The 121,896-nt window shown below is 39.4% G+C and overlaps 1 protein-coding gene and 1 long non-coding RNA gene across 6 annotated transcripts; one reads left to right on the top strand and one right to left on the bottom strand.

Annotated features, from left to right (window-relative positions):
* Window positions 1-253: 253 nt before the first annotated feature.
* SP4 (Sp4 transcription factor) lies at window positions 254-28,261 on the bottom strand. Its single transcript, XM_075050491.1, has 6 exons — window positions 27,867-28,261; window positions 27,095-27,195; window positions 25,052-26,609; window positions 5,426-5,654; window positions 4,990-5,189; window positions 254-3,903 (listed from the first exon to the last, which is right to left on the bottom strand). Exons 1-6 carry the CDS (start codon window positions 27,871-27,873, stop codon window positions 3,656-3,658), a joined length of 2,343 nt encoding a protein of 780 aa, XP_074906592.1. The 5' UTR covers window positions 27,874-28,261; the 3' UTR covers window positions 254-3,655.
* On the top strand, window positions 27,505-67,004 carry LOC142041578 (uncharacterized). Of its 5 annotated transcripts, XR_012653499.1 has the most exons (6): window positions 29,218-29,334; window positions 37,252-37,346; window positions 46,608-46,704; window positions 47,592-47,653; window positions 50,199-50,371; window positions 63,500-67,004. It is a non-coding gene; the product is annotated as an uncharacterized LOC142041578 (long non-coding RNA). The 5 variants fall into 5 exon arrangements; XR_012653498.1 differs by lacking the exons at window positions 50,199-50,371; window positions 63,500-67,004 and adding an exon at window positions 34,568-34,659 and having other exon boundaries at window positions 29,237-29,334; window positions 47,592-48,645; XR_012653497.1 differs by lacking the exons at window positions 29,218-29,334; window positions 50,199-50,371; window positions 63,500-67,004 and adding an exon at window positions 27,505-27,729 and having other exon boundaries at window positions 47,592-48,644.
* The last annotated feature ends 54,892 nt before the right edge of the window (window positions 67,005-121,896 follow it).

Below are 121,896 nucleotides of genomic sequence, written 5' to 3'. Positions count from 1 at the left end.
ACATACTCCTTACCTTAGAAAAGTTTTTCCTTCGGTTATTCCTTTGGTGTGTTCAGGAACAACCATAACTTCCATTCGCAGGAGCTGAACAAACCCCACAGAATTCATGCTGAGCTAGAATCTGCTGGTTTAATTCCCTGCTGGGAGTCTGCCAGTTGGGAAATGCTGACCAGCAAGTACAGGTCTTAATTACACAAATCCAGAAGCTGCTGCCAACCTTTCCCCATTGAGAAGCATTTGCTTTCTAGTGTTCTTCTTGATGAACAGATTATCACTCAAACATAATTCATTGCTGTTTTATATTGTAAGTAATTAAATGAAGAAACCTTTTAAACTCAAGGGAATTTTAATAGGTTACTTGCAAAATGTTATTGCAGGCAACAACTTGTACATGATTTTAGTTCCAAACCCACCAAAAAATTATACAAATCAGCATTGTAAAAGTGTCAAATTAATGCCTTACAGGCTTTGCTGGCAGAATTAATTTCTAAATTCTAGATGTGGGGAAATGTTACTTTCATTTTTTTCCTTTTCCATTTTTTTTTTAGAAAAATTTACAAGTGAAATATTACTACAAAACTTTTTTATAAGGAATTTTTGCAAAACATTTACATTTTTACCATCAACTATTTTTCTGTTTCAAAATCATTATGTAGATTTAATACCCTATGCTGCACATCAATTCTTGCGGGATGACAATTCAGTGACATGCATAAAGAAACACCACAAGGCATTAAAATGAAGACTTAAATACAAATATTGTTGCAATAAAACAGTTATAAAATTGAAAAATAGGACCTAAACATCATGCTTACTTAACTTTGACAAATTAACTTTTTTCTCCTAGATTACACACTTTTATTACTGCTCTCGTGAAAGAATGTGATAAATAATGACTTAACACCAATTTCTAATGTAATCGGCAACACATACACGAACCTAACCAAAGAAAGTATATTGTAAGAAAAAAACTATTCTAACACTGGAGTTCTACCATGGTAAATACACTTTGCACTGATAATTACAATAAAGCAAAATTTTTAATGGTGGCAAAGGGAATGAACAGTGAAATGCCATTAAACAAGATACTACTGCACATCTGTGCCCTATTACTTACAACAGCTATATCCCACTGAGTCAAATAAAGGACATTGAAATTTACGATCCTTTTAAGACAGAAAAGTGGATTCAGAATGGTATGCAGAACAGACTGTCAAAATGTTTCTAATTCCAGCGGTAAAATGTGCACCTGCTAACACAAGTTAATGTACTTGAGATGCTATGAAGCCAACCAGATTTAGATTTTGATACATCTATAATAGGGATTCATTGCAGATTAAAAATGACTTCAGTTTCCTATCTGCATACGTAAGTATGCATGAAAAAAATTATATATGAAATGGTTGTGCAGAATGCTCATAACTTCAGTTTACAAAAATTGTTAACTTCTAGCAAGTTTCTAGGAAACATGGTATTAACATTAGGAAAGTTCTTCTTTGCATAAAGAAATTTATAGCACTGATTGTGAAGCATAATGATAAAATATATATTTGACGTTTCATTTCCTATATAATAAAATTAACAGTTAATACTACCTAATGTTCATCTGTATTAAATGTAACATCTAATTGATTCTGATGTTTTAAATCCAGATACATCAGTTAAGAGTACTTTAAATAAAATATACAAAATAATGTACAAAACCCAACTAAAATTTAAAGACTCTGTTACAAGTCTACAAAAGCTTTAAGAAACTTGAAATTTATAACCACAGTGTAAAATTGTTTTTCTTTAATCTCAAAGCTTTTTATGTAAACTGAAAGTATAAAATACCTTCAGCTTAGTATTTTGCTACAAAGGGCTGGCCTAAAGTGTACACAGTGTAAACAATGATTGGTATTTCTCTTGCTTCAAAAATACAGAAAACACCACAAGATTGATAAAGTATTCAGATGAGAAGTATATGTTTTGTGAGGGAATGCACAAGGTATCTGTTATGTCTCTCAAACCAACAGCTACCAAACACATTCTTTCTTTTGTAATTTGCAGGGAAAAAAATCTTATCCTTCTTGCACTGTACTTCCTTTAGTTACATCAAAAATATTTTGGTGTATAAATTTTTTAAAAAACTGGTTATGAGAATTATCACCAAACAACTGTATGCGTAAAAGGTTCCATTTATTCCTATGGGAAGTAATTAAAAATCCTGAGTATGAAATATTTGGCCATCTTTCCTCCTTGTACATACTGGAGTTTTCACATAGAAAATGCAGGGTTTTTTTGTTGCTGTTGTTTTTCATTTCTTCTATATTTCTATTAAACTGGCACATCTGAAAATGTAACCAAACCTTTGAAATCAAAAGTTGTGTAGTAAAAAGATAACTATATTCCTCTTTCTCCAGTTTGTTTTGTGGTTGGAGGCTCAATGTAAGATTTGATAGGTAACATATTTATTACCAGCCCACATATTATCCTTGATGAGAAAATAAAGACAGTAATATTTTGGGGAAAAAAGAGACAATGTTTACTTTCAATACCTTTTTTTTGGTTAAAATGTGATAATTAATTCTTTTCTTTGGCTATTAAGTCAAAGCATAAAGAACTCAGCACATTAACCACAATATAATAAACCAGTATTTACAGAGAGAAGATACTGGAGAATGAGCTACAACACTCAATTGTCTGATTAATTTCCATGAATTCTAACAAAATTAAAACATTTAAATACTTAAAATTGAGGTTTTATGATTCATGTTGCCTACGAGTTAGAAATGGACCATGGATGTTTTAAAAAGTAATGAAATGAAATACCAAAAATTGACACGAAAGTTGCCATATTCATTTTTCATCCTACCATAAAGATACCATTACTTTTGTAAAATCTAACGTTAATATCTTCCTATGATTTTATCTTTCCTACTGTATACACTAACTCTACATAACCTTAGCTCTCCAAACAAAGAGAGGAATTAGAACTCACTGATTGTCATTTATACACACTACTATAATGTAGTGGTCAAAATAAATCTGAGGTCCACCTCAGAACCACTTCGCAGCATGCATCATCCAGCTGCTTCTTGAGTAATTCCAAAACTTGAGAAAAGACGGCCAAAATCAACTGACGTGTTCTATGGACTAAGCAAAAACCTAAAATATTTCCACTGTCGTTCAATCCATATTCAGTTTTGCTGTGCCTTATGGGAAAAGGATGTTCTAATGAAAATATTACAAATTTATTTTAAAAACAAAGTACCTTCATCAAATGACATTAATCCTAGTCAAGGTCCACCCTGTTTTACATTGATATTATCTGATTTATAAACACATTAACATACAATGCTAAAATAGGGGGGGAAAGTTCATTTAAAATCATTACATGATATACAGACATATAACTAAAAAAGTACAGTATGGAAATAATATTCCCCCATCTGTTTATCCAGTACATCAATTTGCGCTGTTTGTATTTTTGAAATTTTTGTCTTGTTGCACCGGTGTACACTTCCCATGCTGACCCTCCAACCTGGAACACTTACAGAAGTCATGACTGAAAACATGATTTCCTGCTCTGTAATCCACTTTACCAGCCCACTTCCATATCCTGAAAGGTATGTAAACTTAAGTGCAGCACTAGGCGTCCATATAAATGATCCTTTCAGAATTCTTCCATGTTTGTTGAAACATTAGGGGTTGCTGGGTTTGAATCTTGAGAAATGGCAGCAACAGTGACAATTCTTGGAGAACCAAGAACCTCAGTAACTGAAGAGTCCAGTTCTCCTGAGGTAACAATAGCAAGGGCTGTTCCACCACCCTTCTTGTTCTGATGAGTTTTGACATGTTTCGAGAGATGGTCACTTCGCATAAACCTTTTAGAACATTCTGGGCACTCAAATCTCTTTTCACCTTTTTTAAAAGAAGAACAAAACCAAAATGTTACTGAAGGACAGAACTGAGCATTTGAATCTGACCCTCTTCTATTCAACATTTGAAGTGTCTTTAAAAGGACACAATGTTTTCTCTTCTACCCATGTGATTTCCAGGTGTGTTCCATTCAGTCACAGGCTTTTGGCAATCTACTCTTCACTACCATAATGCTCTCAACAAATATTTGCTATGCTGTGATTATCTGGTGAGAAGTTTGAATTTCAGGTCACCAGAGAATTTTCATAAACTTCCATAAAATTAACAGAGCAAGAGAGATAAAAGCCCTGAAAAAATGACTTGATAGCAGTTTTTAAGAATACTTTTGTTATTTAGATTACAGTGATGAGAAGGGAATTTGGAAACATGAATCCCAAAGCTCCATGAGGATGTATGAAATCTACGTCAAGAGACATAAATTCAACATACCAAGAAGTCCTGTCACTGTTCAAACGTAATTAGCGCTTAGACTTTGAGTGCTATCTTCTGATGCTATAAGTTGCGGGGGGAGATGGGGGGACACACCTTCTTGGGGCTAGAAATATGAAGACTGATAAAATTTTCGGTTTCTAAAAGGTCCATCTTCCAATCTGAACTGTTAAGAGAACTTGCTTTATCAGTTCTTACTTGAAACTTCAAGACCTCCCCAAGAAGACCAAATCTGATGTATGGACTAGGTTAAAAATTTTCTTAAGAATTGAGCTAGTTCAAGTGAGGAAATGATGACCCTGGTCCATGGCCAATCGTACATCCCTGATCTAAATTTGTCAAGTTTAGATCAGGGACTAGCTAATATACATCAGGTATCTGTGATGAAACGGTCATCTTTTTCTAGCATAGGTACAGAAGAACAGTTTGAACAGATCTCATTTTACTTATCTGATTTCACAATCAGCTTGAATTGATGAAAACTGAAATCTACCACTTCCTCGGTTTTAAAGTTACTTTATTTACATTTCAAAGTAGTTTTCAGAGATCCTAATAAGTGAGAACTTCGATATCACTGTCTAACCATGGCCACTATGATTCAGACTTGCTGTACTATGCATACAGAGAGGGATGACCAACCTGTGTGGGTTCTTCTATGTCTTTGTAACTCATCACTCCTTGTAAATCGCTTGCCACAAAAAATCCAGTTGCATACAAATGGTCTTTCACCGGTATGCCAGCGCAGATGTGCTCGAAGATGAGATGTCTTGCCATAAACCTTTCCACATCCTTCAATATGGCAGATATGTTGTTTCTTTTTTCCTGGCTCATTGCTGCCTCTAAAAAGATCAAATTTAAACAGGTAAGCAATTATATTCTAAAATATTAGTAGGTATTAGGAAAAATATTTCATGCTAATAGAGACAACTATAATCCCCTGTCTAAAAAGAAACATATAAACATACTTTCTAATAGAAAAATATTAAAAATGTAGGCAATATAAGAAAACCTCATGCCCAAATGAGGCAATCTGTAATAAGATGCCTAAATACATACTGATAAAATTTACATTTACCTTCCTTCTCCTTCTCTGCAATTAGGACATGAGCAGGCAACTCTTCTCAATCTCTTGCCAGGTTGCACTTCCTGGTCAGAAGCTTGTTGAGCTTGTTGCAGCTGCACTTGTGTTATCTGATCAGGACTAACAGCACCAATTGCTGCATTAGCAATGCCACCTACTGCTACAGTAACAGGAGCTATTGTGGCTTGCTGTACTTTTACTCCATCCTGTCCTTGCTGTTGACCTGTAAAGTAAGAAAGTTTTTGTACCTTTTATTAGTCATTTCAATAAGTGAAATGCACAAATAAACTTCATATGTTTTATAGAACAAAAATCCACCTACAGTTAAAGGAAGCTGCAAACCAAATATTAAATCCAGGTATTTTCCAGAAGCACTACCACAGTGCTTACCTGCTAGCTTAGATAGTCTTGTTTAATGTAATTTGTTATTAGTACAAGACTGCAAATTACTGACTGATACTAAGAAACGTGAACTAGTTTAACGTGTGTTTTCTTTTTCTCAAAAGCTGAGATAAATGAGAAACCATTAAACAAAATCTTACACAGAAATACTCTTAAATCTATTGCCAATTAATGTCTTCCTAATAACCTTTGAAAACATACCTACATTCAGAAAACTATAATTACCTAATTTTAAAAGTTGCTTTATGGCACATCGTCACTTCTCATACAATCTCTCCTGAATCAACATTGAACCACAAAGGAACTTACACAAAGAAGAAGAAATGTTGTAGGACTAGACTTGAAAAAGCTAGCATACCAGAGCTTTGTTGGGTTTGTTTTGGGTTTTTTTTTCAGGATTGTCTCCACCTGGGATTGGGTAATCCTGGTTATACACAAATATTGGGGGACAAGAGGTTGGAGAGCAGCCCCACGGAAAAAGACCTGGGGGTCTGGCTTGATGGCAAGTTGAATATGAGTCAACAGTGTGCCCTGGCAGCCAAAAAGGCCAACCATGTCCTGGGGTGCATCAAGCACAGCATAGCTAGCTGGTCGAGGAAGGCGATTGTCCCACTCTACACTGCACTAGTGCAGCCCCACCTAAAGTACTGTGTGCAGTTTTGGGTGCCTCAATATAAGAAGGACATCAAACTGTTAGAGTGTGTCCAGAGGAAGGTGACCAAGGTGGTGAAAGGTCTCGAGGGCAAGACGTATGAGGAGTGGCTGAGGTCACTTGGTTTGTTCAGCTTGGAGAAGAGAAGGCTGAGGGTGACCTCATCACAGCCTACAACTTCCTCAAGGAGGGCAGTGGAGGGGGAGGTACAGATCTCCTCTCTCTGGTGACCAGCAATAGGACACATGGAAATGGTATGAAGCTGCATCAGGGGAAGTTCAGATTAGACATTCGGAAAAGATTCTTCCCTGAGAGGGTGGTCAGTCACTGGAACAGCATCCCCAGGGAAGTGGTCATAGCACCAAGCCTGCAGAGTTCAAGGAGCATCTGGATGATGCTCCTAGTCATATGGTTTATTTTTAAGTAGTCCTGCGAGGAGCAGGGAGTTGGACTCAATGATCCTTATGGGTCCCTTCCAACTTGAGATATTCTATGATTCCATGATTTTGTTTTGCAGAAGGGAGTATGTTTTCAGGAAGACTGGAAAAGCAGCTTGACTGAATCAAATGGAATTCTAAGATTGACTTGAATTAAGAATTCAGTTTCATTGCATAAGTCCATTAATCTCACTGGGTTGCTTAATCAAAGGAAATCAGGATTACTGTCTTGATATTAAAGCAAAATAAAGACTATTCCAATATAGGTAAGAAGTGTAGTTACTTGAGTGGCAGGGTAGTATTATGTTTGCTTAAAAAGTTAGTACTATACGGTCTAAGAAAATAATGTGACAAACTAATCCTGACACAGAGATATCACTTCCAGCTGCAATGTGACAACACTGAATGCCAGTCCTGCCAGTAACAGGAATGGGACAAAATACCATTAGATGCTGCCATTTTCAAAAATTCTGTGCCTTCATACAAATGGGAAATAAGAGGAAATACTACCTACTTATTGAGAGAGTGTAATGACCAACCAGAATTCCTTAGAATAGACTATAATATTTTAAGACTTGAAAGTCCTCTGTATTGAAGCATTAATTTAAAACTTGCAAATCTCTCAGAGATAACATGATTCAGAGAGATTCAAGCGGGTACTCCAACTTACTTCTCAAGCATCCATAACAGACACCATCAATGGGGATAAGACTGTGAACAACAGTCTCTGAAGTCTAAACTGCCTAGCTACCAAGTGAATTCATACACAACACAGCACAGGATAATGACTACTTCATTCACACAATTGCTGAGAAGCAATATATGCTTTGACAGGCTATCTTGTATAACACCATGATAACAGCCATAGCTGAAATCTAACACACACCACCACGTACGTGCAGATAGGTTAGGACTAAAGAACATGATATACAGAGAACCTCCAAAATTATTTGACTGTCCTCTCAGAGACCACTGTTGGCTACAGGAAATAGAATAAATCTGTCTTGTGCCTAGGTCAGTACCAGGTTATTTTCACCAAAGCCACTGACCAAATTTTCCCACTTATCTCTCTTGGTTTCCATCCAGAACTTGCACCTGACCTGCCTAGATACAAATGAATGTGAATTTCTTGTTTTCTTAAGCAGGCCACAAGTATTAACAGATGCTGAGTACTTTTGGTTCTCTAAAAAGAACAAGGATAAACCCAGAATAGATAATGATTGAATTCCACTTGCTGTTGGACAGATAGATAGTAAACAAACAAAAAAAAATCTAAGAAAAGTCTGGTATTTGCAGTAGAGGAACCATGGAAAAGGAATTACAGGTTTAATCTCGAGTGCAGAGTCTTCATATGTCTAGGATAGAACAAAGTCTTTCTTTTCAGAATAGCAATGTACTGGAAATAAATTTACTTCCCATATTCTAATGGGAAAGAAAAGCACTCATGAGAATCCTTGAGGGAGAATATGATAGGGTAAGGAGAACATTGTGGTATAAATGCAAATAGTAGTATCTAGTACTTGGGTCTAACAGTGGCAGAAGAGGACATGAGCTTCCAAAGAAAGCACTAGTCCAGGGGCAATTCCTTGTCAGGCTGTTAAGCTGCTGAAGTGCTGACCAAGTGCTATGAATAGGCAGCGTCAAAAAAGGCTGTTCATTTTTGCTATATGTAATGCTCATCTTAACATGATAACGTGATTGCTTGTGTTGAAAACCAGCTGCAGTTTTTGGTTAGCCAAAGGTAAATAAATTAACAGGAAGAACTTGCTCAGCTCACGGAGCACAAACCACGCTCTCTCTGTTAGACATACCCAAGATGCAAACTCCTTTAATTCACAGAGCAGCACTATAAATGATGAGTCTACGAACAGGCACTACAGAAGTTAAAGAGGTAACAGATATTATGGCCACACCTACTGCAGCCTCTTATGCTATTTTCACTATCACTCGCGTTTTCAAGTACATTAATAAGAATTATCCTTTGTTGTTGAAGTCTGTTAGAGGGATGACTCCATCCATGTCAAAGACCTATTTTAGCAAAAAAGTCCTGGGACCTAACCAGTCTGTGGTCAGAACGCAACTGAACAGCATAATTTTCTGTCAATTTTCCCTTTCTCTCTAATTTTCTTGAATTGATATTAAAGTTTCAATGCAACTTCCCCCCCCCCCCCCCCCCCCCCAGGCTGCCAGACCAAGGCTTTCCAAGTAAGATGTGAATTGTGGCACTTGAACCCTGAGAAGGACAACTCCCTTTTTAATTCCATGTCTAGTACTACAGTGATGAATGTCCAGCACATAAATGTGGATTGGTCAGATCCAGCAAGAGTTATGAGGAAGCCTGTTCAGCATTTCTAAAAATCCGATATATTGTGCTGGTTCGACACAAATCAACTTTCAGTCTCTAAGTTATGAGATGACCAACCACACAAGGGTCTTCTGACACTTCGTCAGAATATCAAGTACTACTGCTGACACATACTTTATCTGCTCCAAACCTTCCTCCTCTTATGTGAGGACCACAGGTATCTTGGAGTATAGGATACACACTGATGAGCTACAACCTTAATCTATTTATTAAAAATAATATAGTGATACATCTGAGTAGAAATTCTTCACAATAACTGTAAAGGTGACAATAAAAATACAAAAGAGAAAATGCCCAAAGTAAGGTTGTTCAGGCAGACAATTACATTATCCATCTGGTTTCAGTTAAACAGTAATTAAATGACTGCTCTTTAGATGGCATTAACAAAGTTATTACATTTTGTAATGTGAATGTTGACTTTCTTCTTTAAATTAATCTCACAGAGATGTTATTTACACTCCCTTCCCTTGGATTCCACTTACTAAATTCAAACCAGAAGGTTCTGAAACTCTCAAAATATCACACAGATAGCCTTATTTAAAGATCCAGGCCACAAAATTCAATAAGCAAATCTCTACTTTTTCAGACAATAGGGTAATTGAAAGAAGCATACATATCTGATAAATATTCTTTGCCAGAGATTTACATAGTTATCAGAAAACACTGGGAAGTTCAATAATGTAATTCCTGGACTTAATTTTTGTTTTGAACTCCTGAAAGAGCATCCGAACAAGCTAGCACACTAGTAGTATACAGGATAGAAAGAAATGCATCTATTCTCATTTTAAAGTTGTTAAACATAAAATTCTTTATTCTTGTTCTTTGACAGTAAAATGAATGTATTTTAGACTAGCTGAAAAAATCTTTTCTCTTGAAGAAAAATCAGAAAATTTTCACAAAACAACTGACAGAACATGGCCTGGTCTAAATCTCAAAGTGAATCTGCTATAGTCTTGAGTTGCATGGGATTTTGATTTTTTTAAACTATATCCTAGAATCCACTACAGATTACTAAGGGCTTTAACTTTTACACCAATTATACTTGTTAAGGGAAGATAGAGGAATTTCATATTTTTTTAAATCAAGTTTACTGAGGAAAAGATACTGAGAAAACTTAATTGCTGATATGAGTTTGTCTGCAGCATACAAAATTAAATCAGGGCAACTTCTAAAAGTTTATAAAAAAATTAGCTTTTTCAATAGAGAGGATCTAGATATAAATTAGCTTTTTATTTGAAACAAACCCTGCTTATTCTGAAAACAGGTGACTGAGATAATGTTATCCATACAGGAACGTAATGACCTCCTCACACTTTCTAGATGGAGAAAAAAGATCTAGTAAAAATAAACCATATGACTTCTTACTAGGGGCATTAAAATACTGTTTACAGCCTTCCAGAAATTCTGCTACAATCATGAGATCACTTGACATTGCTTCTTCCTGACATACTCCAAACCACAAGACCTGATATCACTATACTTCACCACTCATAATCAAACCTTTCAGTAACAAGAACTCTCATGTTTCAACACAGATTTCAGAAAGAGGTCTAAACAAATCATTACATGAGGGAACAAAGTCACACTTCAGTTCACCTATGTTATTCCATATGAGTTGTCAAAGCAGTCACTGCACATTTACACTTGCTTTTAGAAGATAAAAAGTTTTTCTTAAGTTCGCACAATTTCTTTAATAGTGAATTCCTGTAATTGTAATTGTGAAATATTCTTGATTAATAAAAATCATCACTGAACTTGTGTATGACTGAACTTTATTGTACATGCTGTCAGGTTACAACATTAAGTTAAAACAAAATGATAGCATAAAAAAATAACACTGATACCAACTACTCCATTGCATTTCATTTTCTTTCAGGTCTAAGTTCTCTCTTTCTTTTGGATAGTAACGATTTATTTGACCACAGGACAACATGCAAGCAACAAGGCAACCTGACAGGGTATTTATTTTGCAAATGAAGTGCAGTAAGATTCTCACTCATTGCAATATTACATACATGATTATGACTGAATGTAATTAAGAATAACATTATAGAAATTTTTAAAGCTTCTCAAATAGAAAAACCTGCATGATTTTAGTCACTAATGTTTCCCATTTAAGCTGTTAAGTAAATGCATTACTTATTACCACAAGATACAGGATTATCAAGATAAAGGATTGCATATCCTTTGTTCTTCAGCATCACTTAATCAGCTTTCCAATTTTGTAGTAAAACTGCATCTTAGGAGTTACAACTCATATACACTTTCCCATACATATGAGTCTGTAACACATTCACACAAGAAAACTAAACAATTTTAAGTAATTACTATGAAGTCAAATAATACACATATATACACACACACATATATCTCAATCAATTTTAGGCTTCAAAGCTAATTTGCAAAATAACAACTCCTATAACACCACCTGGATGATTAAAGAAAGCTAATGCATGGTACCTAGGAAGTACTTTCCTACAGAGCGACTGACCACTGAATATCGTGGTTATTAGGCTTAGCCATCCATCATAAGTCAAAACAAGTTTCCTTTCACTACACATTGCACCTGCATTCCTATCCTTGTTCACATGAAGCAGCAAGCATGAAAACCTACTCTTTGAGGCAAATAGGGCAGAAAGGGAAGAAAAGGACTTCACTTTAATGAATCACAGAAATCATGGGAGTCAAACTTGAGAAAAATGGATCTTGGAAGGAAGAGAAATTTAAGACTACAAAAACAACACTTCTAGTTTCTGGTGCTTAGCTCCCCAGAACAATTTGTATAGATTTCCTGTTGCTGTTGTGCAACCACCATTCAACAGTCAAAAAGATGACAGCATTAATGACAGAGAGTTATCTCAGTAGTGTGCACCTTACTGCAAAATCTGAGGAACACTTTGCAAAAATGTACCTAGAGCCAGAGTGGCTAATATTGCAAAAAAGAAAATTTGTTCAACTGGATATTCTAAAAGTGAAAGAGAAGGTTGTAACTGATGTTCATAATTCAATGTATATTACCACAGGACAGCTAAGTAAAGTTTATGACAGCGTGCAGAGTTCCAAAGCTCTACAAGCATCAGAGCTGATGCAGCAACTCACCCACTCAACAACTTACTGATGCAAAGCAATGGGGGAAAAGAGGTTTCTTATCTTTCCCCTTCCTCTGCATACACCAAGTACAGTCAGTTTGCAAACATCCTTTACTCAATGACATACAGATAATTTATAGTAAGCGAATATTTATATATGTTTACATATATTTATTTTTCTATTTATTTATAATACAATATATTTGTTTATAATAATATATTTATATAAGATAATAAAAGATAACACTTTAAGATATAGCCAAGATTTTAAAATATAAAAAAAGTCTGTGGCAATAGTTTATAGTCAGAGATAATTTTTTTCCAAACAAAAACTAATAGGAAGGAGGTTTCATGCTGAAGAATGAAATACAAATCACACCTTAAAATTAAATATATGTGAAGACAACACTGAGCTTCAGTATTTACACAGAAGACAATGCAATTCAGTGCTACTTAGATGGTACGCAGCCAATTCTGCCCTCTCTTCTACCCTGAAGCAGTGGTTTATAAAGATTTATGAAGAAACAACACGTGACAAAAGAAGAATTCCCCAGAACAGAAACTGTACAATAGCTGATGCAAGGGACCCACACATTCTGTAGAGAAGATCAGTTTGGAGTAGAGAGAGGAATTGGATTCACCCACCTACTACAAGAAATTTGGATCATCAGAGCACAGCATTGTGTCCAGGTGCTACTACAAGCAGAAAGTTTCCAGTACAAACTGCAGCATCAACTAGATATCTGTCTTTCTACGTCCTACAGGGGCACTGCAGCAAGTTGCTATCTTTTGATCTTTTGCCTGTTGCTGACTTTGACAAGATTTGTGAGAACTTGTTATCCTTTCCTCCAAAAGCTTCCTATATCAAATGTCTTAGTGTGTTCAAAAATTACTGAACAGCATCATAATTAAGCCTAACTTCTGTGAAAAATACCACTTAAAAGCATGAGAGTTAAGGCAGTAAAAAGTAAGTTTGAGGGTTTAAACACCTTAAAACCACTGAAGTCTTCTTCCTTTTGTGCAAGAATCTTACTGGCAACACAAAGACAAAACAATGCCCAAGAAGTTTCATGAAGTTACTTTCATGACTTTTCAAAAAACGTAAGGCTTTACCCAAGTGCTTTACCACAACTTGAAGTCACTTCAGTACTTTGAGACAGGAAAGAAGTTTTCCCAGCTGGTAGTATCTTTAATTAAACTGAAAGCCAGTTTTCCTTTTATTACATTATTAAACATAGGAAAGAGCTATGACAAATACAACACAGAAAGACCTATACAGAAACAACATAAAAATCAAAACAGAGCTACAGTTTCACAAAATTTAGTCTTGCACAACCAAGCAGAGGTTTCAGTCAGAGCAAGGCAATGCCTGTGGTTGTTCTGGATACTGTGGCTTCAAACAGAAAGAAAATATGGTTAGTTTATTAGGTATTCTAAAGGAGGAGTTGGAATCAGGAAAATAACTTATTATACTGCTCTTAAGGCAAGAGACCCTTCCAAAAGACCCCTGATTTTCATTGTCATTGAAAAAACAGTCAAAAAGAAAAGTGTACTTAGGATGAGTGTTTACGAACACTTCTTTGCAGATGAACACAAGTAGTTCCCTGCATACTGAACCTTAGTTAGCTTAGTTCAGCACTTAGCAAATAGCTAACTGAAAACCCAAGTACCAGCTGTGCTGCAGAATGTCAGATGCACTGCATGGGAGCAGATCTAAGAAATGGAGGTTAAGTTTGCTTTTATGGAACACCTCCCTCCACCCCATCACTCTGCCCCAACTCTCAGGTTATTCTACAGCTTATAACCACAACAGAACACGGCCCAGCTCTTTTTCCCAACTCTTCCCCTTAACTCTGAAATAGGGATAGGACTAGAAAGAAACTTGTTGACTGTTAGTCTCCACAGTCCGACTAGAGGAGCTCAATACCTGACAAACTGTAACAACAACAACAAAAATCGAATGCCTATCTTGCACACTTCTGCTATATGGAAACTAAAATACTGGTGTCAGGAAGTGTGTTTTTTAGCATCTCAGTTCGATTTCTGTGTATTACCATGGAAATAGTAAGAGCTTAATCTTGAAAAGACAGAAGGAGGCTGACACAAAAAAATGCAAGCTAAGTTTCCAGTAGTCTATTTGGGTTTTGGGGGGTAGGGCTGGGGTTTTTTTGGTTGGGTTTTGTGGGCTTTGACTACAGTTTAGCTAGCTTACACATTTTACACTTGACTAGAAGGTTCATGAATGTCCTTGAAGTAAATAAACATTTTGGCTATGTGAAATGTTACCTTTATAGTGATCAACATAAAAGTAAATATGCCTCTATGCACAGCAGAGATTAGTTAACAGGTACACAGATGGAAAATGGAAAACCCTTTCAAGAGAAAGGTAGATACTTGACTAAAACTAGGTTAAGTTGTATAGCAGTTGATAATTTATTCAGAATAAAAAAAACACTGGCAAGGCTATTAAAAGTTATTATCAGGAAAAACAAGATTCATAAAACTTTAAAGACCTTTTATAGTAAGACTAAACATGAGACACAAGCCTTGGTTTTATAACAGCCTATGGGTAGACAGGCTAACCAATACAAAGACTAATTTGTTTATTATAGATGTAAAAACTGTAACTTTGTGACAGGATTCATCAGGCAAGGACCAACAAAGCTACATATTATAGAATCACAAAAGAAGGGCTATGTAAATCTCTAAGATCAAACACTTAGAAGTTCTGCCATCTTCTTCTGTAACATTGTTATCCCTTTAAAACTTAGCTTAATCTTCCTTTTTGGTTCAGAACAAACTGAAGAGCTTGATGTTCTCGTCAGTTACTTCCTGATGACCAAAGAAACAAGACAACCAAGGTCCATATTTCTTAACTTCAGTATTTTGCTCAAGGGAAAAATCAACACTTGAAACTACTCTATAATTAAGGAATGTCAGACTTGTACCTAACATGTATCCCAAGGTTTTTTTTGGCAGGAGAATATTAACTGATCATTTTCTCTTTACAACAAAATGATACTAGTCTGCCAATCTATTAAGACTAAATATACATGTTGGGATAACATGGTTTACCTATGACTAGCTGATCAAGGTATATGACTGTTATCCACTGCCAGTAGTATTAAACATCACTGGAAACTCCATTCTTAAGAATGGATGCATACAGAAATCCATATAACTATATCCCAAACTAACCTAAGTATGTGCCATGCTACATTTCTCAAGAGACTGCAGATGTCCAAAGCTATTGTTTTGGTGAAAGTGTCAAGACAAGAGCAAAATACTCATTATAAAAATTACATTTCATTATGCAGTCCTGACTACTTCTAAAGCTACTAGGCTACAGCATATAAATAAAATAACTTCTATTAATTAAAGTATCAATTAAAATTATGGACCATTGAAAAACATACTTGTTTTTCAATGATAACATTGTTTATACTTGAAATTAACATTCCCCTTAAAACATGTCATCCCATTCCATATATAGTTACACTTTTCAATAATCATCAGTGCCATTAAACATTTTTAATATACTAAAACATTTAATATATTAAAACATTTAAAAATATATTAAAACATAATTGATCTATCTTATCTACCAGTGCCAAAATCATATGAAGCCAAGCACTCCATAATTTAAGCTACACTAAGGAAGCTATTGAAATCAGATTTTGAATATGTTTCTTTCCGCCCCTCCACCCACAGTGGTAATAGAAGAACAAGAAGGTTGGTTTAGTGTGGATCTAACCACCTTTAAAAAATAAATTTAAAAAAAATACTAACAGGCTGATTAAGATGTGCAGTATCACTCAGTTTGCTTGCTTGGTATTTTCTGAACCAGAAAAGTTCAGTCAATTCATTTCCTGCTCTATATGCTCTGATTTCTGACAATAGGGAATGAGAGAGGGGATAGCAAAACCTGATGTTCTCAGAGAGTGCACCTGTATTGATGAAACATTTTTATTAGACCCCATACTCCAATAAGGAAATACAGTTTTACTAACATTATTCTTTGATGACTTAAGAACCTACGTTTAATTCTTGAAGTTAATAGCATAGAAACAGCTCATTAGAAACCTATTTCACCTGGCAATTATCAGCAAAGCTGGTACTCGAAATGCTTCCCCTTCCCACTTTATCTAGCAGTAATGATCAAGTCATGCCTTGCTACTCACAGGTCAGGCAGAAAAGACTTGGTTTACTGAGGCATCTTTACCAGGTTATTCTCCATAGGTAATTTAGCTGAACAGGTAGATTGCACATTCCTTATGCATCAAGTTCAGGAACAGTATATTGATACTTTACTTTTAAGCTACCATCAGCAAGGCAAACATTTGTTTTCAACAGCATAGTTCTGCCACTATTTTGAATTTCAGTTTAAGAAAATCCCATAACCAAAGCAATTTTGTCATTAGAGGACTAAATCCTTCTCCTATAATTACTCTGAAGCATTTGAAAAAGGATGCCAGTGCTATAATATTTAGAACACTATGGTTCTGCAACAATTCTCAGCTCAAGGCAATCTGAGAACAGTTGCAAGTGACCTTTCATGACTTTGGAAAAAGTATGCTCAATTTCTATACTCCTCCCAACTACACCCTCAGAATGCTAAGTAACACACTATGAAGTAAAAAACTAAGAAAAACTCCTGCATTTTTTCTGTTTTTTGTGGAAAACAGCTCAGTTCTTTGTACTTATCTTTTTGCTGCAGATTCCATAGCTTGCAGCTTATTTCTTTCAAGGTGTTTGCAGCAGCTTGCTTACCAATGAACATCCAGGGGAACACTGGACGTTATAAAAAAAAAAAAAGATCATGCAACCACCATCCTTCGGCTCCTTTGACTTCCACCCTTGGTATTTATATTTGCCAGTTTGCTTGTATATACTGTGGCTATTTTAAACCCTTTTCACCTTGTTACCACCTACAGGCATCCCTCCTTGCTTAGCCAACACAACTCACTGAGTTCTGTTTCTACACATACTTAGTATTACATTAAGATGAGCAAGGTGACCCACAGGTTACATGTTGTCATGAAAATGCATTTTCTTTCATTCAACAGCATAAGCATAATATTCTAGGACTTGAGACTAAACACCTTCCCCTCCCTCAATAACTAACATACGTGATAGAGATAATAGAAGACCTTGAGTGGTATAAAGGTGAATCAGATTGTTTAATTTAATACAGGAGTTTGAGAACATTAAATAAAAATGTGCCTTATACAACAATTAAGACAAAAATTAATGCAGACAAGTACTGAACATGTAAAAAATTTACACAGACTCAAAAAAAGACAAATTCACAGAAAAGAAATCTGTCAAGGATTATTAAAAAAAAAAAAAATCCCATTTCTGGCTCTGGAAGAACTGAACTGCAGATCACTAAATGGTGGAAAGAGTACCTGAGCAGATTATTCTTGTATGCATCACCTGCAGTCAGCATCAGACAGGGTCATAAACACCTTTGTCTGTTACATTCATAGAATGGTTTGGGTCAGAAGGGACCTTTAAAGATTACCTCATTCCAACCCCTCTGCCACGGGCAGGGACACCTTCCACTAGACCAGATTGCTCAAAGCACCATCCAACGTGGCCTTGAACACTTCCAGGGATGGGGCATCCACAACTCCTCTGGGCAACCTGTTCTAGCATCTCACCACCTTCATAGTAAAGAACTTCTTCCCTACGTTCAATCTAAACTTACTCTTTTTCAGTTTAAAACCACTGTCCCTTGTCCTGTGACTACAGGCAGACCTTGGTATAAAGTCTCCCTTGGTCTTTCTTATAAGTTCCCTTTGTAGAAGGAAGGGCTGTAATAAGGTGTCCCCAAGGCCTTCTCTTCACCAGTCTGAAGAACCCCAACTCTGTCAGCCTTTCTTCATAGGAGACATGTTCCAGCCCTCTGTGGCAGTACATCCCACCCCTCCATCCTGCCAGCAGGAAACAAAACTTCTCCAGGAAGGGAGATGGGGAAGGAAACCCTGGAGGCTGCAGGTTGAAATTTGAACTGGCCAATTGAGATGTGCCAGGTACACCGAGGTGACCCTCCTGGCCAATAGAATTAAATGACCACAGGTCAGATTCGACAGGGGTATAAACGGAGTCCTGCCGGAGGACACGCTGGCAGTCCTCCTTGGAGCAGTGGGTCTGCAGTCAGGGCACGGCCCGAGGTACCTCCTTGAGGGAGAGAGCCCTCAGCTTTTAGGTGATACGCGCATTTTGAGTCATCACTTTAAATCCTGGGGACTCTTAAGTCGGCCATGTAGTATTAATTCTCTTTACATCCTTGAGCCTGTGGTTTTATAAAATGTTACTGGACTTCTAACTAACTTTTGCTGAAAAATAAATCTGAGTTTTAACACCTGTTGGATTTGGTTAGTCGTGCATCTGTAACACGCTCTGATCATTTTCATGGGCCTCCTGGACACACTCTAACAAGTTCATGTCTGTCTTCCACTGGGAACCTCAGAACTAGACACAGTACTACAGATGGGGTCTCACAACAGTGGAGAAGAGGGAGAGAATCACAGCCCTTGACCTGCTGGCCTCACTTCTCTTTATGCAGCTTTTTATGCAGCCCAGCATACAATTGGCTTTCTGGGCTGCAAGCGCACATTACTGGCTCATATCTAATTTTTCATCTGCTAATATTCCCAAGTTTTTTCTCCATAGGGCTGCTCTCAATCCATTCATCACCCAGTCTGTACTGATATTGGGAATTGCCCCAACCCAGGTGCAGGACCTTGCACTTGGCCTTGCTGAACTACATGAGGTTCACATTGGCCCACTTCTCAAGCTTATCAAAGTCCCTCTGGATGGCATCCCTTCCCTCAAGTATATCAGCTGCACCACTCAGCTTGGTGTCATCTGAAAACCTGCTGAGGGTGTGCTCAATCCCACTATGTCATTAATAAAGATACTGAACAGTACTGGTCCCAGTGCAGACCCATTAAGGACACCACTGATTACTGATCTCCATTTGGAGATTGAGCCATTGACAGCAACTATTTGAATGTGGCCATCCAGCCAATTCCTTATTCATCAAATAGTCCATCCATAAAACCCGTATGTCTCCAAGGCTATTGTGTGGGACCGTGTCAAAGGCCTTACGTAAGTCACAGTAGATGATATCACCTGCTCTTCCCTTACCTACCAACACAGTCACTCCATTGTAGAAGGCCACCAGATTAGTCAGCTTCACAAAGGGCAAATCATGTCTACGTTGGCTGTCTCTAATCACCTGTCACCCACATGCCTTGACATAGCTTCCAGGAAGATCTGTTCCATGACCTTACCAGGCAGAGAGGTGAGGCTGACTGGTTGGTAGTTCCCAGGGTCCTCCTTTTTAAAAATGGGTGTGAAGTTTTCCTTTTTCCAGTCACTATTCCTGAGTTTCATGCATTTAATCTTATGTATCATTTTATTCCTGTTTAAAGAATTTGGTAGAATGTTTCAAACTCCTCTGCAAAGTTTGAGCCAGAGTGGTAGTAATATCTAAACAATGTCTTCAGTTTTTGAACCTCAAGTCATAAAACTAGTGACTGTCACACAAGGAGAGTTAATAAAGAAGGGAAGAGAAAGCCTTGAAGACAGGCTGAAGTTGGATGCAGACAAATAAGAAAAGGCAAGAGAAAGCAGGAGACCTAGAGGTACTGACAAATTGCATAACTACTAATAGTAGCGCAACGGAAGTAGCTGGTCAGAGAGAAATATGCCTTAGTAACTCACATTACTACAGACTATGAAACAGAAGGGCAAGGTTCATTACATTTTTAAAGCGCGCCAGTAAGAACATTTGGTATTGGACTTCATTGTCATTAATAACTATTTTAGAGTCCACAGCACATCCCTGCAAGACTTAAAACTCTCTGGTTCCAGTATTGCCAGGCAACAGACTGTTCCACTGAACAGAAGTCATTCCTCCAGGTTATTTTGGTGGATGAACTCCAAATTCCCCGTAATTCAGGCCATGTCACCACTCAAATAAAATGGCTTGAACTTGAGTTGCAAGATGATGGAATCTGGTGACTTTTGCCTAAAGCAACTAACAAAGCTTGGATAAAGTATACATAAGATACAAATAATATTTTTCACTATTTTTAAACGAAAAGTGTCTCATACGCTTTTGCATGGGACAAATACCTTCATCATCATGTAAAAAAATTACTTCAAGATGTATACTTAAGGTAGATACAAGTCTGATTTATTACTTTTTTTTTTTCCCATAAGAAACAGGGAATTATTCTGAAAAGACATCATCTCCACCACCACCACTAGATTCCCACTGTCAGCAAAAACAATGAACAAATTCAGAAAAAGCTTGTGACCTCTTCTGAAGGCTCCAGTGAAAGAAATCCTACAGGCAGAACACAAAACTTTTACAGGGAAACCATTAATATGCAGCATTTCATTACAGTTTAACTGGTCTGTTTTCTCTCACCCCATATTCTTCAGCATCCATAAATGTGCACATTCTATGCTATTCCTAAAACAAATATACTCCAAGTCCAATGTGTTGATGGACAACGAAACTTAGCCCACCAAAAGGAAACGGTCTTATGAACTATATATTTTTCTTAGAACTATCTCGTACTAAAACAAGTTCCTTCCACATAGTCACTTATGCTGTCAATTAACACATGTGGCCAAATACAAGGGCCTGAAAATAAGCTTTAAAAAGGCAAAGGATACCTTATTTTAAGAAGGGGATGGGGGGCAGGGAGGGGGGACAGGACAGGAATCCTTTGAACTTGCATCTACAGCTATCACAGCAGAACCCTTGAAAAAAAGGCAAGGGAACTGTGCAGGACCTGCTTGTCCCCAAACTCATTGAGCCTAAATTCAGGAAGTCATCATCTATTAACATTAAAGGCTATCCCGTTCCACAGGGGATCATGTATAACACAACAATTCACACAGCACAGAAGAAATGCCATTTACTTTGTACAGAACTAGCTTGCTTAAAGGCCATGACAGGTACTGATCTCATAGCAAGGCAGGTATTTGTAGATCCCTGCATGTCCAAGTAAACACGGCTGCTTTTATGTTGTCCATTGTTTGATTAGCTCTTAATTAACTATTTAAAGCTCTGTTTTTAAGGCTCAGATACTTAGTTTCTATCTTCCCATCCAGATTTCTTCTGTACATTTAATTACTCCTTTGTCTGACAGTTTGTACATCTTCTGAGCAAAATTTCACAGAATCATAGAGTGGTGTAGACTAGAAGGGACCTCTAAAGGTCATCTGGTCCAACCACCCTGCTCAAGCAGGGCCACCTACAGCAGGTTGTCCAGGACCATGTCCAGACAGCTATCTCCAAAGATGCAGAGTCCACAAACTCTCTGGGCAACCTGTGTCAGTGCTCAGTCACTCTCACAGCAAAAAAGTAATTTTCCTTTACATCACTGATATCGAATGAGTTTTCCCTCAGGCCAGAAAGTGAAAAGGTGTGAGAACTTCTCTACTTTGCCCTGCTTTTTGACCACACACAACATACAACCCAAAGTGTGATACTTACCAAAAGCAACATTTGAACTTTTAACTAAAAAAATACAACAAGAAAACCCAAACACATTTACTCATCTTGCTTGGTTTACAGTAGTGCCTACACACCTTGGGACCAGAGACTTCAAGTAACAAAGGTTATAAAAAGCAGACCAAAATATAATATTTACTTGAAGATTTTAATATTTTTCTTCCCAATGTGAAATTTGTCTCTTTTGGAATTTAAAATGCATTTGACACAACAACAACAAAAAAACAAAAAAAAGAGACTTTCGCAAAATAGTTCTATAGCTTAACATTTCCGTAGTAATTTTAAGCTAAGAATTTTTGTTATTTGCAGTTAGAGCTCTATTGCTTTATGATTTCATTTACTACTGAAAAACTAAGAGAAAGGTACCTAAATTACGCCATTGTAGAAACAACTAGGAAAACCAATGTTCATGGAAGAGAAATACAACACAAATAAAAGAACAGTTATTTCAGACAAATACTTATTGTGATTATTCCCCCCCCCCCCCCCGAAACTCTGCTAGCTTGATCAGCTGGGTTTGCTTGAAGGACAAAGTAACTTTTTTTTTCCCTAACAAAGTTAGAGCACCTGAATCAATGCATGGGATGACTCCTTCACTCAGTCTTTCCCCGACACTTTCTGAACATCTCTCATATGGCTCATTTCTAACACCTACTACTGCTCATTTGTAGTGAATGATCCACTTCTGGACAGTTCAATTAATGTACAAAAGAGTTCACACCGACAAGCTCAGGTACTGCAGAAAAAGAATGGAAATACCAGTCTGCAGATGTTGAGGTAACCAAGTGGTTTATTTTTTTAAAAAGGTTTCCTGTAACAAAAATAGCAAAAACCATTTCAAATATAAAACAGCAATTCTGAGGAAGTTAATAGCCCTGATCGAGACAGCTTATTCCTTATAAGTGATACGCAGAGTTTAGACTTTAGCATGTTTGTAATTTTCTATTTCATAACCATTCTTTCCTTGAATACTTAATACAGCATTAAGGACTGCACATGCTCTTCACTCTCCTTTCCATGCCACCATGTCTACCATACCCAAAGTGTAGCATCAGGAAGTTTCACAGGAGAGAAATGGAGATAAATAAGAGAAAGAAATTATAACTAATCTCTCACATTCTGACAGCTTGTTCTTGCTCCATAACCTCAAGCCTTGGGGAACAGAAATAGTACTTTATATACAAAGGGATGGAGAAAAGGTCGGAGGATTCACTGGTGCTAGCATAAAATTAAAAGTGCTATGGAAACAGCCATAAGGCCTATCTGGAAGAAGAAAAAAAAATTATTAAAAAAAAAAAAAAAGAAAGGTAGATGGGAATTCAATGGTCACAAAACTTAAGATTAGTTAACGTATGAACCCTGTATGACTAAAGTATGGTCCTGGAGAAGCCAAGCCTGTGACTCATTCCCCTTCTTTCATTCTCAGTTACAAATCTCAACCCCTTTATTTTCCGGAAGACATCAAATGCAATCAGAGGTGCAGTCAAGATAACTGACCAAGACGATATTCAGAATCTTTTGTTCTAATACCTATTAGTGTGTACTAAACAGTTGTACACCATTAGTAAGCAGGAAAAAACCTGCATACAGAAAGGTTCTTCATGCACCCCCAAATCTAGGTTGTTCCCAAAGCAGGCTTCCTAGGAAGAGTCCCCTAGAGAGAAGCAGGGACTTCTCTCTAACAACAGCAGTCAGTCAGCACCTTCCCATGAAGAAAAAGTTTTTCCAAGACAAATTGGACTGCAAGATATTGTAGCAGCTCATCAGCTCCAGATAACTGAACCATTTTGAACCATTACAGCTAAACACAAGGTCAAGATTTTAATTCTGATTACCCAGATTAACATTTCTGTAACACTCCTTAAGTAAGTTGGGTTTAGTGCATCTAACCCAGCTTACTATTTCAACATGCCATGAAGTGCCAAAGAGTACCATAGCAGATGAAATTCTCCCAATGGCAAATTTCTTATTACCACACTATGTTTACTCGCCTCAAAAGTGTTTCAATTAAAGGGAACAATCCTTTGTCCAGTTAAACATGTCTCATCTTTGCATACAATTACAAAAAAACAGATTAAGAGTCAATATGATACTAACATTTGTTTATGCAGACTGGACAGTAGTAAAAAAATGAGTTTTTTCTTACAGTTTTATATTAAAAAAAATTAGTGCCTATAGTCAGGTTGCTTTTAGGACAAGAGTTTATTGTGACTATTACAAGACTTTTACTTGTATGAAATAAAACCAAGCTCATGTAAGCAGTTATCAAACTGGTGGAGAAAACCCCTAAATCAAGTTTTATCTGAACTGTTAAAAATTTGCAAGTTTTACATACAGACTTGCCCTTATGGGACACCGCAGAGACCTTGCACAGAATTTACTTTAGAACTAAGCTCCGTTATCCAGCCTAGAGCCTCTTAATTGCTCCTTTCCCAACTAATAGACCAGCATAACCAAACAGGCATTTCATAACACATATCAAAACTTCATCAGCAAGTACTGAGGTAAAGCTACCAGTTTATTTTTTTAAAAAGACAAGCCACAGGAACTATGCTGTGCACAAGCATACCTTATTCCACTCAACCTCTTCGCAGAGCTCAAACTTTTAAGGCAACAACTTTAGGAGCTAGTGCAGAATACAACACATAGCTCCATACAAATGCATGCCATGACACAAGATATCCCAGCTCACATACTGTCACTTTTCTCATCCTACATCCCCCATGCAGAGATTAGTAATATTGCCTGGTTGGAAAAAGCTTTTTGTTGTTGTTTAAACATATCAAAGCTCTAACAGTAAAGTCTCACGTTCACTGCCGAAGCCTACAAGTCTTTAATTAGATGGAGAACAGGATCATTTAAGGATAGTTTATCAAATACAAACAGTTCCATTTCAATTGATGCAACTGATAATATTAGCTCAACGTTTAGAAGTGTCAGCTATTTTAAAATCTGAATTTTAGTGATAAGTATAAGGTATTTTCTTACAGTTAACATTTATTACAGAAAATCCTGAAAAAAGTATTAGTTTAAAACTGTCTGGTATTCTTGCAATAGTAAATAACAAACCAAACCAAACAAACACCACCCTGCCCTCCCGCCAAATAAACTCAAAACTTTGTCAGACCACTCACCCGCAACACTGGTAATGGTAACAGGAACTCCTTGAACTTGAACACCTGCAGCACCCAGGTTGGCAACACTTACTGTTTGAAGATTAGGTACTGAAGCAAGCTGGGCAGCGTTCAGAGTGATGGGGGTACCAGCAACAGCCACTGGTGCAATCTGGGCAATGGTTGTGCCACCACTTGAAGACACAGGGGTAATGGTTAGTTGTTGGGGTAACCCAGCATTTTGAACTTGAAGATTTGAAAGGCTTTGCAGATTCTGAACCTGTACAGTTTGCCAGCTGATCTGCCCTGATGGTGTTAAAGTTGGAGCCCTGATGAGCACCTGAGTTGGACTCACTGCCTGCAGCTGAACGTTCTGCAAAGGCTGCTGCTGGATGGTCTGTATAGTCTGCCCTGACTGGAGCTGAAATGACTGTGGAGGAATGGCCTGAATAATCTGCTGTTGAGGCTGCTGGATCTGTATCTGCTGCAGAATAGGCTGACCTACGATTTGAACCTGCTGAAGGGAACCCGACTGATCCTGGACATTCTGTAGTCCATTGGACTGAAGCTGACTGGAGCTCTGGCCTTCGGAGTCTGCAGCAGTTGTTTGAGGTTCTTCAGTTGTCTGCTCTGAACTGCTGCCTGCTGTGCTTGTGTATTGGCCTGTTTCTGCAGAGCTTACTAGCGTGTCACTGCTAGTTAGAGATGTTGAGGCAGTGGTCGTAGAGGTGGAAGATGAGGAAGGAGACTCTGGCATTGTACTAACAGAAGCAGAAGTGACAGGTGTGGATGCTAGCTGATTTCCATTGGAAACTCCACTCTCAGTAGACTGGCCAACTTGACCCGAACCTCCTCCAGCTGCCACATTGTTTATCACAGGCAATGCTAAGGTTACCCCACCAATGTTTATAGGTAACGTTGTTACAACTTGCGCCTGAGTACCAGGAATAGTTTGCAGTTGCAGTGGTATGGAAACACCAGGCCTAATTTGGACTGGAACTGTCTGATTTGCTAGGTTTTGAGCAATAACATTCCCCGAAGCTGTCCTGTTTGCAGTTGTGAGGATAGCTTGATTATTCCCTGCAGGAATAAGCTGAATTTGACCCTGTATGTCTTGTAGACCAGTAGCATTAGATGGATTGATTTGAAGTTGTTGACCTTCCGTTGTCTGAATCTGTGGGATCACTTGGTATTGGACGCTACCGCTTGGATTTTGTACTTGAATGACTTGGAATTGTCCAGGGGTTGTTGCAGAAGAATTGCCCGATTTGGTTTTTGAAGGAGATGTACTTCCATTGTTACTGCTGGAGGGACTTGCTGCACTCGAGGCAACAGAAGATCCTTGTTGAGGAACATTATTTTCTTTTGAAGCTGAAGGAGCAGCGGCAACAAGCTGCCAAGCGTTTCCAGCAAGCTGAGTTGTTACCAATTCTAACTGCTGTGGCTGATTCTGAAGCTGCACCAAACCTTGATTTGGATCTATAATAATCTGCTGCTGCCCAGTTCCTTGATTCTCACCAGGAGTTCCTATCTTGCTGCAAGTAGCTGCTAGTAAAGCGAGAGGTGAAGGCTGAGAATCCTATCCGTAAAGAAAGAAAACAGAACAGATTCAGGAGAAGAGCATGAGTATGAACCATCAGAAGTCAGCATTAAGGTTTACACAGGAAGCAGGAAAAAAAAAAAAGCGCTTCTGCATAGACACAGATGATACAGCTCTGAATAAGGAAGTATGTATTTCTGTAAATAATCTTTAAGCATAAAGCCCTCGATTGTCAATAAATGTGACAGCCAGGACCTCAACCGCATCCTCAATCCAGGTTTTTTTTTTTTTCTGCTAAAATAAAGAAAAAAAATTAAAAATGCTCCTATTACATGGAAAGCAGCTGATCACTGCAAAATGCAATCAAAAAAAACATGTCCAGGCAGTAAAACTACTGCACCCAACCAACTACATTTCATCCAACGCAAAGAAAGATGCCCTGAGCAGGAAATGCTGTTAGCTGAACATTTCATTTTAAATGCTAATAGTTTGGGCACTTCCCTGTTCGGGTGTGTGTGCTTTACCTGTGAGCCTCCAGTTTTCCCTTTTTTATTATTATTGTTGTTATTCTCTGCCTCGGGAGATTTTTCTCCCTCTGTGGGCATAGTTTCCTCCTTCTTTTGATCTGCAAAAATATCAAGTGTAACAGGTTAATTATTCACCTTCACTTATACAATAACAAAACCTACGAGCATATCCTTTTTGGTTCCCAGGTTGTCGCCTTTACCTCTTCATAAAAACAACAGTGCAAATCATTATTACAAAAGAACGAGTCCTAAGAAACGTGGTTTGAAACCCAACCCATGGGGGCTGGAGAGTTAACACCCAGAAAGGGGAGGTTTGGTTTCCTCTCCCAGAGACAGCAGGAAAAAACCACCCACAAACCCTCCTCCTCCTCCTGCCCCCTAAAGCATCGACGGCCACTGAGTGGCCGTCGATGCTTTAGGGGGCAGGAGGAGGGTTGTGCATGGGAGGGAAAGAGGGAGGAAAAGAGGAATGAAGGAGGGAGGGATGTGCACAGGAGGGAGGGTTAGCGAAGAAAGGGGGAATGGAGGAGGGAGGTACGGAGGAGGCAAGTCGAGGAGGAGGAGGAGGAGAAGAAAGGGGGCATGAGAGGAAGCAGCACGGATGGGTGGAGGGGCGGCAGGAGGAGAGCGCGGTAAGAAGGGGGAGAAGCGGGGAAGAAAAGGGGGAACCCGGGAGGGCGGGATAGAGGGGGGACGAAGGGTGGAGGGAGGAGCGGAGGGAGGGAGGGAGGGGTGTGCACGGGAGGGAGAGAGGGAGGGGGTTACATACCGCTCATCCCGCATTAATGCCCCGCTGAGGCGCCGCTCTAGGGGGGAGGAGAAGGAGGAGGAGGAGGCGGAGGGTGGGGTGGGGGTAGCGGGGAGAAGGCCGGTCGCAGCCGGAGCTGGGAGGAGCGGGACGGCCTATTTTTCCACGAATGGCCGCCGCTGGGCTGTGGCGTAGCTGCCTCTCTCTCCGCCCGCCGCCGCCGCCGGACTCAGCCCGCCGCCTTGAGTGACAGCTGCGGGCCGGCCGGGCGGCGAGGGGGAGGGAGGCCGAGCGGCGGCGGGGGCGGGGCCCGCCGGGGCCCGCCTGACGCCCACTGAGCAGGAAACCGAGCCCCGCCGCCAGCCCCTCGGCCGCCCCTCTCCGCCTCAGCCCAGCTCCCCACGCCGGCGGCAGAGGCGGCGGAGGCGGGGCGGGGGCGGGACGCGGCGCCCCGCGAGCCCGGCCCCAGCAGGCAGCGGGGCAGGCCCAGGGCCCTCGTCTTCCTCCTCCTCCTCCTCCTCCTCCTCCTCCGCGTCTCCTGGCCGCCCGCGCCGCGCGCCGGGCGGGAGGGGCGGAGGGAGGGAGGGGGCGTGGCTGCCGAGGCGCGCGCGCTTCGGGGAGGGCAGGGGGCGGGGGGTGGCGGCCGCCCTCGGCGCGGGCGGGCGGCCCCGGCTCCCGCGCTCGTGCCGCTCTTGACAGCGCGAGGGGCGGGCGGGCGGAGGGCGGGGCGGGGCCCGGCCGCCGCGGGGCGGGGCCCGGCCGTCGCCCTCGGGCTGCCCGCCGCCCGCCGCGGCTCGGGCGCCGATTGACGGCGCGCGCGCGCCGGCCGCCCAGCAAATCCGGCGAGGGGCGGGCGGGGCCGCGCGCGGCGCCGGCCAACCGGGTGGCGCCTGCCCGCCTCGCGCGCTCGTAACTGACAGCGCGCGGGAAGCCGCGCCGCAGCTTTCCCCTGAGGCGCGGCCCCCTCCCTCCGCGCGGTAACCCCGCCGGCGCCCGCCGCCCCGGCCCGGCCCGACCCGGCCGGGGAGGGAGGAGGATGAGCGCGCCCTACGGTTGCCCTACGGGAGCCAGGGCCTATTCCCCCGTCCCCCGCTCCGCCGCTCCTTTGTAACAGCCCTCCGAGCCAGCCCTCTGCCTGCGCGCCCGGCCCAGGGGGAGGCGGGGGAAGGGCGGCCCGGGGATTTCCTCCACACCTGCCGGGGATATTTCCCGCAGCCGGGGCGAGGGGGCGGTGACTGGCCTCCTCCCTCCTTATTGGCTCAGCCGCGGCGGCGGGCGCGCGCGGCACGCCGGGATATGTAGTTCCGGGCGGGCGCCGCGTCGCGGGCTCGGGGCGCGCAGAGCGGGGCTGGCGCATGCGCAGGGCGCGGGGGCGCGGGGCGCTCTGCCCGGCAGGTGCCGTCGGGCGCCGTCAGCCGGCGGGGCGGGTCAGCGCTTCGGGTAGCCTCGCTGGCAGCTTACCAGAGCGGGAGTCAGCCCCCAGCAGCCTGTGAGTGGGCCAGGCTGGTCGTCGTTGCGTTCAAAACAGATAAGTTGTGCTTGCGCTGTTCGTTTCCTGCGGTTCTTGGACTGCCCGTTCCCTGTGGGAGCAGGTCCCGGTGTGCGTGCGAGCGGGCCCGCCGTGTTGCCCTCTCAACCTGACTGGCTGTGGTGTGGTGCGAGAAATGGTGGATCCGCAAAAAACAGCGGCATGGCAAAGCCTGTTGCCCCCATTCGAATTTGGAGGAAATTTGGTTGTAGTGGTACGCACGGGCAGCTCTGTCAGTTTAAATTTTCTAGACTTACATGCCCAAATTCTTTGTCAAGTAATACAGAGCACCTGCTAACTGCAAGTCGGTGACAAAAGTGCCAAAGAATTTCTTTACCAGCTGTTCAACAGTTTCATCCTTCAGAGGGATGAGAATGCCCTCGATCTCTATCCTGGGCCTTCCAGCACACCCTCTGGAAGACAGGGAATGTAGAAATATCAAGCTCGTCCATCGCAGAGTAAGAAAGCGATCAGAAATAAACGTGGCGCAGGCTGTTTCCAGGCGTTGTACACAGTCAGAACACACAGGTCACAAGTAGATGCATCAGAAAATGACCTTACAAATGCCGACTAAATTGCATTCAGATAAGGAAATGGTAATATCTCACAGTTGTCAGCTCAGCCAAATCTCAGTGCCTTCTCCTAGGCAGTGCTGGGGAGCAAGGAGGAGCGGGGCTGCCCCAGGAGGGAGCCAGCGGCTGAGGTGAGCCCAGCCTGGCAGGGCAGTGCCCTCACGGTCAGGGCACCGTCCCCCACATCCAAACAGGGCCAGGGTGGCGACAGGACCTGCCAATGGTCCAGTGGTCGTCAGATGAGCAGGAGATGGGGCCATCTCCAGCACAGGGCTGGGTCTGGGGCCAGAGATGAGTTCTGGCGGAGCTCCGGCCCCTGGGGAGCGGGCAGGGGTCCTGGGCAAGGGTGGTCTGCCTGCCCATGCACTCAGGGCTCTGAGAGGTGGAGTACGGAGCACCTCCTGAATGAAAGGTTGCATGAAGAATGGGCAAACGTATTAGCAAGGCCACTTTTTTTTTTTTTTAGTGAGAGGCAGATGTTTTAAGTCTATGGAAGCTTTTAAACTTTCACTGGATTCCCATCTGTGGCTGTAGGTACAGTGCTTTTGAAAATCTGGCTCTAGGGTGCAAAGAGTGAAAGCTCTGTCTCAGCTCAGTGAGTGATTGAAGTGACAGATAAAAGATGGTGGTGGTGTAGGTGGTTTCAGTAGGGGCATCATGATTTTTATATATTTTTATCATCCACAGTTACTCCTATACCACCTACTCTTTCCTAAATTCCAAATGTCACTCTTGCTCAAATTCTTTCTGCCAGCTTAAGCTTTCTGAGCCTGCTTCTTTCAGCATTGTTCCCACATGAACCGGTACCTACCCTCTGCACCTTGATACTGGTTGTTCTCTGCAGGATCTCATAGATGTCAGCAGAAGTCACCTGTTGAGTTACATGGAAGTAGGATCAGGTCTGAGGATGTATATTTGTTGACAGAGTCCCAATTGCTATTGGAATGGATGAAAGAAACATGTCAGAAATAGGGAAAAATTAAGCAAAAAGTTTTCATCGCCACTTTCTTTCAGACTCAGAACTTTAAAAGTGTGTTGACACCTAGAAAGAGAACAGCATGGAAATGCGTGGGTGAGCAGAGACCCACTGAAATGCCAGGTTCCTGGCAAGATGTAGCTCAGTCATAGTATCACATGAGGGTGGCTGGTTTGCACAACAGCCCAAACTACGAAAATTCACTTAGTGCTGAGTCTCTACTTCTTGGCATCTCTCACACTGTGTATGTGTTTTGTTTAATTACAAAGAATTTAGCTCCTTGTTTTTAATATTTTAATTATCCTTTCTCTCTATCCATATGTACAGTTTTTGTCTGTGTTGTTTATCAGTTCTTCTACATTTTGTTTCTGGTTATCCGTCTAATCTTTTGACGACATTCCTTAGTACCCTGATTTCATGTTCTTTATTTTCTCCAACTTCTTCCTCTGTGAAGTTTCTTCCCTGGATCTTGCTTTTCCCATTATTTTTTGCTACTTTTTTCCCTGGTTCTAATACCCACTCTTTTCTCCACCTCAAAAATATTCTTTCACCCAAATTTGCCACCTGTGTTTTGCATTTCTTCTTTTTTTTCTTTTCTTTTTAAGCTCCCAAACTATCTTGTATCTTCTTTTTTGTCACTTCTGGCTTGGTCTCTAAGCTGGCCTTCGTGTTAATTGCTTTTTCACCTAACACACTAACTGGTATTTTTGAACTTATTTAGGCATTGGGCTACAGGCTCGTAGTGCTGAACAGAGTAACACCTAAATATCTTTACAGAGAGGGAAAAAAAAAAGGAGGGGGGCGTGAAGGGGGAGGGAGAGACAGCTGGCTGCATGCTCCAGTTTCATTGGTTAGCCTCTCTACTATCTGCCAGCATTTACATAGGTTGCATTTGGACAGAGAGAGACGAGAGGCTAGCAGCTGTAAACAGCGGAGACCGTAATGAGACAGTGGCTTCAACAAAACTGTAAATCCAGTTGTAGGGTAGCTAGTATTAGATTAAAAATGCTGCAGCCCTTAGACACAAGATGCTGAACTAGTATAAGACCCCTCAGTTTGACTGAAGGTGGTGGTGGTGGTGAGAATATTTAAATAAACAAAAGAAGGAATAATTTTTATCGGGCAGGATTATGCAAGATCAGGTATCAGATAATTGCATTTCTAAACAAACCTTCTTCACCAGCCCAAAGGCTCTTTTACCAGTTCTTTCATGCTCCCTTTCTGCTCTTGATGGTGCTTTGTCATGGAACCCAAATGTTTCCAAGAAATCACTTTCCCTGTATATATGCAGGTTTCGGTGCATATTTTTCCTCTTTTATTTGGGTCCTTGCTGGAATCCGGTGTTTTGTTGTAAACTGTCTCAGCAACAACAACAGCAGCTTTGAAGAATCTGGTGATGGCATAGAGTTACTGATCAGACAGAGCCTGGACCAGAGCCACAATGGAAATCGTGTACTTGGCAAGCACGGTCCTTAGGCACTGTTCCACATGATCCCAAGTGGACCAAGTCAGAGGTATTTGACTTGCTTGGATTCTGTGGAAAACACTGTATCGACAACACCATGGGAACTCCAGGCACGAATTCTTCTGTAGTGTCGTTTCTTTGCAAATGCATCAGCCTGGGGGACCTCAAACAGCACAAGACTGGGTTAAGAATCCTGCCTCTAGGAAGACCAATGGTAAAAATGAATGCTTCAGTTCTGCCTGCCATGGCCCTAACTTGTCCAAGCCTGAAGCGCAAAGCTCCCCTTCCCTTCTACCCATCTATACCCATTGCACCTGCTTCTCACTCACCTGATGTTCTAGGATTTTCACATGTCATAACTACGTGGTGGTAATTATGAGAGAACAGGTATGTCTCGGACACCGAGTCAAACTTTATTCCAAACAGAATTTATGTAATAATGTGACTCTAGACAGGGCCCATGCACTCCCCACCTCCTTACCATATCAGCTCTGACCATTGGATGACATTGTGTCAGACATTGTAAAAGTGAGCTTTTAGCTTAGGATAGAAAAGTGGAATCTATCTGACATTACTCAAGATGTTGGACATTATTCTTTGTCATAGTAACAGGTCACAGCTGCAATCCAGGACTTCAGTGTGTCCAAGCACACAGCATGGACATCAACTTCAGGACATTCATTGATGGGCTTCCCCTAGCTTAGTCAAAGATGTGCTTTTTCACCACCCAGAATCACGTCACCCAGCATAAAGAAAGGTGACTTGCATACCTTAAGGGAGTGATCATTCTCTTCTGTACACTTTTTTATGCCTGACCTATCACAAGTTTGAAAACTAAAATAAAGTCTTGCCCAAAGTCTGTTTGAACTCAAAGAGGTACTTGACTCTGCTTGTCATTGTTATGAAGTGTCTTTGGCTTTTCTCCTCCTGTCCCTAACTTCTGACAGATCTAAGTCTCTGCAGACATCTTGCTTTCCCCTTTCTCCCAAGCCAGAGAACCCCATTGCCAAGTATGTGACATAATCTACCATCATCAGTGGTAAATTAAGTAGGGAAGGAAAAACCTTGGGGTGCACATCCTTACGATTAGAGGATAGATATTGTTAAAAATGTAAAAAAAAATTGTAGGAAAGCTATGGGTAGAATCAAGTCTGATGGAAGATGAATGATTTTTCTTTGAGCTGGACAGGCACACACATCCAGCTACCATCTGACAGCAACTTAAGCAGTAATTGAAAAGGTCTCAGGCACAGTCGCCAGTGGCACTTGATGGGTCAGTCTGTTATCTCAGTGTGCTGGGAACTTGAGGGATCATAGACTGCTTCTGTCAGCATAGTCAGGAGAGAGCTCTGGGACACCCACACGTTGTGCACCTTGCTAAATCGCCGGACACTGGCTTTGTCTTCCATGGTTATCTACAACAGCTTGCAACACAGTACTTGTTCCTTTTGATCTAGAGCATGGAGACCTGAATATGCGGAGAGTATTTTTTCCCCTTCAGTGACCCTGATGCAGCTGTGAAAGTATCCAAGAAAATTCTACTACCTCTTCTTATGAAAATGGTTGTTTTCATTTCCTAAATAATCTTGCTTGCTGTTGATTTTCCAGTCCCAACGTGCTGCCAGAGCACTGATATAGTGTAATTGTGCTTTGGATCTCCGCATGACCAGTTATCCTCCTCTACTTGTTCAACAGCACACTTATACTAGTCATTACCACACCAAATAAGGGCTGAACTTACCACAAATCTACCATTAATATTGTACATCCCATTCTAGAAATCTCTTCTCACTGCTGAGCCACCCCACCTGCATTTGCAGAACTCTTCTCACAGAGCCAGACATGACACTCAAAGGGATCCTGTCTTTGTCATCAGTGACAATATCTGACTACACAGACAGTCGTGCCTAATGTAACTCCAGCTTTGCAGTCTTGTTTTATGTGGCCCATTGTGTGCAGGAAACAACGCTTCTGGCTCAGGAAGTCTGCATGCATCTGCGCTGCCACTGAAAGCACTGCTGCTGTGCCCAGATATGTGCTTCTTGCTCAGTTTGTCTTGCAAAAATGGAGAGGCTCTGACGGTGGGTGTGGTGACAGGTCTGTGGCATTTTATGTGAGTTTTTTTAAGTTGTTGGGTACTTCAAAGATAAAAGCAGGATCCCCCTCCCCTGTTCCCTGCAGTGAAACCGGGCTGGCAGCTTACAAAGTACCAGAGAATGGGAAAGTGGGATGCAGTTCAAGCTGGAATACTAGTTAACATGCCTATAATACACGTAAGCATAAACAGGATATCCTATGCTCTGCGTAATTTGCAATTTGTGATCCAAATTTTGTACATGCTACCAGTGACCCAGTTCTGCACAAATCTTGTATTAATAAGCATAAAAAATGCTGCATGAGAGATGTTTCATTAACAACGCTGGTTCTTGTTTGAGAAAATCAATGAATATACCTGGAAATTCAAGTCTACAAATACAGCAGGTGTACGGGAGAATGTGAGGTAGAATTTTTACCCCTCAACTCTAACAGGAAAGAAAACTGACAAAACTAGCTCATTCCGTAGTCTCAAATGTATTTTCTAATCTCGACTCTTCAATATGATACAGTTTTATTTTAATGAAGTTTCTGAGGTGAGAGAACTGAGGATATGAGCAATAGACTCCATTTTTATCTAGATCCAAGTCTTGGTGCATTTTGTGGTAGAAGAATGACCCTTGTAAAAGAAGTGCATAGAGAAGGGTACAAATAGAAGTAAACTGGTAGTAATAGATCATGTCAAGTACCCGGGATTAGTGGCTCAAATACCACTGAAGAATGTAGCTAAGAGTAGCAAATTCTTATTACCACAAATGACTGCTTTAAGCAGTAGGTAGCTTTGCTGGTGCACAAGAGATTTAGTCCTAAGTAACAAACAAGATCTGATTTAAGAAGTAATTACAGCTGACTCCCTCTGTCACAGTAGTTGCAAGATAGTGAAGATTAGTGTAGTGATCTTAACTGCAGAAAGGGTGTCCAAAGGCATAAAACTATGAAACCAAAGGCAAAATACTGAAAAAAATAAAATCCTTAAACTGAACTTGGTAAATATTAAATATTGGTAAATATCTGCCACAGTAGAATGGTGAAAACAACAAACATATTGCATTAGATAATTTATTTGAATAATAAATAAGCCTACCAAGAATTAACAGCAGCCCCAGTGATGCCAGGAGGAAGCCTCATGAACAGTGGCAGCTAAATTCTGTAGCTGATGTGTGTATCAGAGGGGCTCTTTGGGGAAACGTAAAATTCAAGTGGCCAGAAAATAATCCGAAAGATGATAAGTATTTGGAATCAAAGATCTGCAGGCATCAAGAGACACGTTAAACTGTCTTGAGAGAATGGATCAAAGCAGCAGATCTAACCTCTCTGCAGATGTTACTACTTATAAGGAGCAGACCACCAGGGCATGAATTTCTTTTTGCAGTTAAGAAAGACAAGTTGCTGTCAGAAGCTGGCATGAAAATATTTAGTATTAAAATAAAAAAGCTAATTTAAGTGACAAGTTTCTGTTTCTTTGATACTGTAACAACAGTAGCTAGAATGAAAAAAACTGCAGGAGCTCACACTGCCTCTTGCTCCAAGGAACAGAGAATCTCTGATGAGTATTTTTCTAACCTCTTCTTAGAAAGCTGAATGGTGGAGATTATACCACATCTTTAGGTGACCTATTTCTGTCCATAGCTATCCTTAGCGTTAGAAGTTTTTCTTGCCTTAGCCTAAACCTTTCCTGTTGCATCTGAAGTCAGTTAGGTTTTTGTCCTGTCCTTAGTGTCATGAAGAACAATCAATGGGATCCCTACTTATGAGAACCTTCTACATATTAGAAGGTTGTTATCATATCACCTCCACACCTGTCATCAGCTTTTTTTTTTTAGAGCAGATATATCCTTTCCCTTTTTCAATCATTCTCCATCTTTTAAACCTCCTTTTTTTTTTTTAAACTTCTTTTTGTACTATCCTATTAAACTACACCAAACTAAGACTTCTGAGAGGTGTTAAGAAAAACAATTACTAACCCTGTCTTGCATATGACACTTCTATTAAAATGTCCCAGGATGACTTTTTCTACTTTTGCATCAGCATCATATTGTTGACTCATATTCAATATGTGGTTTACTGTAACACCCAGGTCTTTTTTTACAGTGCTGTTACTATTCTCCGTTTTGTATTTATGCATTTGATTTTTTCTTGCCTCAACATAGTACTTGGTACTTGTGTTTATTGAGTTTCATCTTATTGATTACAGACCACTTCTCCCATTTATCAAAGTCATTTTGATTTCTAATCCTTCAGCTCCCTTGCAGCCCCTTCTGCTTTGGCATGATCTAAGTGTGCCCTCTGTTCCATCAAGCAAGTAATGAATGAAAATGTTGCATTGTATCAGATCTTGGCTAGACCCCAGCAGAATTCTATATTATATATTCTTTTTGTCTGAAAACACAATATAGATAAGTCTTGGGGTATTTTCTGCAAGCAATTGTGCGCCTACTATGTAGCAATTTAGTCCAGAACAAAATATTTCTGTACACTGTCTATGAGAATATCATGTAAGATAGCGCCCACAGATTCCCTAAAGCTGATACATATCACTTCTACTGCCTCTTCCACTGCAGGCTAGATACTCTGTTAAAGACGGAAAATTCATCAGTTTAACAAACTTTTGTTTGCAACAAATCTTTGCTGGCTGTTTCTTTTTCAATGACCCTCCAGGTGCTTTTAATGTGGCTGTTTAATAATTTATTATTGTTCTTGATGTTGAAATTATGTTGACTGCTGATTCCTCCTTTCCTTCTGAAGATAATAATATATTCTCCTCTATACAGACTCACCTGTCTTTCATGAACTCTTGAAGATAGTGATGGCAATGAAGTATTATGAAGGTTTTGATTCTAGAGCCACTCCACAGAAAATTTCTGAGGTAGATATTTAGATAATGAGCAAACGTAGAAATGGTGACTTTGTGCTTAAAATGAATATTTGACTGTTGGTTTAAGAAGAGGTAATTTAGGTAAACATTGTTAAAGACAAAATTTGCAAGACAGAAAAGAATAAAGAATAACTTATTGGAAGGAAAATTGTATGACCAGTGTATTAGTATTCTTTGTAACTTTAACAGACTTTTCCTTCTCAATATTGCCAAAGGTTATTATAAGAAGCTATTTAAATAGCTATTAATTTTCTTTACCAAAAATACATTATCATAAAGTGCTGGTTGCCAAACTGCTTACTTGAAACTTGACTGGCAATAAGTCAGTGGGCAAAAGGAGTTAAAAATGTGAACAAAATGTTAGGATACAAGTAGTGAGATATAGAAATACTGAAATACACGCTATTTACACATGACCAGCCCTTTTTGTCCCCTTACCCCTCAATTTTCTCACTCTTGTTCCTCCCCAAATCACTTAAACCTCTCCCTTTTCCTTCCTTTGGTTCCTCCCCTAAACATCCCATAGTAAATCCCGTACGATCCCAGACTGCTTTTCTCCTGCATCGCATGATGTATCCCACCCCTGGGCAGCAACCCCCTTGGTCTGAAAGGTGATCCAGAGAGCTGCTCACTTGCAGCACCTCATCATGATGGGTTTTTCACCTGGACACTGGGGCTGAGGCTCTGCTGGGACAGCCCAGGGAGGGGCTTCGGCAAGGTGTTCATTCCTCGGTAGTCCTTGGTTCAGGTTCCTGCCTGCCACTCTGCGACCCTGTGCTCCCCTGGGCTTGTGGACGTGGGCCTTCAGTGGGCTGATGGCCCCTGCGATGGGCCTGAGGGTAGCCTGGCAGGGTATTATTTGGGTTCCGCCTCCTGCCACTGTCTCTCTGAGCATCTTTGTGGGTGTGTAGGTGAGCTTTATCACACAGAGGTGAGCTTTATCACACAACTGAGCACAGAATAGCTCTTCTGCCACAGATGGGACTCCAAAAAAAAACCCCACCCAAACAGTTGGAACATTTCAAATGTAACTGATTTTGTTAGAGAAATTTAAAGCTCTCTTGAAAGCACCTATTTGCTGTTGGCCTTGTAAGCAAAGCTTTCTCCATTCGATGTTATGGGTTGTAGAAGGTCCAATGATTACCTGAATCTGTTCCTTCATCTGTTTTAAGGAAAAAAATGTCAACAAACCAGTGAAGAAAATGTGTTGGTTTACATTGGTCATATTTCATTTTGGTATTTTTTAACATTGTTTTTGAGTTGAATTATGAGGGAAATGTAAAAAGTTATTTCTGTTTTCTAAAGAACTTCATGCAGATTGCCAAGATTCACCTCCAAAGTGTTAAAAGTCATATTCTAAATCATAACGAAAGTCTTCTCTTTTCATCAAGTTTTAGTTATTGTGTGAGAGAAAAGAGGAAATTGCTTTTGGATACTCCTTGGAATTATGTGATACTATAAGAAGCTGTTGCTAAGAAATAGGAGAGTTCGGGATTTTCTGCTTGGCAAAAGAATGTGGCCATGAACAGCTCTCCATGTGACTTAGCAGAGCACCTTAATTTATAGCTGTATGTTTAAATTTTTATTTTAGAGCACAGGCACAGTTGCCTGACATCAAAGGCAGCTTTCCTAGGCTGCAAGTTTATTGTGCTTTCCTGTCTGGGTAGCTGCATGTTGCAACAAGCAGCTCACAGAAGTGGACAGAACCAATTTGACACCACGTGGCCCATTCATGTTAGTCTTCAGATGAGGAACAACTGAAGAGTTTTAATGTCAGAGTTGTATCCCCTGTAACGGTAGATAACAACTCTGAACTAGCTAGATGCATCAGTAGCCTTCTGCTACTCTCTAAGCTGAACAGGAAATCTAATTCATCTCATGTGGTTTCCTGCTGAAATACATATTTGCAATGACAGATGTATGAGCACTGCAAAATTCAGTTACTAGATAGTGAAAGATATCTTTTGTATTTTGGTATTTTTTTCTACAATGAAACATTAAACTTGCCAAACAAGTGACTAAGCTCAACATAAAATATAATATGGAAATCATTTCTCTCTTTACCTACTTGAAAAATAATAATGAAAAGATAATTAAGAGAAAGATATATAAGCTTTCTGTTTTAATGTGTATATTATATATATTAAAAAATGGAAGATATTTTCACTGGAGTGAAGTCTGCCCTGAAGCTTCACAAGGGCATCTCACAGCTTGGGAGCAATCACTGCTTTGCTGCCTAGATGAGATAACTGAAGAGTGTGCATGGTGAGCCAAACTCTGGGTGCCATTAAGTGTCTCTCTGTGGGAATGTATGCATTCAGTCACTGGGGAGAGGTAAGGGCAGAAAACAGCTGGGCAGTGGCTTCTGTAATCACACAGTGGTGGAGATGGAAGATTTGGCTCTGAGCGGCTAAACTATTTTGTCAGTTTGACAACAAAATATACCCTAGGTAGAATTCCCTGGTCCTCATCTCTATGCTGACACTACCTATTTTTCCTGTTTCGAATAGAGAGTGAGAAGGGGAATGACAGGGATAACCAAAGTCAAACCTGGCACCTTCTGTTTCATGTGACCAGCATATGCTTTGTGCAAAGTTCCTGCAGAGCCTCTGTAAAGCTGAGCTATGAACACAACGAAGCAGGAAGCATCTCTAGAAGCAGAAAACTGGCACACTGTTTGATCCCTTCTGCTGTGCTGTATCGGAGGACTTATTTGGGATTTCTTAGTTTGAACTCTCATTTAAAAATTATTCTTGTTTTGCCAGAGTTTATAATCTCCCATTGTTAGTAACAGAGACTTCAGAAACATTTAACATTTATGCTTTCTCTCAGTTTGCTTGTTCTTGACAATACTCCTCTCTTAGCCAGGAAAGTCATGATCTTGCAAATCACAGTGATCTATACCAATCTCACTGGTCATTGCAGCACTAGCCATTAGCAACTGCAGTGCTACATTAAGAATAGCCTAAAGTCTTCTGGGTTCAGCATTTAGTTTTATGTGCTGATTCACAGCCACATACTTACCTGCACTGGGTTCATATTCAGCCCTGTGGTTTCACAACTATCTTTAGCCAATTTGAGAAGGTGCTCTTCCAAAAAGAACGATTCTCTTTCTCACTCTGGTGTGTGTCACCCTTGCCTCCTTTGTCGTAGTACTGGTGCTTGTGTGGCCATCCAGTGACTCAGAGAAGCTCACTTAACCCAGCTGGAAAAAACAATCACGAAAAAGGTATTTTCTCAGCTAGGTCAGCAAGCTGTTTCAGCTGCCTATGCTGATGAAGCAGCACAGCCCCAACACAAAGGGAAGGTGAGAAGATGTGGCCAGGCAGAGACTGGAATTGCACCTTTCAGCAGCAGTGAAGGTCAACTACAAGAGATGGGAAACCACTCCTTCACCATGGGGTTAGCAGAATACCTCTGCGCCAATTTTGCTTGCTACCATGAGGTCTTTTCTTCTCTCCCTTCTTCATAATAGGCTCAGCTGTGCTGTGTGACTGTACTTGTAGCATAACTGAAAAGAGATGCATGTTGCGTTTGAACCCTTGAGCTGCCTTTGCTGGCAGTGTAAGCCACACGAGTACCTTATGGCTGTTACTTCAGCTCAGGTTTCAAGCCCAAACTCCACATTTATCCACACTGGTTTTCACTTTAACTTGTATATAAAGACGAGTCGATTGATGTGCTAGGGGCGGAAATGGAAGTAGGAAGTGTAGACTGGAGAAATTAGTCTGACCTTCATAGGCCACACGGAGCAGAGTTAGCTTAAGTTTTACATAATAAAGAATTAAGCCCAGAATGAGGGATGCCTTGCACAGACTCTGCATGAGACATGGTATACCAGCAGCATCAGGACATATGATGGCCTCACAGGGATTTTAAAGGATATAATTTGGATATCATACAATATGTGGATGAACCTACAAATAAATAATAAGGATGAAACAATTACCGTTACTTCTCAAAACATATTTGAAAGTTGATCCTCTGTCTACCATGTTGCTGATACAGATATTTACAAGGAGAGGATAATGCTGCTTTAACTAATACAAGACATAACATTCCCTGGAGAGCTACTATGGCATGTGAGAATAGCTGGTCCAGTATGCTCTTTGGCCTTGCTCCCAGCCATTTCTCTTATGCCAGAAGCTGAACAGAGTGATCAGGCACTGCTATTCCACTGGTTTTACAGGTCTCAAGGTATTCTGTAATTTGGAGAAGCTCCTTGGCTGGACATTTCATATTGCTTAAGAACTTTAGGTCTAGAGTCTGTCAGCTTTTTTGTTATTTTTTATTACATACATTTCATTATTTGTTTTCAAGAAAAAACAGTTCTTGATCAACTCAGTACTTCCCAGCCACACACACAAGTTAAGGACCATCATTGCTATATCCTGGTATTTGGCTTTTGGGGAGAGGATACTTGTGCCGTTAGCTGTGCCTGCAGTTTGGGGAGAACCTGTCAAGGTTGCTGTTAGCTCAAGTGTCTGGTCTCCTAGTTCACCAGAAGAAGACCCCAAAATCTGAGGAATGTGTCTGGAACATGACTCATCAGCAGATACCGAACACACTCCAGAAAAGAACCACCAAAACTATCACTTCAGCATGAACAAACCTGCCCTGCCTTCTGATCTTTTTAGTCTGTATTTACTATTAGTGAAGGAACACACTAAGGACAAGAGTGAAAGTGATCCCAGTGGCCAAGAAAGCCCTGCTCCCCAGCCCCTTACTCCTGCTCTTCCTCATCCACGTGTTCCTGTCCCCTCAAGCCCCCCTCCTTCCTCGTTCCAGCTCTGCCAGCAGGCAGGCTTTGCTGTAAGTTGATCTAACTCACTGCTGGGTTGCTGGGTTTGATTTCTGCTGTTTTAGCGACTGAAACTGGCTCTCAGAAGTAGCTCATTAACTCTGGAGCTGGCATGCTGTAAACAGCAGGGGTGAGTGGTTAGCGCTGGGGCAGAAAGGAAGGGTGGGAAGGGCAGGGAGCAGTGTGTGCATCAGCTGTGGTGGGGTGTTAATTCAGCTTACTAGAGCTGTGAAACAATCCCTCAAAGCTAAACAGTCTGTCTTGCAAGCAAAGGCAGTGAAAATACCTATCAGTAAGATTCTGTAAACTGTGGTTGACAGTGTTGCTACAATTACTAAATGTAGGCAAAAACTGGAAGGTAATGTTGTTCAAGTCTTCATTCACTGCAGATATACCACTGATAATAGAGTAATACACAGTTGAAACAAAATTGGAACACTGAGGAAAGCTTAAGCTATTTATGGTATTTCATAATTAATTTAATAGTAAAAAGTGCACTGATTGTAGTATTCACTTTCCTATTTAATTTAATTATTACTTCTATTTCTTAATTAATGATGCAATAGCTTACTTTTGGATAGCACCTTTTTTGCCTAATTCCCATTTTGCATCAGAATTTAATCAAGGCCTTTCTGTTGTTCACAAAAAATAGATACATACCTACATACATACATTCTGAACAATTACTTGAGACTTGAGACACGTTGTAATCTATCAGATCCCTGCAAGAATCACAAAGGGGCTCTTACGCCTAAATGCTTGTTCCAGGATGTGTGACACACCTCTAATTTTTTACCTTCTTACGCTCACAACACTCTGGTAAAATCGGGAACTTTTATTACCCTCAGTACAGCTGGGATATCAAAGCACAGACATGTTAAAGTCTGTATTAAAACAAAAAATGTTTAAGTGCATGGATCCCGCTAGCTGACTTGCCTAAGGTGGTAAGAAAAGCCTTTGTGGAACAGGTGCTGGACTTAAACCTGCCAAATCCAAGAGGATCTTCTTTACTACTAGACTTTGTTGTCTCATGAAGATTGCAACAAAGAGTTCATTTAAAGCTGGGTTTAGAGTACTTTGCTGAGTGTGGAGAAAGATTATCATGTAAGGGGAGTTTTGGATATAGGTCACGGGAGGGCAGAAAGGATATAAAATACCTGCTGATGTATATGATGCCTTTTATGTCTAAGGAAAATGAAAGCTGTAAAGTTTTGAAAAAAAATAATATCCATGGCATTCAAAACCAAGCTTAAATTAAGGAATACTGGGTTATGCTGAAGCCCTGAGGGATTGAATTCAAGAGAGCGGAGGCATTCCTCTGGAAACAAAAAAAGAGAGACTCCATAGATTAACTTAGCATTGCTTTAGAACAAGTTGTTGTTGTTGTTACTCAGAAAGCCAGTGTGGTGACAGCCTATGCACCTATTTGGAATGTATAGCATGAACAACAACAACAAAAAGAATCAGTTTTAAGGTTAAGTCTAAACTGTTAAAAAATAGGATGCTGTTATCTTTGTGTTATGGGCTTTATTTGCTATATTAATGTTAAAATACTTCTCAGTGTTTCAAATAATTCATGTATATAATCATGGCTCTAAATTTTGTAGCTTTATTTTATATGAAATCAATTTGGTGGAGATATTTAGAGGGAGTTTGCATGCATTTTTTATGGCTAAGAAAAGAAATTTAAAATGGAAGTACATAAAGTGTGGAGCTTTTCCCTGACATGAAAGGAATTCTTGATGGGACTTCTAATTTCCTATGCTGGCTGTAGGAGACCAGCCTAAAGGAACAAAAAAGTTGAATTCCTAACAGGTGACATACAAAAAATGTAATAGATAGAATATGCTTTATTCTGACATGCCTTGTTCCGGGAGTTTTAAATATCACTGGTAACAGAATAGGACTTTAGAGCTGTGCATGATCTTCCCCAGGCCTATCTGTGGTGTGCAGATACACGCAGGGGTATGTTGACATACCCTCTTGAGAATGGTCCTAAGTTTGACCTCAGGGTCCACTCTCAGGATGCTGAGAAGTGCCGTCCATTGGTAGCCCACAGAAGTCATCAGGCTTTGCGTGAACCAGCTTCATGCACAGCAAGGTAGAAAAAGGTCTATGAAGACCGCCACACTTAAGGCCCGTGGGAAGCGACTTTCCGACTGGTATATAGGTGGTTGCCCTGTGGATCTTCAAAATCATGTAATCAATTCCTACAATTTTTATCTAAGCATTGATGTTATTAAAGCTGGACAAAACAGACAACACACACTAGTCTTACTCTACAGAATACAGCTTTAGCTCAATAAATCTCACTATATTTTCATAATGTAATAATTAGCTTTTTATTTTATTTTGATTTTATTAACAAAATTTTATTAATAAAACTGTTTTTATGAAATGTAGAATGTATAGAAAATCAGTATTTAAGTGTTGTTATTTTACCAATCCTATGGGTAATGTATTCTCTATTCAAAATCTTTTGGTTTTATTTGGTGCTATAATAATAAATCATTCTCTTCAAGATGTTCAGAGTATTTGATTTAATAAGTGAAAGCTAGATTTAAATGCCAGAATTTCAGACATATAGCATCAGGTAGCCTTGAAACAAGAAAAAATATTAAATACATGAAACTTGTCAGAAAGCACCAATACATTAAAAAAAAGAAAAACATGTGCTGAACATATGCAGTGGGTTTTTTTGTTCTTATACTTGTCCAGGCTAATACCGTTCCAGCAATTTTACAAAGACAATCTGTTTTCACTGTATTTCATCTTTCTTCCTTCTCATCAGTATTATTCCTGGCAATACTCGCACAAGTAAACAGTGACACATTTGAAAAAAACAGAGGATTAATTTTTCCAGGGTGTGTTTCCATAAGCCTCTGGGCTTTTCTGACATCTCACTGCCTCCTGAGAAGGGGAGGTATTGCTCCTCCTGCGCTCAGAGGGCCTCCCTCTGTAATCACAGGCAGTAGACCACACAGTCCTTTCTCCTTCTCTTCTTGCTCTAATACTCGTCAGTCCCCTCCCCGAGCCAACGAACACAGAATATGCTCCTATTTTTTTTCTTTTTCCTGGGCTTGTGTGCTAGGTTACTGAGCTGCACAGGGTCACAGAGAGGTCTCCAGTGATACCTACATGGTGGGGCCAGGTGCTGGAGAACATAGAGGAGGAGAAAGACAAGGAGGCATTTTCCCTTTCCAGTGGAGAGGAGTGGTTTCATCAGCTCACCCTGTTTAATGTAACTTCACCCTCCAAGTAGGTTTAGTGAAAAAAGAAAGGGCTTTTTTTGCTAAGTCAGTTAGGGTGAAGACAGAGAGGGAGGGGAGCTGCTGGTGGTGGTAGTTCTCTGTGATTCTGTCAGTGTACACACTATCAGTGCCAGCTCTTCTTAGCAGCCTAACGAAGTTCTGAGGACTAAGCAAGTCCTGTCCCAGCAGTCTCACCACCTGCTGAGGGTATGGTTCAAGGCACAGCGAGCACCTACCAGACTGTACCTCTAGTCTCTGGATATTACATAGCTGGTGTTCAGAGCAACTGGGAAAGTGAAATTACAAGAAAGCAGAACTATTTTTCAGTTTCTCTAGCTTCTATTCCACGTGGGCTGACCTGGCTTGCTCCTTCCACCAAGCATGCTAGAAACTGCAGCTCCTCCATCTCCTCACAAGCTAACCTCTCATCGCCGCCCAGGGTGAAGGCCTGTGTGGCTGCAGGCAGAGATAAGGGTCAGGTGTAGGTCAGTAAAGGCATGAAAACAAGCTAATGCAGAGCCAAAGGCTTCTTAGAGAGGTGGTAGATGCCCCAAGCCCGTCAGTGTTTAAGGGGCATTTGGTCAATGCCTTTAATAACATGTTTTACTTTTGGTCAGCCCTGAAGTGATCAGGCAGTTGGACTAGATGATCATTGCAGGTTCCTTCTAACTGAACAAAGAAACAGAAAATAAATAAAACAAAGGATTAGTTTAGAGCAGCTGATCATCCGAGGCATGTCGGGCTGACTGGGGACACTCTGCACAACGGGCTGCGTAAAGGGGACCTGCTCAGGTCAGCCCGCTGGCCCCTTCCAGCTAACTCCCCTGCCGACTTCAGAGAAGGTACAAGGGGCTGAGTTTATAAATAGACAGCTCTTTCAGATCCAAAAAGATTAATTTTGCACTAATGAAGTACGTTAAAAAAATGGGCAGTTTTCTCTTTTAATGGAAAGTAACAAGCAACAGTGATTTAAAAGGATATGAAAGCTATCAAGAAGTGCAAGTTTCAAGAAACTGTAAGCAACGTCACTTGTGGCTGTCAGACACCTTAAATATGTGTGATTAGGCTTGAAGGGGAAAAATAGCAAGTGTGGCTTCTTAAATTAAAAAAGCCAATGTCTTTTCTTTTCAGCATTGAAAAGATAGCATCCAGTACTTTGGCATTTAACAAGATTTATTTTTCTGTGTGCCTCATTGAAAGGAGGAGCGAATGAAGAGGGAATGAGGAGCTCAGAACCCAGACCCTTCTGTTAGCTTACTGAAGTGGAAAAAAGAAGAACAGTTATTATGAAGAAAAGGTAAGTTGCAAATATATCAGATTGCAAACAACACAAAAGATGATTTTCTAATGACAGATAGCAAAGCCAACTTACCAATGTTTTCTGGAAACATTATGTTTTCATTTTATGAGACAGATGCTTCCAGAGAATATCATAAACACTTTCAGTTATTTCTTTGATGGCTATAAAACCAACATCTAATCATAGAAATATTGACCTAACCACATTAAAAAAACACAAGCCCCAATTCCTTGAGCTGCAGTCAGATTGCACTATTTGCATAAGGCAAATATGAAGATTTTTTACTTAAAGTAATTCTTAATGTCGTAATTTTGTTAGTGCTTCCCTCCTTTACTCAAGCTAGCACATACTCTCCAAAGTAGCCTAGGCTTAGACTAGTCCCAAGTTCTGATCATGGCCCAGATATTGGGATAGGTTCTGGTTTGCCGCATAAGTAAAGAACGAGACAGAGTCAGTAGGAGTGTACAGCTTTCTTATGGCTTCCTCTTGGAACCTATCTATACTGACCAGGTCAAATGCAAAGCAGCAACAGAATTCACAGTCATTTGGAGTAACGGTAAGCTTGAGTGGGGAGATGGAGGTGGCAGAAGCTGAAGGACGAGGAAGTGATCAGGAGAGAATGAGGCACAGAAGGGCTGTGGTGACATGGCCCTGTGAAACTCCTACTCATGTAAACTCACCACAGGACTCCTAGTAACCACATTCTGCCCTTGGGCTCTCCAGCTTTCCTTCAGCAAGGTGGTCTATTCAGCCTTTCCTTAGCCACAGCTCTGTATTTGTTACCACTGTAAGGAAAAGAAACCTAAACCTACCGCTTTAAGTACCCAGAACGAGGACAGACACCCCCTTGGGAGGATGTGCTCTAACATTTCCATCTATTTCAGAGTGAAAACAGGTATCTCCTGCAGGAACTTCCAGGCAAATGAGGAAAAGAGATTGAAGACAGGTGAACAATCGATTATTCTCCTTTAACCGCTAGAAATATCAGAAACTATTTGGAATTTCCATGGTCACGGGCACCGTGTGGCCACAGATGAAAATAACTCCTTTCCAACCAAATTTTGCAGCAACATTGTCTCAGCTGAAAAAGAAGCTAATAACCTGATGGCAAAACAGGAATCATTTGGTCTGTATAAATACATCATTTTAGCATGGGTGCATCGTCGCAAACAGACAATGTATATATGAAAGATGAGAGATAACACTACTGCAAACATTTGTTGCCTCTGCAGAAGCCATCTTGTCATTTTTTGTATTTTCCGTGTGTGTCAGCAGCACAAACATTGCAAGAGTTTTGTTCTAAAATTATTAGAGTTATTGTTATTAAACATCTCAGTTTGCATGCTGTCTTACACTTGACAGTCCACCGCAGGCACCTCTGCATAAACGTCACTAGGTTTTATCTCAATTTTTGTTATTTTTACTCCTCTCTGCAAAATAAATTTTACATTTATTCAGGTAAGAGAAAGATTGTTTTTTCTTTTTAAGGGGTGGAACAGTTGCCATCACTGTTTTCATCCAACTAGAGCAAACTTGGCTAATAAAAAATGTAAAGATGATGTTTTCTGTCAACCTTGAGTCTTTAACTATCTTTACACAGCACAACTGTATATAAAGCCAATAGGTTTAGATACTTGGGCCTTTTATTGCTAGTATTTACTGTGTGATAAATATTTGGGATAAGATCCTGACTAGCATGTGAAAAGACAGATACACAAAGAGGTTGACTATATAGCTGTGACTGATTGATTTAACTTTTCAAACATACTTTATTCAAAAGCTATTCAAAAGCTATTCAAACATACTTTAAAAAATTTTAGTAGCAATGGGATTAATTTCTATAGGAAGTTTGTAAGGAGATGAAACCTTTTTTGTCTTGAAATTGCTGCATGAGTGTTATCTGTTGTTTGACATCAAATCTGTGAGATACTTTATAAATTTCTAATGTCTTCTTCAAAGCATTACCATCTTCTAGTAGCCTGGATCAAAGATTCTACATTTGACTGTAAAATTGGGAAAGGCAGTCACCAAAACTCATGTGCGTATCCTTTCCTTTGCTGAAAAATTATCTACTCAACTTGCTATTATGCCCTTTTGCTGACAAACAGAATCACATTTGGAAGATAATTTACTTCAAAATAGAAACATCGATCCATTACCTAAAACAGACCACATTTTTAGGTTCAGTCCTCCTCCACATTTTAATTTTAGCATTTATTATTGGTACTAGTGGCTTTAAATAGGTTGGTTTTGTGGCAGAATCCCACATACACGTGACTTCTGGCAAAAATAGCTCCTGGCAAAAAATTGCAAAAATGGAGACCAGCCTAAAGCTAGGGTGAAAATATCTTCTGTGTATAGATGCTAAGGGTGGAGAGTGAGTCAGTCTGGAGAAGGAAATTTAGGGAGAAAGGAAGGTAGTTCTGCAAAAAGATGACATTGTAGTCTCTAGAAATCATTTTCTGGTACATCTGTGGCAGTAAGTAGAGAATGAGCAGTAACCATCACTTATGGCTTCTGGACTTTCCTCCTAACCTTGGCTCTAGAAATAGATTGTACTTGCTCTAACATGTACCCACCAGCAGTCATCCCACCTACTGAAGACAGGCACAGCAGATCACCATTCCAACACAAATACCAAGAAGGATATGTCATACCCATCTTGGGCAAAATCCCGCAATTGTCTATTGAAAGCATTTACATTCATTCACTCTGTGGTTCTCCATGTTTGAGTTACTGTTCTAGTGAGGGAGCTACAAGTTACATGCACTTATTTTGCTGGATCTGTGGTGAGGAGGACGTGAATACTTTTTCACCATTTATTTTCTCAAATTTTAGTGATTGGCTTTTTCAGAAACTATGTTAAGCATACTAACCAGTTCTCAGTCAGAATTAGTGTAATGAGATCATGAAGCAGTTCAACCGTGCATACAGAAGGACTGGTAATAGTGGGATGTTAGTACACGGATATTGAATTCAACACTCCAGGTTGTAGGCAGAAAATAAAAGCTGTTGGTTTCTTCATTGAATCTCATACTCTTTCTGCAACCTACCAGTCATTATCAAGCTCCGAAGGCAAATGAACGAGCCGGCTTCCTTCAGGCTCTAGCAGGAGACAATGACAGCTCTTTTCAACAACCGTCCCTCACAGTCTTAGAGGTCACATTACTGATTAACAGCCCATATGCATTAGCCTCAGTTTAGACATCTGAATTATTCTGGGTCTTTAGCGTGCATCTCAGACTTTAACTTTACTGTAATTGCCTAATTTAATGTTATTAAAGCATTTGCCTCCAATATCAATGTAAATATTATCATCTTGCTCAAAAATTGTCAGCTGGTGTCAAGGTGACCTGTGAACCCCTGACTGTGCAGGGCAGCAGAAAAGGGGTAGGAGAATGAATTAAGGCTGGGAAAACCATAGAAAGGCCTTGCAAAGATGAAGATATGAAATGGATATGATAAAAATCTATCACACTATTTTTTTCCAGAAAATTCAGAAGGTGGATGGAAAACAGGACCAGGACAGTGGTAGACATGCCTGAGCACTGGTACTTTCCTTAGTAGCCTGTGGGGTGAATTCTGTGAAGAAACAGAGTTGGTCAATGCTACCCGTTTCACCTGATCTGTCATTCCTACAAGGCAAGGAGCAGCAGGGGAGAAGGTGAGGTTTACTCAAAGTATGTTTTACCTCTGCTTTTCAAAAACCAAGTTGCAGGCACAAAAGTCATACAGGTCCCTGGAAGATCTATGTCTCCACCTATGGATAGACAGGTGATAAGTACTTATGTTAACTGTATAGCTGTCTGGTCTTCAACACTCTGTCACTTGGTGTCTCTGTATGCACTAGGGAAAATATAGCTATAGACTTGTACAGACTAATTTGACCACTCCAGAGGGCAGTTATTGTACCCCAGAAAATTCTACACAACTAAGAGCATTCTGATCCATTTCAGGAGGTGCTTAAGCACAGATCAGGAACTGGGGATCAGACTGCTTTTAGCAACCAAGACTACTGTGAAACAGGGCTTTTGCTTGCTTGTTTGTTTAGAAACTACTTTTCTAAAGGTATTTCAGAGATTTTCCAGCTTCAAGTACATGGGATCTGATCCAAAACCCAGCCAGGTTACAGAGTTTATAGTGAAATGCAGTGTTTTGTTCCCTTCAATCTAATCCCAGCACGGTGATGAGCACCACCAGTTCCCATTAAATCCAATACAACCACAATGGCAGTTGAGACCACTCAGTTGAGAATTGTCCCTCTTAAAGTAGATAAATGGTAAGTTGTAGCATAATGTTCATATAATCTTTAGTATTTAGTAAAACTGCAAATATGGCCTTTTGAAATAATGTCTTCTTTCCTGAAGTAGCTGTAGTCCTACAGGCACTATTTGACAGTCTAGTAGTAAAAAGTCTTATTAATATGCCTGTGAAAGAAAGGTATACAGAAAGAGTTTTAATGCCCTTTGCCACAGGAAAATTTACTAGCTGTGTACCTTCATGAGTCACATATGTTGACTATAGTATTTACGATGAGGTTGAGAACCAAGATATATTAATAAGTTAATGAAAATTACTTATGCTGTCTTTTTGCAATTAATCTCTGTCATAAATCTGGAATGAGATCCATAGAAATTTCAACACGAAAACATGAAATATAAGATTAATAACCTGAAATTGTGTACTGCTATTGAATTGTAGGTAGAAATATTGTATCTTTAAATGTAATTAATTTCATTCAAATTCTGCATACATAAATGATGAATGTGCTGCAGGACAGTATTAAGAAAAAATAAATGGATTAACACGTACTGCAGATCTTGGCACACAATGTTAGTTTTGCTGTAACAACCTTAGATATAGGGGGATTCTAACTAAGGGATAAAGTTTGGATTTCCATTTAAAAAGAAGTCATCACACTATAATTTTTTACTTTTTTTTTAAGTACTTGCAAAAAAGTAAAATCTCTACTTTTAAGCATATCTGATTGCTTTCCATCCTTGGCTATCTTTTATTACTCACTTTCTGAATAACGAAAGCACTGGATAGTGAAAGCACTTGTGAGAAGCAAGAAGAGGAAACGTGTATCATGCCGGTTGTCCTTATTTCCGTAATTTAAAAACCCTAAGAGACCAGGAACCACATTACAGACTATATTGGTACTTTAAAATGTTATTGTTTGAATTTTCTTCAGTGCTGAAAGAACAGGTAATTTTTGTTCTATATGTGGTATTTCCTTTAAAATAAATCTATAGAAACAGACAAAACCAACCAATTGATTAGCAAGAGCAGTGCTATAGAAGGATGTCAATTTGCCACACCCAGCCTTTCTTCACAGGATAAAGGGGGAGGAGAAGATTCTTCTCTCTTTTATGACAATGTTGCTGTGATAAATGGCTATTTAGAAGCACCTGGGTTTCATGCACTCAATATTTTCATCCCAATTTGGTGCTGTTTTGAAAGAGGCTTTGGTAAAGAGGGATTCCTTTTCTATTGTCTTGCATATTGTCTTGGATGGAAGTAACCATCACGATGATCCTAAATAACACAGTCCTCAGGTTTCCTCAAATGGCTCCCTTACACTCTCAATATTTCTCTGAAACTTATTTTCTTGGCAGGTATTTATGTTGATTAGGAAGAGTTAAGTGAAGCCTTCAGAGTCCCTTTGGCATATTGCTCATAACCTCACTCAAATGGAAGGGTCAAAGAGTGAAATGAGAATGAAATGGTAGGTAGAAGAGGCCTGAGAAAGTATTTTTAGGAAAAAAACACACATGGGGAAAGAGCGGCCTCTGCACCTTTGCTAATGTACAACCTCATGAATTAAGTTCCAGAGAGAGGATGAATTTGGACTGTATGCAGTGTGCAGCCTTTGGGCTTGCCATACTAGCAAAGAAATTCACCATACAAAACCTAAATCAGCCTTCACTGATTCCCAAAACCTAATCAATCTTTTTAGATATGGCTGTCTTCAAAAACTGGCTCAGAATTGGACATAAATGCCGTTTTATCTCTAAAAGCATGTATCAACTTAATTTGAATTCCCCCTGGATGCAATTTTATAGGCCTTGTTTTTTTCTATTTAGTTTATATCTTGCCTTTTTTAACATTATTACATTTGAAACTGGGCAGTCTGGCTGAAAACTTATTCTTGGCTGGCTTTAATTTTCTTTTTCTGTAGACAAAAAGTTATTTTACAACATGTTGTAGATAGGTCCGTACTGAGAAAGTCTGCTGAAGTTTTGTTTTCTGAAATTTAGTATAGAGGTAATTTTTCATTGCTATTTCATATAATTCAAGCTTCATGCCTGGCAAGCTGACAAATGAAAACCACGAGCTCACCAATTAATTAGAGGGACGTACCAGTAATCTCACTTTCCTGATCTGTATCTGCCCCTTCCTGGCAAGTATTGTCCTGTGATGGAGAAGAATGCATGCAACTATTAGCATATGGTATCTTGAAGAACCGCTAGTTGATAAATATTTTTCATCAATATCATAATTATTAAAGATAGAAACATAATAAAATAGGGCTAGAAGGGAGTTCCAGGGTAGTCTTACCTGTCTCAACACCTGAGAACCCAAACTGTCACTGCACAGCACTTTGCATGCCTGTTTCAGGGCCACCAGTTGTTCAGAGAGAGTTGACGAGAGATTTTATCTATAAATGGCAGGGGTATTTCTTGTTGGTGCTTTTGGAGGAGGAGCTTCTCAAGGGACAGCTAGGAAGTAAGTGACCATACAGGCTGGAAGGAAATTGAGCAAGCGGATCTGAAGATAAAGGGAGGACAAGGACATTGGCAGACTATCATCAGTCTGAGAATATCACCTGGGGACAGGATCATGAGACAGAAGTGGTGGCAGAGCATCAAACCAGTAGTGAACAGGATGGAATGCATGAGAATGGTGAATTAGCACATACCAGGAATGGAGAAAGGGTCAAACGTGGCCTTTTAAGCTGTATTTTCAAACTGACATAACCTCCACACTATTTGGAGTGAAAGAGCTTCATCAAAAGTTTAGAATTTCAGAGACTAATATAATGCCACCTACTCATTTAAACATTGTAATTTTAAGCATAGAGGGGAGACAATGAATTGTTTTCAACAATGTTGTTGAAATGCTGATGATAAAGGTAGTGCTTATTCTCTGATCTACATTAGGAACTCATAGGATTAAAAATCTGGATAGAAGTCTCTACAGTAACAGGTGGCAACTGTAAGTCAGCATGTGAGGCAACTGACTAATGGGCTGTGTGTATATGGAGAGAATAAAGTGCAGAAATGTTTTAATTGTCTTTGGTAGCCAGTACAGTGCGTCAGTACAGAACAAGCTTTCCTTCTTGTTGTGACATTTGGTAAAGCAGTTTTCACAAAACCATTTTCACTGGAGGCTGAGCTCTGTATTTTATTCCTATAAAAGAATGAAACTCCTGCGTCAGCCTGGTAGATCGCAGATAAGAACTGTACATAAAGCAGAAGGATGAAGTTCAAGTTGCCATGTCAACAATCTGGTATCTATGTGGAAATGTAATGGGCTGTTGACAAAATGTCTTCTTCTGGCTTAGTACCCACCAAGGTTCCCCGCTGAGGAACTTTTAATCAGTGACGAGAGGTTTACCTCAGTTGCACCCTGCTGTAAGAGAACATGCAGGAAGAAATTACTGTACTACATAGTTTCAGAGTTACAGGGAGAGTGCTGGAGAAGAATGATATCAAAATGCAGAAGAAAAGCAACGCAATTTTAGAAGTTTTCCAGCAAAGGCTAGACTTCGTGCTTGTGTTGTACCTTGTTCACATGTAAAAATACGGGGAGGGTTCTATGAATCTTTTCACCTCTTACAGACCGAAGAGGAAGTGGCCTTTTGAAGCAATTGAAAGGATTCTCCGAAGTCAGTTGCTCTACCTGCGTTTCACAGGCAGGAGAGCCAGTGTTTGTGGATAACCAGATGCTCAGAATGGGAAGTCCTTCCTCTTGTTTTGGTTGTAAAAGCACAGATATAAACTGTGCTTGCCGAAGTTTATGTGTGCACATGCGTATGCTAAAAGCTGTAAACCTGGCCTGTACTGTACTTTGGCAACAGGTGTTGTTTTTCTTTTCTATGATTCCAAAATATTTAAAAAAAAAAAAGTGGGAGGTACTGTAGGCAGCACTGACAACTTGCAAATACTGTTTGTTCAGAAAGAAATGGAAATACAAAGAAGTGCTTAGAGAGAAAACTTAAAACTGCTAAGAAGAAGAATGGTTATATTCTAAACATAGGTCATAGTATGTCAAAGAAGAGTCAGACTGATTTTGTAGATATTTCAGAGTAAAAACCAACAGGAATTAACAGGAGATTTTATATTTTAAAAAAAAGTTAAAAAAAAGTTGCTTATTAGGAAGCCACTGGTTCCAGAAGCAGACAAGGTTACGCGAGAGCAGAGTAACTACAAAGATAAATAGAAGTATGTACCTGTTCACCATATACAAAATATTGCAATACCACCAAGCAAATGGGGTGCATATTTTCCTGACATGTTTCACCTGTCCCAGAACAGATATTTCACTGATAGTCTGAACATGTCCCAAACTTTAACAATATTGAGGAATCAAGAGAAAGGAAAAAAGACTCACAGATTCATTTTCATTTTTGGAGGGCTTAGTCCTGTATTTCTCTCTGACCTAAATAGCTACATTGAGTCCAATGCATTGCTATACTGACTTGTACAGTTATGTTTACCCCTTGAAGTCAGCACCAACATCTTCTGCTGCTTTTGATACATATTTTTATTTTCTGGGGCAGCTGCCTCAAAAAGAATGGGTTTTGGGATGAGCCTATATAATATACAAGGTTATACCATCACTTGCTTGGGAATTATATATGATAATATGCATCTAAGTAAAGCTGAGTCAACAGCTCAGAAAAAGAAACATTATTCATGATATACATATTAAATCAAACATCTGTATGAGGGAATAAAGTGAGATCCTTTGTGCTCTCTCTTCTGTGTAAATTGCCTTTACAAGGGAAAAAAATTATATCTGTGCCTTCTCTTTGAACTCAGTAAATGCCCTCTGGGTCAGTTATCAAAGAAGAAGGGGGCTTCTTTACAGTCATCTTACTAAAAGAATTATAGAGCTCTTCGAGGAGGTGACATGCTTTTGGGTACCGTAACGCCCACATCAATAATATTAAATAGCATTTGCTATTAAAGGGAATCCTGTTACGAATGAATTTCTGGTCTAAAACTCAGATTCCATCTAATCTTTTAGTTGGCTTCATTCCTTTGAGACAGTCTTGAATAGAAGCATTAGGTTTGCTCAGGCTGTATAGCATTTCTTTAATGCCAGCAACTACAAAGAGGTTTTTGCTAAGACCTTAGAAAAGGATCTGGAATTTCAGATATTCTTTTGGAACTTTTTCAAATCTGTTGTTTTCTAGTACTATGAAGTGTTCTCTTTTTTCTCTTAAAAATAAAAAAATCTTTTCTGCAGCTGCACTTAGAGTCCACTTTTACACCTCCTCTTTCAAATCACTAATAACCTGTAACTAAATGCCTGTCATGTTCTATCCTTAGTTGACAAGAATGTTTTATGCATGGATGTGTGCACTCTCACACACACAGAATCACAGAGGAGGAATGTTGGAACGGATGTAAAGTGATCATCTGGTCCGTCCTCCATCCACATGCCGATTGATATATAATCTGTGTGTTTTCATGTGCACTGTATCTGTGTACGTTATTCATGTGCAAGAAGATGGGTTTTTCAGATTTGCGATTTTTTGAGAATTAGTATTTTCTTTGTGTGTCAATAGTCAGCCATTTGACACCTAGTTAGTAAACTGGCTGTATTGTACTCAGAGTTCTCTTTCTTCAGGAATCTTATCTGCTGGAATATAAATTGTCTGGCAGGTATAAGACAAAAAAGCCAACTAAATGTTCAAGAAACCTGTCAGTTAAAGAAGAGAAAACATCAGCCCTTGAACATTTCCCTTTTGCTTGTGTTTCCCTTTATAACAACAATTGCTTTTATGAGAATGCCTAAAGCAATTTCAGTGCTATGTGTTGGTGAGGAATGATGCCTCTGATAAGGAATATTGTGGGTTTGTTTTCTGATTAAGTGTTGAAAAGAATCCTGTTGTGCATTCTTGGCTCTGCATAGTTTAATCTTGTAAGTCACTGAAAAGGAGGAGACACTTCAGCTCTCCCAGCTGATCATCACAATGAAACTGTGAGATAAAAAGTGATCTGAATGATACTTTTCAATTTAAAACTGATTGTACGTTGCCGAACACGTATGCTAACACACACTCACTGTCCTGTTTTTAGGACTTTATTAAGTCATTCCAATATTGAGATTTTTAGTAAAACCACTATCGGGAAAATTATTTGACGAAAGAATCCTGAAAAATGGAATAGATTCCAGAGTACATCTTCAGAGACAATTATAATCATTAATATCTAAACCAAAAGTTTTCATGCTGGGATCCACAGAGTGTTGCTAAGGATCCTCAGAGAGGAGGCTTGTCCAGTGTAGCTGCCAGGTAGAAACACATTATAATTTCTGTAAAACTCTGCCCATGTGTGCAGTTGCTATTGTTGCCATAAGAAAGTTATGTGACCATGACTGAGGGATTTAAACAATACAAGCAAAGATAAATGGCAGGTAAAGTGTCTCTATGCAGCTCTCAGTGGGGAAAGGAGGAGTCAAAGACCTTTCTCTGCTACCAAAAGGTTTAAAAGTCCCATTTCAGGATAGCACTTCAAAAATACATAAAAAATAGGCTCTTTATCAAAATCTCCTTAAGCAAACTATTTTCCTATTGCAGGCAAAGAATAAGAGGCATGGAGTGTGGAGCATATAGTGAACTGACAAAAAAAAAACATTCCCTGAGGGCAATTTCACCCCTAAATCACCAGCACATATATCTGCCTTGTCTCCAGCTTAACAGGGTGGGTACCCATAGCCATACCCATACCCGTACCCTTTCCCCCCCAACTCTGAAAATATTTATTCTCTTGAAATATGTCCCACTAAGTACTGGGAGCAGAGGGATGCCCCTCGGGGCGGATGAAGGCACTCTCCATGGTCCTGCAGAGAAAGCACCTGCCTTGCCAATGCCTGGGGCAGGGTTATGGGAAAAGACCATCGCTCTGACTTTTAAGTAAACGGTAGCAGAAAGCAAGAAGCTTTCATGCGAAGAGTCTTCAACACTATTTCTGCTTTTCTAGTTACTAAGCAGAATAAGTGATTTAGGTGAGCGTATGGCTCATTTCTTATCAGTTGTACAGTGGCTCTGTTGTAAACAGGTTCTCTCCCTGCAAAAAAATGCTTTATGAGATATGAATTGCAGTTAAGAAAAACTAGCCAAAAAGGCTGTAACAAATGAGAACAGACAAAGCAGTGGATCTGCTCTGCAAGTGTGTGAAATGGGAGTTCAAACTACAATTGGACAATGCAGCAGAGAAAACAAGGTCACCCTCTCCCTCTGACTGAGGAAGTGAGCAGAGATTTGGGCAGTAATGTACTAATTTTCTCCCCCACACCCCATATGGGAGGCTGTCACTGTATTTCTTCTTCACCCAACAAAAAAAGATACCTAGAAGAACCGATACTTGGCATATCTCAAGGTAGGTGAGCTCTTTCTCACGACTGGTGGCTGTGGATGTAAAACTGAGTTGTGGAGAAATCATTTGCTGCTGGTCTGAAAATGAGCTGAAACCTGCAAAAAAAGATGGAACGATTTAGGAAAATATCTACCAAAATGATACCAGGAAAGAAAGAGAGTGGATGAAATGCTCTCTTTCTTATGCAACTTGGTTGTGTGTCATGTTAGCTCTCCAAAGGCAGTCTCTTTTTTCATTTTCTGAATATAAATTGTGTCCATAATACTGTGTCCAGTCTCCTCTTTTGCCAATCTCTGCTGCCATCAACTTTGCTTAAGTTGACCTTTGAACTCACGGTAAGGAAAATTTTAAAAGTAAGAATGTTATAGGTTCATGATGGAAGGCACAAGGTGAGACTGAGATTTGGAATGAATATTTATATATATAATTCTGAAATGAGCTTACTACCTTTTTTGAGTATACAAGGTGAGTTCTCCAGCTTCTTCCAGGTTAGTGTTTGTGAGAACAATGGTAGAAAGACAAAATGAAATACTTGAAAGCCCTTTCTAGCTTTGGACATACAAAACCATGCTATTCCAAGGAACTTTGAACTCGGAACCCGGTTTTCCCAAAGACATTCTCCTTTCTCCTCTCCCACCAGCAGTTCTTTGAGATTTCCTCCAAAGTATTTGTGCAAGTCTTGGAGAGGGAAGTTGAGAAAATAAAGCATGAATTAACCCTTTGTCTGCATGGCAGGTGGTGTAGTCCCTCACCTTTGTCACTGATTATCCAACATTACTTGCTTGAGCCCACTAACTGACAGTCTCTTCAGTACACTCGGTTCTAAGGGCCCCAAATTCCCCAAGAACTGCATCAGGTTCACCAAGCAGACGATTCAGATGCCTATTGTTAAGCATAATGAGAGAGTCATTTACAATTTCTGTCTGTATGAAGTGTTTTATATCTAGAGGAGAATGTGAGGCAACATTTTTAAAGGCTAAACTGTCATAAATTATAAATGCTGACATATGCTGTGTTGTATAAAGTTTTTTACATTTCTTTAATGTCATTAATTGCTCAGGAAATACAAATCAAGCAATTAGTATCTCTAAAGAGAATATGTACATATAAATGTAAGACTTGCCAACACAGCTGGAAAGCTAGAAAGGAGGGTATGAAATAACTTAGCTCTATGCCATCTTTTTATAGCACATTCTGTACCACTGGCCAATCGTGGTATTTCACAACACAGGTAGTAAATCACATCTACCGTAGTGTGTCACACATAGCAGATTAAAGAGAAGAAGTCCTGTTTTCATTCCAGTTGCACTTTAAAATCATCATTAGCAGCTATGATCCATTACTGGGAAACTACCGTCAAATGGTATAATAAATCAATGGGTTAGAAGCACTCAGTACTCTGCATGCACATCACACTTGCACTTTTTATAAATGTTCTTTTGTACACTGTATCACTTGTAGAAAAATACAGATGTGCCTCCTTATGGAGTTCATTGTCTAGTAGCTCCCTCTGTCCTAGTCTTCTATCACAAAAATCTTTCAGCTTTTGGCCCTTGTTTTCATGGTCTCCTTTCAACATAATGTGCAGGTTGGCTAGAACAAATTATATTCCATGCCCTGCATTAGGAAGATCGGACCAAACTCCTTTCTGGCATTATAGTACCTGGCAGTAGGACTGCAGAGCATTTGCCATCAACATGGTGTAATCCAGAATGCTTTCCAAATGCACAGCTGAATGGGGCCACTCCAGACCAAAAGTGAGGAAAACCTGGATGAAGGAGAGTGATGGTTTTATCATGCAATGCTGGTTCTGCATATTTTTGCTATGATTCTTTCAAATGAGACAAAACCACAGAAACTAATTGTTCTTTCTGCATGTAACATGCTGATTATTCTCTACACATGAAGCATACCCTTACACCAGATAGCTGACTTAGGTCTTGCATGGATATATGCTAGATAGGGAAAAAGTGGAATCAAACAAGTACTTCTGTGACATGCAAGCACTTCCTCTAAAGGCCAGCCACGCACAGTGAGAGTATGTGAGGATGTCACTCACCTGGTTATAGGCACTGTGCAGTTTTAGTATAATTCAGCTCTATTGCACCAGACTGGGAAGGCAGCTTGTTCTTTTGCATTCAGTCAGCACCTGCTCTACTTTATAAGCTGTCAATGGGTGCTGTGCGCTTGAAAATGGTGTAGGAGGAGTTTATGGTAGGGGACTTTGAGTTGCATGCAGATAAATTAACCACCGTGCTTAAGAAACAGAATAGAGGAGACAGTCTACAGGGGAAAACCAAAAATAAATGTATCCTACCTGTGTGTTAAAGTAAGTATAGCCATGCAATGAGTTCCTCTGGTCTTCCAAGGCTTCATGACCATGAACAACATGAGGCTGAGATGAAGACAAGGGAATCCTTTTCAGTTCACAAGAGATTCTGTGATGAATAAGTATGTTGGGCAAGATTCAACCCTGGGTCAACTAGTCACCTCACCTAGCAGCACGGACAGCAGCTCAAATGCTCAGTTACTGTCATAACTTGTTCACAAGTTCAAATCGTCCCCCAAATAAATAATTGCTAATAACTAAAAATGTCAAGGAGGGGAAATTATTTACCTTTACTCTTTTTTTCTTTTCTTTTTTTTTTTTTTTTTTTTTTAATTTTAGGAGCCGCTATACATCCAAATCAGACAGTTTCTTATTTTATCACTTCTGGTATGTTAGGCAAGGTTTCCATATCATCTCATGAAAATTTCTACATAGGACTTCTTTTCAAAGTGACTGTTCTCTTCAATCCTAAATACATCATAAATTTAACATTCAGAAAATTTTAGAAATAAAAATGAGGACTGTATCTGCTGATCAGTCTGGAACCCTGTATTTTCACTGTTCTAGGGAATTTGCTTTTATCCTTGTAGACTGCAGAATAGAAGCATTGAGAAATACCTACACTGGGTCATTCTTATAACATTTTACATTCTGTTATGATCATTTATCTCTCCTTTAAAGGTCTGTGCAGTTGAATTTATGATAGTAGGTCAGACTGGTGGGAGAAAGAGTATGAAAAAGAGAACCTCACATTTTTTTCCTTATTCTTTAGAACATTTACTAAAAGATTACTTCCTATGAAATGTGAACTAAGCATACATTGTGATGATGTGCTCTACTATTAAGAACTTTTTTGTTCTAGATTTTGTTGATTTGGACCCCATTGATGACTTTGCAGTTCATATGAATTGTAGCTATTCATGTGTATGTATACATATATAGAATTTCCTTTAAAATAAAATAAACATATTGTTAAAAAAAAAAAAAAAAAACAAAAAACAAAACCAACAGAATAACTGAGTTCTTTTGCCAAGATAAGCATACCCTTCAGTGCAAAGGTGTAACAGTGATGACACTACAGGTCAGAGTATGTAAAGTAATGCTCATTATTCTGTAATTTTTCCCCAAAGGCTATGACCTTCAGTGAAAATAAATAACATTTTGAAAGCAAAGGTAATGTAATTATTCATAGACTGTTTTGGATTAGTTGGCAGAAAAGCAAATATTTCAGTTTCAGCTTGAAAATCAAGCCATTATTTAACTTTCAATGTGCAGTTCCCATAGTAAATTCATTTTTAATGGGATGGTGTACCTGGTTTGTGCTTGGTAATTCAGCTATAAAAAATCTGAGCTGTGCCCCATAAATCAATCTGAATGGTATGCCATAAGACTGCAATAAATTTATGAGCTGCCTTAAAAAAAAAAACAGAGCATGTATTAAGTATTTTATGTGTTGTATATATCACAAATCAAATCTTTGACTCTAGAAATACAACTATGGGAGGTTTTAAAATGGTAAAATCTCATTTGGCTCACCCGGAATCCTTTGTATTTAGTATTTCCCCAGCCTGCAACTGATCTTTAGGATCCCTTTCAGATTTATTGGAAGATCTGGCTGTGAGTCACTTCCAGGGAGTCTTGCTGAAGTTCCTTAAAGATAATATACATTTGTGCTACCAGAAAATATTTACTAATGGGGAAGCGTAGCTGTATATGTGACAACTGTTTGTCTCTGCAGGTCATTCATTTCATGGATGACAGTAGGGTCCCAGAGTTATATGACTCCAGCCCCTCACAGAGGCTTTTTCTTCTGTATCTTAAGAATTAATGTGATGCACACAGTAGTCAGAATGATGAGAAAGGTGTAGAAGCCTAAGTAGGTGGAGTAACCTTTTGCTAGTATTTATAACAAGCAATGATGTAGGAAACCTTGTGTCTGAAGCCTGGCTGGAGACCATCTCGATTGCTGTTGGGTTGCTGACAGCAGTGTGTGTTTGGTGCCAAAGTTTCTACATCAGCTGAAACGCAGAACTGGTAATGGCACTGGGTGAGCACATGGAGCCGCATCTTTGCTGAGACACCGAGCCGGCTTTGGACAGCCACAGTGTCTCCCATGGAAACAGAGGGAATATTATACTGGGTTGATTTAATGACTAGTTCATGCAAAGATTAAAATCTGACAGAGCAAGCAGTAATGATGTCATTATCCTCTTTCTACCTACAGAAAGTTAAAAAAAAGATGGAATTTACTAATTCTAAAATCCTGAAGGACATGCTGAAAAAGGGACTTCTCATTTACATGATGCTTGATTTAATAAATCGGAGAACAAAATGCTGTGTCATACTGAACTTTTCCTCCTCTCCTCTTGTACATGCATGCCTTGAGTTAACTATCTCAGGATCTGTTTGGGGTCATTTTTAAATGAAACCTAATTTTCATTCAAGCATAGTTGTTCCAAATCATAGTAAAAAAAAAATTGTCATCCCTTATTCTGTAAAGAGTTAAAAATATTACAATCAGGAATATGAATGAACATGTTAGATATATGATAATTTAAATAAATATTCATGTGCACACAGTGTCTGATATTACTGTATACCAAAGAAACATTCTGTAAGGGAAACAAATTGAAATTTTGTTGACTTCATGTTCTTGACAGCTAATATCATGAGCAATACTGATGGTGTAAGTGACTTTTATATGAATCAGTTTATTCAGGCTGGCATATGTGGGCTAGACTTAAGAGGAAAAAGTATGAACTGAAGTCTTGGATGCAAAACAGTTCAAGACTCAAACCCCATTATTTGTATTTCCAATGAGTGATTAATGGGTTAATGTTTCAATTTTCAGGATGCAAATGGATGTCTTGTTTTTTCAGAATCTGGATGGCAAAATTTACTCAGTATCAAGATTACTCAGGATTGGCCCACATGTTTTGCTTCCTGCGTGTTACTAACCTCCAGATATTTTGAATCTATTTCCCTCCAGAAAGCAAGAACTTAGAAGACATTATGATCCATCATACTGAACTTTTCGTGCAAGTTACCGAACATCTGGTTTAAATTATGTAGAAAATGTTGACAGGTACTCCAGTGAAATGAAATTTCCCTATTAAGAACTGCAGTTCATTTAGTTATTTAGCACACTGACTAAAATACAAAAATCTGAAAATGCACCATTGGTCCTGCTGTACACCTGTATTTGCATCATCAGTTTCTGCAAATTAAATGCTTTTTCATGGTTTTAAATATTTAAAGAGCTAACAGAGATTCTGAAAAAGCTCATTATCTTAGAAATGAGTGATATAAAGCAAGAGAGAAACCTGTTGTATAGTATACTTTGTAGGTACTCTACTGAAACAACAAAGAATAGAATACAATATTTCAGTTGGGAGGGACCTACAGTGATCATCTAGTCCAACTGCCACTCACAACCTTCAGATAACCTTCAGATAGTGAGACTGACTATGTGACTTCATTCACAGCATGCAGAGTCTAAAAGTAAAATTCTGCTAGCTACCACTGCTTGAAGCTGAGTGACAGGATATATTCGTTTTGAGTTGATGTTACTTCGGCACAGTCATCTGATTTTTGGTCAGTCAAGAGAGTGAGCAGTAAGGGTTTGTGTCTCGCATTTGATAAAATTTAGATATAGCCTAATTTTTTATAGCCTTGATTTTTTAAAGGTTAGCATGATCTAGTTCCAAGAAATATACTTTTAATGCTGTGAAAAAGATAGTATCAAAATCAAATGAGAATTGCTATAAGCAGACTGTATCTTCCAGTTGAAAAACAAAGCCTTGTGTGTTTCATGTTAACTTTGCCATGCAGACAGGTCTTAAGCAAGACCGATTAAAATAATTTAAAAAAAGAAAATTGATTCAAATGGTGAGTGAGATGCTTGTGTTCCCAGCAGGAGTAGTGAGGCACTAGGTGAGATTCAGAAGCGAGCCATCTAAACAAGTATAAACCATGCTGTCAGCTGTTTCCCACCATCTGCGTCTGTGCATACAGATACATATACGGTAATGGCAAAGTAAACAACAGTCTCCTTTCACTGAGGACAACTGTTTGTAGGGCTCTGCTTTTCCCCTAGCAATACACCCAGGTGCCCTATACACAGCCTATGAGAAAAGTGAGTTTGGCTGATCATTACAGTCTCTGCTAGTATTCTTCCTTCCCCTGCTCTCTATTCCATGAATATTTCCTTACCCACAGGCAAAGAAGAGAAATTCTGAAAAGATCTGAGTAAAAGACAAATCTTTGTCTGATTCCTGTATCAAAAGGAGCACAGTCGCATCTGCAAGGCACATCTCTTCCAGTCTCCACATCTTCCTTATAAAACTGGCAAAACCTTGTCTTCTGCTGTCCTCCTAGGACTTTTGCTACCTTTGAAATGTAGGTAATCAGCTACACCTCCTGAAGTTCTTCATGGTAGTGAAACCTGTAATTAACATTTTTAAAAGTCTTGTTTGACACAAGACAGCACTATTTCCTTTTAATCTCTTTATGTCTTTAAAACAGAATTTTGACAGTATCTGCAGATTCTCTTTTCTATTCCTCTCACTCCAAAAAACTTTTTATAATAAATGTGGAAATATTTTTTTGAAAGAAATCACTAAAACCTGCTACTTTTTCTCAGATATTTTGAAAAGTAGCCAAGGAAATACCTCTAAAAGAAAACAGTCTTTAACACCCTTCCAATTTTGCTTTCCTCAGTAACTTGGTGTTTTAATGCATGTTACTGGCCACATAGCTCCAGTTCTTCTGAAAAGACACTTCTGTATGTAAACATACTGGATGTTGTGAAGAAACCGTTTTTCATGAAGTGTAGCCTTAGCATAGCAACATAGATCTCATCTGGCAGAAACATCAGCAGAAGATATTCTCCAGGCTACGAAAACCCTCTGAAAGCCATAGTAGGGCAGGTCCCAAGCCATTTGGGTGCTTCAGTCTCATATTTCCTAATTCAGCAAGTTTGGATTTCTTTTAAACTGAACTTTCACTAAATGAATTTCATGAGGTTTTGATAAATTTACAATTTCTACTTTTGAAAATAACAGCAACCTCTCTTAGCAGCTCATGCTACCTTACAAACATTTCTCATCAATCCTATGTCTATTTTAATATACTTCTAATGTTCAGTGTATTTTTGAAATTTTAGGAATTCATATTTTTAGTATGAAATTTCTGATTTTGTAAAGAATGGAAAAATAGTGAAGTAATCAACTTGAAATAAAATATGTAAATATTTGTTCTCTTTTTTCTCAGGGGATATGACTAAGATTCACTGCAAACAGCATAGAAAATTGTTTTCATAAGTAGGATTAACATACAAAGATTAAGGCCAAAACCCATTTTAATATTGTTAGATGGTAAGATTACACTCTTGCTGTAAATGCTGCCTTAATCTCGAAGCTTTGATCTAGACTTGCATGATCCCCACTTAAAAAAAATTATTGAAGTGCAATTGCCGTGGGTTGATTATGGTGGTTGTTTAATCAGGTAGACCTACAGGACTTTATTCTGAGGTACCATCACATTCCTTTACTTGCCTCTGGGAGTGGTAAATATGTTCTGTAAAGAGTGTGAGTTAAATTGGATCCAGTACTTAGTTAAATTAGATCCAGTATATTACAATGATTTTCAACTCTTTTCAGTTTGCACCAATGTCTTCCTCTGAAGAGGTAGATGTCTGCAAAATGAGTTCTAATTTCATGACAATGACTTTGCTTTTGTTGTTTACCTTTTTTGGAAGTCTTAGAAATAGTCTGTCCATGCTTTGGTTTCCTCAGACCACATGTTGAAAACTGCAGCTAGAGTCAGTTGAAACCAGTAAGTAATGATACGCAGAATGGAGTTCACTAACTGGAGGTGAGGTTGGCACAGTAAAGCTATCCCTGTGTTATCAGACTTAAAACCAGCTCTAGATTTTTATGAATGTCCAAAAGTGATGTTTATATTTCAGCTCTGCACCTTTGCCAAAACAAGACACCTCAAGTACAGGTCTATCATGTAAGCTGTGCAGCACTATTTTGGTGTTACTGGAAAAATAAGATAGCATTGACTGAGAAAGAAAAGAGCATGCAGTACACAACAGAATATCCTCTACTGCAGTAACAGGTGTTTTGATGGAGCTACCTAATCCTGCAGCTAAGCCAGACTTATTCTGTTTAATGGAAGAGCTGAAAAAAAAATCGTATCTTGAGGTAATAGAAATGTAGATACTCTGGTTTGGTTTTTCTTTTATCACAGTATACATAGACATGAGATGTTATTGCATACAGCTGACAGAAGTGTTTTAAATGAAGAACAATAACTGTGCAAGATAAATTAAATGATTTTTCATTGTGTAACTGTCGTAGATCTGTCACATGATTTTTTTCTATGTGTGAGGATTGATTGCTGGCAAATTTTGCAAATGGAAAGCGATCTTAATTGCAAAATATTCCATTCCTTTCTTTATTTTCAAAGGAAATATGAATACAAATTATTTTTATTTAAACATTATGATTTCCAGGCACAATAACAAAAAAGAGAGAGGAAAAAAAAGCCTCTTGTATTTCACTGACATCAGCAAGGCTCTCAAAAGCACTTTGCAAGGCTGAGTGAAATAAAACTCATCAGACCAATGTGTTAAGCTCATAATATTATCACTCCTGTATTACAGCTAGGGGAACTATAGAACAGAGCTACTAAGTAGAACGCATGAAAGTCAGAAGAACCAACATCTGTGTCAACCTCCTTGTGCATTTTACCAACTCTCCTGTGTTTTTCAATTAGCTCTCTCTCCCTTTGAAACACAAAGCAACAAAGCATTGTTGCATAAGATTATCTACTCTTCCCCAAAATCTGAAGAAACCTGGCATGTGCCATATACAGTTGGCAGCAGCAATCTAGATGAAGATTGTTGCCATATAAAAAATCCCCAACAAACAAATGGCAGTCTACCGAGTTGTGCAAAGGATACACAACTTATCCTTGCAAACCTGGACAATACAGATGGAAATATTCAGGTTGCCACTGGTAGATGTTTTTCTAAGCAGTATTGTCCCTTTTCAAAACTCTCAGACCTGTTTTGTCAAATATCCTTGCACACATTATTCTGACATCATACAATGTTCACTTCGACAACTTTAAGAGCAGGCACAAGATAAGAGGGTATAGATTAGACAATGGCATGATATCAGCTGGAGAATCAGACAGAGATCATCAACTGAAGGGATTAAAGACAAAACTTATTTATGTAAAACTGTTTTCCATAATACATTAGATATATTCGCAATATTTTATGTGTTACATAAGAAATACCTGCATCGTAAAATAGATTGACTCTAACTTCTGCAGGATTCCATCACTCTGAAGGGAAGAGTAAGCAGAATAGAATAGATGCAGCCATCATCTGCTAGGGCCTGCAGCTCCCCAGGGAGCTGATGGATTACTTCTAAGAGATCTGCTACAAATACTGTTAAAATGCAACTATACAATCAGCGGCTCGCAGTTTAGCATGCAACAGTGGGGACAGCAACCATCCTTGAAGTGTCTGGAATTTGAAAAAAACCCACAAGTACGTGTAACCGAGTGTAAACAGCTGGCATTAGCTGAACCTCTGGACAAGCGTGGTGAGACCAAAGCATCAGGTGGGTACAAGAAGTAAACCTGAAAAGTGATGAGATACCCTGAGAAGTGATGCATGTAGATCAGAGGCAGACCTCCATTTCAAGGCTGCCATTTGAGTACCCTTGAGGAGAGGAGTTCCTGTTGAGCTGTGTGGTGGCCACCGCCACCCTCGGCCTGCTGGGAAGGACCTCCTAGAACTTGCAGGGCTGGTCACTTCACAGGTAGCTATGTGATAACATCTCTGCCTGCTCATTCTAAAAATGGTCAGAACTCTTTCCTGTATTAAATAAGGACCTTTCTAAGAGGTAGGAGGGGAGTGAGGGGATTAGAGCAGAGGAAAGAGCATCTGACACATCCAGCCGCTAAACAGGTGCACTGTTGAGTTCCTGAACATAACATAATGTCTAGATTCACTGGGTTTACATGAAAGATATTGCCAGGAAGGATCTTCCCTTCTATCCTCTTTCACCGGTTTAGGGGTGATTAACAGTGCTTGTACTTTCACTGCTGCGCCTGCAGGTAGTGAAGAGATGTATTCACAACAGCAAGCAATTTCACAGCATGAGCACTCAGAAGCATTATTTATTACTACCGTTCTAGCTAAAAAGTCTGAGACTGCAAAACAGTAACACATACAAGATCTCATCACTCATCTGTAATTTGCATTTTTCATGGATACAAACCTGGCTGGCTAATTGGGAAGTCATTTCACTTGAGACTTAATATGCTTTTACTTTTTGATGGATTCAGCATGAAGAGAATATATTGTGTTTTCATTACTTAGAGCCAGGAGCAATTTTCAACTTTCTGTTTTCTAGTTTCAAACAAGAGAAAAGATTTATCTGCCGGAGTAATGGATTGGTCCATCTAATTCAGCATACTTCCAGCAGTTGCCACCAATGCTGTGGCTGTTGCTGAGAGCCTGCCCTTTCCTGATAGTTTTGCTATCAAAGAATACAAAATTATACAAAAACATGCAGTGGCAGTACAGCAGAGGAAATTCCTCTCTGTTTAAACAGCGCAGGTGATGAGCATTGCGATGAAGGAAATCAAGCCTCCAGTTGTCGTATCTTCTATGATCAAGGTGAAGGAAAGGGGACTCAAGCATGAATGTGGCCTTTTGACAGATCACATTATCCCCTATTGCCTCTCCAAGCACTGGTTGTCTTTATTTCCAGAGCTGCTCATATTCAAGTACACATAAACAGGTTGCTCTTTCTTTTTTGTCCATAACTCAGAGAAGGGTCAGTTGTGAAAGGAGAGGAACACAGCTCCCAGACTGGGACAGCAGCTGGTTGAAGAAATGCTGCCAACATGAAATATGTCCCAACGCGCAGCTGCTGACTCACACGGCGGGTGGAGGGTCTCCACCTCTGCAGCTACTGCCAATGGAGGCGTTGGACTCGTGTCATCTCCTGTCATGGCTGACTTGCTGGGTGGAGAGTGACCACAAGTAATTACAGAAAAATAGGGAGGAACATCTGCATGAATCTAGTCTCACCCAGCAACCACTGTCATGATTTGACTTTCTAACAGCTGTGGTGCTGTAAATAGGTTTACCTGTCTAAATTGCCCTCAGACCAAATCAAACCCATAATTCATTTTCTCCTCCTCCTCCAGAGGGAAAAGAATGCCGTAGTTTATTTTGCCAATTATGTGATCAACCACTAACTGTGAAATGCTTTACAAAAATAGTGGCTGAATCCACAACTGCAAAGGCTGGCAGTAGGGTCAGGGGATGGAGATAGTCAGGTGGCACCTGCCCAGGCCGTACAGACAAACAAACCTGTTTCTGCACTCAGCTATATTAAGCATAACTTGTTCATTGGTTGTGTCTCACTTCCTTCAAGAAACTGAAGTTATTAAGGCAGAGAAAAGAAAAATCAGTGCTATGCAGTCTACAACTTTACATTCCAGTTTGAGTGACTATGCTTTTAATTCTTTATCTCCTATTACTGGGTTGATCACAGGTATCATACTGTGATATAACTATATATTCCCAACTTCTTCGTACCTTTTACTCCATTCTTGCAATGAACAATACAACCCTTGTGGGAGCTGTGAAAGTGTCATACTTCTGTTTTAATAGTCTACGAACACTTGAGGTCTCCGATATCATTCTAGCAGCGCACCAGGGGTGTTGCCAAGCAGAAAACACCAGTTATGTTATAAAATTCATATTTCTTGGTTGCTTGTCTTTGTTTTACAAAACCCTTTCCTACACCTCCAGATCTCCATAGGGTGCTATTCTAGCAGTTTGTGCTAGAAACTCTTGCATACAGAATCTTCCTAGTTCAGGCATGTAACTTGAGACTGAAATTTAAGCAATTTGAGGTTGAAAAATTAGTGCCTGAGCTTTTCAATCAGCATGGAGAGGGAAATGTCTTTGAAGGTTTCCAGAGGGAAGGTTTACATGGGGGAAATCCTATCCACTTTCTTGAACATGTGAACTGAAGTTTGGTGGAAATACGGTTAATATCTAAAATATGCCATAGATAAACCATAAACCACAAATATAGAGTGAATGTTCTCCATCTTTCAGTGTGACACCGTATACCAGGACCCAGTATGGGTCTGGTAAAAGCACAGCTAAACTTTTACTTGTGGTTTTGTTAACGATGAAGTGTGGAGAAAGGCCTTCCAGATGGAGACAGACTGTCAAAAGGCTGAAAAGGTGGAAGACGCCAGCATCCCTCCCCTCACTGTGATGCAACACTCAAGGAAAAGCACCCTGTGCTTCTGAAACAGAGTGATGCATGGTTGCAGAAAGGTCTGCCCTGTGCCTTTCCTAGACAGCTTTCTTCTTGGAAAGCTTACTTGGAAATCTAGTCAGAAGATTAGTCTTGCAAGGTCTAAAGCTGTATATAATCTAGGATACCAAAAAAACCAAGGCAGACTTCTGTATCGAGCTTGGATATATACCCATTAACATTTGTTAATGTTCCCTACTTATTATGTACAGCAGAAAATATTATATGTTACGGTAGAAAATATCTGTGGAAAAAAATGGCATGTTTGGGCCATGATGTATCGTATTAAAAACGACTAATAGAATAGATATTTTAGGGGCAGGTACAAGGAGTACAACCTACAGCTAGCTGTTGGCTTTATAATACTTTGCAGTCAAGGCATAGCCTGACAGCAAAAATGAGATTTTATGGAGGTGTGATTATACCCACACCATCTTCCTTCCGTGTAGTCCTTCTTCTCAGGCACTACAGAAAGGCTGCACCTGCTGCCTATGTGACTTGGAAGATTGAGTCCTGCTTCTCTTTAATGCTGCCCCAGAGTGCAATCTCTCCATAAAACATATCTCGTCAATGGTGGGTTTGGGTGTATCATATAGACTCAACACAACAAAATGTGTTTGTGAGAGCTCCAGGAGTGCAATTGCACTAGGGATACATCAATCAAGTGAGTCAAGTTGTAGAAGTATAGTGACTCATTAAGGATTTCTGATCCTATCACTTAATCAGTTCATAATATACAGTGGTAAAATATACGATCTTTGAAATGGGAAGAAAAAGGAAAAAATTTAGTATTGCTTGCAAAACAGCATTGCCATACGCTACAGATAGCAGTTGAACAAGTTACAAACAAAAGCAGAGTGCCCTCTTGTGGCTACTAGTACAGGCAGAAAGCACAGGAATACAACTTGTATTTTGTGTTGTCATGGGAATATTCTGCAATTAGAATCTCCTATACTGGAAGTGATTTCTACGTATTAATTCAGTTATTTTTGAGGGTATTTGTAAAAACTATTCCAGTAAGCCAAAGGAACCGTATTTTAAATACACACACTCCAAAGCACTTTTTTTTTCCTTCCAGTTTGGCAATACAGTAGTATATTCTTTTTCATGAATGTGAGACTTTCCTTTAAAAAAAAATGCAAGCAATATTAATCTGGTTAGTCTTGGTTTTCTCCCCTGTATGTTATTAAATATTGTTTTAAAAATTTAGTTTACTTTTCTGTAGTAGTTACCAAAAAAAATTGTATGAAACTATAGAATCATTAAGCTTTCAAAGAAAATAAATGACAATCAGTATGAATGCTGACCTATATTGTTAATTATCCAAAACACTCTTGTGTTTTTATTTTGATGCTTATTCTGTCTTTATTTTTCTCCACAGAAATGTATTTGAGCTATTTCATTTTGCAAACAAAACAGGTTTAATCTATGGACATGACAAAAAGAAGATTATATGCAAAAATGGTATTGATGAATGTGCTTTAAAAAAATTTATATTACCATATTCTCAATTTAATAAAACCTCAGTTTCATGAATATATGTTTTAATTATAGCATTAGAAAAAGTGCTATATTTGGAGAATAAATACAATGCAACCAAGAGACAAGATCATTGAAGAACAGAGTTTCTGTATTTTTCCTCTTTAATTTCCAGATATCTGGTTTAAGTCTATATGTTTTATATTAGGAAATTAATGTTAATTTACTGTATTTACTAGCAATTTATCCTGATTCAGAAGGTCTGTATGCTTTTATAGTTACCACCTTATTTATGAATACACAGACATTCAGCATTAGAACCTGTTTCTTGAACACTTGGTACTGAAGTCCTAATAGAGTAAAAGAAATTACACAACTCTTCTTTTTTTTACTGCATCTTCAAATGGCTACACAAGAATGGAAATTGGTCTTCCTTATTACAAAATAGCACAGAACAATTACTTCTACAAATGAATCATTTTCTGTACAATGATACAGACACAAGATAAATGGAACTATTTAATTAACTAACATATTAAGTATACACTATTATTTATCTCAACATTCACCATGAAGTGTGAGTCTGTTCTCAGCATTTCAATAAAATATATAACAGGATACATTATTTTATAAGATCTTTTACTGCAAATCAATCACTTTCAGTGTTGACATCCTCAATCAATTAACATATGAAACAGTCCTAAGTATAACAGTGCTTTCACTAAGCCAACAACCAGATGAGAAAGAAAAAAAGATATTTTTTAAAAACAACAAAACCCACCAAACAAAAAACTATTCTCATCCTCCTATGAATTCCTGCTCAGAAATTGCAATAAAATTTACTGTTTTATCAAGGCTTGCTGGAACTTAGTTTCAAAGAGTCACCAGAAAGCCAGGCCATCAATTTCTCTGTCATGCAGAGACAACATGGGAGCTAAAAGCTGCATTCAGCTGGTTTGCTTTTGGGGAGAACATGGTAGGATTGAGTAATCACCACTTACTACATTTTTTTGTTGCTCACTGTGGCATTTAGCATCGGTGTTTGCATCAAGTTTTTAAAAATGCTATTTTTCATTGTATTAATAGAAATGTGTATAACTATGTCTGGGATGGTAGGCACCAATGAACAGACATGTGCATACCCATGCACACGCAGGGAAAGAAATTGCTTTCAACTAGCATTGCCAGGTATGTATCTTTCTAATCATCAGTATTATGTGTAAATATTTAGTAATGCAATAGGTAGTGGTTTGGGGGTTTTTTATACTTTTGTATTCCAACACCAGTCCTGAAGTGAATACCTTCACTTTTGCAAAATTAGCATTTTTTTTTTAACTGGAGCATTGGAAAAGATGAAACTGTAACATTTGCTGTGTGAGAGCTTTAACATGTTAAAGGAATATGTTTTGATCAACAGAGGGCACTCTATGGTTTTCAAAGGAGCCTAATAGAAGCTTAAAAGTGTTGAGTAGGAGATGACTGAGTGTGGTTTTCGAAGAGTCTTTAGTACTGGTCAATCTATAATTTATTGGAAATGCTACTGATTTCCACAATAACATAGAGTACAGGAATGAAAGAGAACCCCATCATTTGATAAAGTCAGATACTAGGATTAAGTCTGTGATGTACACAGTCAGCTCTTAGTTACATCTTCAAAATTGTAAATTATGTGTAGAAGTTGTAACATACCCTGAGTTAAAAGTGCACTTACTCAGTTCTGGTGAGTTTTATCCTTGCTGGCTGTTTAAAAATGATGACTCTGAATATCCTAAGTGTAGCCAGGTCAGACACAATTGCTGTTCCATACAGGATATTTCTTCCACTTCATAAATAGGTTAGTTTCCTGGCATCGGTCTAACTTGTGCTATTGATTTTACTGACCATTTTGATTTCTGTTGTTCACTTATTTTCAAGTCAAAATAATTGCGTTTAAATCTAGAACTTGATGGGGAATTTTTTTAGAGCAAATTAGGTCTTTTTAGCCTAGCTGTCTAGCATGCATGGGAGTAAAATGTAGTACTCTAATAAAGATGTAATGTAAAACTTGACAAATTACTTAAAAGTAAACTGAGATTTTCAAATAGAAGCCAAACTGTTAGAACTTTGCAGGACTACTGCATGCAGAGCTATCATACATTAAGGTAGCATGCATGTATTTGTATAAAGTACTAAAACCCCTAAAACTCAAACTGGGAAAGTGATGCTGCATGCTTGCCCTGGAGAACACAGGAGTTAAACCCTGACACAGTTTTAAGTATGTGCTTGATTCTCTTCAACAAAACCTGCAAGCTTGGGATCCATATGTAAAGGGGGGTACACATGCATTAGCGTTATAGGCATCTCTAGCTACGGAGAAGATGCTAGGGATTAAGGCAGAGAAAAGTGCAGTAAGTCCTCATTTTATCCATTCATCTATACTAATCCCCCAGAGAATTACTGTATAATATGTGTTTGTAATTGCAGACAATAAGAGAGACGGTGAAGAACTAGTCAAAATTGAGATGGCAAATTCTTATCTCTTTGCCATGCCTGAGAGTAGGGAATGAATTGAGGGATTTCAGTGAAGCTGCTGGAAGTGTACATGGATCAGAGCCTAGCCCTCGCAAGGAGTGAGGATTTCTTTATTGCAAAGGAATAGATGAGTAGAAGTTAAAAGCTGTTTTCCTTGCTTTAACACTTACATTTGCCAACAGCTGTTTCAACATTTATAAACACAATTCCCACTGGCTGCCAAATAAGCATAAATTCATTTCTGCAGATTTTGAATAGTAGGCATAAAAATAATTACGTCTGATTAAATCCGTTTATGCTTTCACATCTTATAAATCTATAATAGATATGGATTGTTGCAATATATTATATCTAAACAAAAATTTCGCAACACGTACGAAGCAGGTTATCTTCAGAAGGTTACAAAGCAATAATTTATTAGGTACAGTCAGGTTGTTGTATTTCACAGTTTCATTCCAGCTAGAGTGCATAGTGTCTGGTACGCGACAGCATGACTCAGGGCAACACGCTGTAGGAAATTCAGGTGTTCCAGCTTCCTGCCAGTGGACTGTTTTAACATTATAGGTACCCAGAAAAATTCTGTCTGTAGGTGAAGGAGTCCTTCAGAGTGCTGCTACAAAATATCCCTTCTTACAGAGTATGTTTTCTCCCCCTGGAAAGTTAAACTGCGGCTAGTGTTGCCGAACACTTGTTCCTGCAGGAAAATGTGTATTCGACTTGTGAAAATATGAAGCGTGTGTGATGCTAGCAGACACTGCGCTTGCTACAGCGTTTGCTACAGTGTGGAGCTACAGAGGCTGAGTTTTGCTTCTTCCCGCTGAGCGCATAATGCCTTTCATCACATAATATTTAACCTTACGTGTTCTACCAGAGTCCTGGGTAACACTTCATTTTAAGTGTGCCAGCATTATTAATTCATTTGGTATTCACTGTAATAACACTGATCATAATTAACTCATTCTGCAGCCTTGTGAATGTTGTAAGTGCTCACATGGAATTCCACTGCAATTCAGCATTAATTAAGGTACCACCTAATTTTCACAGAGAAACAAGAGCGTGTGATCTGTCTCATGAGGTAACTCCCTTAACATCTCAGAGCGGTCCAAATATTTAGAGTGTATGGGTGTTCTGAATATGTTGGATATATTCCCTCTCTGAGGAAAATCATGTATACTGTGTGATAAATTATGCAAGAACAACATTGTCTAAAATACAATACACACGTGCCTGCGCTGTGTGTCATTATGTGAAGTATATTGCTGCACTGCATTTAATACTGATAAATGTATTTCTTTCTACTCTTCAAAATATGAAAATAGGCAAGCTGCCTTTCTAGAGCTTAAAAGCAAAGCTATACAAGAAATATCTTTAAATTTAAAAAGGAAACTCCTTTTAATTTTCTAAATCTGTAGTCCACATATGCATATTAATATAGAGCAGCTGAAGTAATCTCATCATATCAAATGCCATGTAGTAGCTTAACCAACCTGCTTTGCTGCAATGGCATCGTGAACTAAATAATTTCCTTAAATTGAAAATAGGCATAAAATTGTTATGCTTGTTTTTAAAGTATACTGTAAATCTGAAAATTAGTATAGAGTAAAATAAAAATACACGTTCAATTTCATAGCAATTTAGTGAAGTACATATACCGCTACATGATGTCAGTGCATCTCTTGAACTAATATTTTCAAGGATTATTAACTTTGTTGGGGAAAGTGATTCTAGGCAAAAACTGGGCAGGCAGGGTCTCAGCCTGCAAACTTATTTTCTGTGCTACAGTATCTTGAACATTCTTTCAAAATTATCCACTTTTGCTTATTTTCTAATGATGGAGAGGGCACATATATGTAAAATGTATCTATATATTGTGTGTTCGCACAAAACCAGATGATTATCAACAAAATATTTGGGATGTCTGGTTTTTGTTTGATGTTCCCAGGTTTGTGGGGGAGTGTATGTGAATTTTTCATTTTGCTATGCTAAAAACCACCTTGGTTATAAAAGGGAAGTTTGAAAACTGAAGGCAATGTCGTATGATTTAGGCTGTTGCCTCATGTCTAAATCATATTCATTAAACTATCAGTCCACAAAGTCCTCTGAATTAATTTCTTTTGGTCTACATGCAGGAACCAAGGGAATTAAAAATAAACAGAATTCAGCCAGTAAATGTCTTAAAATAATATCGATTTCTTTTACAGTCCAAACCTGTATTGTGGAACACTGTTACCATTGGAAATCAATAGCAAAATTTTAATTGACTTCAACAGGGCCAGCATATCATCTGTGAAATTTAAGGTTGAGACAGTGTTATATTTTTTAACCCACTGCACTGCAAACCGCAGCTTGAATAAAGTTCTACTTTTCTTTAATAAGTAACTATTAGCAATTAGTAACTATTATCCCATTAGCAATAACAGGTGTTATGTACTAAGTGGAAGAGGAATCCCAATATTCTATAAATTATTAATTAGTGAGACGGGAAATATGAGACATTTAGAGACAGCATAGCGAGGTTCAAGATTATATTTCTTAGAATTTACAGCATTTTTTTAAATTTTGGTATGAAAGGCAAATAATGTATTTTTGAACACAGAAACACTGAGGAAATATAATCTTACTTTAGGAAAAAAACCCTGCAATATTCAATTTATAACTTCTTAGATAGAAGATCTTTCACCTTGGCTACTTTGTGGGGTGATGTCCTGCTTCAGAGAGTGCAGGCAAAGCTGTTCAGGTGCCCATTGTAGCCACCAGTTTCACAGAATTATTAAAGTCAAGCCCTGAATTCAGCTTCCTAATCAGAACAGATATGCCTTTCACTCTATGCTTTCTATTTCCAGAGTTTGGGGTCTTCATTTTCTAGAAGCACTAAAATTCACCCTTCACAATCTTGCTGGATTACATAGTCTGCATTTATTTAGGTAACAACCTCCTAAGAGGGAAATTCACTTTGAGAGACTCGCTGTTGCAATAAACATTTTTTAGCTTCTCTAGTGATCGTCACCTCCTGATAACTCTCAGAGCAAGAGCTTTCAAAACTCATTTGATTGAGTCACTAGGACAGCATATTTCATTTAGTCTTGAATTTCTGTAGTGTTTCTTATGTGGAAGGAAAAGGGGATCCTGAATTGTGCAGCTCAGCTCTCAGTTTGACCTTACCAAAGGGCCATTTGGATCTTCATCACATGGAGCTGGATCCATTCACCTCCTTGGAAATATTCTAGGTGCAATTTCTATATTGGTGTTTTCTTATTATTTAGGTCAGCAAATCCATTTCCTTTCTCTCAAAGTTCTCTAACCCCCTAAAATATGAAATATTTTATCAGTCTCAAAAAGATTCAAAGAAACACTTTAAATATATGAGAGAGAAATCCAGATGCTCCTTCTCCAGATGTTTTCTGTTATGCAGTAGTACAGCAAAACAGAGCAGAGGAGCATTAGGTATCTCTCCTTTTGCTCCTTGCTTATGAAAAGTAAGTTGCAACAAGAATTAGTTAGACTGTGTATTTTGGAAAACATGGCAGAGTACTGGTGCCAATAAAAGAAACCTGTAGTTGAGACAGAATTAGATACTGCAATCAGAAAATAATACTTTCCTCTTAATATTCTGAAACAGATTAACAAATGAAAGCATACAATAACCATAAAGTTGTAAGAATCAAAATGGTTGAAAGAATGTTAAACAGGTAGGCTTGGTATGAAAAGAATAAATAGAGTTAGAGGCAATACCACAGAACTGATTAACCCTGCAAAAATCTCCTACGAAGGTAGTGTTTACCATAGTGGGCTAGTCCCATGCTAATACAACATCTAATTATAATACTTACAACCTCAGTGGCAGCACAAAAGGGGCATTTTTTTTTCAAATTAAATAGAAGGAACATGAATACAATATTGTCATATGCTTTTGCTTAATTTCTGATTTGTTTAGCTTCTCTTCAATGGTGGAAGAAACTAATTTTTCTTCCAAATAAGTATAGATGTTTATTATGGTAATAATAATTAAAATAATGATAATAATACAGAATGATGATACCAGAACACAGACTAGAAGTCAAGCTTACCCAGAGTATGAACTACCACATCATGTAAGTAGTATCTCAGAAGTTTTTAAAATCACAAAGAAGTTGCATTAATTAGATTATACTAATTACCAATGACATATGATGTAACCAGATATTAATAACTCATAATAGATTTAAATCAGATCATGAAATAATAAAATGTAGACCAAAAAATTTGCTTTTGCATACCTTGATTCATATACACAACTTGAATAAATTGCTCTCTAAATCAAAATGAAAATACTATTTAAAATAAATATAATCTTTGAAGAAACCAAATTAGTAACTGAATGTACACTACAGTCTCTATTTTATGGATATCCTTTAGCAATCATAAGGCTCAGTTCCTCTTGGCTTATCCACACGACATCTGAGTTCAGGGTGGTGACATATATCAGTAACATCTCTATTGCTCCTGCTTGACTTGGCATCTGATCTCCTCATCCATGTTAGGTGAAGCAGGTCTCTGAACTCACATCTTGGCAGAACAGAAAGATTTTCTTTACAAGTTTTCTTGACATTGTAGCATTTAAGGGTGCTACTTTGCATGCATAAGCACACGTATTTCCTATTAGGTGGTGAATTTAGGCTCCATAAGAACCCACATGAAGATGAATTCTTTGTTATTTGTATGTGTGTGACTTTCAAGAGCCTAAGGCTATAAATAGCCTCAGCACGCTGCTGGGGAGTGATGCATGGTATTTTTAGCTTTTAAAAACCCCAAATAAAAGATGGTTAAATCTTTAACACATTTTCTTCCGGAATTATAAAGCCTGTGGGTGAAACACAGATCAGAGAAAAATGGTGGAACTGTGACAGAATCACCAAGTAGCTGAGGTTGGAAGAGGTCTCTGGAGATCACGTAGTCCAACCTCCTGCTCAGAGCAGGGTCAGCCCCAGCAGGCTGCTCAGGAAGACAAAACAGCAATTCTGGGCACAAGGATAGTAGGTTTTCATGACCAGGTCCCCTTAGCTGCTGTATAACATCAGGCTACACATTAACTACTTTCTACTTCAGAGGCCTCATCTGTGACAGAAAGATGTTAAATTCTAGCACAGTTCCTAAACTTCCCCATAATTCCTAGAAAACCTCCTTTCCCATAGGAGTGGGAAATTCTCCTAAAAATCTGCTTTAAGACTTTAAGATTACCTAAAGCACTTGCATGTTACACTTCAACACTGTTGTAACTCCTGTCTTCACAGGGTCTATCAATGTAAACTCATCTATCCATCACCATCAGAGGAGACTTGAAGGCATCCTGCTGACTCCCTGCAACTAGCTGTAGTGCTGAGCATGGAGCAGCAGCTTACCTGGCAAAAACTGGAACTTCTTCCATGGATATTGTGAGCAACACTTCAACAGCAGTGCTGTCAGCCAACATTCATTATGAGCCTACAGTAATTACTCATTTAAGTACCACACAAAGAGTAATGGAAGATGATAATTCCTGTTGGACACTTCCAACATGCCCTCTATCCTAGAAATATGTGCCTTAATTTGCACTGAAACTCATACTCACTGTCGTGGTTCAGCCCCAGCCAGCAACTAAGCACCACGCAGCTGCTCACTCACTTACCCCCACCCAGTGGGATGGAGGAGACAATCGGATAGAAAAAGGTAAAACTTGTGGGATGAGACAGGAACAGTTTAATAGAACAGAAAGGAAGAAACTAATAACGATAATGATAACAATAATAAAATTACAATAATAATGAAAGGATTGGAATATACAAAACAAGTGATGCACAATGCAATTGCTCACCACTTGCCGACCGATGCCCAGTTAGTTCCTGAGCAGCGATCCCCCCCAGGCCAACTCCCTGCAGTTTATATACTGGACATGATGTCACATGGTATGGAATACCCTGTTGGCCAGTTTGGGTCAGCTGCCCTGGCTGTGTCCCCTCCCAACTTCTTGTGCCCCTCCAGCCTTCTTGCTGGCTGGGCATGAGAAGCTGAAAAGTACTTGACTTACTATAAACATTACTTAGCAACAACTGAAAACTTCAGTGTGTTATCAACATTCTTCTCATACTGAACCCAAAACATAACACTATACCAGCTACTGGAAAGAAAATTAACTCCATCCCAACTAAAACACGGACACAAAAAAAACAGAAGAAAAAAACATTTAAGGTGCCGTATATCCACTTGAGAAAAGGCATCTTATGTGTAAGGCCAGTGTTTAAGCTTCAGCTCCCAAGGAATGCAAGGCCAACACTTAGATGAAATCCTGGTATTTCATATACGACCCACAATAAAAGTCCTCAGAATTGAGGTCATAAGCAGGAGGACTTTCCCAGCTGTGCAGTAGGTCAGGGTGCGTTAAATTGGCACTTTAGCTGGGATTTGGAGTGTGCTTGTATAGCGAATGTCCTCACCGTCCTCAGTCAGTGAGCCTTTGCTTGCTTTGGGGTGCAATCTCTGCATAGCAAATTCCTTTGGAGTGGGCATGCAGACCACAGGACCAGCCTAGAGCATGTCAGAGGTGAAAAAAACCCTGAACTGTGTATAGTGAGATCTTCAGGTCCTCTGCACCAACTGTTCCACTCCATGTAGCCACTCTTCTTGGCCCCACACTCCTTTTTGTGGGTACAGCCCCTAGGGGCTACCTCCATTAATGCTGTTTCCAAGAAGGAATGAATTAAATTTCTTTCTGTTACAATAATTTCTTGCATCTCCGCCTCTAGCCGCTGCATAGGATCAGAACAGGAATTGAGTTAAAATACGTGTAGGTAGTCCTTCTACTCTTCCCACCACATCAGCTGTGACACCAGTGGGTAAGAAAGCTTATAGTTAGCACAATGTTCCAGATGCCATTTTTTCTGAGGACTCGTTATTGAAAAATACTTTGTATATATTTAATCCTTATGCATTTAAAAGACCAAGAGGGAAATGTGCAATTTTCCTGCAGTTTAATATGAACAAAAAAAGGGGAAAGGGAAATGGATGGTAAATTGCTCCCCCTCACTGAAAAAAAAAGAAAAAAGAAAAAAAAAGAAAAAAGGCTACAGGGCATGTTTGATGTGATGTTTTGAAAAAAAATTCATAATTTTGGGGCTTGGGCCCAAGCAATGCTTATGCACACTATGAAATATGTGCAATAAAAAAAAGAACTGTTTCTTTTTATATGTTGCTATTGGTGATTACTTTATATTTAAATGTTTCAAAAATAGTTAGAGCTTAGCCTTTCACAGGATCCAAACATGAAATTCAGCCAAACTCAATGACAAACTGACCCCAGTTAGTCACATGTCCTCTTTTTAGCAAATTACTAATAAATGCTTGTAGGAAGAATGTCAGATGAGATTACGTGTCAGTACCATTAGTAACTATGTGTCGTCTTCCTTATTCTATGGTTAGATAAGAAAGGTTTTGTCATTTTCAGGACCCATGCAGAAGTGAATTTCATATTCATTTCCACTGCTTAGCAGAGATAACATGGCAAGTAGCAAAGGGATCATCGTTTCAGCTTTAAGCTCCTGTTTGTTTATAAGAACCCCTGCAACCAAGCATGCAGTCAGGTGAAACACATCCTTGTTGAGGATTTCTTGGCTGGGCAAAGGCATATGAGCAATCCAGCAGGTATTTGGGAGCGAAGCATAAGTTTACAAAGTGCTAAAGCAGACAAGGACGCTGTGTCCTTGTATGCTGGGAAAAAGGAAGATAAGAAGAGCCTGACTAACAACACCTGGATGCTGAAGGATGAGATCAGTAACTGCTGGACACCTCGTGAAGAAGTTTGCACAGCCAATAGAGGATAAGATAGCGTCGCGTGAAATGTGGTATTATACCAATTAGAGTAATGCTCAAGGCGCGTGGACATAGAAGCTTAGCCAATAATAACACTGTAGTTAGCGCGTGTTATCACCTTTTTCTATATAAACCCTGTAAAAACCTGTAATAAGGGAAAACGACTATACTCATATTGAGATTCCATCGTTACTCCGGTACCGACCCCCACTCCGACACATCCTGTTCCTATTCTAGTTTTCATATGAACTTAAAGTCTGCCCTGTACAAGCCTGAGTTCCTCACCTTCCATTGTATTCCCCATTTTTCCTTCTATGCCATCTCAAATTATCCATTATTACTTCTGTCCTTCAGTATCTCCCAGCAAAGGGTAAGCAGGGGCTTGAAAGTTCCCTGTTGCTATTTAACAGGACTCCTCCATCATAACTTGCTCTTCAGGGTTCACACAATAAGCAAGGTTTTCAAAATGTCTTTAGGTGTGTAAAGATGCTATTAGGTACCCACTGGGATTTATAGACACGCCTCAGTGCCACCAAAATATAAGGGAATGACATGCTTAATCTACTTTGGATTTTTTTTAAATCACATGCAACATATGTCTCTGTTTAACCATCAAAACAGCTTTGTATACACTCATACATTGTTCCCAAGTGTCTAGCACTACTGCACATTGTCCCTTCAGCATCGTCTTGAAAAATAAGGCATTAAAAACTAAGTAGCCTTTCCATTAGTAATCTTTAGGTTCATGAGACTCCAGTTCTTCTATTCTATCATTTCAAAATCTGAGTATATATTATAATGTGCTTTCTTATCTTGTTTTTCAAAAAGATGAAATGTGTCTTACATTACTTCTATTACAATGTACTATGACCTTTATAGCTATGAAAGAATGGCTTGAAATACCCATCAATAAGAAAATAGTTTAAAAAAATATAGTTAAGTAAAATGTAGCAATGACAATAACTAGCATATGCATTAGTCAAGGATTCCATTAAATTATATAGTGCTTCAGAAAAGCAAGCATTCAAATCAGTTACACAAAGCCAGAAGATAGGTTTGTGCTTCTGAGAAGGTAGGGGAAAAAAATAAATAAGTTCGATAGAAGAATAATTCAGAGTAGCTGATAGGATGGTGGGCTGAAAAAAAAAGAAAAGTAAGATATTCTCCCCTCATAGGAAGCTTATACGGGGACCGCAGAGCAGTGGTGTTCCTTCAAAGGGGAGGTGACTGGGGAACGAGTCTGTAAAGAAGTCATTCCTAGCGTGTGGCGGAGCTGCGGCTGGAGAATAAGGCTGCAGCATTTGGTCTAAAGCCATTATCAGGCTGCAGCCCCGGGGCCAGGGTCTGTGCCAACTCGGGGACTGATGGTCACCTGCAGGCTGTTTCACACCCCGCCTGAACTCTGCCGGTGGTGAACGTCAGTCTCCAGCCCCCCGAAAGTCAGCCACTCGCCAAGTTCGTGAGGCCCCGCGTTAGGCAGGGAGTTAAAGCTCCAGGTGCCAGCAGACGTCTGTGGCTCCTCATGCCTGGGAAGAGCGTTCTGAGATTCCCAGGGCACGTCAGCTTCCCGGGAGCAGCCAGCACAACAGCAACGAACTTCTGCCTCCAAACTCGGCGGAGCAGGGCACGGGGCAATGGCCCTCCAACCCCTTCTGAGCTCAGACTAAGGGTCAGCTCCTCCTCCCACATAAATCAACACCCTATATTATTCCCAGTCCTCTCACTGTTAAAGGGCACCCTGCAGCTGGGACCAGAGTTTTCTTATTTAAACCAAATAAGGAAAACTGACTTACTAAAAAGGTCATTCATTTCAACTTTCTTGAGCTAAGCAGCAGGGACTGAGTTATGTTACACTTGCGAGAGATAATCCCAAGAGAAGCTGTTTTTGATGATGACCGTGCATTCTAGTCCTGACTTTGTCTTTTAATCATACTGGGCCTAATTTTACACGTGACCGTGTGCAAGGACTGATGCATAGGCACGTTATCCCAGCTAGTGTGCCAAAGGGGGATCATACTTCCAGGCAGAGATAAGATTTTCTTTGGGATCTCTTCCTGAGTGTCTGCAAGGTGGGTGTCTCTCCTGTATCAGACTCAGGGATGCTGCTCATGGTTCTCAATGCATGCAGTCAGGCAGCGGGGAGAGCCGGGGCCTTCAGCTGCTTATACTGTCTCTTGTTGGTAGTGTGATGGCACTAAGAGATATGATAGTAGCTACCGCCTTTACTTACCTGTGCCGCACAGAGATACTTATTTACCAAATAGGCCACAGAAGGGTTTGGGATACTCTGCATCTGTTAATGCTGTCTACTGCTTTTCTGTTGCATTTATTCCTGTAAGGTCTACGTCAGCAAATACACAGCGCATAGCGTTCTTCATTCACTTGAGATGCAGATGAATATGCTTGGTAAACTTCTGAAGTATCTCTTCACAAGGTAAAATAAAAGAATCTTTGTAGCCATCATTAAGTGACTTCACCACAATATTTACTACTGCAATCAGGACAAAGAAAATGGATGTTTTTGGCAGCAAAAAAACAGTCTTAAAAAGACACAGGGTATTGTTGTTTTCCTTGCAAAGTATAAAATTCCTCAAAAATTACATGGTGTCACACAGCCTGCCATAGCTTATAAAAAAATGATGCACTGCCTTTAGTTTTATTAGGAAAATTACACTGTATTAACTCTTTGTGTCTTCGAGGGCACGTCTCTGCATTGCACAGTAAAGCTTACTCTAGACAGATCTGTGCCATGTACATGGCACAGGGTAATGCTGTATGGAGATACTCGCTCTGGAAAGACTGTCTCAGAGCATTTCATGGCCACAGGCAAAGCCTGAGGCCCGGGGGCTGGGAGCCAGACTGCTCCTGGCCTGGGAAGGGGAGAGCTCTGGATGATGGAGGAACCTGCAGGGGGCCTTGCTGCTGCTGCTGGCGGGGTGGAGGCACCGCAGCAGTGAGGGAGGCTGCAAGGATGGAGCACGTCTTTGATGCCTTCCTCAGTAGCATCAGCCAACTCTGGGTTTTTCTGGTCCCTGGCATAAGCAAAGCAGGCAACAGAGTAACTCTCAGCGTCACAAGAAACTGCTTGAGTTATCGGTACTTAATCACCTGATTTACTAAAGCCTGCCCTGCAGCAGGACCCACTAACTCCAAACACAGGTCTCCACCAAGAGGTCATCCTGCTCCTAGTGTTGGGGTAGCCTGGCCAGTGCTGTCATGGGGATCCATGCACCACACGTCCTTGTGCAGGGCAGACCTTCCCCAATACTCCAGAGCAGTGCATTTTCACCCACAAGTACAAAAGAGACTGCGTTGTGAGCTTGGTGTTCAAAATGGGAAGCCTAAAGCTAGGCTCCTAAGAACTGTTTGAAAAATTGATCTTCTGAAAGTATGCTACCTCGACAACCCTAACACTATTACACCTCACATAAAGCAAAAGTGTATGAGACAACAAAGCAGAAAACACATGGACTGTGTGCATCAAATCCGTCTCTAACTTGCTGAGATTTTATCACATTAGTGAGCACCCTCTGTAGATATTTGCCAGTCGTGCCAATAGCTAAAACATAAGGTCAGATGTTTTGTAACTGCACTGTCACAAAGCAATGATTTCCAATCTTTTTCACAAAACAGTTTCTTTAACCCTTTCAGGACAATCTCCCCTGTAGCCAGGTTTTAGCTGGACAAGTAGTCTTTATCATATAAAAGACATGGGTGATCACTGCCCTTTTGAGTTCCCATTTTGAAGGTGCCTTCCAAAAAGTATAGGTGAGGAAAACATGGTGCTAATTTATTCTTATATCAGTGGCAAAGGAGGGAGGAAAGCAGAAATGAGGTGTTCCTGCTTGGAGCAAGAAGTGTCATTGCAAAAATCGGTCACTCTTTGCACACAAAGGAATGAACTTCTGCTTAAAAGGCCATGTAGCATATAATGTTATTCTGAGGATGTAAAGGAAGCAAATTGTAATGGAGGCATGGTGTCTGCATCAAATCTTTTCTTTTTAGGTATCTCTTTGTGGCAATATTGGTAGATTCAAGTGGCATTAGCTGAAGTCTAATTTTCATGGTGAAGGAGTGTGGGGCAATAAACTGCTGTTTTGAGTGACTAAAAGTAGTCTGAAGCTGAGGTATTCAGTATGTACATAGCCATTTATCGTAAATGAAGTACAGAGTAATGGAAAAGATCCTAAGGACCATCCCCTTGGTCCTCAGTGTAGCCTTGGGCAGCAGGAGAGAAACCAGAAATAAGAGACACAAAATGTAGAGTAACTGAGTGACTCTGGTAAGACTATCAGACAAACCCCATGTCATGGCAGCTGTGTTCTCCAGTCTGTCAGCTTGACCGTGCAACACCAACTCCTATTCCATACAGAAAAACTAAATAAAAGATATTTTTAAAAATGCAGAACTTGATCAAAATACAAACAGCCCTGAGATTCAAGGACTTCATGTCTGTCCTAACCAGTGTATCACAACGTTTTTCACAGTTCCTTACTGATTTCATAAATCCAGTGCTCACAGGCAGACTCAATAACAGAAACTTAAGGACTAATGTATTTGATTCAAGAGGCTTGTGAGGCAGTTGGTCCTGAAATTTTTATATATGAAGAACCAGAAAACAAGTGCTACTATATCTTAGCCTCATTCAATGTCTGATTTTAAATAGAGTGACTCCATGCTGAAGGCAGAATTGAAAATATCTGAACAAAACTACATCTGTCATTAGATCTCTCTCTATTAGGGACATGCAGATAGGGAACTCATCTGCTGACAGCAGGAACTTAGTCACTGACTATGAAAAACAAGTGCAGCAAATGCAAACAAATGTCTGATCAAAGTCATTAGCTAAAGAGGTCATTGTAGAAAAAAATGTTAAAATGTGTTATCAAGAAATCACTCGGATTTAAAATAAGCAATTACTGGTAAACATCCAGTGAAAGGCAGAGTAATTCTCCTAGTTGTCAGGGACTTCTAGCTGTTCACACTAGCCTTCAGTCCAGACCTCTATTTTAATATATTTTCAAAGAAATTCTTTATAAGACCTCCAAGAATCATGAAGGTGGCTAAAAGTGTAATAGACTGATTTGCAGTTTGCCTCCAGCTTTTCATCCTACAGGGGATACTTGGTTCATATTTCTCAGAATTTCTCTGTAACCTTTAGGACTAGGAGTTTAGTTTGGGGATTTACTTTCCTCTCTTTGGCATCTCTAAAGCTGGGTATTTAAGTCTACCCTTGTCATCCTTAGCTCTCTTTATAGCAAGGGAAGAGGAAAAGGCAATTCCACTGGGGATTTACTCCAATCCAAGAAAAATGTCTTAAGTTGTGTGAAACTTAAGCTGTGTGAAACTGCTCCTCTAAGAGCAGTGACTACAGAAAGAGTTTAGATGAAACCAGGAATAACTGGTGTAGTCTTCAGCATCTGCTCTGGGACATCTACAGTCAGATGAGATGAATCTCAGCTCGCAAAAGAATTATTTGTTTCAGTGCCAGCTGAGGTTATTACACAACATCCTGCTTTGAGGAGCTGGTGGCGTCTACAAAAAATTAGGAACCAGATCACAAAAGCTGGCTGCTACTATCTGCATTGTTAATTCCCTCATTTCCAGATTGTTACTTTCAACCAACATCTTTATTTTGATGTTTAAGAGGTCCACTGTATTTAGTAGCTGCTACATTTTTTTTTAACCTTGATATCACAAGCACCAAGAAGTTAACATCATATTTTATCAACATGTAATACCTTGCCGCGTGCATTTATTACCATTACATAGTAATAAACCCCAAGAAGCATATCCACGAACAAAAAGCATTTTAAACATTTGTACTATTTTTGTTCTAACAATAAATTGTCAGGAATCATTGAGTCCTTCAATGCAGACTACCTGCCCACCAGAGATGGTCAGGAAGGGGATCATGCAGAGAGCGGCCACACCAGCCTGTGTTTGTTTTCTCTGTGTCAGCCCTTATGGCAACCAGAAGAGGAGGTAGAGGATGAGCCCAGATACTGTTTAAAAAAATCAAAACGCAAACAGAAGCAACAAAACTGTTTAAAAAAAGGAACCCTGGCCAACATCTGAACTAAACTCTAATTGTATTTATGGTGCTGCAGATTTAGGAAGCCTGCTCATGGCCACGACAGAGACGGTGGGATGAATGCCCCATCAAAAAGCACAGAGTTGTATGTACAGACAGCTTTTCAACCTGGGCGAAGAGATTTCAGTAGCCTGATGCCTACCTCTGTGACCTGGGCCCTCTCCTGCTTCAAAATCCTCCAGCTTATAGGTATTTGTTATCAGCAGCATTATCAAAACAAGCTCTGTAATTCTTCTTTGTATTAAAAAAAGACAATACATCTACACTATCAGCAGAATTGCCAATATTCCTTGTTGGCATGACTTCTGACATCAAATGGGGTGGTAATAGCACAGAAAAAAGAGGAAAAAAACCCCCACCTTTTTCTTAAGAAAGGACAGTGTACTAGAGATGGGGAGATTTAAATGAAGGCAATAATTTTCTAACCAAGAAAAGTTGCTATGCTATCAGCACAGTTTTTTTGCTGTCCTTTTTGCAATGCAGCCCATTAATGATTTGCCATGCCAGTTTCAAGAGAAAAGGGGGATCTGTATGGGAGAACATGACATGAGTGTGACAGTTTCTGGGTGCTAGGAGCATTCATCAAGACATTAACCTCTTCTAATAACTTGCGGAAAATAGTGAAGTTCACACCATGTGGATGAATTAGAGGCTGCCATGGAGTGCCAAGGTAGCAGGACCTTTTCTATCCTTTGTGTAACAGAAAGAAATCACCTCAGGGGAGGCCCAGCCTGCAATTCATGTTCTCAAGGAATCCCCCCCCCCAAAAAAACCTGAACAGGTGGAGGCACACACACAAAGAAGGGACAGAATCATCATTTTGGGGCAACCATAGCTTCCAAACCAGTGTTTTATTGAGGATGGCAGGTCTCTTCCTCTAGTCTTTTTATGAACACTTGATTGAGTGGATTATTTTAGATTTACATCTGTTCTACATTTTTATGAAAAAACGCTACTTCACAATGGAGGTGGTAATTTAAAAAAAAAATAATGAAATGACATGCTTAATATTAATGATAAGCATTAATAAATTCAGTCAACTCCTGTACAACAGACATAATGCTCTTGGCATCTCTGCAAGAAACAAAGCAGAACAATTATGAGTCATCAAATGTATTTGTCAGAGGATTTTGTATTGCAAAAAAAAGCCTGTTCATGTTAGCATAGTGCTGAAAGACAAGGAGTGAATTATAGCTTGGAAAGTGATGGGATAGATATAAAATCCAAGGGTCCAGAGGCCAACTGACTATATAGGCTCAGCTGGAGACAGAAAATACATGTTATGTATTTTTTCAATGGATTCTTCCATTTATCCTGTTAAGAAGTAGTGACTCCCCAAATCAAATGTGAGTTAGGCTAGAATTTTAATCGTCCTGGAAACGTTGCCACTGCAATTGGTATTTGAAGCTCTCCTAACTGATTGTTATGCTATTTGTTCTACTGTGAATGCAGAGAACCCGCAACACAGAAACAGGAGCTGTGGATAACAGGACAGGCACAGCAACACACATGTAACTACATGAAAAGTGTATTGCTCCTGATGAAGTGGTACATACGTGTCCTTCCTTCACGGATGCCAGTATCAAGGGGACTCCTGGCCCTGTTCTGATAACCCAGAGAGTTTACAGCAGCGTTTAAATCTCCTTTGTGTTGTTGTCATTGCTCAAAGAGCGCTCTGAGATGTGGCTCCAGGGGTACAGGCAGAGTCAGTCTGTTGGTGTTCTAATATTAATGACTAGGACTAATTTAGAAAAATGACATAAGAATTTTTGATGGTGTAGCAGAAGAGTTTTAATTACTCTTTGCACATTTTTGAGGAAAAGAAATGGGGCTGCCATTGGAGATTTTCCTTTTTTTCCAATGGAGACATGAGATAGGCAAATAGCGTAGTTTCATACTTACCTTCAGGGTGTGATTTTAAGATAGTTAATGAAGACTTTGAAAACTGATGGGTTGAGGTTGAACTTCAGATAGAAAGGAACTGATATTCTCATCATTTAACTCCATTTGTAGGCTTGCAGAATATCTGAAGGCTTTAATCAACGTTGTACTGGAAGTTTCAGTGGGCAAATGTTTATGTTCTATCACATACAGAAAAATTAATTTTTGTAATAAAGCAGCTCTGACTACACAAGAATGATTTTTTACAGATCCACTGTAAGATTAAAAGAAATAACTTGAAGAAGAAAGTGAGAACCTACTGACTGCATGCTCATGAAGGCTGAGATTCAGCTTTCCGCAAAGGCTTGCACTAGGTTCTGGGTGTAAGTCCTTGACATAAGGCTTTGGTAGGACTTAAAGCCTTCTGCAGTGAAACAGAATTTCAAGAAATGCATAAAATATCCAGTTTTTCTTGTTGCAATACTTTGCATAACTTTTTAAAAATTTTTTTTTCAATAAAGGAAAGTCAAATAATTGTGTGAATTGAGCTTAGTTTTATATCCAAACTAAACACTGGAATTTTATGTGCACTGGAGTTTCTCATGCCTACAAATCAGGGAAGAAAAGTCAAAGTGGGAGGAATTATGGTAATTCCAGATACTTCTATCCCAGGAGCTGTCTGCCCTTGGTTGCGTCAGCTGTAAAACTGGGATATTGTTCAGACACTCTCCAAGCTACCCAAAAGCTCCTTGCAATACTGCTACTTATTTCAAACATGATTTTTCTTCATGAGAAACTCTTAAAACTCTTCTGTGGGTCTCTATGACATCTTGTGGGAGTTCCAAGTAGAATTTTGTTTTTCAGAGGGTTTCATGCACTGACTTCTTTCTTTGTAATAACATTATTTCATTATCATCTGTCCTGGTATTAGCTGGGATAGAGTTAATTTTCTTTCTAGTACCTCGTATAGTGTTATATTTGGGTTCAGTATGAGAAGAATGTTGATAACACACTCTTTTCAGTGGTTGCACAGTAGTGCTTATATGAAGTCAAGGGTTTTTCAGCTTTTCATGCCCAGCGAACAAGAAGGCTGGAGGAGCACAAGAAGTTGGGAGGGGACACAGCCAGGACAGCTGACCCAAACTGGCCAAAGGGGTATTCCATACCATGTGACATCATGTCCAGTATATAAACTGGGGGAGTTGGCTGGGGGGGGGGGAATCACTGCTCAGGAACTAACTGGGCATTGGTCGGCAAGTGGTGAGCAATTGCATTGTGCATCACTTGTTTTGTATATTCCAATTCTTTTATTATTATTATTGTCATTTTATTATTATTATCATTATTATTTTCTTCTCTTCTGTCCTGTTAAACTGTTCCTATCTCAACCCATGAGTTTTACTGTTTTTTCTTTCTGATTCTCTTCCCCATCCCACTGGGTGGGGGGAAGTGAGCGAGTGAGCTGCTGCATGGTGCTTAGCTGCTGGTTGGGGCTAAACCACAACATCATCATAGGATATGTTTCTTGTAATAGGTGCTTTCTTCCTTATCTTTTCTCCCATGAAAAAATAGGACTAGAAGAGAAAGAACATGAAGGGCTTAGCTAAACTCCATCATGTTACGAGCAAAATACAATGCTGTTCTCAATGTTGCAATGCTTCTTTGACATGCATGAAAGTAGTGTATAAATGAAGATAAATAAATATGTACAAAAGTTGTTTGTAATGCTCCCAAACTAAATCACTTTAAGATCATCTGAAGAGAAGTTTTTATGTCTGTAAGCTAGCTTGGCAATGCAATTGTTCAATTTCTGAAAGCGAAACCATCACAAGAACGGCTTAAATGAACACCTCAGCAACATGAATGCACTCTAAACCACATAAACTGGATTTCAGTATAGCTCACAATTGTGACCATCTACCAACTTTGGTGGAGCTTGTCCTGATTTAGGGTGGCACACTGTTAGAGGGATCCTCATCCCACAGATATTCACCCACTGTCAGCGGGATTAATCTCACCCAACTTTGGTTGTCAAAAATTGTGTTATTACTCCAACCTCTTTATTTAGCCTCCTCCTCCAGGTAATGGAGAGAGACAAGCACCTCCAGAGAGCACTTCATCTTAGATAGTCTTAGATATATGCTACAGCATAGGATAAATCTTTTGTCTAAGTGCCTGTCTTTTTCTTCAGAGTGAGCCTAAGAAAACTAGCAAACCAGACACTTACATTTGGTCTGGTTAAATATCCCAAATACACAAAACTACTTCCATGTAATGTCTCTGTTAGACAAGCTGGCAAATATTTTGTCAGCACTTGGAAATGTTACCTGTGAGCCTTCTCGCCAGCGTACAAGCTAGAGGTTGATGTTGGAAGGCAACATGTGCCTCAAAGAGCCACCCCTGTTCAGCGTGGTGTATTGGCTTAAACCCATAATTCAGGTGAGGTTGTGTTAACCTGTGAGGCCAAGAACTGAGATAGTGACGGTCAGGCAGACAGTCCATCTGCTGTTCCTGCTTCTCGAGGGTAACCTCTGGCAGAAGTGTGGGGTAGAGGACGGCCAACACAGATAATATCCTGAACTGCTGCAGCTAAATTTGCAAAAGGTGCTGCCACTCCTGCCCCAGGCGTGATTTAAATTATTATAACAATTGTTAAAGGCATGAAGTTTGGGCCTAACTCTCACTCATTGCCCAACCTTCCCTTCTGTGTACTGAAAAATCAACACCTAAATAAAACTTCGAATAAATTATGACACCTTCTACTCTTGCACCTTCCCCAAATCACTGGTACGGTTGTAATTGTGAAAACTGTAACAATACTGAAAAGATGCTGGTTGTAAGGGGTTTTAAAACCATATTACAGTTTAACTGACAAAGTGGTTTTGATCTGGAAGGGAAGAGGTGAATCCTGAAGAAAAACAAGAGCAGGGGATCAGGAAAAGCCCTGTGGGTCAGCAAGCCCAGCTCCCTCGGGGCAGGCAGCTATGTGGAGGTTAGGAACCAGGGCTATCGTTTCAGCTCTAATGTCATGGCATGCAGTCAAAGCTATTCCACAGGCTGAAACAGACGGGATAATCCTGGCTAAGATTTACGTTGCTCATGGAGACTAGCTATGGGAAAATGCAATTAGTACAAAACCAATCTAGTGAGTAGTGCAACTGTACTGTTGCCTACTATAGATATGCCATTTACACATATTAAACCAAAAATATATAAAGGTGTGCTATTAGCCAGGCATTCACAAATGCATGGCACATGCATTAAAAAAAATTATCGCTAGTTAGTTCCAGTGTTCACTACTAAGATTCCCTGCAGACTTGAATATAAAAAAAAGTTCTTTGTGTTGTATAAAAGAGTTTCCTATGGCATTTCTTAGTTTGACCTACATCCTCCGACAGTTTCACTTTAAGATGACTGAGAATATGCAAATATATGAAAAAGGTAATTTTAGGTTTATAATTAAAAAAGCCTAATAACACATTGGCTTATAATATGATTTCCCTTGTTATACAAATTTCTCTGTTTTGGTTTCCCTACATAAACAGTATGTTTAGTCACCAATTTACGAGGGAAATACATGTTTCTGATAGGCCTTTAAATAACATTACAGTGATTAAGGTTTATTTAATAAGAAAACATATACATAGATGTGGTGCTCTACAAAAACTCATTAAAGAGGCATTCACCTGAAAGTCTCTGGGTTAGTTACTTCAAATATTAAAATACTTTACTGTTTTCCCACTGAGATGGAGGTTGGATACAACTGAGCGCTGCTGGTGAGTGGCTGAACTGACAATAAGCTGGGGACTGCCACATTCACCTGAGGGAAGCTGGAGCCCTTTCACAAGAGGGCTGGCTGAAGGGTTCATGAAACAGGTCCTAAATCATTGCTATCTTCAGCCCTGTGTAAGAAAATAAACCGACCTGAATTTCAGCTTCCCTTTTGTAAACGTGTATGAACTTTGGAGCTCTTTCATAGCCTTTCACTTGAGTGCTGGGATGGATGAGTGGCATGGTGGTCACATCAGCCAAAATTCACAAGTGCTGTGTTAACACTGTACTTTCATGTGCAGGTTTAACTGCCTTCACAGGATGGGAACACGTGACATGAAGTCTGATTCTGGTTTTGCTTCTGTTTATATTAGTGTAAATTCACAGACTTAGAGGTACTTGTTTAAAATAATGTCTGGCAAGAATCTGCCTTTGATTTTACATGCACAAAATAGAATTTAAATAAAGCCCCAAACTTTTTGTTTATGATATTCTCAAAGGCAAAGCAAACTCCAATATGATTCTAAATATAAGCAGGGCAGTAAATTTAAATGCCTATAAGTAGTAAGGTGTTTCAATAACATTTTTAATGCTAAAAATATAATTGTTTATCAGAATAATTAAGGTACTTTGCAGTACTTAAAGTTTCAGAATTTTTGGCTCAAATGACCAAATATGGACAAATAAAATACTTAAAACCTGACACCAGTAGGCAGAATACTAAGCTTTCCAGTGCAAGCACTTTACCTCAATGCAATACACAGGGAAGAGAGGTGAATAATACCTAACTATTTTTTCAAATAAATAATACATAAAAATATACTGCACAATACTACAGTAGTAGCAGATGTGATGTTATCAGGGTTTGACAGCATTTTCACATAAGTTATTGTGCAAGCACAGTTAATCATTATGTACAGGTGGTTTGCCACCTGTTTAATTCAGTTTCAAGCTGATTTACACAGCTTTTAAGGCAAACAACCCCCCCCCCCTCCAAAATTACAGTTTTGCCTGTGTATCAACTAATGTGGACAATTTTATTTCTCTTCACTTCCCACTGGCCTGCAAAGACACACAGAGAAACTAGCAGGTTCTGTCCCCCTTTACAGCCTTGTTTGAGCTGGTAAGTTGTAGGAAGTGCTGTTACACAGGTAGTAACAAATGGTGCCAGCCCCTTCAAAATGAATTTTTACCTGCTATATGAACAGTGGAGATTTTATCACTCGTGTTTCACCATTGTGTCTCTAACTATGTTTCTGGTTGTACACTACAGCCCATGCAAAAGACCAGCCCCCTTTTACAAGCTAAAACTTCTCTTCTGCAGGTGTTACGTAGCCCAAATAGTTATGACATGTAAATCCCGGTTATTGCTTGGGTAGTCCTGATACTTAACACATTTAAATTGTAAGATGTCGAGAAATGCTAAGAGCTTTACAGTAAAGTAAAAATGAAGCAAGGATCTCATTGCACCTGCAGGTGGGAATCCCAGCATCAACATGAGTTCAGTGCACATAGCTACATTTATGCTAATATGACAAGGGAAATTAATTTTCACCCTGCTTTTGGATAGATTAGATCTGAATTTCAGTCTAAATTTTTCATCCTATGGTTGAAGCTGATTCAGCCTGGTATTGTACCCTGGGCTAGGTTACAGCTGTCACTCATCTTTTTTTTTTTATTCTTTTCCCCTTAACTTGGATTAAAGGTCTAAAATTTATAAGTGGACCCTGTTCCTGCCATGTATTCTAAAACCTATCAAAATATCCAGCAAACTGTTAATATTATTATGACTCTTCTGACTTCATTACTACATATCCCCAACTTGCTTTTAGGGATATCAGCAGTCTTTTTGATTTGCACCAGCACTCTACTGAGCACAAGGGAGCATGGGTCTGGGAGGGACACATCAGGGTTATGGAAGAGATGCACATTTCACAATATCCTCCAAACTCTATGTTATCTCAGCGATGCATCTTTTATCTGCTTCCATCATCCCTATTTATTATCACCTCCCAAACTCCTAGCTCTGCATTTCCCAGCTAAGGGTGGGTGCAGCTTGCAGATCCTTGCAGCTCCTCCTCACAGCTCACTTGACAGTGAAGACTCTAAAGGGCCAAAATACTCCCCTCCTCTCCAGCTCTGAAATCTTCCTCTGAAGTTTTTCTTTCCAAAATATGTCCAAGTCTATAAAAAGTTATGAAGTTAGGTTCTGTCCTGATTCTGTTCTGTGCTCTGTGTCTGCTCACAAGCAGAAAGGGAGACAGCTTTGTCTCTGATTACATGGGAATGGTGATTTTGTAGGAGTTAAAGTAACACCCTAGTACAGCCATACAACACACCTTTGCACACATCACTGCCAGCCATGTTAGAAGAACATTATTCGGGCTGCTGAGATCAAGCTTTCTCAAGCTGGAAATGCCAAGATTCTACAAAATGGCCTAATCTTGTGCTCTTCTGTGTCCATCCAGTGCAAAAATGACATCCCAAAGTTGAATTTCTCTATCCAACCATTTAATTATTGAGGGTGTCATAGGGTACAGACAGAAGATCACGTTTAGGTTTATGTGTAACTTTGATGTTTCAAGAGGGTTTTTTTCTTTATATGTGCATATATGTGCAGAATATGCACATAATATGCATGTATTCTGCAACTAGCACCGCAGCAGGACATAAACCCTGCAGCACTGCAGGAGGCTACTGCTACCTCTGATAAGAAGGTAACTATATAAGCAGGAGACAGGAGGCAAGAAATGCCTGTACGTGCTAAGGAAAAGCTTAGCTATGTGTGTCCCCGAGCCCAGGCAAGAAATGTAGTATTTGGTAGGTGCAGTGTCCCAAGATGGCATGCTCAGCACAGCTTATATTTATAGCTCTCAGGTCCTATGTGCTCCTGCTAAAGTAACTAATGATGACTTTGTCAGTTGAATAGATTCAGTCTTTAGAAGTTTGCAATCAGGGATTTTTTATAAATACATTTGGCATGCTGCCAAAGCTTTTCTGAGGAATGCAAATGCCAGGACAGAAACAGTGATTTTCAGCACTTCATCTTAGCAAATGCTTAGCTAAATTTCATGAAATGAAAAACATCAAAACAACAACAAAAAGAGAGTCAAGGTACATTTTCCCTGGTCCCTTATGAAGTAGCAAAAAACTGCTGACATAGGCAAGGTATAAGTGCAACTTCTTAAAGGTTGCAAAAACTTTTTCTGATATAGAAGTTTGTATTTCCTGTTGGTCTCTATCAATATACAACAGAAGCTCTGTCCTTCCTTTAGAGCTGGATATTGCACTGCTGACATAGACTAAGAGAGAGAAAAAGGCACCCGACAATTGATTTAATGCAATTATGAAAAAAAAATCATTTTCTATTCACTTCTATAGGACTGACCCACATGTGGAAGGTGATGGGGTGGGTCTTTGGGGAATGGTACTACTCAGGGCAAAGCTGTGGCTGGCTGCAATATAATGCTACACAGACATGAGTTTTACCTCTCTGACCATCATCCAACCTACCTGTGTGGCCGGGAGCTGGCAGAGAAGGCAGGCATGTTTCACAACAAGGGAAGGATTTGGCAGAGGGGTATGATGGCATGTTGTACAGAATTACATGAATTACAGAAGTTTTATTATGCCTCCTTTAGGTTATGGAGTAGGAATAGGGATGACGTGATTAGGGAAATACATCCAGTGTCTGGAAAGCAGATGGGCTGATCTGAAAGGCTTTTGCTGCTGTGAAGGGGGGAATGAGTGGTGGTGACAAGTACATTTGTCTTCAGTTTGCTTGTCTAATTTACTGGAGGGTCCCTAAGGGTTAAGTCTGCCTGATAGTTTCAGAGTTCATCCAGAATGTTTTCATCTCGGTGTACCCAAGAGTGGACATTGGGCATCACCTGGATTTTGGGGGTTATTCGGCAGGAAAATGGCACTAGCATCAATTCATTTGCATGGGATTGAACACAGGTGGAATTTTACTTATGCATTTTGGATTTTTAAGTAACGAGTCTGAAATGGATTTTCCTAGTTAGACCTGTACGTAAGCACTGTAGATTAGTGTAGAGGTAACATAGGTGGCCTATTTTATTGCAAGCTGTTAGCCCTGTTGAGAGGGTGCAAGATTTGTTTGATTGTACCTGACTATCATCTTAATGTGTCATTTACCTTACTGCTTCTCCATCACTGCTCCCTGTCCAAATATTTGCAGGTGTGTTTACATGATTATAAATAAAGGACCACAGAAAACATTCATGGCAGCGATCACTTAATGAGGGAACTTACTTAATTGAAATCATAAATCTGACTAAGTTCCCACTCTGATGTGATCTGACAAAAATGATCATAGGATAAAATTGCTGCTTGCTGATCCCCACCTATCTTACATCTCAACTTGCTGCAAGATTGAGGCAAACTGCACCAATTTACTGCTCCCAACTGCCTGATAATGGACACTTTGCTGTGCACTCTCCCTTCATTACAGCACAGGTCAGGGCTGTTAACAGGGGCTCTTGCCACTTTTGACAGATAGTCACTACCAAGATGAATGGCACTAGCCACATGACCACTTAGTACTACACTTTTCCTTTCTAGCACCTTTAAAGCACTTATATTTTTTAAAAACTCACTTCATCCTTTAACTCTTTATTAACTAGGAGAATCAATAGGAATCTGCTGAAACTGACCTCATGCAATTCTTCTAAACTTAATTGGGCCCATCTCTGTGAATATATCTTGGCATTTGTTGCATGACAGTAATGAAGGTTTCATTTAAGCATTTCTTTTAAACTCCTTGAGGACTTTCAGATAATTTACTCAGGTTTTCTGTATGTACCGTAGTGCTAGGTTTTAGAATGATTAAAGGCAAAAGGGCTGCAAGGACTGAATCAAAACACTAATTATCTTTTTTTTTTTGCCTTTCTAATGAAATTCTTTGGGCTTGAGTTTATGGCTTCTTGAAATGTAAAGTATTTCTATTTTCCAAATTTCCTATGTCTGCTTTTGACACTGTCAGCCTAAATACGAACAATTTTCTCTTTAGCAAATTTTTGTTTTACTAACAGACTTGGGAAAGAATACCTTAAGCATGCAAATGCCAAGCACTTAATAAGAGAGTTGCTTAGGTGCATTCAGTTAGCTAAGACAAACTGTTTCTGAGACAGTGCCAGGCATAGTTTGAACACGTGTTTTTGGTTAGCTCACTACATTACATGACAGTTCAGTAAATAGCATTTAGTTTCAAAAACAGCAGAAGTGATTAGACAGAGAAGCTTTTTCTAACAACACATTTACATTCCTTTATTTTTTGCTAGTGCTAGATTTTATTGAAGTCTCTCAGAATTCCTTGGTATGGAAGCAGAAAATTAGTTCTTTGTATCAATCAGAATGCTATGCTTTTGGCATGCAGCAGACCAGTGCTAGAAGCTGACGGAAATGTGATCAGCCAAAACAGGATCTTGGTGCCGGAGGTCCTACATAATTTGAAAGTCTTCCCAGATGTGGTCACTTAATGAAGGGTCTTTCTTGAACCAAAAGCATCAGTTGAATGATAAGCATATTTGGGGCAGTGGGTGTGCCAGAAACATCAAGCTAATTTTAAGAGCCAGGTGTGAAAGTTTTGGTGAAACTGATATTTCACAGTCAACTACCATGGAAATTCTCAGCCAGTTTTGAGTTACTGCACCTAGGTGCGCTGTCTGAACCAGTAGCATGCAAGAAACCGCGCCGAATCTGCAACACACATGTTGATGAGTCTTTGAGTGTAGAAGCACTCAGTTCTCCTATGCTCTTTGGCAGATGGCTGGAAAACAGGCAGGTCTACTAGAGAAGACCAATGCATTCTCCAACCTGAAGATCTGCTTTCCTTTCGTGACATCTATTTACCTCTTCTTCTTTGTTCAGCCTATGTATGTATCTTTTTCCTATTTCAGCTTTGTGTTGTGCTTCCTCCTGTACAACTAATAGGGTCAAGACCCCAAAAGAGCATACTGTGAGGCAAGGAGGCTCCTGGTTTTTTCTTCTCTTCTCATTTCTCCAAATCCAAGGGAACCAGCAGAAGACTGGAAACTTAAGGTTTTCTTTCTCCCCTTAATTCAAGGTACAAGAGTAAAGTGTTGTGCCAGTGCATGCCTCCCAAAAGGCGACTATAGTGTAAATGTCTCTCCTACACAGGCAGTAGGCAGTGCTGCTGGCGTGAGAGAAGTGGGTACAGAGGAAATGACTCACAGGAGATAGTATCTTGCCTTGCTAGGAACTGCTAGGAAGCCCTTTCAGCCCTGGATGTAAATATTTTTCACTCCTGTCTGGATCTGCAATTCCAGGATGATGTCCAGACGCTGCTTCTTCCACCTTTCTGTTCAGTGTACCAAAGCTACTGTCTGAGCTGCTCCTCAAAGGTGAGGTGAGGTTCTTTGCTGCTCTTGGTAAAGCATGTGGAGAACTGACATCTTCCGTCCCTTTGGCATAGGTGGCTGCTGGATTTTCATACCCTGCCCTGGCAGCTACTTCATCTCCTGTGCTGGCCTGTGCACCTCGAATTCCATGCTAAAGGCATGAGGGATGGGAGCACACATGCTACAGGTCAGGCCATGGTTTTTGGCTGTAATTACACTAACAAGACTTTTTCTTCAGACTACAAACAACAAAAATCACCTGCAAAGTTATGATTCCTCTGTATTTTGTTGTAAAAAGAAAAGAACTTTGAGTCTTTCTGACTTTTTTTTTTATATTAACACACAGAAGTTTGATGCTCCTTGATTCTATAGGTTACTACATTACCCAGTAGGCAGAGACCATTGCTCTAGAGACAGACCTGTATCCATGGCAACGTGTATTTCAACATGCATATTTTCAAACATATACAAGGGCAATCCCTTTATATAATGTTTGTGCTTTAACATGATCATGTGGCCTGTGGCACGTAAGCTGTGACTGCCACGATCTTGCTGCTGGTACTCCACACTATGTTTGTAGCTGCCATTTTGCTCGGCAAGGCGGATGCCGTGCGGCACGGGAAGACGTCACTTTTGTTCTTTCCTGTTTTGTTGCTTTCCTTAATCTGAAATAAATGCCACTCAGATGGAAAGCACATGCCTGCTTTCTGTGCATGGAAAAAAACCCAGAACAATTATCATGGCTTCGATTAACAGCAACAGTGACCCGGGGGTCGGGCATTTCCCCAACGTTAGTGACCGCCCAGGTTAAGGGCCCCCTGCTCGACGTCAGGTCCTCAACTCTTCCAGGTGGTCATTAACAGGCAGAAATGCCTGCTCTCAGGGTCATTATTGTTTAATTAATGCAGGCTATAAAGCCATTTTCACATAGTTTCCCTCTATAAAATTTCTGGCAATTGAATAGTATTTCTATATTGAAAGCACGGAAAAGTTATTTTGTATTATTTATTAATTTGCCTGCTTAATATGAATACATAATTAATGATACAGGACAATTTTAGGGAAAGATCTAATAGAAATAATTACACTGAACTTGCAGGCTTTTAGGGTTACAAGAAACTGTCACTCAGTTTACACACAATTAATGTTTTTCCCTCTGTGTAATTCTTGATCATTTCACTATGCTTTGCTCTTGACAAACAGTCAAATTATGTGGTTACAACTGCTATTAGATTTACATTGCATTGTCTAATTCACTTTGCCTCATGAAATTAGATGAATTATTAAACACATAATCTGTTATTCCCTATTAAAATTAATTGATTTTCATGTCAGTTTAAAACTAATGAATTGTCTAGGGATATTCTCATAAACCTCATCACACAGCAGAAAGATTATTTTATTTCTCATCATTTCTGATAATGATCTTTAGAATATGATACCTCTACATCTTCACACAGTAGCAAAAATATAATTATTCCAGCACAGGCTCTTCAACTCTTTTACACAAACTGCTTTCAGCTGTTCTGTGCCAGGAAAAAAAAATATGTACAAGTAATAAATGACCTGAAAAACAGAACAACTACCTGTAAGCAAAGCTACTTTAGACTGACATGAATGCAACAAAGACCACAGTCTGGTCCAAGATCATAAATTTTCTGAAGATACTTTGCTGACATTTAAAAAAAAAAAAAAAAAAAGAAAGAAAGAAAGACAAAAAGAAAGAAAGCAAAGTGACCACACTGGGTAAATTGCTGTCTGTCTTCTTGCTGGTAAAATGAGCGGTGAGGTAATCTCCTCCTAAATTAAAGCAATACCTTGACAGATTAAAAACCTAACAGTGTGTCATGTTAAAGTGGAGAAAACTATGAGCAGTAGCTTCTGAGAGACACGTTTAATATGTTATTCCTCAGAGTATTAATATTTCAGGGAGTTGTCCAGCTGTGTCTGAATTTTACAATTGATTTCATTAATTAATTCTTTTATTCAGATGTCCTCCCCTCACCTCCCCTCTCTCCCCGGCTTCTTTTCCAGCCTAGTTACTTTAATTTTGCTGAATTCAGCGACATCATTTGGTATATTTGACATTGTTATATTCCTATAGACGTCTATAAAACCCCATTCAGCTCTTTTGTCTGTAAGCAGCTCCATTGCTTCATGCAACACAATTCACCAACTCACTTTTAATACTCGCGATTGCAGTGCTCATCTAAACCAGTGGCACTGGCATCAAACAGTGGTCTCCAGCATGTAGCATTGACACAATAGCTTCCCAGGGTTTTGAGAAAGCTGCTAATTTCACCTTTCAACCAAGATAAAGCACTTGCAAAACTGAAGCAGTCCAACAGTTTTCCACAACATTAAAGTTCCTAGGATTTCATTTGAATAGACTTTCTCTTTATTTATTTATTTCTATAGCTCATTCTAGTTTTATGCATATGATTGCTATTTACCAGGAAACAAACACTATTTATACCTTGCATTTTAAAATCTTGAAAGGTTATGTGTTCCTTGGCTTCCTTCTAACTCTGACTTCTAATGCATTCTTTGACTTTTTTTCTTTCAACTCTCAGAGAAATAATTTCAAGCAAGCCCAATTATGCTTCCTTTAAACATGTCTCTGTGTTTCACTTCAATCCAAAAAATGCAATGGCGTGATGAAAATTAAAAACATTTGAAGGAACAATGTAGTATTTTGCTATTGGTTTCATAGACTTATTATGCATAAGTCTACAAATATGTCTAAATAATACTTATAGCATAATTTTAAGCAGTTTGCAAATCTTTTTGAATTTTACTCTGTATTAGCATTCTGAAGTTCTAGGAATTTTAAAAGAAGGAGGAGTTACACCCCTTTATATAAATGTTTGGCTGACTACATAAAGAGTAGTGCAATGGCAGCATGAAAATGCCTGTAGTTAATCTGTATACTGATATCCAAACTAAAGTTATGTTTACAGGGTTCTTTCAGACTGCTGAAGAGGTATGTTGGGTTAAGGGGGTGGTTGTTCCTCCCAAAGCCAATTTGTCTGATCTGCTGTTTGGTTTGGGTTTTGCAGCTGTTCTTTACAACTACCATCACCGTAGGATCCAAATACTTTCTGCATAAACTGCATCATCAAATGAGTGACACTGAGGGACTTCATGGAGTCCCTGTGAGTCCTTCACAAAGGTCACTATCACCCAGTCCTGCTAATGGGAAAGCCTGAATAAGACAATTCATTTTTTGAGTTTTAATTTTCACGATCAGTGCCCATTTCAATTGTGGTGGTAAGTCTCCACAGTCTCAACTTCCCCAAAAGTCACACTGTAACTTGTCAACATTTTGTCTTGTAGTCTTGCAAAAGTGCTTTGTCTGTTGTGGTCTGAGCTGCATTGTCCTGGATAAGCACAGCTGGAGACCAACCTAGTAAAGATCTTAAACAACAGGACCAAGGAGCTGACATGGTGTTTTGTCCAGAGAAGAAACAGCTTGCCATACTCTCTACTTTCTGTTTTCTCCAGTATCAGCCACACCTTGCTGACGTCTTTCCTACCTCTTCACATGGATGCTGACTCCTCGTACGCAGTGTGTCACATTACCAGACTCCTGTAAGATGTAATTGCGGATGGCTTTCAGCGAGGTCTGTCGTGTCTCTGTACAATGGTGTGAGGTCTCCCGTGTTTACTGGAGCAGAGCAGGGACAAGATTCACCCCGATGGGAGAGGCTCCTGTAGATTTTTCAAATCTTTTTTTCACATACGACACCTTTTCTCCCCAGTTAGACGTGGTGAAACAGATATGGTGCGTCAGCTACTCCAACGGTCTTGAAGGTAGAAGCCAGTAGAATTACCAAGCAAAATCTGAGGTGAGGAGGTAAGTCACCACAAAGAGGTGACTTAGATCGCTGAAGTTACTTCCACTCCGCATCCTTTCTGACAGCTGAATGGCAGCTGCTGTCTTGTGATGATGAAGTTTGGTTGCACCCTAAGCAATCTGTGTCTCGAAACAGGGACAAGAAGCTTTCCACAGGAGATGTGAACTTCTGGAGGGTGGAATAGGCCAGTGAAGGTGCTTGGTCTTTGCTGACTCCCTTTCCTTTGGACTCCAACTCTGCAGGTGCTGGGACTAGCCCAGAAGGTCACAGGAGACCTTTCCCCAGGCTCAGCCCCATGCCAGGAAGAAGCCACTGGACCTGACCCACCACCCCGCAGGGCCAGGACAGAATGAGGATCTCCCCCGGCTGGTAGGAGGTGAAGAGTGTCACTTAAAAGGCCGATGTCCCTTCCCAGGGAACACAAGATGTGAGGGAGAGGAGGAGCCCAAGACATAGCCTGTAACCTTCGTCTCTAGGAGGGACGAGGACTGCCCTGACTGAGCCAGTGGGGCCTTCCCAAATCCAAATTTAGCGATAGCAATGCAATCACTATTCCCCTATAAAAACCCACCAGTTTCTACAGTGGGATGAGGCATTTTTATAGCCCCACAGTAGGGAAGGTATACCCACCTAATAAAGCCAATGAAAGAAGTTACCCCAGGTCAACACAGTAAAATGTAGCTTATATGTTATCAAGGCCCAAATAACTTGCTTGGTATTATTAGAGAAAATTAAGATTCCACCTACCTAGTGGCATTCCAGCGGCAGCAAAGCTCCAGGGAAATATGTCTCTGTGAAAGACACCATGGAAAATGCATTTATGACTACACTTTTGTATTTATTAAGAACACTACAAAACCCTAACTTTATACCAGCAATTTGTATCTTTAATTTTCTTCAATAGTGCATAGCTTTCTAATCTTTATGATCAAAAAGAAAGGGATCATTTCAATTATTTGTTATTTATTCACTATGTATGTGTATAATAAATTCAAGAAGGTATTTACTAGATGATTACTATTATTATTTATTATTTGCACTGCCTTAACTCTTAGTAGAAAGATTATTTTCTGAATTGCAATGAGAAACAAGAAATGAATTGTCCTTTTAATTTTAACAGTTCCATCACTCCGGTTTGTACAATTTCTTCTTTCACTATACTGGAAAAGAGAGAAAAGACATGTCTATATCTTGAATTCCTCCATCTATTCCAATATTCAATATGAGTTTTGTGAAGATGGTGTAAACAACAAAAGGTTGTTGTTTATGAAAGACAGAATACAAAATTAAATGAAAAATTTTGAAAACCAGGATAGAGGTATTCAAAGACAGATTCCTGTCTGGGGCCATTTTTTCTTCTGTGCAAACTGTATCAAAAGTTTTAAGATCATTTGGGTCCAAAATGCTATGCAAAAATAAGTCATTGTGATAGTTTCAGTCACTGCTGAGGTGATTCCTATAAGAATGCAAATCTGTTCTGTTAATGTGAGATTTTTCTATCAAATTCTTGAAGTGGAAATTCAATCTGTTCCTTTAGACACCAAGCAAATTCTTTGCTTTGTTAGCATGGAGCCAAATATCAAGACTTCTCTGTGTGTACAACGTAACCAGTTTATCGGGAAGAGGTATCATGATGGCAAATGAAGTTTTATGTCAGGCAACTTGGAATGAAAGTTCTCCAGCAGTAAATATTCAAGTGCTAAACAATGAGGAGCAGGCTGAATGTTGGCTTTCATGCCAATAATAATATACAGAGGAAAACAAATATAAAACTTTAAAACCTTACAAATGTAAAATTATATGTACTTCACCATCATACCCAATTGCCAAAAAAAAAGAAGAAAATTCTCCATACACACCCAGATGCATAAGCTTGCAAAGAGAACAAAGACTGCTATAAATATTCCAAGAAGCCAATAAAAAAACTAGGAGTGGTTAGTTCTCCTGTGTAATGGGCTGCCATAAAAGCTTTTATTGTTAAGGGAGTTACTTTACTAAGAGCTGTATGAAGAAAACTGAATGAATGTGAAAAATTGCATGCAATAACCTGAACTGAAAGATGATTATCAACCTCTGAGTTCTATGCTTTTGAGTGGGTGCTGCTGTTAGAAGATTGCTGTTGTGGTCAAAGAAAAGCTTGTTTTGTACTACTATCCCTCCTCCAGGTGTACAGAGAGTCAGTGCGTTCTTCTCCGGTGCCTTTGTCTGTCCATATTAAATGTCATTTTTTAAAATTGAAGGGCCTGATCCTGCAGTTTTGCTTTCAGGACGCACTTCTCCTATGTGCTGGAACATTTCCATTGAAGTAATTTTTAGGATTTAAGGGTCTGATGGCCTGATCCTGGAGGGAGAAGCAATCATGACTTGCTGTGACAGCTGTGTTGCACTGAACTGAGGAGAGTGTTAGCCTGCAGGCCAGAGTTTGTAAGCAGAGCTTGACCTAAAACCACAGAACTCATTCCCTCGCATGACTTGGATGACTGCTGAATCCACCACTTCCCAGGAATAAAAGCAGATTTCCTTTCTGTGACTCTTTTTTGCTTAGTGAGGTATTTACAAGTACACCAAACGCACACATTGGCAAAAAAATAAAAACCCCAAAAGCTGTTTCTCTTACAGCTACAAAGGAAGGAAGAAAAAGACATGGTTATTTCTGCACTTCACTATATGGGAGGTGCTCTGAGTGCTGTGCTAATTAGGACCTTATCAGTAGCTAAATGAATAGGCAGGTATCATGCGCATTCCATGTCACTTCAAAGGGACCTCCAAACTCTGAACATTTACAACATCAGTCCTTTAGATATTGCCACTTTACAGAATATCTTTCTGCCTTTGATTCTCCAGCTAGGGTTTTTTTCTTTCCAGCACTTAACAAACACAACAAGAGCAGAGGATGGCTGCAAATCAGAAACCCAGTAGACACATCTGCTTAGAGCTTCCCACGGAAAATGCAAAGGCACTGTGTTTGGAGCCTCTCTTTCACAGTTTCATGTGCATTCACCATTCTTTAGCGTTCTTGCTGACATTCTCTGAGATCAAGTCAAAGAGAAAAGCACTAACATCAGCTTTACTGCTTCTCTTTCTGCTCTGTTTCCAAGGGATAAGGTAGGTGGAAAGGAAAATTGAAAAGAAGATCTTGTGCAAAATCATCATGATGCAAATTGAAAGCATAGGATTTGAATGTGCTTTCATAAACGAGAACCAGATTGTCCTAGATTTGCTGAAATTTGATTTTTTCTTCTACAAATCTCCAAGAATTGGTAAACTGTGTAAATAGAATTTTAAGTAATATTGATATTTATAACTTTAATTTATCCTAATAAAAATACCATTCAGAGGCTCTGAAGCACTAACTCATTTTCGACAATACCAGACCACATAGAAATTTCAGCTAATTCTTCGTACCAGACACTATTCTTTATACAAATAAGTTTGCCCTGCATTGGCCATTAGGCTAATCTCCTCAAAGGTTAACAAATCAATGCTGCCACCAACGTACCTTGAACACAAGAGAGGAAGTGCTGTGCCACAGCAGGAGCCTATTTCAGTGATGTGAGGCTCTTCTGAAGAGTGTCTAGCCAGAAATCATCTCTCCCTGAGAAGGAAGCATCTCTTGGACTGCATAAATGCCCCTTAGGGAGAGGGAAGACTGGTTGCAGACCACTTGATTCCCTGGATATAGTTTCTGCTAAGCAGCCATAAATTCTATAAACCTCAGACTCCCTGGAAAAAAAAAAAATTCCCACACAACCCATACTTCTCTTTACCTGCAGCTGCTTTTTGGAGGAGGTTCAGTGGCTATAATCACATACTCCAGGCTATTTTAACACCTTCAAATAAGAGCAGCAGGAGTGGCCCTTCATTATTTTTAGGTAGTGTATGCGATTTGTACCTAGGAGATTAAGGCTACTGTCTGCTCTGCCTTTTGCCTATAAATCTCACTGGATTTCACTGGGAGAATAGGCTGAACGCGTCAGGTTGAAATGTGCCCTTTTTGCTTCTTAGCACCAGGAAGTTCTCTGAGCCCACAGCTCCAAGAGGGAGTAGCAGGTCCCTGAGAGGGAACACCTGGTCGGGTGTGTTAGACCCAGCCAAATTTGCCACTTTTACCTGGTGCGTCCCTAATGGAGGCCGCATTTGACAGGGAAGTCAACCACGTTTGCCTCCTGCAGCTCTGGGCAGGCAAGCAGCTGGTATAACCGTTGCGCTGGGAACTGAATGCTAGGGGGCACGTGTGTTAATAGGATACCTTCTCAGCAAAACATGCGGCTGATGTTGACGTGGCTGGAGGCTAAAATCGCTCCCAGGCATGTGGGATGGAGGGCATGGTTTGACACGGCACTTCATCCCATCTGACCTCTGCAGATCCAACCCAAGCTGCTTTCTATTGCTTGCACAATACACCTGCTACAAATCCCAGCTAACCTTAGTAAATACATAACTTGTTTGCAGCATTTCCAGGTGAAATTAAGTTCTGTTTCTCTCACTGTCATTTGTCTGGCTGAGATAATAGGTTGCTGCAGACCAGCTGCAAGAACCTGGGAGCGTTCCAGGTGGAGGAAGCCTTCTGAACATCGCACTGAGCTGGAAATAGCGGAAGGCTATATTAAGCTGGCAGTTAGAGGAGCAGCTGTGTAGCAGTGGTTGCACAGCTTTCTCAGGGAAAAAGCTCAGCCTTTGAAACTTCCTTGCAGTGTACTTCGAAATTTAAAAGATGTGTTAAATCATGATTCTGCTAAACGTAGTTGTGCAAATGGATCCGCCCATAACACTGCCAATACTACGCCTGTGCTTGGGAAGTCTAGGCACCTCCAAGCGTGCCAGAACTACTTAATTTTGCTTCACACAATTGTAAGGTATCATCTTATTCTCATCTTCCCACTACTGAGCATTGACTCTACTGCTTTTCAGTGAGTTTCTTAAGCTGCTTGTAAGGCAACAGTCAACTAACGAGGTGCTCCCTTGTCATTTCCCCAGGAAATGAAGTATGTTCTTGAAAGCCATCATAATAAAAAACTTGCTGATTTAAAGAACAGTTATGGCTAAACAAAAGGAATTACCTAAAAGGCCAGTGCTGCAGCATCACTTGGGCAAAACTTCCATTGCAATTAATGAAAGTTTTGTTTGAGAAATGACTTAATATTGGATCCGTACAGACATAATTGAGGAAAAATGCATTATCATGTTGGGCTACAGACGGTCACTTGTTGAGCAACAGTAGAATATTTTGTTCATAATGAGAGCTTATTGAGTTTGGTTGCCTTAAGTTTTCAGCTTCTAATTATGGTCTTTAGAAGACAATAGAGATGGCTTAAAATAATAAGAATGCTGCTAAAATTGCTATGGCTGCTGCGGTATTACAAAGACAAATGTTGGCTCCCTGTGTATAGTATACATTTAACCTGTCACCAAACACAGAGCATTTTACAGGTAAAATGTAAAGGGATGCATTTAGTAGCTATCAAATGAACATTTTTTGTTGTATTTGAAAGTAACTACTTAACTTAAAATACTACTTTATTAAATTGTAATTAAAGTATGCTACATCAAAAATGCTTGTGATTTCCTTCTGTTATCGCATGAGTCATTATAATGCAAAGTTACAGGTTTCTGGAACATAATGAAATTCAAACTTGCATTCTTAGTGCAGTTGCCATGGCCAATTCAGCTGAAAATGAGAATTATAGTGAGAGCATTTCCTGGTCTTTGACCCCTCTTATAGGGTTTTAAAAAGCAGGTTTTTTGTAGAGCATTAACCTCATTCTCAAGCAATTCATTTCTCTGAGTAATATGAGAGGTGTTAAAACACTTCAATAAAAGGAAAAGTATTTAAACATCTTTTATTCTAAGTTTCAAAAGGCTGGACATTTAACTTCAAGGATTTCTGGCTGTGTAATGCAAAAGACTTTGACAATAGGACCAACTGTAATAAAATACAGTCTCTGGTATATATACATATTTATCAAGATAATGCTTCATGACAGCTAGGCAGTAAGAGACAGACGTATTTGACAAGTAATAGTTACATATATTTGGTATTTGTGTATTTGTCTCTATTTTACTGTTAACCGCACACAATAAGAAAGAGGAGGGGGGGAGGAAAAAAAAAGCTCTTGATCCTGGACAACGAAAGGGAATTTCATGGGTCCTTATGGTATTCTGTGAACCTTTCTAAAAAGACATTATATGTCTCCTATAATCCTACAGCACCAGCTGACTCATCCTGCACTAAACTGAAATGCACACTTTGAATGTGTTAAAAGTCCATAGTTTAATTTATTTTGCTTTCAGAATCTTCATATTTGCATTAAATTTTGCCCATGAATTCTTGCAAAGGTTATTTCTGCTGAAATCAGTGGGAGTTGTTTTATATATATACCAGAAATTAGTCTTGTCTTCCCTAGCATAAAGAATAAATGTGTCTGAATAACAGAACCAAAGTACTAAATATTAAATACTAAACACTGAACGCTGAGTATGAAATATTAAATACTAAATAAGGAGCCTGTTCAGTTCCAACATTTTAGCTGCTTTATGACAGAGGTAAGAATGAATCAGTGCAAATACTGTGTTAATAATGAAATGGACTAAATTGCTTATTACCAAGTTAGATCCTGTCCAGTTTCTGTCCCTATAAATTATACTGGCATTTTGTGAGTTTTGCTTTCTTATTTTTAAACTTTGACAAACAAGCACCAACTTATCACTTAGGTGGCCTGTCATAGTCTGTACTTTCCAAAGAGTATCCCAAATCACAATGAACTTTCTACAGAAAGTGCTAGAGTAAATTGAAGAAATGATCTAACATATAGAAATAGCATTGTTATTATCCTGGAAAAGACCTATGAAATAGAGGTGTAAAAAATTTAATGCTGAGTGAGGGGAGACTTAACAAGAAGAATATTTGTTTTCAAATCAGGTTGCAAAGATGTGGGAAGTGTCATCTAATGCAGTGACACTAAGTACCTCATCTGCTGACTGCAGGCTGGAGTGCTGCAGGCTTTTGAGGCAAAAGAGTGGCAGAATGTTGTTATATTATAGGGCACGTCCTGTCAGGTACTGTTGTGCATACATAAAGGTATGTGTCTGATGGGAATTAATGGAATTTCTCAAAAGGAAACCGGGCTGGCTCTCATTGTATGTTTGAGAGTGGCCCAGTATTTGGGAAGATTATCTTTTTTTAATCTCAGCACGCTTGATGTCCCTGAAACTCCCTTTTGACTTACTAGTGAATGTCTACCAGCCCATGAGTCTGATATAAGGATGCATTAACTGCAATGCAAGTAGCTGGTATAGTACTATATTTTGGATTTAGGATGAGAATAATGTTGACAACAGGCTGATATTTTAGTTGTTGCTGAGCAGTGCTTACACAGAGCCAAGGCCTTTTCTGCTCCTCACCCCACCCCACCGGCAAGGAGGCTGGGGGGGCACAAGAAGTTGGGAGGGGACACAACCGGGACAGCTGACCCCAACTGACCAAAGGGATATCCCAGAACATATGGTGTCATGCTCAGCATATAAACTAGGTGGAAAGCTGGCCAGAGGGCCGCTGCTCGGGAACAGGGTGGGCATCTGTCACTTGGTGGTGAGCTGTTGTTTTTAATTTGCATCCCTTGTTTTTCTTGGGTTTTATTTCTCTCTGTTTTTGTTATTTTCCTTTTCATTACAATTTATTGTTGTTGTTATTATTATTTTTTTTAATTTCAATTATTAAACTGTTCTTATCCCAACCCATGAGTTTTCTTACTCTTACCCTTCTGATTCTCTCCCCCAACCCACAGCAGGGGGAGTGAGCGATCGGCTGGGTGGTGCTTAGTTGCCGGCTGGGGTTAAACCACAACACATGAGCATCTGTGCTTTGCGTAAGGTGCATCTGAACCCCTCCACTCCCTGCGACGTGCCATGCTCTTGGTCTACTCAGGTGCATCCATCCAAAATGCTCTTCTCCTTACTGCAGGTGAAAGCACAATCCACGCATTGAAAAAACATACTGAAAGTGTTAAGAATGGAATTGCTATGTAAATACATTATTGCTGCTTTATGCTACTGGAGAATAAGAACATCAGTTGGAGAACTGGTTTACAACAGAATGACAACTACTCAATAACGTGTATTTTTTGAGACACATATCTCTTTTGGAAAAGAGGAGAATGTAACTTAATTGACACTTTTGCAAGCAATGGTTGCTTCCTTTTCAAGCATTCACCTTGCTGAGGGAAAAATTGAAATGCAGCCCAAGATGTAAAATATTGATGTTGCATTATTCAAACGAGAAAGCTTTGGTATGTGTCTCTTTTGTTTAATCATGCTAAAAGCAGAAGTGCATGGGGCATAAATGACAGAACAATAGGGCTTTTATGTATTTAAATGACATCAGATTCACAATGCACAGCAGAAAATAAAACGCCTCTAACTTAACATTTCCTAAAAAATCACAGACACATAGAAAGATTAGAGCTTATTAATATGATCCTGGGGGTTTTGTGTGGTTTTTTTATTTATTATTATTAATGGCAGTCTTTTTAAGAATGATGTTACATTTATATGTGCTAAAGTACACAGAGTAAATATTACTCTATATGTTAAGGCTGTCAACTTAAACCATCAAAGTTAGGTGATTCCTGTGCAGTCCTTATTTGGGCCACTTTAGTTTCTACACTAAAACACAATCACTAATGATATGATCATACATTGTATTTGCCACTGGCCTTCTGCCTCTTTCAGGATGCGGGACGGACAATGCTCACTTAACAAGCCACTATTCAACATTACATTTCATGTCTATTTGGCATGTGGCCTTATGACATGTTTATTGCACTCCTTGCTCTGAATACCAAATTGTTAATATTCTCCTGTTTTCTTTTTTATTGTAGTCCTTACTGCAATATTTGAGTGCTTCACAAATGACCATGAATTTATTTCACAGTGCTCTTGTGAGGCAAGTTGACTTTTTTCTGTGTTACAAATGAGGAACAGAGCTACAGAGGTATTCATGCAGGATAAAGTCTCTGATTTTAAGTGTCTAAATTGAGATGCCTATAGTCTGATTTTTCACAAAGTTTTTTATTTTATAATGCTGAACAAGTCTGCATTATTTAACTGCATGTATTTCCTAACATGTTAATATTTAAGTATTGCCAACACTTTGTAAAATGGAAGTTAATGTATTATTTCCATTATTTACAAGAAAAACTAATTACAATTACATTTAAGCACAAGATAAAAAATTTTTACTGTGAGTGTGGTTGAATACTGGAACAGGTTGCCCAGAGAGGTCGTGGAGTCTCCATCCTTCAAATATGATATCCAAAAGCCAGCTGGGCATGGTCCTTGGTAACTTGCTTTGGTTGACCCTGCTCTGAGCAGGGTGATTTCCAGAGGTGCCTTCCAGCCTCATCTGTTCTGCGATTCTGTAATTCTGTGAGATTTTAGCTATGTTAGCAGAAAACAATTATAAAAGAGAAGGAAATGAAATGTACAGATCTTTTGTTATTTGCACTTATTTGAAATTTTTTACACTAAAAATACTTTACTGGAGTTGTTTTTATTTAGTCTGATGCTTCAGTTCAATCAAAATAGTGTCAGCATAAATTTAAATTAATGAAAAAATGTATAGCTGTGTTTAATCAAACATGATTAATATTCCATATCTATTTCTCTTAGATTTAGTACAAAGATTGTGAAATGAAGCTAAATATTTTCATGTGTTAAAAGGTACCTTCAATCAAGGAGAGATGACTAGTTTAAGATCATGGAATTTAGCAGCTTAAAAATAAAATGATAAGCAGTTCTAGTGCAAATTAAAGAAAATTTATGGAAATAGTATTAATTGCATGATTTAATCTAGGAAGGCAGATTATTAGAGTTTGGAAAATAGAATTATGATTAACTATCTATCTATGTCCTGCATTTCCTTGTATCATTTTAAATTGCCTCTTTTTGTAATGTAACATAATAAAAAAAAAATTATTTTTAATACAATATAACGTACAGTAAGTGTATGTTGGAGCATAATGTATAACATTTAAAGATTCTGTTGTTCGAGGCAGACACGTAAACAAGCAGGGGTTACTGTGTGATACAAAAGGACTTGCCTAACCCTTCACTGTCCAGGTGATGAGAGAGTTCAGGTAGGACCCTCGTGGGAATTGCACCACCTCTCGCCCATCGAGGGATAGGGGAGCATCTCGCAGTGTTGGATCACAGGACAGAGAGCACCTTCCTGCTCAGTGTTACCTGATGGGATCGGGGCTCTACGCGATGGGGTTGGGGCTCTACATGGTGACACTGGGGCTCTGTGCAACAGCTTTTGGGCTCTACAGGATGGGACGTGGAGCTCAAGAGTACAGGCAGGGTATTGTAATCAGGAGACAGGAATAACAGAGGAGCTGAAGCCCCCCCCCCCTTAGCAACTTCATCCCTCTGGCTAATGCCTAACCAAACTTGTCTTACCATACAAGCGTCTTCCCATGAAATGGCTTTCTAAAAGCTTTTGGTCAGTAGCCTAATAGCCCCGTAAGTCTTAGCTCTTGCAGTGCTGTGCATCACAGCTCTAAGATCTTCTATGGATTCCTCCATTGATGCTCCCTGGGAGCACAGTTTTAGACACCAAGGTTTGAAAATGCTGTCCTGAGCTCTGAATACTGATGTGATTTTATCCCCCCCCCCCCAAAAGAGAGTCCAAATGAAACCAAACTGGAGTCTGCACATGCCAGGGAAGACTGTAAAATTATCTTTGCCCACAAGAGGGTACATCCCACACTGTGCCACTTCTTACATCAGTATAAAAGTTCAGATTTAACAGTGATGAACATAACGAATGTGATGCAAAACTGGCAACACTTTAGATGCTTTATCTCTTACACTGAACAAGATAAAGGAAAAAATTCATTGCGTGGAGTTCTAGACAGAAGCAAAAGACAGAAGATGTAAAAAAATGTTGAGCTGTACAAAATCAGCCTCACATGGGCTTGAATCAAATCAGGATGGAAGAAGAAAACAGAACAACGTCATCATATTTTCTGCAGGTCAGGAACCTATTACACCTAACAGTGCCCATCCGTAAACACACAAATCAGAGTATACTTGCCTTATTAATCTGTCAAGTATTGACTTAACAAAAGTATCTTTAGAAATATTTTTAAAACATAAAAAAATTTCTGAGAAATCAAACCCAGAAATTACTAACTCCCTGGTAGACAATAGGCAAATATAAACAAACCTGAATTTAAAAACATCCAGTATGTTACACTTCCCAAAATCTTTATCATGCTTTGTTAGAACTTAATGACAGAAAGGGGCAGTTGTCTTTGATATCCAATAATCTTCATCTTTCCTTGATAACTATACAAACATTCCTTAAAGCTTACAGACAAAGCTTTCACGTGCCTCGTGACTTTCAGGACTATACTTTGTTTGTGGTTGGTCAAGTAACATGACAATATGGTTCACTGATACAGCAAAAAATTTATACAAATCAAAATAGAGACAGAGACAAACCAAAGGTCAAGGAATGGCACATTTGCATAGCTGAGAAGGTCTACGAAGTGAGCAGTCAAATCTGTATTTCAGTTAAGTTTAGGAGTTTAGAAATGCATGTGCAGAGTTTGCATCTCCTGGGGCAGACGATCTAGTAGGATGAGCTGGACCTGGGCCAGGCAGTCCCTGAGCTGCAGGGAGGCCATGGGGTGGCCTGGGGTGGCTGAGTAGCTTGATGACCTCCTCCTCTTTTTTTCATCCCACTTTTCTTTTCTTCTGCCTTTTCCTGTGGCTTGAATGCATGGATGCTGTCTGCTGTGCTCCTGGTGCCCCAAGAGTGTGCACACCCTCTTTGTTTTATGGATAAGTAGCACTTGACACCTACACTCGCATCAGAGTAGAAAGGATTTATTTTGTCTTGAACCTAGCACTAACGGACCAATTCATTAATGCTGGGGAGCATTTGTTGACCAAAGAGAGTTCCCTAACTCTGTGATGCTTTGTTCAAGTCCTTGAAATTCCTGATAACTCAAAGCAGAGGTGTAGCAGAGACTAGGCACAGAATTGCAATCTGCTGTCTGTAAAGATTGTTTTATTTACCACCTTTTCTTGTTGCTACATTACACATAGCAGCTATGGATGGATAATTCCATGTATGCTGTGTTACTTCTGACAGTTTAAGAAGGAATAGCACATTGCACTTGCAGCTGCGATGAATTCCCAAGAGTTGTGTTACTTTTATATAGCTCTGTCTTGCTCTATATTATACTCCAGCACATCTATATGCACACACCTTTGGTCACACAAATGCACTTGTAGGGTGGACAAAAGATTTAAATAACAATTAATAAATTTTTGCACATCCCAAGCTTTTTTCCAGATTATCCAAATGTATATTTTTTACCTCTAAGCCTCCCAAGGATTTAATTTCCACAAGGTCCCACCCTTATCCCTTTAACTGTGATGGCTACGGAGGGAATGTCAGATCTTTCCATGACCACTAGACTCCCTGTGCAAGACCCAGTTACACTCCAAAATAAAGGGGCATACAGCACTGGAGAAACACAACTGAAAAGGAAGTGGACTGAAGCAAGAAAAAAAATCCTATGTTCTTGGGCTTTCTTTTTCTATTTGTGCACGTCTGCAGTAAATGCCTTTAATTTTAAAGGAAGTCACATGTCTATCTGTATATATCTGCATATCTTCAGCTTTCAGACAGTGTCTATTGCACTGATACCATAAACCAGATATCCAATGGAAGAACATGGATCTTTAATAAGGCAGAGCTACGTCTCATTCATTTATCACATTCAATGGAAGAGGTTGTTTCTGAGGATTTGTGGCCTTCCAATACATGTGGGAAAAAATAGAAATGACAGACTGTAATTAAAGACTGCATTAGTGCATGTGCAAAAGGAGACAACATGAAAATTTGAGGAGTAAATTTAATTCTCCCATTCCCTACCATTAAAGTGTTTGGCTTTGTAATTTCAATATTTTAACATCATTTTTGTTATGTTGTGTATATCTGTAGGACCCCACTTTTTAGTTTACACCTCCTAAGGGACTGAATGCTTCAGAGTTAATGAACTTTCTCATCAGTTGGCCATTAGTTTGAACTGAAGCCAACTCATCAGGATGAAAAGCATCTTGCATCTAATGGATGTTTGGGGTTCTGTATAGAATGAGTTTGGCAGGTCTCTTTCTCTAGCTGCCACAACACAAACATGCCATAATGCTCTGCACTAATTGGCAGATTCAGTGAAGAAGCCAAATGGTGGCTGATCTATTGAGTCTGATCTACCCTTTTTGCCCCTGGAAGAAATATTCCACCCCAGGTATGCTACTGGGGTTTGTTAGTGTTTGTTAAGCTTACCAGACTGCTTCTTTCACAATCCAGAGGATATCAGTCATGAAGGCTGTCTGGTGATGCCTCCCATTATTACTAAAACCACACAACTATTTAAAGAGGCAGTTTACCATGAATACATTTTTTGCACATAGGCAAACATCTCATTAGCTAAACTGAATAAAATGTCACCCAGCTCCATGCAAAGCTTGGTGGCTGCATATAAGTTTGCAAAACTCCTACTTGCTTCAAGGAAAATTTATCAGTTTATGCATGTCTGGGTTTGTATCCCAGTCTTGTATTGACAAGTGTTTGTGTTTACCCAGAATTCCTTTATATTGTAATCCTTCAGCCTTTTATTTATACATTCGGGGGGGGGGGCTGGGGGGTGTACATATATATAGGTATGTATATAATGTCAGTACATTCAATATTCCTCCTTGGAGGAGACAAAAAAGAGTCTGTCCCTCATTGTCCATATTAACTGGAAATTCTTGGAATGTCAGTGAATGGACAGATTAAGAAGCATATTCTTCAAAAGCATTTTTTTTATTTTGATCCTTTTCATCTTTTTTTCCCCCATTAATGACATAAAGTAACTGAAACTTAGCTCTGCCTAGCTTTCACAGCTTTGTATCCTAAGTTTATGTTCAGGATGGATATAGAGTCAAGTCCTCCACTGTGCCTGGATCAGACATCACAAAATGGGGATGGAAAGAAGAGGAACTGGAGGATGTAAGCTCATCTTGTGTTTTCCTGACCAAAACTTGCTACTGCAGCAGGACTTCTGCTCTCCTGGCTACCAGCTCCTTAACTGAAACAGGACAGTCCTCTAAATCCTTCCATTTGCACTGCCTGCAAATGACCATACAGAAAAGTGCAAGACTAACATGGAAGAAAGATATTTGAGCCGCTGTTTAAGCCATGCCTACCAGCCTTTTCTCCATTTGCCAGGGAACAGGGGGATTTCAGGGAGAGCTTCACCACCAGAAATCACTCATGTACCCAGTGCAGCACAGAGAGGTTTTGATGCACGTGTTGTCTGATGTATCATGCTTTTGGGTGTCTCCCCAAAGCTGACATGCTCCATGGGCCATTCTGTGGTGCGCTCTGCTGGAAGGTGTCTGCTCTTCCCAATCGCCTCTGTTATTTTTTACTAGTCCGGCAACAATCAGAGAGTGTCTATGGAGCAGGCTTCTGTTTGCGCCAGCCGTTTCCAAGGTATATATCCACAAGTGCAGTGTGCAGTCTCATCCCTCTTAAAAACGCAGCAGCTGGCCAACATCCTCCTCTACTCCCTTCACCCCTGCTCCCCCGGTGTTTGGATATGCTTTGGGACCTCTACTCCGCTTGCTCTCTCCCTTGTACTCCCTTTTTACTTTTACTTCTGACAATGAAAGAGCATATTGGGTTTGTATTCATGGCTTTACAATTATGTCATAGCAGCACTGAATGGTGATATTTTTATCTACTTCCATCCAATATAAATTGTAACCATTCTCATGGATTCATATGAGACAGGAATATTGTTTCTTGGACTATTCCTTCTTTTTAAGTTGCAGAATTTTTTTTCTGCCTAGCAAGTATTGATTTCAACTCTATTACTGCTCAAAAAGCTTCATAAGTATTTAACATTTATTTAGCTCTTTTAACAGGGAAAAGTTTGATGGTGTACTTGGGAGAGTGGGACAGGGATCACTGACATAAGACCATGCATCATTTAACTACTTTACAAATGCATAGGTGAATTTTAAAAATACATGATCATACTTGCTAAACTCATAATTCCAGCTTTAGAACAATTCATTAGTACTAATCCATTAAAAAATTACATTAAATTAATTGTTAATTCTAGCTTTATTTTTTGCCCCTAGCTTGGACTGTATCTTATAGCAAACGTGTAATGAATGGAATAGAAGAGGGGACTGTAAAACTGACATGCTTAGACTATCAGCTGAGTCTGCAACGTAAAAAAAGCTAAACCTATCATACCTAAATACCATGTGTTTTCCAATGTCAGTGACTGAATTCAACAGTCTACAATACATTTTTACCAATGCTGTAATTTTGCTTGTAAAAGTAACAAACACTATTTTTCTCATGTACTCAGCTGTGGCACCAATTCCGATGTTTCCTTCTTTTCCTCCAAATCCACCTGAAATGTGTCCAGTTTTGGGGCAGGACTGTGCTGACAGACCTGTTCCAGGACCTGTTCCAGCTCCTATCTTTTCACTCTTGTTGAGGTGTCCTCAAATCTGCCAACCTCTTTGTCAGACTGTTCTTCATCCAAAATTCAACAAAAATGAAGGATCAACCAACGAGTCAACCAAGAAGTCCATAAAGTCAAAGCTCTCATGGCAGAAGGACATGGACAGGGACTATCAGACTTGTCCTTGGCACCTTACACCTTGAGGTTTTAACATTTTTTTCAATAACAAGCTTCCAGAGTTACTACCACAAAGACCCCAATTTTAATTAAACACTGGTAAGGGCACAACTTAGGTCTGCAGTGAAGGCACATGCTGATGAGTTGCATCAGACAACAGCTTTATACCTGTTAAAAACACTCCCACTCTCCCCCAATAGAATCCTCTTATTGCAGAACTTATTGCAGAAAATGTTGTTTCTTTGACATATTTTTGAAAAACTGCAGGGGTGGTGGTTTTTTTCTGTTTTCAGCCCTCCTCACAAGTTACGTTTTTTCAATGTAGTCCATTGCAATTTAGTGAGCTTTACCCCTCTTTCTGTTTTCAGACTAAGGCGTGGAAGAGGAAAGAGAGGACTGAAAAAAGGGAAAGAACAGCTGAACGTACAGGAACCTTGAAGAAATGAAGTTTCAAAATTTCTCAAAAGACATTGGATCAGCTTTAGTAATAAGGTAATGTTCTAAATTCACATGTGAATCCAAACCAGTAAGAGATACTGTGTCATTTGCTTCCTGATTCAGGGCCAGAAACTGCTCATCTTGTAAGAACTTTTTAAAAAGCTATTCAAATGTACAAAGCAGATAAGACTGTTGCCCTTTTTATTTGCTTTTATATAGACATTTTACTTGTATTTATATAGACATTCTAAATACTTACCCTTAATTATCTAAAATAGAGAGGTTTAGAAACTGCCCATGGTAGGTAGGTATGTCTCAAAGTCTTCCTAATGCTTTTGGTTTCACATAAAGGCATCCATCTACAAAGGCAGATATTAAATGATTATATAGTGATCTATATTAAAATTTCTACAATTCTCCCATAGGTCTAATTAACTTTTCTTTTGTATTTTTAGTATTCCCTATGCAAATTAGTATAATACCACAGGAATGCAACAATTGTTATCTGCAAATAATTAAAGGGTGCCTCGGTGACTAATATATCTTCAGGATACTGTAGAATATCCCAAATCCTGCATCCACAAAATGGTGCGTAGTTTTTATGTGCGATTACAAAGTGAGCTAATAATTCATATTTTACAATATTTACTGAGTAAAAGGGGTCATGCTACACTTTTCCCATTCACAAGCTTCGGCCCCAGACTTTCCAACCCTTTATTTATCAAAAATGAAATATTATGCTAACCATGACCTTCTAACAACAGCCTATTCACAGTGGCCAAAGGTTTTTATTGCTGACCTATTAATCTATTATAAAACAATAATTTCCCTGGGTCACCTTTTTTTAAGGAGAAGCAAAACAAAACCACAAAGATTAAAAGAGTAAGGATTAAAATTCCCCGAAACAGTCACCAAACGCAGAATTTC

The sequence above is a fragment of the Buteo buteo genome, chromosome 2 (assembly GCF_964188355.1).
Source record: "Buteo buteo chromosome 2, bButBut1.hap1.1, whole genome shotgun sequence".
Taxonomy (NCBI): domain Eukaryota; kingdom Metazoa; phylum Chordata; class Aves; order Accipitriformes; family Accipitridae; genus Buteo; species Buteo buteo.
The sequence above is the reverse complement of the archived record's forward strand: the minus strand, read 5'-3'. Positions and strand labels throughout refer to the sequence as shown.

Coding starts and splice junctions, on each gene's coding strand:
- SP4 (XM_075050491.1), bottom strand. Junction 5,655..25,051: donor TACCATTACCAGTGTTGCGG/GTGAGTGGTCTG, acceptor CTTACTTTACAG/GTCAACAGCAAGGACAGGAT. Junction 3,904..4,989: donor ACATAGAAGAACCCACACAG/GTTGGTCATCCC, acceptor CTTTTAAAAAAG/GTGAAAAGAGATTTGAGTGC.